General features: G+C 42.9%; 7 protein-coding genes and 3 long non-coding RNA genes across 17 annotated transcripts; 6 read left to right on the plus strand and 4 right to left on the minus strand.

The window, feature by feature from the left end:
* LOC8070180 (agamous-like MADS-box protein AGL65) lies at window positions 7421-11913 on the plus strand. Of its 3 annotated transcripts, XM_021461752.1 has the most exons (12): window positions 7421-7670; window positions 8028-8087; window positions 8183-8201; window positions 8304-8368; window positions 8479-8494; window positions 8594-8655; window positions 8916-9012; window positions 9202-9252; window positions 9352-9482; window positions 9582-10023; window positions 11028-11130; window positions 11563-11913. In XM_021461752.1, exons 1-11 carry the CDS (start codon window positions 7486-7488, stop codon window positions 11118-11120), a joined length of 1221 nt encoding a protein of 406 aa, XP_021317427.1. In that variant the 5' UTR covers window positions 7421-7485; the 3' UTR covers window positions 11121-11130; window positions 11563-11913. The 3 variants fall into 3 exon arrangements, with proteins under 3 accessions (XP_021317427.1, XP_021317426.1, XP_021317428.1); XM_021461751.1 differs by lacking the exon at window positions 11563-11913 and having other exon boundaries at window positions 11028-11410; XM_021461753.1 differs by lacking the exon at window positions 11563-11913 and having other exon boundaries at window positions 11038-11410.
* LOC8070181 (probable polygalacturonase) lies at window positions 13368-17329 on the minus strand. The gene is made up of 6 exons (XM_002451175.2): window positions 16915-17329; window positions 16106-16408; window positions 15194-15314; window positions 14920-15094; window positions 14755-14825; window positions 13368-14423 (listed from the first exon to the last, which is right to left on the minus strand). The coding sequence occupies exons 1-6, from the start codon at window positions 16927-16929 to the stop codon at window positions 13753-13755; spliced, it is 1356 nt and encodes a 451-aa protein (XP_002451220.2). The 5' UTR covers window positions 16930-17329; the 3' UTR covers window positions 13368-13752.
* LOC110435413 lies at window positions 29745-31590 on the plus strand. Its single transcript, XM_021460923.1, has 3 exons — window positions 29745-30119; window positions 30573-30636; window positions 31186-31590. The coding sequence occupies exons 1-3, from the start codon at window positions 30004-30006 to the stop codon at window positions 31483-31485; spliced, it is 480 nt and encodes a 159-aa protein (XP_021316598.1). The 5' UTR covers window positions 29745-30003; the 3' UTR covers window positions 31486-31590.
* Window positions 36161-40090, plus strand: LOC8082065. The gene is made up of 7 exons (XM_002449892.2): window positions 36161-36474; window positions 37542-37733; window positions 37818-38093; window positions 38442-38544; window positions 38885-39003; window positions 39119-39265; window positions 39393-40090. The coding sequence occupies exons 1-7, from the start codon at window positions 36178-36180 to the stop codon at window positions 39981-39983; spliced, it is 1725 nt and encodes a 574-aa protein (XP_002449937.1). The 5' UTR covers window positions 36161-36177; the 3' UTR covers window positions 39984-40090.
* LOC8070182 (F-box/LRR-repeat protein 3) lies at window positions 40475-44348 on the minus strand. Its single transcript, XM_021461668.1, has 7 exons — window positions 43610-44348; window positions 42437-42559; window positions 42218-42322; window positions 41695-42094; window positions 41477-41606; window positions 41091-41385; window positions 40475-41004 (listed from the first exon to the last, which is right to left on the minus strand). The coding sequence occupies exons 1-7, from the start codon at window positions 44267-44269 to the stop codon at window positions 40735-40737; spliced, it is 1983 nt and encodes a 660-aa protein (XP_021317343.1). The 5' UTR covers window positions 44270-44348; the 3' UTR covers window positions 40475-40734.
* LOC8082066 (receptor kinase-like protein Xa21) lies at window positions 48428-52586 on the minus strand. Its single transcript, XM_002451177.2, has 2 exons — window positions 49205-52586; window positions 48428-49037 (listed from the first exon to the last, which is right to left on the minus strand). Exons 1-2 carry the CDS (start codon window positions 52212-52214, stop codon window positions 48649-48651), a joined length of 3399 nt encoding a protein of 1132 aa, XP_002451222.2. The 5' UTR covers window positions 52215-52586; the 3' UTR covers window positions 48428-48648.
* LOC110435837 lies at window positions 77358-82327 on the plus strand. 6 transcript variants are annotated; one of them, XR_002453692.1, is made up of 6 exons: window positions 77358-78012; window positions 78860-78898; window positions 79339-79482; window positions 80561-81545; window positions 81628-81714; window positions 81841-82327. It is a non-coding gene; the product is annotated as an uncharacterized LOC110435837 (long non-coding RNA). The 6 variants fall into 6 exon arrangements; XR_002453691.1 differs by having other exon boundaries at window positions 77359-78012; window positions 81656-81714; XR_002453694.1 differs by having other exon boundaries at window positions 77359-78012; window positions 81659-81714.
* LOC110435761 lies at window positions 84649-88579 on the plus strand. The gene is made up of 2 exons (XR_002453622.1): window positions 84649-85168; window positions 88238-88579. It is a non-coding gene; the product is annotated as an uncharacterized LOC110435761 (long non-coding RNA).
* On the minus strand, window positions 92030-96077 carry LOC8082069 (receptor kinase-like protein Xa21). Its single transcript, XM_002451180.2, has 2 exons — window positions 92728-96077; window positions 92030-92564 (listed from the first exon to the last, which is right to left on the minus strand). Exons 1-2 carry the CDS (start codon window positions 95687-95689, stop codon window positions 92176-92178), a joined length of 3351 nt encoding a protein of 1116 aa, XP_002451225.1. The 5' UTR covers window positions 95690-96077; the 3' UTR covers window positions 92030-92175.
* LOC110436047 lies at window positions 101088-105273 on the plus strand. The gene is made up of 2 exons (XR_002453749.1): window positions 101088-101280; window positions 105004-105273. It is a non-coding gene; the product is annotated as an uncharacterized LOC110436047 (long non-coding RNA).

Consider the following 124390-nt stretch of genomic DNA (forward strand, 5'->3'; position numbering starts at 1 on the left):
AGCATGAAGCATCCAAGATATTTACAACTTCCATGGGATTATTTTACAACTTCCAGCTAGTATCTTGACGTGGTTATGTTGTAGAAATCAGAGAAAAATCAAACGCGGCGCCGAGCACGACGACTGGCGGCGGGCAGCGCGCGATGGACCTGTACGAGAAGTTGGAGAAGGTTGGGGAGGGCACGTACGGGAAGGTGTACAGGGCGCGGGAGAAGGCGACGGGGCGGATCGTGGCGCTGAAGAAGACGCGGCTCCCCGAGGACGACGAGGGCGTGCCTCCCACCGCGATGCGGGAGGTCTCCCTGCTGCGGATGCTGTCGCAGGGCGGCGCTAGCGCGTACGGCGCGGGCGCGCAGCGTACGGCGCGGGCGCGGGCGTGAGGGCGGCGCGGCGCGGGGAGGGCGGCGCTGCGCGGGGAGGCGGCGCGGGTTGAGGGCGGCGGCGCAGGGAGAAGAGGAAGTTTTTTTTTATATATTGTGACTTAGGGTTTGGGAGAAATGGGCTGGCCGGATGGGCTTATTTCCTATCTGGGCCTTTGCCGGGTGTCTGGACGAGTGGCATCCGGGAAAAAAATAATTATTTGCCTGGTGCCTTGTTCACTAGCACCAGACAAACATTTATTTGCCTGGTGTAATTAAAGGCACCAGGCAAATTAATTTTATATTTTTGTTTGTTTTTGCTCTAGTTTTTGTTTGTGACCTTTATACAGTAATTCAAACCCACTATCAAAATTTGAGACAATTTTGACTTTTGTAAGCATATTTGGTTAATTTTTTTTCTTTCGTTGCATTTTTCGGACAACTCCAAATTTGAACTGCAGGTACATGAAATAATGCATTAGGGTCATTCAAAAAATGATATCCATGGTGTTTGGAGTATGTCGAGGCCTTATCCAGGAGCCCGCATGAAATTACCACCATCATGTCGTCGTGACATGAGGAGGTAATCGCGTAGAAAGAGTATTTAAATTATAAAAAATCCGAACGACGTCCGAAAATCACGAAACTTGTCGATGTGTCTTGGTATCCCATGTGGAGACTATGATAAAAATTTGAGGAAGTTTCGAGTAAGTACTGACGTCGGATGCTTAAAAGTCATCCTTCTTCACATGTGATCACAAAACTTTGACAAGTGGAGATGTCTAGGTTTTAAGCATCTGACGTTACTACTTGCTCGAAACTTTCTCAAATTTTTATCATAGTCTCCACATGGGATACCAAGACACATCGACAAGTTTCGTGATTTTTGGACGTTGTTTGGATTTTTTATAATTTAAATAGTACGCGATTACCTCCTCATGTCACGACGGCATGATGGTGGTAATTTCATGCGAGCTTCTGGGTACGGCGTCGACATACCCCAAACACCATAGATATCATTTTTCGAATGACCCTAATGCATTATTTCATGTACCTGTAGTTCAACTTTGGAGTCGTCCGAAAAATGCAATGAAAGAAAAAAATTAACCAAATATGCTTAGAAAAGTGAAACTTGTCTCAAATTTTGATAGTGAGTTTGAATTACTGTACAAAGGTCACAAAAAAACTAGGGCAAAAACAAACAAAAATATAAAATTAATTTGCCTGGTGTCTTCAAAGACACCAGGCAAATAAATGTTTGCCTGGTGCCAGAGAACAAGGCACCAGGTAAAGAATAACGGCAAATCGCGCCGTCCGTTGGCCCCGTCACGTCAGATTCTTTGCCGGGTGTTTTATTTTACCAGGTGTCGACACCAGGCAAATTTTATATATTTGGCGGGTGTCTTTTTTTGCCGGGTGTCGGTGTCTAGAAAACACCAGGCAAATCATATTTTGCCGGGTGTTTTTGTTTGCCGGGTTCTTCTGCGTAGGGGACTAGGCAAATATATTATTTGCCGGGTGCCCGATAAAAAGAACCAGGCAAATGATTTTACACCAGGCAAATCTCGTGTTTCCTGTAGTGAATACCAATGTAGGTATCTATAGGTGATCCACATATATTAGTCACCATACATCAGCATTTTCTAGTGAACATTCTTATTGATTGTACTACACCACAACACCGAGATTGGTGATGGACAACCTAACCCTAAAAGCGGATATAGTGGCAGACAATCTGACGCTAAAAAGTTATAGCGACAGACTTCTACAGACAGTGTAAGTCATTAGCGAGATAGACAACACTTTTACCAACAGATTTGTACCGACAGATAGTGAATTGGTAAATAGCGTAAGATAATCTGTGAGATATCTTTAGTGATAGATCATCGATCGATAAATATTATTTTTAGCGATAGACATCTAATGCTAATGCAATGTTGTGGTACGGTGTAGTGTGTTGTGCAGTACGTAAGAGACAACGCTAGGAGAGCCAACTTATACTAAGAATTAAGGTCACATTATTTGGTTAGGCCTAGCCTGGCTCCAGTTCCACCATTCAAATAGCATTGTAGCAGAGCTAGAGAAGTCCAAAGGTATTAGCTTGAAGCTCCTACCATCGATCGGTTCATTATTAGCGAAGCCAGGACCTTTCGAATTGTGTTGTATAGTGTTCAATATATAGTGCAAGAGGCTGAAAACCTGGAGCCATCGGAGCTCAACCAAAACTATCCCAATTATTTGCTTCCACTTTGCACATTTGAATCTTTATACATACTCAAGGATTAGAACACATGCACCCACTTTTACATGATTGGCATAAATAAATTTGAATTGGTTCAACTAGGATGTTGACTCGCACTGCTTGGCTACTGTAAAACACAGGCACATCAGAGCCCATGCCTCCAAAATTTGTGATTATTGTGCCGTAGAACAGCATTTGCTACTAGCTATTTTTGAATCACACGTAGCCTTAGAAAAAGAGATTTAAAAGGAGGTCAGCTGATTCAGCGACATTAAATTCAATCATTACTGTTACACTGTAAATAGGCATGTCGGTGTTTCTTCAATGTCTACTAGCATTAGTTCAAGTCGTCAGTGAGGCTCAATTTCAACTCATATTTGAAATTTTGATTGAATTGAAATTAGGCATTTCCCTTTCGCCTTGACCGGACCCTAGTCACTTGGGGCTCATGGGCCCCAAAAGAAGGAGACCGAGCCCAAGCTCTACCCCAAAAGTCTGTTAGAAATTTAGGTATTTTCATAGTCAATTTAATCTAGAAATAAAACAACAGCAGGTTCATAATGACATATATGTGCAAGTGCATGTACAACAGCAGGTTAATATGCAGGCACGCCAATTTATTTTTACAGGCGTTCTTTAATTGAAATTAACCGCCTGTAAAAATTTAATTCCACCGCCAGCGTAGAGCTTCTCCGTACTAGTGACATTCCAATCGAAATAGAAAGTACACAAAGGCCTTGTTTAGTTCACACCCAAAAACCAAAAAAAATTCAAGATTCCCCATCACATCGAATTTTGTGGCATATGCATGGAGCATTAAATGTAGATGAAAACAAAAACTAATTGCAAGTTTATTTGTAAATCACAAGACGAATCTTTTAAGCCTAGTTACTCTATGATTGGACAATGTTTGTCAAATAAAAATGAAAGTGTTACAGTGTCAAAATCCAAAAACTTTTCGGATCTAAACAAGGCCAAAGTGCGATAAACAGGGAGTTGAGCAAAGTTTCTGTGTATCTATAGCAATAACTTCAAGGTAGGCCACATTACTCAAATAATAGAGCATATTAATGATCTATATTGATGATCCATCTGTGACAGATACCTCGCATTGCATCGACATATATGCTTGTCAATAGGTCACTGTCTATGGCATTCACCAATTTTTTCTCCTCGATATTACTTTTTTTTTTTGAGGAAAACTAGAGGGGTTTACACCCCTACAGGCTATCTACACTTGTGCCCCGTGTAGACTCACTGACATAGAGGTTGCGGCAGCAACTTACAACTTGTTAGCATGAATAAACATATATATATCACCCGTCCATCGATTCATCACTAATAAAATATAAATAAAAAAATTTGGATTGGAAGTTTTTATATATATATATCCCCGTAGCAACATCATACGCTGCATCGCAGTTAACTTTCACAGAATTCACCCGTCCATCGATTCATCACGAATGGCAGTCGCAGCGGGGAGGAGGGGGGGGGGGACTCATCTTCTATTCTGACCCTGATCTGAGTTTGGTGTGGAGCAAAATATGAAACATTCAGTGCGCAAACAAAATTAAGCATTTCATGTGGCGTTTTTCTCACAACAGCCATCCCCTCCGTATGAATCTGAAATGAAAAGGAATGGAGCTCGATACTTGTTGTGTTCTTCAAGTGCAAAACCATGGTTCAGGTCTGGGGGAGCACCTAGCTCTTAGCCGTGAGAGAGAGTTGCTGGCTGCAAAGCAAAAGCTTCGGCCAAGGAAGTGACTGAGATGATCATGGCTATTAAGGATGGGATGACCCTTCAAATGGATACCCGTGGTTCTTCTCCAGTGTAATTTAATGAACTAAATAGATAGTCTCTTCCCTTATTTTTGTCATTTAGTTTATTTATTAGTTACACTAGAGAAGAACCATGGACACCTGTTTAGAGCACCGTCCCCATCCTTAATTAGGCCATGATTATTCTCCATGGTCATTAGGGGATGTTTGGATAGAGGTGCTAAAATTTAACAGGTACTGTAACATATTTATAATTATAGCAATTAGTGTTCAATCATAGCCTAATTAGACTTAAAAAATTGTCTCATAAATTATTCTCTAACTGAGTTTTTGAGTTTTTAGTTCTATAGAAAAACAACCCGAACCAATCATGACCTTAATGAATCATCCTACTACCGTCAAAGTGAGCTGACCTTAATTCTCGTTGGGCCAACGAGCCCAAAGTTGGTTGAGCCAGCCCATTGGTACTCCTACTGCTTGCGCTTAACCATGTGAGCCATTAATTGGTTTGGCAATGCCTCCAAGCTGTCTGCTTCGGTCCACCACGGCAATCGATCTTGTCGAAGGTCCAACTGTCACCATAGGCTAGTATTCGGCTTGGTTATTGTGCTAATAAAATTTTATATTACTTTTTTGAGCATCTTATAACATCCTTAAATAAAAAATCAAAACTATAAAGATGTAAATATCATCAAGGTCTACAATTTTATTTTAACAATCATCTTCATCCGACATATTATCAAAGAGTTATGATTTATGATTTTTTGGTTTATCCATGTTGCTATGAATCTAGATTTACCAAAAAAATCAAAGCGACTTATAATTTGGAATAGATGGAGTACTGTCACGCCAACAAGAGTGGCATGATAAGGTTTTGCACGTAGGAAATGTCGTCCAACATGACAAATTTTGCCGCGCCAACGCATGTGGTATGGTAGCATTATTTTATCATGCCGGCCGGACTGGCGTGATCAAAATGGTTAGGGGGTCTTTAGTTCCCAAAAATTTTGCAAAATTTTTCAAAATTCTCCATCGCATCGAATCTTACGGCACATGCTTGGAGCATTAAATATAGATAAAAAAAATAATTACTTGCACAGATAGCCTGTAATTTGCAAGACAAATCTTTTGAGCCTAGTCAGTCCATGATTGGATAATAGTTATCAAATACAAACGAAAGTGTTATAGTAGCCATTTTGCAAAAATTTTTGCAACTAAACAAGGCCTAGATCTATAATCTTTTTAAACATGGTTATTATTAAAATATTAAATAAAAAGGACAAAAAATTACAAAAAACTACAGAGGAGAGGAGGGCCCAGGCTGGATCTGACCGATCTAGCCTAGATCTAAGCTGCCTCGGCTTTGACACGGCGGCAGACCAGGATGAGAGAACCGTGTGAGTGCGGTAGATGAGAAGACAATGGTGTGTCGTTATTGGAGAAGCAGAGGGGCAAGGACAACATGAACAGTGCTAGCCGAGGGAAAGAAGAGGAGCCGCCGGTAGATGATGCCATGTGTAGGCCTACTCCGCCTCCGCGTCAGAGAGGACGACGGAGGCCACCAGGGTCACTGGGTCGAGTACCACCGACATATTTGTCCCGTCCTTGTCTTTGACGGACGCTCTAGTGGTGCGGCGGACATTGTGACCTTGCCCGAGTGGCGCCTTTGTGTCGACGCCAGATCTGCCTCGCTTGGGGACCAGTCACATCTGGGAGGGAAGCGCGGAGGCGAGGTGGAAGGGGCGGAGGATGTTGGTGTGGAGAGGTTGAGATGGGAGGGAGCATGCAGATCGATAGTCGGGGAGGGAAAATGGTCTAATAGATATTCTGCACATGTTAGAATGACTTTTTCTTTGGAACTAACGTAGAACAACTCTTTTTTCGCAACAGAGGGAGTAGTTTCGAAATGTTTCTACGTATACCATCTGTCACCGTTGATTTACCTCTGTCCAAAAGGATGACATGTGGGGCTGATCTGGTACTTTTTTTTTTCATGTTGTATACATGCACTACCGATTACCATCATTTTGTACATATGCACTACCGATTACATACATATATGTTGAACATTTGCCAAGTCATATATGTTCACGGTTCACCAGACAAAACCACTATCATGTGTCATCAGGTAAAACCATAACAGATCGACGATGGTAGTTAAACCACACGCGTACGGTTTTGCAAGTTGTTGAGTGGCCCAAAATACTCGGTCTTTACAGTTGCAAAAACAAGTAATGATTGGCGAAGTCGATCGAGCGATACTTGAGTTTTGAGAGGGAAGACCAAAATGACGTCTTCTTTCCGAGTATGTAGCAGTATTATACTTGTGTACGGCACGCCGTAAAAACAAGCAGTACGTAGGAGTAGGTATTTCCATCGTCGGGTTTGTGAGTGATCGAGCGAGTGAGTGAGCGCGCGAGGGAGGGAAGCTGAACCACCTCCCGCGCGTTTCCCTCTCTGCCCTCCTCGATCTCCCTCCACGCACAACCGCTCCTTCCTCCTCCTCCTCCTCCCGCGCCGGCCCGGTCGACTGCCGATTTCGCCGGCTGGTTAATTCTTGGAGCCCGCGATCCCTCCTCCTCCTCCTCCTCCTCCTCCCCCTCTGCATTCACAAGCCGTGCCGTGCCGTGCCGCCGTGCGTCGGATCATCAACCAGCAGCAGCAGCAGGAGCTCCTCCTCCTCCTCCTCGATCGTCGCAATCAATTAAATCCCGACGGACGACGATCCTCCTCCTCCCCGCCGCCACCACCACCGTCGTCGTCGTCGTCTGCCGGCCGGCGGTCCGCCGCATTGTCTCGTCCGCCGCCCGTCCGATTTCACGTCGTCGCAGAACGCCGGTCCAAGAGACAAAGCATATGCACATATGCTAGGCTTCCACGGATCAATTGTTCAGCTCGCGCAATCCAATTGCTGCCTGCTGCTGCCACTGCATCCATTCAGGAACAACTCGATCCGTTGGGATTCGGATTGCCACACACGGACGGCGGCGGCTGTGACGATCCGTGTCGTGGTCTTGAGGTTGAGGAGGGGCGGCATCGGCATCGGCATCGGCACCGGCACCGGCACCGGCACCGGCGGCTACTGCTGTCGTCGTCGTCTCCGCGATGGGGAGGGTGAAGCTCAAGATCAAGAGGCTGGAGAACAGCAGCGGGAGGCAGGTGACCTACTCCAAGCGGCGGTCGGGGATCCTCAAGAAGGCCAAGGAGCTCTCCATCCTGTGTGACATCGATCTCATCCTCCTCATGTTCTCGCCCACCGGCAAACCCACCATTTGCATCGGCGAAAGAAGGTATGTGCGTGCATGCATCATCCATTCCTGATTCTGCTGTTTGCTCCATCACATTGACGATATTAATTTCATGCACAAGTTTTGTGGACATGCATGGATTGACTTTTTCCTTACTGGATTTTGGAATTGGTGAATTTTGTGGTCAAATCGGGAGGATAACCATTGCAAATTATATGTATTTTTCCCCTTTTTGAAATGTCTTTCTGTTTTAGGATTTTTTTTTTCATTATTCTATTCAAATGATCCTTACTACCTATGTAGCTCGATCAATGTTTTGTCAACAAATTGAGATGGTAATTTGAATTATTAATTTGCACTATACCTTTCCTTTACACATTGTTGTTGTTGTCTTTGCAGCAACATTGAGGAAGTCATAGCAAAATATGCGCAGTTAACCCCTCAAGAGAGAGCTAAAAGGTAATTCTGCAGGTCCTATATATTGATCTTGTAGATTAAACATACGTGTTCATGAAAATATACTAATTAGTATTCTTTTTCCACCGGCTGGACAGGAAATTAGAGAGCTTAGAAGTAAGTTATCTCAACCAACAGATTTATCGACACGGTTACTCTCTTACCTTACCACTTTTCAGAATGCATGACCTCAATGATCTCCTTTGTTGTACTCAAAAGGCCCTAAAGAAGACTTTCAAGAAGCTAGACCACGATGTAAATATTCAAGACTTCTTAGGCTCTGGGTAATTCTGCCGTTTTTTTTAGAAAAAGAAAAATAGAATGCTCATTGCAACAGAAATGCCTAATTGCAAAGAAAGAAATCACTGACATACTATTTCTGAATCAATTTCAGGGGTCAGACAGTCGAGGTAGAGTATGATGAATCGACAACTAGAACAAGCAAGTCATGTGATTTCGTTTTTACTTCTTCATGTTTCTAATGCTGTTGGATTTCAATAATTTGACAGGAGTTATCAGGCCATCTCGGTTCATTGCAATGTCAAATGGCAGAGGTTCAAAAGCGTCTCAGGTGAATAACATCGACTCACTTGCGCATGCAGCATCAGAAATTTCTGTGTGATATTCGATAAATGCTTTAAGCATGTGCATATCTTTTTGAAATCTTTCCATTCAGTGCTGCTGTGATTTTCCTTTCATGACTCATGATCCTGTTAAAGGTGGCCCCGTTATGCATCTATGACATTGATGATAAAATTCATAATAGCATATCATAGAAATAATGGGCAACAAAATGAGAGAAGTGTAACAGCAAGGCGATTTGTTTTTCAGTTATTGGAGCGATCCTGAGAAAGTTGAGAATATCGACCATATAAGAGCAATGGAGCAATCTCTCAAAGAATCTCTAAACCGCATCCAAATCCATAAGGTACACATCCATAACCTTCTTGTTTACTTCAGATGATATATCTTAACACTTTATAATATCAATATCTAGCAACAATTCATTGCATCTGAATTTTCAATATCCAGTCAGATAGTGTCGTTCTATAAGTAAAAAAAATAAATGAGTAACTCAAATTGGTTCTGACTTCTGCATCGATTTGGATCTCTCTAGGAGAACTTTGCAAAGCAACATCTGATCGGCCTACAGTGTGCTGCTGCCCAGGTAACTAACTAACTAACCTCAGCTTCAGGTGCATGTCAGATGTTTTTCAGGCTTGCATATATCTGATCAAGATGTTGCCTCCTGCCATGTATGTTTCAGTTCCAGACCGACATGCAGTTGCCTCTAGGACTGACCGGTGAGCCGGGCCCTTCGTCCTGGTTCCAAAACGGCGGTGCCGATGGGCAACAAGCCATGATGCTACCGGACGACTCCAGCCTGCTCCATCAGAGGTGAGCTCAAGCTCCAAAATGCCCATTGCTCTGATGAAAATAAACCCATCTTCTGTTAAAGTGTTAACTGACGAACAAACTGATATGGTCTTGGTGCAGAGACATTGCTGGTTGCTCGACGAGCACGTCACTGCCGGGCTACCCAGGCTACTTCAGCATGACCAAGCAGGAGACGGACACCGGCGGCGGCAGCGAGCACGCCGGGCAGGCGGCGGTGCACCAGCAGCCGCCGCCGCCGCCGCCTGACTTCAGCCAGGCCGAGTGCCTGACGTCGCTGCACCTGGGCGCGCAGTTCCCGTACGCACCCTGCTTCGACCACCCCAGCCTTTTCAACGACCGGATGTTCAGGCCTGATGCTGTTGAGCTGCACGACGGCAGCGCCGGCATGGACTTTGGCGGCGGCCACTTCGACCTGCCCAGGCCTGGCGACGAGGCCAGCTTCCAGAACTGGGCGTCGGCGGCGGCATGTGGCGCGGCCATGTTTGACCACCACCATCAGCAGCAGCAGCATCACCAGCAATCACAGTCGTCATCTGCACAAGTGAGTACCAAACTGCCATGCCCCAGGCTTGGCCATGCATAAGAACAAACCACTCTTTTATAGTGATGATTACTTTCATAACTGTCTGTTTTGCCACATATGAACTTGTTTATCTATTTTCCATCACAAATTTATAGCTCCTGTCAAAATATTTCAATATGTTTTTTTAAGAAAAAGTTCATTTTGCATCAGTCAACCCGAGAGGCGCGGACTAATAAGTCTGCTTCACAATCCCTCAACTACAAAAAAAAAAAAAAAAAAAAAACATTCAATCCTCAACTACTACATCGTCCTGGTTAACCAGCATCTCATTTGAATTGTAAAAACTCAAAAAAAATATCTCACCTGAGGAATATTTGTTACTTCAATAAAAAAATTATTATGGAAACCATGCAACAATTAGTATATGGCTCAGTGCGTTAATTTGAAATTTTAGTTTAAGGCCTTGTTTAGTTCCAAAATATTTTGCAAAATGGACACTGTAGCTTTTTCGTTTGTATTTGACAAATATTGTCCAATCATGGACTAATTAGGCTCAAAAGATTTGTCTCGTCAATTTCGACCAAACTGTGCAATTAGTTTTTATTTTTGTCTATATTCAGTACTTCATGCATGTGTCTAAAGATTCAATGTGACGGGGAATCTGAAAAATTTTGCAAAATTTTTTGGAACTAAACAAGGCCTAAATTTTAGATTTCAAGAAAAATATACTTACTGTAAGTGAACAAAATATTTTGGTTATAGAATCATGTATAAGTGCAGATAAAATCGAAAATTCTAAATGTTTCCTAATTTTCTAAGATACAAAACTATTTTAGCATTACTCATGTCTCCACATCAACACCAAAAAGAGAACCAATTATTTTTAATCCAGGGAATGTCATCTCCTCATGGTCGAGATTATGAAAAATGGGCAGTTATGATTTCTTTTTACTTTGACATTATTATGTGTTTAACTGATTTCGGTCTCTCATGTGGACCAAGACTGAATCTCTGACCATCAGCTTCCTGCAGCAACAACTCTAGCAACTGCCTCATTCGACCACGCCGTTGTTTATCACGGTCCATCTCAGCACCAGCAAGTCATGATCGGATGATCCTCCACTGGTAAAACTCGGAGATAATATTTGCTCCCAAAAGGCGCTACCATATCCGTATCACTAAACTAATCAGCAATGCAAGATGTGTAGGAAATATTGGTGTACGTATAGGCAACAATGCCAATGTAAAATATACATTATTGAATTGTAGCCAATTCTTTCTTGTAACTGTCAATTCGTCTCCTGTAAACTATGGTATAGCTTTCATAAAAGGATTGGGCACTTAACTAGTAGTTTATAGGCATTCATCTTTGCACGAATGAAAAATTAACAGGGTTAAAATGACAGTGTGATTTTTTAGTCCATTCTATATAGATGCATGGAAAGTAATGGTTGAGCATTATACATGTGTATTCATTTGTCATGAGACAATGCACCATAAAAAGAAATCTATTGTTCTTCAGTCAAACCCTAAACATGGTTACTTCTTGTTTATCAGAACAGGCAGTTGCATTTTGGGAAAACAAGGCTTTATGAAGCTCTGCATCATAGACCAACTAGAATGACTATTGTAGCATATACTATGAAGTTCTACAGCATGACCAACTCGAATCAAGTATCACCAAGAGCGTGCAGTCAAGAACTTCTAACATATGAAGTTTGTTCAGATATGTTCCTTAATGGAACGGGAAGGGGGAAATCCCTATTCATCGTTTTGCTCACAGGCTGCTATTTCATAGTGAATAGATTTGTTTAGTTAAACAATGTTTTTTCGCGCGGATGTTGCTTAATTGATCTGTCATGGAGGTCATGTAATTTTAACCAAATTATTTGATTTAGGCCTTGTTTAGTTCCCAAAATTTTTTACAAAACTTTTTAGATTACTCATCACATCGAATCTTGCGACACATGCATGAAGCATTAAATATAAATTTACACAGTTTACCTATAATTTACGAGACGAATCTTTTGAGCCTAGTTAGTCCATGACTAGACAATATTTGTCAAATACAAACGAAAGTGCTACAGTATCCATTTTATAAAAAAAAAATAGAACTAAACAAGGCCATTAGTTAAAGTGAACACGGCTTAATGTCTATGCTCTAGTAGGCTATGTCATAGTGCCCATCTAGAGGAAACATGTGGTCTAATCACAAGCAGCTAGAGGATAAAGTGAATCTGCATGGCCGAGTGTAGTCCATCGACTGTATTATCCTTTTTTTTTATGAATTACTCCTTCTATCCTAAAATAGTGTTCTTGCTACTCGATAAATCAACTTTTTTAAACTTTAACCAATTATATATAAAAGAATATAATTAGTATCATTAGATAGATTATTAAAAATATATTTTTTTAGTAAACTTATTTAAAGATATAAATATTGTACATATTTTTTATAAAAAATCAAATTTGAGAAAATTTGATCTGCACACGTCTTTCTTTCTTGACAGAGGGAGTATATGTTTCTGAATAAACTCAGTGCAGTATCCTGGTGGAAAACAGAGATGGCAGCGCGGCTGCTGTGGCAGTGTCGGAGGAGCTAGGTTGTGTGGGGCAGAGGAAGCAATTATAGTAGAGGGGATAGGTATTAAAAAAATACATATAGTAATCTGAAATGGTAACATGAAGATCCGGACGCAAAATGTGACTTGGATTAAAGAACAGCTTGATAAAATTTCACCTCACTTGTGTGGAGACCGACTCAAAAATAAAAAGCAGCAGATAACATTAAAAAGCCTGACATACACCAACTCCCCCCCACCCCCACCCCAAAAAAAAAAGGAAAAAAGGAACTCCAGACCCGACCGTGGTAAGCAGCTAAACCGACTGAATGAAAACTCTAATACAAACCTATTGTATAAGTTCAGTTCATATAATATAATAGTTCATATAGTATAATAGTTCCTGCAGCCCTACAGGAACATAACAAAGCTACAACAACCTCTACGACACCAAGAGATTCCTCTAAAGGGTACAAGAATAAGGCCATGATGAACAGCTCAAACATGTTACCAGCTCTCAAGTCTCTACAAGTTTCTATCAGTTGTTCGGCGGCAGGTGGCAGTTGAAGAGGCTTGCACAATTGGCAAACCTAACATGCACTCATTGGAGCAAACCATGCCAATTGTGCCAAGCTAATACTGTCCCCCAGAAAGGACAAAAGCAGCAATCAGCATCAGTCTAACAACCCAATTGACACCAAGTTTTTATTTATACCAAAGCACCACCCTGGCTCTACATTCACAGCCAGCCTGTCAAACTTACAAGATAACATGCCATGCCTTTCAATCAGACTGAATGAATGCTCAAAGAGGGGGATGGAATATACACATATAATTTAATCATGATGTTTGATAATTTATAACCAGATGACAATAGTATGAAGCAACTGTTCTGCACTCAACACCTACCAAAAAAAATTTTCCTTCTTACAGATTGAATAAAGAAATGTAGCTGTACAAGCAAGCACCTAGCTGTTCACAACCCCCACTTGATTCTTCTTCCCCTTCAAGGTCATCATGCAGCTTATAATCCGAGCCTCAGGGCCATGAGAGGGGGCAGTGATATCTTTTTTCCTGATTTGTTTATTGGGAAAGAATTGAGAAAAAGATGGTGATGGAGGCTCAATCGGATCGTGCACGGACTGCAACAAGAAATAGGGAGAAGAAGAAATGGAAAGATGAATATTTATGCTGCTGCAATGGCACTGTAGCTAGAAAGGGAGAAGCAGATGGAAGGACTGGAGGATGGATCACGGAGCTCTGTGCAAGGTTCAGGAAAGACCGCCTCGGAGTAGCCAGAAACATTGGAACAAGACCAGGAACTTGAACCAGTATCAGCAGCCATGGAGAAATTGAGATTGGAAAGGCAGATAGCTGTGAATGGGGCATTATCGATTCCTGACAAAACTCCAGCAACTGAGATGTTTGTGCCGACCATGTTCTTCATGGTGACTTGATCGATCGTCGGGAGGTCAGACAGGTCGAAACTGTCATCTGGGTGGGTTGAGCAGTTACCAGTGAACTCAATGCCAACATGTACATTTTCCATTTGTACCTCAGAGATGATCACCTCCTCTATGTAACCCCCACGGCCTGGTGAAGTCTTGAAAGAAATACCTTTGTAGGAATCATGGATTCGTAGGTGGTTAACATGAATATCTGAGATGCCACCGGACATCTCACTCCCAAATGCAAGAGCAGCTCCAGAAGATGATAGCAGATCCACTCTGCTTATATGAATGTCAGACGTAGGCCTCCCAAAGGAAATACCATACTTGTCCCATCCGCTTTTCAGTGAAATTGCTTCATGGCTAACACTTATGGTGCTGTCTTCAATACATAAATTTGAACATGAATCTAAAGCAAGAGTGAACAATTAGTGAAATAAGTAAACACTTCTTGTCATCGCTATCAAGAGCATTTAAGAGTTACAAAGTACGAGTAGTTCAGATTCTTTGTTAAGGCTATGGAGGAACAGTTGGGGCATATTATACAGGCTTGGATGTTACCAAAAACAACAAGAAAAGGGAAAAAGAGAATCGGTGTTTCTTCAGGAATCAGGATGTTTTTTGCTGCATTCAGCACTAACACATTTAATGCTACCAGCAAGAATGAATTAACATATTTATGATATATTATGAAAATAGAACATAAAAAAATGTATTCAGACCAGAGGAAAAAAACATACCTGGAACTATGCCATCAGTCAGTGGAGCATCCAGTGAGGTCTCAATCGTCACATTGTGGACCTTTACATTACTAGAGAATACAAAAACATTATGCATTAATACAAATGCTACTAATATTCACCAAACCACACCATACACATAAAGCTAAGTTAATGGCATTGCACCTGCAGTACACCGGATGTATGCTCCAGGCTGGTGAATTTAAGAATGTCAAGTTTGAGATCACGATATCTTCAGAATAAAGAAACTCCAAAAGATGAGGACGGCTATGGTTCAGCTCATGGGAGAGCAGCCACTGCCACCATACTAAGCCCTGACCATCAATAACTCCATTGTTCCCTGTAATCAGTGGATAAGACATGCAATTGGCATTAAATTTTGACTAAAGAACATAACAAAACTTAAAAATCCATATACAAGATAGAGCAAAGCAGTTACCGGTTATGACAACATCGGTTAAGTTGTATCCATTTATCAAGCTTCGATGTCTAGGACCAGGAAGGTCAGTCCCTTGGCCATAAGATGGTAAAGGTTCCACAATCGGCCATTGTGATGAATCCTGCAATGAGAAAGAAAACAAAGAAAAGATACTTATGTTAGCACCTTCAATAATTAAAAATACAAAAAACTTCAGATCTGAAGAACATGGCATTGCTTGCCTTTTTACATCCCAAAATACATATATGGCATACAATGTGTAATGCCAAACCACGTTTGTAAAGAGTTATGCATGTCAAAAGAGAAAAAAAGTTCAATAACGACAGAGAAGTGACCACAATCTGCATGGCAGGACCTAAGAAACACGAATAGCCTTTTTTGATACAAGATTAATGAGGTAAGCTTGACCTCAAAACTATGCAAAAGGAAAACTGCCTATTCTTGGCTACCTGCCTCGCAGCAATAGCTATGTTTCACCTTCCAAAAACTCACTCCATGCAGTGTAAAAGCAAATAGAAACAAGTACAAGCCTCTCATCTAGATCAAAACTTGAATACTACTTATCGTAATACCTGCAAAGGATTTTCCCCATGATATGAAGCAATAACAAAGAACATAAGTAAGAGCAAGAAAGATGGAGTCCAGCTCCATGGCATGTGACTTTCACCTCACAGATGTCAAAATCACTCCTTCCTGAGGTAGTACATCCAACAACCATATCTAAACAGACTAAGATGACCAGATCAGCAATACCAATCCTAGCACCAGCTCACATCCAGCCAATGCAGGTTGAAAAGGATAGGCACACACACTCTGAATGCCAACGCGAGCAGAATCTCTGTAACTACTAGTGCCTTAACAACCCGTGACAAGAAACGGAATCGAAAGCAAATCAATGGCCCCCCGCACTACCTTTGCGCCGACGATGACGGCGCCTTGCTCCAGGTAGATGGTGAGGTGGCTGGTGAGGTTGAAGCTGCCGGTGAGCCAGCGGCCCCTGGGCACGTACAGCTGCGCGCCGCCCTTGTCAGCGAAGGAGCGGACGTAGAAGACGGCGTTCTGGAACGGGACCGTGTTGAGCGTCCTGCCGTCCCCGACGGCGCCGAACTCGGTGATGGTGACGCTGTGCGGGCGCGACCCCGGCGGCGCCTGGTCCCGCAGCTCGCCGCGCGCGGTCGTGGCGGCCAGCACCACCACCACCAATGCCAGGACGACCTGCATTGCCGCCGCAGCAAGAGTTAGCAGAAAATCAATGTACACCACACGAACCAAACACGGCGCATTGAATTGGAAGCGAAAATCATTCGAATCAACAAACAAAGCTCCCGAAACTTGCGCCCGCATACTCGCGCCGCGAGCATCGAAAGGGCATCTTCGCTGCCACAAGATCTCCGCGGGCGGGAGGGGGGGTGAGCGATCAGGGGAGCAACGAAAGGGCCCGCCATTCTCTGAACAAGATCCCGAATTCCGGCACGGATCGCACGGGATGGCGGCAGGCGCTCGACAGCCACAGCGAAATCACGACGCACGCGCATGAATAAAGCGGAAAACAAACAAGAATCCAAAGAGCCACCCGCCCATTCGGGAGCGAGTATGAAAAGCGCCATGAAAAAAAGAGCGAGAGAGAAAAAAATCCCAGAGCGAGAAGCAAATCATCAAGCGAACGAAGCAGCAGCAGCAGCAGGCCATCGAATCCAATCACGAGAGGAGAACGTACTTACTACTAGGCCCTTCATGAGTCCGTCCGCCCGTCTTGGCCGCCGCGGGGGTGGAGGAGGAGGGAGGCGAAGGACGCAGCGGCGATCCCAGACGCCGCCGCCGCCGCCGCAAGACGCCCGCCCCTACAGCGGAACACGCGGATACCGGAAAAAAAGGAGGCTCCTTTTCTCCCGGGAGAATCAGTTGAGACAGATAGATACCCCCGCCACCCCCGGGAGAAACGGAAGGGGAGCGGAACAGCCGCCGGCTGCCGCTGCAGCTGAGGAGGGGGAGAGAAGCTGCAGCGCCTGCTGCGGCGGCAGGAGAGGGGAGCGGAGGGGATGTCTTTACAATGCCTCTGTACTGCTGCTACTAGTAGGAGGAGGAGGAGGAGGAGGAGAGGAGACTACCAGCAGTAACAATACTCTGCTTCCTTCGTCTCCTCTCTCTCTCTGCTGTCTCCTATGATTATATATTTTTATTTTCTAAATGTGTGAGAGAGATTTTTTTTATATAAAAGGAGAAAGGTTTTAGATTGGGGGCTAATAGTTTCCAAATGTGAGTGAGAGATTTATAAAAGGAGAAAGGTTTGAAATTGGGGACTAGTAAAACCGGAAGGAGGTGAATGGGGGAGAGAGAAGGGTTTGTGTTGGAATGAGTTGGCATGCTCTAATGTTCCTTGTTAGGCTATCTCCAACAGGAGAGCCATTTGGGAACCCAAACCCAAAATGGGTCTCCAACACAATACCTATAGCCTCCAACAGCCAGACAGAAGACCCACTTTGGATATCAGGAGAGGCATAACCCAAATTTGGGTATCCTCTCTCCTCGAGACCCATTTGTAGAGAGTGTTGTCTTTTAGGTCTTGTTGTTGGAGAAGACTAAAAATAGGTATAGAACCTTTTACCTGTAGCGCTACCCAAAGCACAAATGGGTCTTGTATTTTGGGTGAGGATTGTTGGAGATAGTCTTATTGTTTCATTTATTTTTATTTTATTTTTTTTGTTTTGAAGAAAATGGGTTCGGATTTTTTTAAGGTGGCTCTGGCTCATGATTGGACAATAGGATGGGGAATTCAAAGGAAAGGTGGAATTCAAATTGGATTTAGAGATGGAAAGAGTTAATCTCTTTTTTTTGGGGGGGGGGGGGTTTCTCTTTTTTTTTGGGTGAGTTGTCACCCGGTAAGGATATGGTCATGTGTGCATGAGCTGTTGTTGGTCACCGGGCAATGGAGAAAGACAAAATTAATTAATGAAACGGAGCATGGAGTTTTTTTAAAAAATAATAATAAAATTGTGTTGCAGCGCCTCAGTTTAGCGAGAGATTGACAATTTTTCTTTAACGAAAAGATTGACATTTTTCGTTTTCTGATGATGAGACTGTGATACTGCTTCTACTGTTTCGTGCAAAATGAAAATGAAAAAAAAAACGGAGATCAACTTTGGGCCCTTGCTGGGTGAAGTATTATTGTAGTCAAGAGAGACAAATCCAAAAGCAATTCTTATATTTCATAAGTAATTTATCAAGTGTTTGTTATACATATGAAATATACGTTCATAGGCATATATTTAATTTAAAGTTTAGAAAATACATTGTTTGTGATTTCATCTAATAATAAAATAGGCTTAAACTTGGTCACTACACCACGTAGTACATATTTTATTAATATATATATATAGCGGCGGCCCTCAAATCAAATTTCAAGAAACGTGTAGATGTATTCGTATATATTTTCATCTAATAATAGCTCCGCTGCTCCGGGGTGGAAGTTGGAAATCTCTTCTAGGCGGGACCCACAAGGCAGCTGGACCAATCATGATGACAGGTGGGGCTGGGGTCTTTTATGTGGGTCCATGTGCTGCATCTGAGCGTGGGACACCCTCCAATTCCTTCCTTGGATACTTTGAAGTTTGGGGGTGGCACTTAAGTACAGTATTTAGCCACCATTTTCTTTATTTCATTGACATCATGTTGACAATGCAGTACCATAGCACTAATAGATAGACTGCCAAGCTTATAAGGAGGAAACAGGAGCCTTATTAACCCTTTTTTTTCAATCTGTCATGAGTGCCCATAGTAGAGACACAATCATCATGCTCTTCAAATTAACCAAAATGATGGCTGAAAACATAAGTATGACCCTCTAATTAATCCCGATTAATGTCATTGGCAGGCAACAAATTGGCATCAAGTTGTGCTGAATTTTTTTGTTTGGAATGGAAAAGGATCAATTTTTTTAAAAAAATCCTGCATTTATTGATTTGGAGGAGGGGAGCATGAAAGGCTAGGAGTTGATGTGTGTGCACATATCCAGCTAGGCGTGCATGACAACTGCAACACGTAGTACAGATCACACGGTGGGAGGTGAGCAGAGTAGGTGGACTATAATTGTTGCAAAGAATGTTCCTTGATTAGGGCAGGACATGCTGTAGGTACACCCAGAGAACAGCCTTGCAAACAAGACTTGCCATTTTAGTTTTTTTTTTTTTTTTTTGAGCTCAACTGGAGCCAAGCAAGTCCCAAGTCATTTGCAATGGCAACATTTGTATTACTGATGACTTTGAGGACTCCTATCGTCTTGCACAACCATTGTCGGTAAGTTCGTCCTCATCATTTGGATTGGCAGCTTGCAAACCCATGCTTATTTTTCCTCGGCATGGCCATTTTGTGAAAGAAAATTTAATACTCTGTCTACAAGGATTTTAATCATGATGTGGGAATTATGTACTTTTGGAGGCTATTTAATGTCCTATGTTCATAATATCATTCATGATATAATGGCAACCCCAACTTGAAAACTTTTTATGCATGCATGCCATCTCATCAACATTATATCTCGTAGGCAGTTGTTGCCTTGGAAGACTTTGCTCACCGTTGTTGCCACAGTCTAAGGCCCCCTCTTTTATATCAGTTTTTTTAAATCTAGTTTGTTTAGGATTTACAAATAAATCTACCAACTAAATCAGATGAATTTTTATAGGGATATTATTTCCTACAATGACTTTAGTGATTGCCATGATGAGATCGTTGTTGTAGGCGCTAATTCCATTGGCAAATGGCCAATTTATGGCCATTATCTACAAGGGGGTTAGGGGGAAGGGTGCTCCTAGGCACGCTCCATCACATCATCAATAGTCGTAGAGAGGAAATCAAGCATACACAACGAATCGAAGATTTGTGTGATAAATCTGCAACCTATGTTGTACCTGATTATGCAATTGTTAATGTTCTTTCATTATTTTAGATGTGTTTTAGAGTTACTTCAGAACATTGGATCTTGAAGAATGTCCAATGCTTTGAAGTTGATTGTTGGATTTAATATAAGGACTACACTTTAGCTTTGATATTCAACAAGACTATATGGTGCATCGAGGATAGGGTTCATCCCCTCTAGAGAATATTTGGTCAAAATAAAGATATCATCACAATCCTCAAAAATGAGAAGAGCATTTTTCCTTTCTTAATATGTCTGTCACGCGGTTGAGCAATAGCCAGCGAAGCGGCACAAGGAAGAGGGTCCGAGGCCATGGGCGGCATAGCTGGCAATGGAGTAGCACACACGACATGAGTATGGGCAGGCAAGCTAGCGACAGAGCGGCTCGTCGGGCGAGCGCTAGTGGCTAATCCAACGTTGTGTGGGGAGAGGCATGACGACGACGCTGGCAAGCACATAGTGGTGCCAGACATAGGGCAACCGGTGGAAGTGGCGCTGGTGGGTGCAGAGGGACAAACATGGGCCAGCGAGGCAATAGCAGAATGCCACATGCGTGGGTAGCGACAATGTTGGGTGGGATAGTGGCACTGTGGTCTGACGCTTCCCGTAGTTGCCACGTGGAGTTGACCGTATGAATGTAGTCGTTGTCGTCCAACGGCTCTCTCGAACGTGTTCGAGCCTTCTCAGTTCGAGACCTATCGGACCATACTGTTCCTACGGTTCAACGTTGTTCAAAAACCATCCAGAGAGCGCAAATCGTCCTCGGACCGGTGGAAGGACATAGACCATCGATAGTTGGGACAACCGGCAAATCGCTTGGAGGTTGAGAATCTTTGGATGTCTGTATGAAGCATTACATATAGATAAACATTTTTTGCATAGTTTGTTTGTAATTTGCGAGACAAATTTTTTAAGCATAGTTAGTCTATGATTAGACAATAATTATCAAATACAAACGAAAGTACTGTAGTAGCAAAATTCAAAAGAATAATGGATCTAAACAAAGCCTTAGGTTCATCATTAGTGAAATTATTTATTTATATAGAATCCAAGGAAGAGAAGGGTGTTATTCACCGGGCGGTGAAGTAGAGCTGTGGCCGTTAATTGAAACTGACAACCACGACGGCGGCTGAGTCGGTGTGGTGTGCGTGAGCGAGCGAGCGAGCAATTCCAGGCTAGCAACGAACGGCCAGCGGGGCATGATTGACCGGCCGGACGACCCGGGGCCGCTCGACACGCCTGGCGTCCCCCCCACATGCGCCGCCGGCCGGCTCGCACTCCCCTCCCTCTGCCTAGCTGACGCTCCGGGCCCACTCTCCATGGCCCCATGTGTCGGCTCCCGGGGTGGACCCCAGCTGCAGCTTGCCAATTTGTTCATTTGGCTCATATTTAGTGATTTGTTACGAGAGAATGTCAAATATGCGACAGAGGCCTTGTTTAGATGTAAAAAGTTTTTGAATTTTGACACGGTAGTATTTTCGTTTTATTTGACAAACATTGTCTAATTATGGAGTAACTAGGTTTAAAAGATTTGTCTCGTGATTTACAGGTAAACTGTGTATTTAGTTATTCTTTTTATCTATATTTAATACTTCATGCATGTGCCGTAAGATTCGATTTGAGTTTTTGGGTTTTTGGGTGTATCTAAACAATGCAAGATTCGAGTCTTGTTTAGTTCATCTCAAAAGCCAAATTTTTTTTCAAGATTTTCCTTTTTCATCGAATCTTGCAGTATATGTATGGAGCATTAAATATAGATGAAAACAAAAACTAATCGTACAATTTACCTGTAAATCGCGAGACGAATCTTTGAATCCTAATCACTCTAAAATTGGACAATGTTTGTCAAATAAAAAACAAAAATGCTACAGTATCAAAATCCAAAAACGTTTTGGATCTAAACAAGGTCTAAATATAGTTGAAAATAAAAAAAACTAATTACACAGTCAGAAAATGAATCTTTTAAGATCTAAGTTAGTCCATAATTAGATAATATTTATCAAATAAAAATCAAAAATCAAAAAAAAATTGGGCACAAGCAAACAGGCTGAACCCCCGTGGCCGTCGCGTCACGCCTACCCAAGCCCTGGGCCGTGGGCGTGGGGGACGACAGCTGTGCGCTTCAGGGCAGGCTCGTGCCGACGTGTGTCCACTGCACCGGCTCCGACGTGGCCGGGCTCCGGTTCACATCCTCCGACTACCCCGGACCCCGGTTGCCGGCCGGCTCGGCTTGGCTTTGCCACTCGATCGCTTTGCCGGCCACTAGCTAGGCAACGGCACCTCAGTGCGTACCGTCGAGTCTTTCAGTATTCTAGGCCTTGTTTATTTTCAAAATATTTTGCAAAATATAAATAGTATCACTTTCGTTTGTATTTGATAAATATTATTTAATCATAGACTAACTAAGTTTAAAATATTTTTATCTCACAAATTACATGTTAATTGTGTAATTAGTTATTTTTTAATCTATATTTAGTGCTTGCCACAAAAGTCGATGTAACGGGAAATATGAAAAATTTTTGTAAAATATTTTGATAAGTAAACAAGCCTATTCGTATTGTCGTCTGAGCGGCGATCGATCCACCGACGATGTGAACGGGTTTCCGAATAAGGCTTTGTTTAGTTTCTAAAAAAATTTTGTAAAATTTTTCAGATTTCCCGTCACATCAAATCTTTAGACGCATGCATGGAGTATTAAGGCCTTGTTTAGTTCGCAAAATTTTTCAAGATTCCTCGTTACATCGAATCTTTGGTCGCATGCATGAAGTATTAATTATAGACGAAAATAAAAACTAACTGCACAGTTTACCTGTAATTTGTGAAATGAATCTTTTGAGCCTAGTTACTCCGTGATTGGATAATGTTTGTCAAATAAAAACGAAATGCTACGGTAGCCAAAAACAAAAATTTTTGCCAACTAAACAAGACCTAAATATAGACGAAAATAAAAACTAATTGCACAATTTAGTCAGAATTAACGAGACGAATCTTTAAAGCTTAGTTAGTCCATGATTAGATAATATTTGTCAAATACAAACGAAATTGCTACCGTGGCCTTGTTTAGTTCCGAAAACTTTTCGGTTTTCGGAACTGTAGCATTTTCGTTTTTATTTGACAAACATTATCCAATCATAGAGTAACTAGGCTTAAAAGATTCATCTCGTGATTTACAGATAAACTGTGCAATTAGTTTTTATTTTTGTCTATATTTAATGCTCCATGCATGTGTCACAAGATTTGATGTGACGGAAAATCTTGAAAAAAAATTGGTTTTTGAGTGAACTAAGGGCCTGTTTGGTAGAGCTCCAGATTTGCCAAACCAGCTCTGGAGCTGTTGCTTCACCACAGAGCAGCTCTAGCGTGGGGCTGTGTTCTAATTTGGTGCCGAAGAAATGTGTTTGGCAAAGATAACAGCTCCAGCTCCGCAAACAGCTAATTTGGTTGGATTTCCCTCTTTTGCCCTTGGTTTTTTCTTTTTGTTTTTTTTCTGTGATGTGCTGCTAACGCCACTCGTGCATGCTCGTGCATGGCGTTGGGCTGCTTTGTTTTTTTATTAATCAGACGAACATGCCATGCATTTGATGATGCCATCCAATAGAAACTAATTAAAAAACTTTGATCATTCCAACATGTTAACACACATGAATTGTTCAAACGCTAACCCAACATCACTAATCCATTACAAGCTAGTTCCAACCAAGAGCGAGAGATGTGGCAAGTTCATCCCGAAAAGTATCCATACAAGTGGCACTGGCTTCCGCAGTAGATGTATCTGATGCGTTAGCTGGAACGGCATATCGTTTGTACCGGGTCGGTATTGTAGGCATAAAATTAGGATCACGATCAAACCGAGCAAAGTCCGCATCCTCACTGTTATGCTCACGAATGAAATTGTGGAGGACCATACAAGCAACAACTATCATTTTTTGCTTCCACATGGGGTAGTTCCCCATCTTGTATAGAATTTGCCACTTCATTTTCAATAACCCAAAAGATCTCTCAATCACATTGCGAATAGATGAATGTTTACGATTGAATTTTTCGTTTGGAGTTCTAGGTTCCATACCTCTATGCCACTCGGGCATATGATACCTCTCACCCTTGTATGGAGCTAGATAACCAGGGCGATTAGGATACCCCGCATCGACAACATAATATTTACCTATACATGAAATAAAAAATATTAACACACTTCGATGGTCAATGCAAGTAAACTAACTTATAAAAAATATTTACCTTTTGGAGGATGTGGAAATATTTCCTTATCCACACTCAATGCATTGTACAAGACACTTGTGTCGTGCATAGATCTCGGTTGGCCCGTTGATACATATGTGAATCGCATGTCAAAATCACAAACTGCTAAAACATTTTGGGTGGGTACCCCTGACTTCCCAATATACCTCACTTGCTCCTCTGGTGAAAGTGAAACACGGATATGTGTGCCATCAAGTGCTCCAATGCAATCTTTAAAATATGGATACGCTCGCTTCTCATCCCTTATCCTCCTATGCATCGTTTGAAAATTTGGATCTTTTGGCCTAATGAAATCCTTTGCCATGTCCATCAAACAGAAAAGAACATTTTCAAATTTTCTACTAATAGTTTCACCTGAGTGCTTGAATCTATTTTGACATTTTCTGTTGGACTCATTTCCCGAACAAATGAACAACAAAATGCCTAGACTCTCTTCAGTTGACATGTGCACTGATGGTTTGAGCCCATACCTCTCAACCAATAACTTGTGGAGGTCGTCGAAAATTTCTGGGCTCATGCGCAATTGGCTATGACATTCTCCTGGAGTGCGGAAAAGCTCCAACATATACCCCATTCCACTAGTTGTAGATGTCCTTGTAGGGTTTTTAGTAAGAAACATGTCAACATATATTTGTCCAATCATAGCACCTCCAATCAATGTGATCACCCTATGCATGATTTCCAAAAAATTGAATCAAACTTCTACAAATTTGTATAAAAAAATTGAATAAAATTCCCACAAATTTCTATAAAAAATTGAATAAAATTCCTACAAATTTCTATAAAAATTGAATAAAATTTTGACATGTGGGGAATTTATACCTCATCATCCCTTGCCCTTTTGGTGGTCGATGGAGCACGTCTCCTAGGTTGTGCACTGGACGTAGCTGATGGTTGGGACGCCAAGAATGATAACGCAACATCCGGCACTCCCTGTTGTCGTCCATGGCCAGTGCCGTCAAGCACATGGTCGTTCCCTGCGCCATGGCCGCCCAGACCGGCTCCTGCGCCATGGGTTTGTGCATCCGGGCCGGCCGCTGCGCCCAAGCTCGGAGAGGAGCCCATGGCCGCGCCTAGGGTTGCTGGTCGAGGAAGTCCGGCTCTTGGCGCGGTTCGAGAAGGAGGATTTGAGGAGGGGAGATGGCCAGTAGAGGGCGGCGGCGGTGGAGGAAGAGGAGGACGTGCCATCTCGACGGCAACGGCGGTGCAGGAGGTGAGGGCGCGACCACGACGGGCGGAAGCCTAGGCGGCGCGACTCGGGAGTTCCGTATCGTGAGCTTTGCAGGCCATCCGGCGTCGGGTGGAAAAAAAATGAAACGAATCGTTTAGGTTGTGTAATGGATGGCAAAGGTGCGTAATTCTCTTCAACTCCATGCCAGATTACAAAACCAACAATTGCAGAGCACCCCCTCAGCCACTCCGTGGATTTGGTGGAGTTGGGAGCTAGCTCCATGTTTTTTGGATCTGGAGTTCCTGGAGCTGAGGTGTTTGGCTAGAAAAAATAGGAGCAGAGCTGTTTTTTTGAATCTGGAGCTGTTTGGAGCTCTACCAAACAGGCCCTAAACAAGACCCGTGTCAATTTTCTAAAAAATTTTGGAACTAAACAAGGCCTAAAAGCAAGCTAGCATGCAGCAGCCAAGGCAAAGCTGGGGGAGTGCAGGGTTCCGTTCTGACGACCGCCGGCGGCTGCTGCGTGCATGCGCGCCCCCCCCCCCCCCCCCCCCCCCCCCCCCCCGCCGCCGCCGCCGACGACGACGATGGCGGCTGCCGGCCGGCCGCATTCATGCATACCAGGTCTCATGGATCGACCCGGAGGCTCTGCTACTATACATATCGATCGCTGGCATGCATTTTTTTTTGCATTCAACGGCCGGTGGGAGGCCGGAAAGTCCATTGCAAGGATCCATCTATCATTGAATCTGCTGTGCTGCCTGCATGTGCATGCATCTGCATGCAAACGTCGTCTCTGCATGAACGTCATGCGGCGACGACGACGACAGTCCTCCGATCATCATCCTACAGGCCCTAGCTAGCTATCAGCTACGACGTTCGCGCTCGCAGTCTAGCTACTAGCACACCAGGCTAGCAGCTAGCCTATACTACCTACAAACGCACGGGAGACTAGTACACACTACACACGCACATGGATACTACCTACTCGCGCCACCGTGTTGCATTCGGTTTACACACTACACACGCACAAACTGAAACACTTTACTTGTTTGATTGCTACTTTGCTACTCATCACTACAGGAAAACTGAGGTTTGCCGACTGCTAAAATCCTTTGCCACCTGCCAAAGGCAGGGCAGTCGGCAAAGACTTTCTTTGCCGACTGCTTTCAAAAGCAGTCGGCAAAGGACTCTTTGCCGACTGCCCAGCCATCCTGGCTGGTGGCAAAGAAAGGCAGTCGGCAAAGACGTCCTTTGCCGACTGCCTGGCAGGTGGCAAAGAAAGGCAGTCGGCAAAGGGGCCTGCCTGGCAAGTGGCAAAGAAAAGCTGGTGGCAAAGGTGGCGGCCAACTGACTCCGTCCCCTTTGCCACCTGCCAAGCCGTTAGGCAGTCGGCAAAGACAAAAATTTTTATTTTTGAAATTTGAATTTAGGTTTTAGACATTCGATGTCATCACTTGCTCCAAACTTCCTCAAACTTTTTTCATAGCCTCCACATGCAATAAGAGTGAACCTTAAAAACTTTCGTGATTTTGTGACCCTTTTTTTCTATATTTTGTTAATTAATTTCTTTAATTGTATTTTCCACCGCAGAATCCTACTTTGAACTGCAGGTGCATCAAATAATGAAACATAATCATTCAAAAAATGATATTCATGTTGGAGAGTCTATTTTAAGGTCATTTTCACAAACTCACCCAAAATTTTGACGTCTTTATCCATAGAACATGACCATCCAGGTGTGGTATAGGTGGTTTTTAATTTTATAAAATTCAGACAAAGTCGGAAAATTACGAAACTTGACGAGGTGTCATGTTATCACATGTGGAAGCTATAAAAAAAATTGAGAAAGTTTGGAGGAAGTTGCAGTATCAGATGAACAAAACCCACACATTTCCAATATGATCGCATGTGATCACATGCGGAAGTGTTTGGGTTTTGTACATCTAACATCATAACTTGCTCCAAATTTTTTCAAATTTTTATCATAGGCTCCTCATGTGATAACATGACACCTCAACAAGTTTGTACTTTTTCTTATTTTGTTTGAATTTTATATAATTAAAAATCATTTCTACCACACTTGCATGATCATGTTCCGTGGACAAGGACTTCAAACTTTTGGATTAGTTTTTGGATATGGTCTAAAAATACATTATTCGACATGAATATCATTTTTCGCATGGCTAAGTTTTACTATTTCATGCACCTATAGTTCAAAGTAGAATTATGTAGCGGAAAAATCAATTTAAGGAAATTAATTAATGGAATATAGCAAAAAAAGTTAAAAAATCACAAAACTTTTTGAGGTTGAATGTTATCACATGGGGAAGCTATAAAAAAATTTGAGAAAGATTGTAGCAAGTTGCAGTATCAGATGAACAAAACCCAAACATTTCCAAAATGATCACATGTGATTACATACGGAAGTGTTTGGGTTTTGTGCATCTGATGTCATAACTTGCTCTAAATTTTTTCAAATTTTTATCATAGGCTCCTCATGTGATAACATGACACCTCAACAAGTTTCGTAATTTTCCGATTTTGTTTGAGTTTTATATAATTAAAAATGACTTCTACCACACTTGGATGATCATGTTATATGGACAAGGACTTCAAAATTTTGGGTTAGTTTTTGGATATAGTCTAAAAATATATTATTGAACATGAATATCATTTTTCGAATGACTAAGTTTTACTATTTCATGCACCTATAGTTCAAAGTAGAATTATGCAGCGGAAAAAACAATTTAAGGAAATTAATTAATGGAATATAGTAAAAAAGTTAAAAAATCACAAAACTTTTTGAGGTTGAATGTTATCACATATGGAAGCTATAAAAAAATTTGAGAAAGATTGGAGCAAGTTGCAGTATCGGATGAACAAAACCCAAACATTTCCAATATAATCACATGTGATCACATACGGAAGTGTTTGGGTCTTGTGCATCTGATGTCATAACTTGCTCTAAATTTTTTCAAATTTTTATCATAGGCTCCTCATGTGATAACATGACACCTCAACAAGTTTCGTAATTTTCCGATTTCGTTTGAGTTTTATATAATTAAAAATGACTTCTACCACACTTGGATGATCATGTTCTATGGACAAGGACTTCAAAATTTTGGGTTAGTTTTTGGATATAGTCTAAAAATATATTATTGAACATGAATATCATTTTTCGAATGGCTAAGTTTTACTATTTCATGCACCTATAGTTCAAAGTAGAATTATGTAGCCGAAAAATCAATTTAAAGAAATTAATTAATGAAATATAGCAAAAAAAGTTAAAAAATCACAAAACTTTTTGAGGTTTAATGTTATGACATGTGGAAGCTATAAAAAAATTGAGAAAGTTTGGAGCAAGTTGTAGTATCAGATGAACAAAACCCACACATTTTCAATATGATCACATGTGGAAATGTTTGGGTTTTGTACATCTAACGTTCACAACTTGCTCGAATTTTTAAAATTTATGAACAATGTTACTATTACTTTGTGAGATGAATAAATGACTAAAATAAAAGTTGTAGATCTTCATGACTTTATCAACTGAAATCATTTACTCTCTAAAAATGTTGTTTCAAGTTGATTTTTTTTAAATTCAAATTTTGAATTGATAATGTCAAATGAAAAGATGACCAAAATGAAAGTTTTAGATCTTTAAAAGTTATAGAACTTTATAGTTCACAATGTTTTCATTTGAAATCATTTTGTCATGGAAAACTACGTTTGAATTTCTCCAATTTGAATTTTGAGTTTTTCAAACAATATTGTTTGAAGTTTTCGTATTTTAAAATTTAATTTGGATGGAGAAATGATCGACACAAAATGTATATATCAATAATTTCTAAAATTTTGTAGTTGATTTTTTATTTGAATTTATTTATAGTTTCAAAATTATGTCTTATTCAATTTAGAGAATATTTGAAAAAGAAAAGTGCAATTCAGCCCATTCAACGGTTTTTGGGCCAACATTATACGGCCCGATGTATCTCATCTGTTGGATGAACCCCTAATAAATCAGAGCCGTTGGATAGAAAACACAAGTATATAAAATAGAGGCAAAACCCTAGCCCTCTCCCCATCCTTCGCACTGCGCGGCCCCTCCCCTAGCCCCGAACCGCGCCGCGCCCCTCTCCAGCCCCGAACCGCGCCGCCCCTCCCCCAGCCCCGCACCCAGCGCCGCCCTCTCCCCCAGCCCCGCACCACGCCGCCTCCCTCCCCGCCCCGCACCACGCCGCCCGCGCCGCGCCGCCGCCTCTGACTCCGCCTCGGCCGCCTCGGATCCGGACCGAGCGCCGGCGATGGCGCTCGCCTTCGACGAGTTCGGGCGCCCCTTCATCATCCTGCGGGAGCAGGAGAAGCAGACGCGACTGCGGGGGCTCGACGTGCAGAAGGTTAAGACGTGCCCATGTGATTTTGCTGCGGTGCAGGGTTGCTACCCGGGCCGGCCAGGCGGGAGGAGCAGATGGGGGTGTACCTCAGCACGCCCAAGACGGACAAGCTCTCCGCCGATGGGGAGAACAGCCGCGTCCGCTTCGGCCTCTCGTCCATGCAGGGTGGCGGACCACCATGGAGGACGCGGTGAGTTGCTTCCGCTTCCCTCGCGGCTTCCTATTGGGTTGGAATGGGATTGCCTCCGCAATTGTGGTTCCGTTCCGTGCTGGCACAGCTGGGATGGGAACGATTTGAGGGCGAGATGCGTCTATGCCTGTGCGAATTTGTGGCTGCCTAGTGTCCGATGCGCGATCCTGTTATTATGTGTCTATAGATTTGCATGGTGAACCAAGTGGCCAATTGTTGTTTCCCATGGTCAATCTAGAATAAACCAATGGTGTCCCTCTCTATTATAAGCAAAAAGCCTGAGTGGTCTGTTGCATTCGCATTGGGAGCTCACTACTAGTGCTGATGGATTGATTCTCAGTTGATTTATGACGAAAGCTGGCACACACCAGCTTGTTTACATCATTTTGAATGGATCATTAGCATGTATACTCTGCTTTAAAAGCTTATGATCTCTCGTGCATTGTGTTGCAGCATGCTGCGTTCCCAGACCTTGATGACTGCACATCCTTTTTTGGTGTTTATGATGGCCATGGTGGTAAGTCGTGATTATTTCTTATTCAGGTTATGATATTGCCTTCATTCAGGTTAAGACGTGCACATCCTTTTGTTTATATGCCATTGTGATGCCCTTCTTTTGTGTCAACTCCAGATTACTTTGGACAATAAAAACAAAACAGCTACTATATAAATGTGAAATACTAACTATCAAGAATAATCATTCATATATTATCATCACACCAATAAGTAACCAGTTTGAAGAAACACATGTGCATATGGATTTCTCAAGCTAAGGGATTCACAAAAGATCCAATAAAACTGGTGTTGAAATTTGTAGATCCCTCGAAAATTTATTTCGCATTTATTCAAGTTCTGCGCATTACAATAAATAAAGAAATTTTGGTTAGAATAACATGTGCAAACATATTTTAAAAAGATAGAGGATTATGTTATGAATCTAATAATTTTATAATATTTGGATCTACTGTTATTTTCCTGTGATTTTTACAAGTTTCTGTATGGATTAGTATCAATGTGCAAGTTCTTATTAGCTTCTACTGTTCATTTTCTTGTCGTCTGCATACAGAGAAGGAAGAACCAAACCGCTACAGATCTGCATCTCCTCCCCTGTCGCTGCGCCCTGGCTGCTGCTTGCTTCCCAGGGAGCACGACAGCCAAGGGCCGAGAAACTTCGCCAGCCATCGGATGTGAGAAGCGGACAGCGATCGAGGATCGCTACCGCATCAGACGGACTATGTCCAATGTTACTCCTTTTAGTAAATGTTTAGCTAGTACTCTCAGTTCTGTGGTTGTGCAAAGAGTTTGTTATGTTGATGCCAAATATTTAGAGAAGATTTGGGTAGATGGGTGCCAAAAGTCTGCGTGACTTTGTGTACTTTGTTGTTATGTTGATGCAACACTAGGACATATTTGTATTTAGTGGATTCATGTTGGACTACTATTAATATATATAATCGTGTGTATTAGGTCATGTTGGAGTGTTGTACGCATGTTCTTATTCAAGTATATTAAATATATTTTAAATTGTATAGAAAAAGCTATTTTACCTGCTAATAAAGTCGGTCAGCAAAGAATCCTTTGCCATCTGCCAAAAAAGGCAGTCGGCAAAGAGCCCTTTGCCACCTGCCAAAAAAGGCAGTCGGCAAAGAGCTCCGTCATCTCACGACGGCGTTTGTTCCCTTTGCCGACTGCCAAATTGGCAGGTGGCAAAGGCTTTGCCGACTGCTTTTCTCTTGGCAGGTGGCAAAGGTTTTTTTGCCGACGAATTCTTTGCCACGTGTTCTTTACCGACTGCCACGTGTAAAGCAGTCGGCAAAGCCTTTGCCACCTGTTTTAGGGCCTTTGCCGACTGCTTTTGGCAGTCGGCAAAGAACAGAATTCCAGTAGTGCATCATCCCTCTGTTCCAATTAATGCATAGGTTGTTTGGGCTTTTATATGTATCCACATATATATATATATATATATATATTAGGTGCGTACACCAAAAGTCATGTTTCGAAAAAAAAACCAAAATGGGCCTTGTTTAGTTTTCCAAATTTTTTGCAAAATTTTTCAGATTCCCCGTCACATCGAATCTTTAGACGTTTGCATGGAGTATTAAATATAGATGAAAATAAAAACTAATTACACAGTTTGGTCGAAATTGACGAGACGAATCTTTTGAGCCTAGTTAGTCTATGATTGGACAATATTTGTCACATACAAACGAAAGAGATACTGTAGCAATTTTGCAAAAAATTTGGAAAGTAAACAAGGCCCTATAGTTGGGACATACGGTGTTAGTTTTCTCACGCACTCGCAGTTACGCGCGCTCTCTCTCACACACACATACACTCACCACCGTGACCGCCGTAAGAAATGGAAACGATTCTCATTAATTTGCCGGGAGCCATATGCATGCTAGCAGACTTGATGCAGGGCGCGCTTGCTGCATGTCAACGGCAAAATAAAAGAGTTGCCATATTTTAGGTGTCTCAATTTCAGAAATGCTAATGGTCAACCGGTTGATTTGGAGCTTCCAATCGACCGGATTCTGAGCTGAGGCACCACCCCACCCTTACTCATGTCGTGGCCTGGTCCGCAGTGCACGTCGCGGATGACCACGTCCGAGCAACCGTCATGTATCAATGTCGCTTACACATCACAATTTCACAAGCTAACTGGTGTGAAGCAGATCACCTTTCTGGTTTGTTTGCTTTCATCTTTCCAGTTCGTTTGTTTTTATCTCGATAAATTTGTTCTAAAATTTATGAATAATTTGATGATACTTGTGAATAAAATTGACAAATATTTCTATGATGTCTGGAATGTATAGAAATAATTTGTATTTTTTTTTTGAAAATTTTGACATATATTTGTGTTATTCTTAAATTACATCACTCTGTCTAATAAATTACACTGAAGAAATCGTTGTAAAAATAGCAATAAGATGGTGTAAATATAACTATAAGATAGCGTAAGTACATGCGAAAAATTCAGTTGATGGAAAAAGCTAAATCAACCAGTTGTTGGCTAGACATCTCCCTTAATTTTTAGAGGATTTTAGATAATATAACACATTAGTTTAATTAAAAGAATATATAACACACAAGAAATTTTATAGTTTTTCTTATACTGAAATGTCAAAATTATATATTATCCGAACAATAAAAAATTCAAGCACATAATGTGTAGGTAAAATTACCAAATAAAGGCGGCATAAATTCAGAGCAAATAGGCCGGCGGGAATCATCCTTGTGGGCACTGTACTACAGATTCTTTATCATTATCTTCATTGATCAAGGACTAGCTATCAGAATACAATGGATTATAAACACTCTATATATATACTTTTTTTTGATAAAACAACACTCTATATACTTGTGGTACTGTGGTGCTTGCTCTGCTTTAGCCACTGGTCGTAAGACACGTGTGTGCGGTTCCATTGGACTAGCAGCCGGTATGGCTACATACATGCAGGTACAGGCAAAGCACGTTGTATCTACAGTAGGCTAGAAAGCTCCTACTGTACGTTGTATATATTAAGCACATGCACATGCGCATGCATGCATACACATTTAGGTCCTTGGGACAGATATATCATTTTCCCTCTATGAGGATCCAAACAAATCATTGACTTGATTTCCCAGTTTTTTTCTTCTTTTTTTTTCCTCTGAAAAAATTCTCTCTCTCGATTTCTCTTTTTTGTTGGGAGATAGAGGGAGAATGCCTTGCAGACCAAGCGTGTTTAATGAACTTTATGGGCTGGTAATAGGCCGTCACAAACAGAGGCGGCCCAGCTCACTGATCAATAATGTAGCGAGAGAACTTATACCTAATTTGATGTCGTTTTCTTTTTTTTAAAAAAAAAGATCCCCATTGGCCACAGTAGGACCTTAGGTGTTTCCACATTTGTGAGATGTTCAGTTTGAGAAGAACAAACGTGGTAGTGGGCATCATTTGTTTTTGGCTATTTCTATTCTATTTATGATTATGAATAAATGGAATGGACTCATCCATCGCCACCTCATCCACCATCAATTAACAATTAGTATTTATTGTGAGATAAACCCGCTATATATGAATCTAACCATGGTGTTTGGTTTGCGTCAAGAACTGAGCCCGTACGTCCATCATCGAATTGCTCCTGGTAGCGCTCATGGAGTCATGGTAACTCATTTTGTAGAATTAATGGACTCATTCGGCACACAAAACCATCATCGGACGATGTGGGACTGACCCATATATATACCGGATGAATCCATTCTCGAAACCAGATATGATATAAGTTTGGAACGGTTCATCTCAAACCGACACCCCTCTTATCCAAAATACCAGATCGGTGTTTCACAAGAACATACACTGCACGTATTTCATTAAAAAAGATATATTACTCCTAAATCACAAGGAAGAGGAAATATTTAAAACATATAGGTGTTAAAAGTTCTAGCTGATTTCCAATTAATAATACGTCGACGAAAAAAAAAATCCATGTACTCCCATGCATGTCTCAAACCTGTACTACCTCGGCCGGAAATTTATTTTGATCGACCAGCAAGTATAACGTCAACTAGACCTTTCCCACAGTGTGTGCACGTGGGTAATACATGCCTTTTCTTGAGTTCGTTTTTACAGTAGTAAGGTCTTGTTTAGTTCACCTCAAAATCTAAAAAGTTTTCAAGATTTCCTGTCACATCGAATCTTGCGGCACATGCATGAAACATTAAATATAGACGAAAACAAAAACTAATCACACAGTTTGACTGTAAATCGCGAGACGAATCTTTTGACCCTAGCTAGTCTATGATTGAATAATATTTACCACAAACAAACGAAAGTGCTACAGTAGCGAAATCCAAAATTTTTCACATCTAAACAAGACCTAAAAGTGCTTTTTCTCGAGTTGCTTGCAAGGCGTCACTACGGCAGCTGATCAGGATCTTCCGGGTAGCGCCACAGGAATATCCTATTCCCCAAGAATAGGCATTGGCAATGGCATCCACCGCGCTGATGCCCTCATGTCGGCTTCCCCAAAATGCCCTCCGGCCAAAAGGCAGAACAAAGGCAAGCTGATAAAAGGAGGTTCTTTGCATGGATGCGTTTGGAGTTTTTCATATAGTCTGATGTGAGTTCGATTTATTTGCAGCCTCTAACAATTTGCACAAGGTTGCAACAGTGTGTTTTGTTTGCGGTGTTCGAGTGTTTCGGGGATAATAATGGCACGATCCTTGAATAATACTCCCTTTGTACTAACTTATCTAAATATATATAGTAGGCAGAAAAAAATAATAAAAATGACATAAAGGGGAAGCAGCAACTTGCTCCGTTGGTTAAGTTTCTTGAATGCAACATGCATGTTCCATGTGTTTTGAGTGTCTGCCCCAATATGAGTGTTGTATTTTGAACTAATTATTTTTTAGTTGTCCGTGATGATGCACGGGTCATCATGTGATGTAGATGACGCTTTGTCAATTCTATATCATCCACTCCATTCATTCTAAATTCTACATGGTTCTATCTTTTCTAAATACATATTTTATTACGTATTTAAATATATTTGCATATCTAGATGTGTAGCATGTATTCTATGCATCTAGAAAAACCATAACATAGGGAAGTAAATAAGGAGTATCCCCTAAGCCTCTTCAAGGCGTTTATAGTGGTATAGGAATTGCACGGGTACGGTTATCTGTTTTTATATGTTTCAGAAGATGATAGACAATTTCTAAATGTTCATTGGTAGGTAATTTCATCAATCTCCATACATGTATGAGAAAAGGATGCGTACTGGGTTTCGCAAAACAAAAATAACAGTGAGTCGATTATCTATTTCACTTTTATTCTGTTTTCTATGTTTTGTGATACAAATTACAGCAATCACATAATCAAATGTCATCGAACTTTATCTCTCAAAAAAATGTCATCAGCTTTTCTCAAACTTAGAAACAAGGGGTAATTCTGTCCATCCGTCCTCCCAATTTTAGGCGTCCACTCCGGCCACGCTTCCACTCCACCAGACCACCACCGGCTCCCGCCTCCCCCCACCAGCGCGCACCACCGTCGATCGCAGAGGAATGCATGGGGGCGAAACGGGTGGCGTCGGCGGCGGGGACGGCGGCCATAGTGTACGTCGCGCTGTCGGGGCGCCTCTCCTCGGCGTCCGGCGACGCCGTGACGATCGATGCGGCGAGGCGGCGGCGGAGGAGCGCGGAGGAGGGAGAGGAAGAGGAGAGGTGGCCAGAGCGGGCGCCGGCGAGCTGGAGGGAGGCGTTGGCGGTGGCGGCGAGGACGGCGGGGTTCGCGTTCGCCGAGACGCTCGGCAAGTGGCCGCTCGCGGACATCGCCTTCGGGATCAACCACTACATGCGCATCCAGGTGCTGTGTGTGTGATCGTCGTAGGAAGGCGGCGGCGCGCGCGTGTGTTAATAGAAATGCGGCTCTGTTCAACCACAATGAAGTAGGAATTTTTTTTTGATCTTATAGTGTGTTTCAAACTTGCTTGATTGTTCTTGTTTCTGTCGAGAAAATAAAGGAGCAACTGAAGAAAAATAATGATTTTTTTTTGGCGTACTTTCTGGATTTAGGATCCAATGGAATGGAGTAACAGATGCTACCTTGGTCTGCGCTGTTGCAATTTTTCTTTTTACTAATCAATCATGTTATGGTAGCTCGGAATTTTTGCATGAACAATTGAACATCTAGCTTCTTTTTTCAGTTTTCGAGGTTGACAAATAGAATATGTTCTGTCAGTTAACTTAGGCCTTGTTTAGTTCCAAAATATTTTGCAAAATCGACACTGTAGCTTTTTCGTTTGTATTTGACAAATATTATCCAATCATAGACTAACTAGTCTCAAAAGATTCGTTACGTCAATTTCGACCAAACTGTGCAATTAGTTTTTATTTTTATCTATATTTAATACTTCATGCATGTGTCTAAAGATTCGATGTGACGGGGAATCTGAAAAATTTTGCAAAATTTTTTGGCAACTAAACAACTTGCATTGGCAGCTCTAAAGGATTCTGGATAATTTCTATTTCTGACAAATTACCCTCTCTAGCTTTGCTTCTCACTCCAGTGTCGCTTTGACTTTTTTGGTTCACCCATTTTACTATGTATCTAGATATATTATTATATCTAAACGCATAGCAAAATGGATGTACTAAAAAGTCAAAACGGATTATAATTTGGATCGGAGGGAGTAGAAGCCTTCCCAATTTTTCAATTTCAGAAAAATGCAATTTTATTGCCTGATTTTCCAACTGACAGGCTTTTTTTTTGAAAGGAACCAAAAAGTTTGCTATATCTCTGGTGAGATGTAAAGAATCAACGTTAATCCATATGATTTGTTAGTGAAAACTCATGATTTCAGCCATCTGCTTTGGTGATATTCTTTGATAGACATATCTGAAAAGCATTCTCACATTAACGCTCATTTCCAGGGCAATCTTCAGCATGAGTACACTGGCAGTAGTTCTGTGCCCCTGGATGGTCCTGGAGTAAGGCAGGAGCTGATTGGACTTCTCAGATACCTCAGACTCTGCATGTTCTTCTCAAAGAAACCATATGAAGTGTTTCTAGAGTTTGGTGGTTATGGACAGAGTGACATTCTCATAAGGAAGTCGAAGTCACAGGTTTGCATTACTCTGAATCAGCTGATGTTCTACACCATACATTGCAAGTGGAGATACCTCATAGAACTTTGTTATTCTATTCAGTTTATGAAACCTGCATTCACGGTTGTCCGCGATGGAAGTACCAAATCCTTCCTCCTTTTCATTCGGGGAGCGACCAGCACTAAGGATCGTCTGACTGCCGCTACTGCTGCAGAAGTTCCATTCCATCATTCAGTATTATTACAAGATGGACGTAGATCCAATTTAGTGGCTGGATATGCGCATTGTGGAATGGTTGCTGCCGCTCGTTGGATTGCAGATCAGGCAATTCCCTGCCTAAGGAAAGCAGTCGAACAATTCCCAGACTACAGAGTAAAGGTAATTTAACAGTTTCTGATCCAATTACAGTGTACGCCATGAAAGATGTGGATGGGGATTTAATTTATGTTGTCAAACAACAGGTGTTATTACGATATTAAGTTAATATCAGTTACTGATTTATTTTGGTTAACTGAAAAAAATGATCCCTAGTACTTGGTTGTTTAGTTTACAAGGAACTCAGTGAACCTAATATGAGTAATAATGTGTCTGTTTGTCCTCTTAAGCAATCAATATTGGGAAAGTTCAATTGAAAAATACTGCATATCTGAAGCTGAAGTAAATAGGTAATAATGCTTCGAATTTGCTTCTGGCTAACAGAGCTGCACTATTTTAATCTAATTTTAGATCATTGGGCATTCAATGGGAGCTGGTATTGCTGCGATATTAACATACATTCTACGCGAGGACAATAGGTTATCATCATCCTCATGTACTGCGTTTGGACCAGGTACAAATTCAAGTAGAAATTAAGATTTGGCTGTCAAACACATCAATATCAACAACCAAAAAAAAAAGTAATAAAATAAAATCATGGCATGCTAACTTAAGAACAGAAAAGTTCACTGCCATGGATTCTTGTCAACACTATACACTGATAGGATTTCTTAGTATTGAAATATAAAAGTAGTTAATATAAAACAGAGTACTATGTAGGACCAATCATAAGTTTCCACAACAAAGCTGTCACATTCCCTTTTCTTGGTATCTGGTTGCAAGATGTGCCAATAAACACCTGTTATCAGATGTGCTCTTATGGTATTCTAACACTTTGAAGTGCTCCTGTACAGCGGCTTGCATGACCTGGGACTTGGCTGAGTCAGGCAAAGACTTCGTTACCTCTGTTGTCAACAAAAACGACATTGTGCCATCTTTCAGCAAAGCTTCCTCTGCGAACCTTCGCACAGAGGTACCCCATGTTTCCTGAGTTTCAAAGTAGTACTACTATAGTAGTGACATCTTGAACTATCAAACACATTTTATCTCCAATAATAGCCTTTAAATTGTCTAAAAATCTTCTGCAGGTTATGGCATCATCATGGGCTCCAGACCTCCAAGAACAAATTCAGCAAACAAGAATCTTGGGTTTCGTAAATAGCTCTGTGAATTTGATGCGATCCCACATTCCCTTTGTATCGAACGCAGGGTCTGACTCTGACCACACTTCTATGGTAAACCCTAAACACCATGTTCTTTGAAGTAAATCATTATATTAGTGCCTTACTGATGTGGCTAGTCTCCGTTCCTTGATGTTTTTTTATTTGTAATTCACTGAATTGATTCCTCATGGCATCCCAGGATGAGTTGAACCTTTCAGAAAATGTGTGTGCCGCTGTACAGAAGCACTCTGCACTGTCCTGCTGGTCTTCTGTCGCTGTTAATACGCAAATTCTGAAGTCTCTGGTGAACCCCACTCAGGGCATTCCAGCATTGATGTCTGCATACAGAGGAACAGAGCAAAACACTGAGAAGCCAACAACTGCAGGAGAACCAGCCTCATGCTATCCTGGACAACTCAATCATCAGAGATCAGATGCTGTGGAGACTGACCTAGAGGAGAAAGCAACATACCAAGAACACATGGATCAGCTTCTGAAGGCCTTTCGATCATCGCGAATGGCCTCTCAGGAGCCACACCAGCTGTACCCTCCGGGCAGAATCATGCACATGGTTGAGCTGCCAGAACCGGAAGAGCTGAGCACCGGTGAGCAATGCCACCAGAATGAGGTAGTTGCCATCTATGAGACCCCTCGCAGCATGTATGGCAAGATCCGGCTGGCAAGAACCATGATCAGAGACCATTACATGCCGAGGTACATCGAGACGATGGAGATGCTGATCGACAAGCTTGCAGAGGATGAGGATGACACTGACAACCGGTTGGACTAACTGATGAGCCCCAAGAAAACAGAAAGGAAAAAGACTGATAGGCAGTATTGACTATTGATAGTATAGATAACTTGAACTTACTTATGACTTCATGAGTTTAGGCTTGAATCCAGATTTGTGCCGATTGTATCGTCAGCCATCGCAGGAGGAGCAGAAAGATTAGCGTTTGTTGCTGAGGCTTGAAGGAACGACTACTGTTATATTTGGATTTGGCTGTGTATTAGCAGTACTGCAGGATTACGTGTTAGAGGAAAGAATTCAGTGAACAAATGTTAAACTTGAGAATGCTGAATGCTTGCTGTTTGGTTGTCCCTGATGTTTGTAAATAAGCAGGGGCAATATTTTAATTATCGGGTTGTGATTCCAACCAGGGTGTTGGTTGTAAATACACGATGCTATATGCAGTTAAAATAATTAAATAAATACGATCCAGTTTATAGGGATCTAATTAGAGAAGTTTGGGGACTGTTTGCAAATATTCAGGCAAGAAATGGACCAAAGTGGGGGTAAACTTTGAATTCAGATGCAGGTGATCTTACAAAGTTCAGGCCAGAAATGCCAGTTACAGAGACGAGTTCTGAAAATGGACAGTAATCATATAATGTGGGAACTCTGAAAGTTTGCACATTGCATTGAAGAACAGGTTACAAACACCATCAGTCTCACCTACATGATCTTCTACAGTGTCAGCTGGGTACTGTTGCTGACCTCAAGGATGCCTGTCTCCTTGATTTGCCAGGCCAGTTCAAGCTCATCCCTTGTAGACGAGTGGCTTGTCGACCCAGCGGACACGGCAGCCACAAGCCTGCAGCATCTGGAGCAGCTCGGTGGAGAGCACAGACCTCAACCCACCCAGCAGCTTCAGCTTCTTCAGCCTCCCACACGCGGCTCGCAGCGCCATCTCAAACCCTTCAATGGAGACCCAGGAGAGGTGAACCATCTTCACGTCCTGGAGGCACCTCAGTGAGCCCAGCAGATGACACAGGCCCAGGCCAGTGACTTGACAGTAGGAGATAGTAAGCTGCAAACAAACAGGACAGCAACCTGTAATGTCCCTGACGCTTCACAAATTACAAAAGGAGAAGCTGAAGTTGTCAAATTCTTTACTTGTCTAAGGTTCTGGGAGTATCTTGAAAGAGCCCACAGGCCAGCATCATCCACAGAGTAACAGCGTTTAAGGTCCAGTTCTATCAGGCTAGTGCAACCAATGGCGATGGAGGTGATCCCGATGCCCGTGATGCGCACCAGGCATCTCAGCTCCAGGTTTGTGAGTTCTTCCAGAGCGCTTACATGCTTCAAACCAGCATCGGTGATTTGGGTGCAATAGCATAAGTTTAGCACCCTGATCTTCTTGCAGCCACTAGCTACAGCTGCCAGCCCATCATCAGTAATACCACTACAACTGTGGGAAAGATAAACAAGTGTGCTTTAGTTTAGAGAGCAATGATTAATCAATAAATAATTTCTGAAGCATAAATATAAGCATTGATTACCGGTATAGATCAAGTTCCACAAGCTTTCCACAGTTTGAACTAATATAAACAAGGCCTTCATCAGAAATGCTAGAGCAGAGGCCAAGCTTCAAGATCAGCAGTTCCGAGCAACTTGCCAAGTGCTTCAAAGCTGAAAAAGTGTGATTTCAAATGATGAGCTCAAATTTAGGAATGAACTTTTCCTATAAAAAAAAATGGTCCTGCTATTTTTCAGTTACCTGTATCGTTAATGCGACAGTCAGTGAGGTCAATCTCCTTAAGGTGGGAACAGAGGGTTGTGATTCGTTCTAGTCCCTTCTCACTTATAAAAGGGCAGGATTCCAGTTGAAGGCATTCAATCTTTCTACAATTCTCGGCGATTGCAGCAAGGGCATCATTTGTAAGAAGATGACAGCATGTCACGTCGATAGTCCTTAAGTCACAGCAATGAGCAACTAGTGAAACGATACCATCATCTGTAATGCCATTGCATTTGCTAAGCCCAATCTCAACCAAATTCTTGCAGGTAGAACCAATTGCCTGAAGATTTGAGGCAAAGATTTCAAGGCCATCGAGTCTTAAAACAGTTAAAGTTTCTCCTATTGTTGATAATTTGCTCAGAAGACAGGTCTCTATCTCCTGTAAGTGCGATCACAGAAGGTGAACAACCACTGGAATTGGGAATCTTACTGCTTAAATGAAATCATGGGTTTGTATCGTTTGTTCTGAAAAGGCAAAGAGAAGGAAAGGAACTCTACTCACATGCAAACTGTGTCCAACATTTATTTTTTGGAGAAATCTTTGATCATCTATGAGTGAAGCTAAGCCCAGAGAAGACACATGGTTACATCTCGATACATCAATACTCTAAAACAGGTGAGATTGAAAATATAGTAAGCACAGAGGCACAGAAGAAAAGCTGGCATCATAGTTTACAGTATGAAGTTCATACGAGATCTGCATCCTTGCAAGGTGTTATACCTGAAGCGAGTTGCACATACTTAGCATTTGTAGACCATCATCATCTATAAACAAGCAGCCGACCATTGCTATGTCCTCTAGCTTCTCAAGAGTGGAAAGTGATCTAAGGGATTCATTGGTCACCTAGGAAACAAGACATAAGAAATTTGAGCATTCTTGGATACGAACAAGAAACAATCAGAACCATGAAGTCACATTAGGTATATACTATATACAATGTACGTATTCAAATGGACGAGTGAACCATACCCTTCTAAGTGAAATTTATAGTAGACTTATTGACAGAACCTAAGTTCATTCAACAGAATTCCAATGGACTTTAATTCTGACATCAAGAACCAAAATTAACATAAAGAATTGACCAAGCAATGTCAAGGTGCTAAGCATTTCTGATCACAGAGCTCCTGATTTACGCTGTGTCGAGACAAAATATTCTTTGTTATTTTTGTTGTTGTTGTAAGAAGCAACAACACTTTACCAGCAAGGAAAAGCTGAAAATGCATCAAATATTCATGAGAGAACTGGCCCAAACACAAATAATACGAATAATTTATAATGGAAACGGCTTCCTACAAACAATTTCTGATGGAAGCATTTCACTCGCTGTACTCGGTCAGTCCACACATCATTGAATGCTACGAATTCTGGAGAAGTCCGGTGGTCCGTTCACAAACAGTATCAATTGATTTGATGAGAGCAATCTCAAAAATTGTTTCTCAGTCCTACTGACGCTACTAACCAAATTTGAGATTGGGACAGCAAATGTAATAAGTATACAAAATTTCTCAGTCCTAAGCACGTCGAAATTGACATACACTTTGTCAGGGAAAGAGTTGCTCTTGGTCAGTTCAGAGTGCTGCATATACCCACTCAGCGGCAACTAGCAGACATCATGACTAAAGGGCTGCCAGCAGCTTTGTTCGAGGAGTTCAAAGCCAGTCTTTGCATTCGGCCTTCCAAAGTCAAGACTGAGGGGTATGGTTAGGATACAGTTAGCTTCCCTAATGTAACGGCTGTAGACTAGCTCTTACTCTTAGCTCTTTGACTTGATCCCTCCATGCCTAGATTATAGGATCGGCTGGTAGTGGACTCGTTGTATATTAACACCTGTAATCAGTAATGCAAAGTGCGGTGATTCTCTCGCAACTCATCCCACTCACAAAAAGACGCTACCTTGAGATAGGAGATGTCAACGCTGCGCAGTTGGGGACACTTCTTGGCGAGCAGCTCGACGCCGATGTCGGAGATCTCACGGCACCACTTCACGCTGAGCCTCTCGAGGCCAGGGCAGCCAACGGCGACCTTGGCGAGCCCGACGTCGGTGACGCCGAGGCACTTATCCATGACGAGCTCCCTGAGCCCCGCCGCCGCAGCGAGCGCGGCCATCTCCCTGTCCCCGACGGCGACGCAGTGGGAGAGGTCGACGGCCTCCAGCCTGGGGCACGCCGCCACGAGCGCCTCCAGGCCGCGCCACCCGACGCCGCTGGCCCGCGCCAGCCGCACCCGGCGGACGGCCAGCAGCGGCGCCGGGGCCTCGGGCAGCGCGGCGGCGAGGGAGGCGTCGTCGAGGCCCGCGCAGGCGGAGAGGTCGAGCGAGGAGAGCGCCGGGAACGCGCGCAGCGCCCGCGGGAGCGCCTCCCGGCGGAGCACCCGCGCGGCGCGGCGGGACGCGGCCTCGGCGCGCGCGAAGCCCCGGCTCGCCAGGCGGCACGACTTGCGGTCCCGTGGGTCACCGACGCCCGCCAGCGCGTGGGCGAGGAGGTCCAGCGAGAGCGACTCCACGCCCGCGCCGGTGCCGACGCCGGAGCTGGACCCGGAGTCGCCGTGGCTCATCGCGCTGGTGTGATGCGCTGGGCGAGGGGAGCTGGGGAGGGGAGGGCGGGTGGTGGACTGGTGGGTGGAGCGGTCCGGAGAGAAAATGGGAGGGGAGCTTTCATTCAGCTTTGGGTGTTGCGTTGTTTATTAATGGTGGTGGAAGCAGGAAGCAGGAAGCAGGAAGTGTGACTGAGGTAACTGACAGATGGGCCCGGGTGTAGTGGGATGACGTTGTTGTCTGTGTGGTTTTCGCCAACAGGTCCCTGAGAACTTGTGATAATGCAATGATAGCCTCGCCTAGTGTACTTGTACAAGTAGTACGTGCTGTGCTGCAGCTGCAGTGCCATGCGTACATTTTTTTTTTTTTGACAACAATGCCATACGTATATACAGTTGAGTTGCAGTACACGTCCCAGCTAAAGTCGGATACAATCGCAATCACTGTATGCCTTTGGAAATCGGATACAATCGCACATGTGTACATGCTATTATAATTAGTGTGTAGCACCAGGTCTAACACAAGGTTAGATAATAGAGGGATCATATACGTACGCTATTATCGTTCTCCGTAGTTTGTCTCAAAATTGGGTGCAATCTATCTAAAATTCGAATGGTTTTTTAAACAGAAAACAAGTACAGTAAGCCGTTAAGGGGAAAAAAAACAAAAAAGAAATCCAAGCCCTCATCTGTTGTAGTAATATATGTTTTTCCCAGGGGCCGAGAACAAAAAAGTCGCCTCCATGCGGAAGCTTCCATTCCATAGGATTCCTTCCTCGCTTTTGCTCTCGCTGCAGGTGGGCCGGCCCCACATGTCCAAGTGTCAAATCAAGTTGCATCGCGTAGAATTTCCGTACGGTCCGACCGTGGGTCCCACCTAAAAAAGCGTGGCCGGCCGTACGTATCCAAGGACGGGCGTACCTTCCTGAGATTCTCCTCTCTTCTGACTTCTCATCTCACAAATCTCAATTTCCACGAAAAGAAAACACAACCAAGGCCTTGTTTACTTTCATTTCAAAATCCAAAATTTTTCAAGATTCTCCGTAACATCGAATCTCTAGACGCATAAAATATTAAATATAGATAAAAATAAAAATTAATTACATAGTTTGGTTGAAATTTACGAGACAAATCTTTTAAGTCTAGTTAGTCCATGGTTAGACAATAATTATCACAAACAAACGAAAGTGCTATAGTGTCGTGAAATTTTTTTCTTCACCAACTAAACAAGGCCCAAAAAAAAGAGAGAGAGAAGAGTCGACGCGTGATGTGTCGCCGCCACCACGACGAGGTCCGATCCAATCTGAAATTTCAAGGCTTCAAGACCATGTAGGGAACGTGGAAATTTTTGCCCTTTTTTATTGACATTTTTGTATTGGAGGGTACGGTTGAATTCAACTGCCATTCTGCGAATCTTCGATCGTTATGACCAAAAGTGTACATGGTGTATGTATACTTTCCGAGGTAGAGACTGTAGTCCTAGAGCCAAATAAAAATATACTCCCCCTCCGTATAGCTTTTAGAGGTCGTTTACAATATGATTCTGTTTATCAATGAGTCATTATTTAGGAAGAAGTTTTTCTTGTTTGCTTTTATTAAATAGACCTGCGAGTGTCGGCTATACAACAATACTTTTGTAGTTCGAATGGTAAGTTTTTTCTTTGACCTGCATGGCGCTGTGCACGCTCGTTGCTTTCGTGTTCAAGTGCCCCTACTGCTAGCTTGACGGCGAGCGTGCGGATAACCGGAGCCAGGCGTAACAGAGGCAAACGGGTCAAAAAACCACTCCACGACGTGTGAACGACTTCCTTTGCCAATTCTCTACTCCGTCGCCTAGAACGAGAGAGTACGTACGTGAGTAAGATGAAAAGACTTTTTTTTTTAAAAAAAAAATATTTTAGCTGAATCTTTAAAAATTGGAGGCTTTCAACGTTCCGGATCGGCAAAAACTAGTACTACTACCTCCACCAAGAAGTTGCTGATGAAAGCTGACAATGTTTTAATTTGTGAGCACGTGTGTGAAGAGGCTGTTTCCGAAGCAGAGACCAGCAGAGAGTACCTTTTGGCGTGGCAGTGTAGATTATGATGGCAGAGTGTTGGCGCCACACGGGTATGTTTTTCGTGGTGCTACAAGGACCCGTGTACCGGACGTGGCTACTTACGTCTGTGTGGCAATAATAGTAGCTAGAGCCAGTGTTGTTGATATATATATATATATATATATGCAAAAGATTTCTTCATTGTGTAATCCATTATTAGTCAGGATCTGCAACTGATTGGGGGTAAATACTACTGAAGAAAAGCTCTGTGCTTAAGAAAGCAGCAAAAGTTGAAATGATTTCTGCTGGGTCCTATGAAATTAGGCCTTGAATCAAATGCCAATCATCGTAATCTCTAGGTACTTTCTTGCATATGTTATTGGATTCTTTTACATAGCACTAAAAAAAACTCAGCAAGCATTCAGATCTTGCCATCTTGTCACAACAGAATGAGTAACAACAGCCAAACGAAAAAGTCACAGATTTTGTCTCCTTCGATGATCACTTTATACATCATCACAAACTATAGCTTTCCGCTGCCTCTGGCGTCTGCTCCGCGCCGCCCATGGTCACATGCCCGCGAGGAGCCGCGCCGGCGAGGAGGGCCGAGTTCCGCCCGACTTCCTTGGAGCGGAACCCGAGCCCACGCTCGCGAGGTGCGCCACAGGCCAGCGCACCCGATCCCGGAGGCCGGAGAGGAGGAAGACGCCTGTGGCTCTGACGGATCCCCCCCGGCTCCCCTGCTCTGTGGCTCCGACACGCCGCCGGCCCCGACCCCGAGGTCAGTGGCCTGGAGATTTTCCTTTGCTTTTGGGATTCGAACTGATTACAAGCTAGCTTGCCGTGTTGAATTTGCTTTGCTATGTGAGAACTGTGCAACTGGCTAGGATTATAGTGTTGGTTTTCGAAACTACATGGGGGGAACAGAATGCAGGTTAATGGGCAGAGAAAATTAATCAAGCTAGCTTTTTTTTGTGAGAATGTACACATGTTGAGAACTGGTGTGGCTGCTGGCTTCTAATAAACATCAAGGGCTGCACGTGCTTTTGGTCGAACGATACCTTATGAAATTCTGTAGTATACACAGTTTTAAATATTTTTAGTTATATTTCAGTCTAAAAATCCATGTATGGCTTGTAGCACTAGAGAAAGAAAGTAGGGGATAATAATAATGTCATGACATGGTTTGTTGCTACGAGTGGTATTCAGCATTTTAGTCTTGTCAATGACTTGCAAGTTTTCTTTTTAATGTTTTGATGGTGATGTTTATGTTCAATTCTCTCTGTTTGGTGTACTGGATCTGCTGCGACCTTTCAGTATGAGGGAAGTAGGGAGCAGCCTACCTGTCGAGTGAGGAGAGTACACGGGTTCACATTGCTTTAGGTTTATAAAATGCTGTTTACATGGCCCATTCCAAATAAAACGGTTTACTGTTGTATGCTGTCAGTTGTTGCAACTAGAGGAACTAGTACCATTATACAGATTGAAATTGTCCACTATTTTCCCATTTTTCAAAGAAAAAGGAGTCCATATCCCACACCCACAGTGAAACAAATTGAAAGTAGAGTCAGATAGAAGTAGGCTATAACCAAGGGAAAGAAAACAGTCTACAAAGATCAACATTTGAGCATAATATTTTTTTGAAGGCTCCTTATATGAATGATTTTGTTATTTATTGGAATTGACATTGTAGTTTAGACTTTAGAGGTTGTTATTTAGTGAAAATGGCATGGTGTTGTTCAGTTATGTGAAATTTTGTTCTGTTCTTCAGATTTCAAAATTTCAGAGAAGGTTGGTCATCTTGATTTTTCGCATACTGAAAGATAGGTAATATGTGCTATGAAATGCAAAGTGGGAGGCCAGGAACGCATGATTGAACCACATGTTATATAGATGTCTAAAATATTCAGTTTATTTCATCAGTTGTTGCTTGAAAAAAGGGCATCATGCTTTGCAGTTTCTAACTAAGACTTGGAGTGTGTTGTATTTTAACACTCGGGCTAGTATAACATCACTAATTTGATTGTATCAGTCATTAATGTTTCATAGGGAGTTCAAGTTATTCTAAAAGGCCTCGAATTTTTAGGTCATCACACAATTGGGTTATGATGCTTAGGGAGTTAGGGGTCACATAAAAAACATGTGGTGATTCTGAACTAAACATGCGGTGGTAGAAGCGATCATATGTACTGTTATTGACACTTAGTACTATAGCCAGGGTTGGCACTTAGTACCGTTTCCAAGCACTATACTAGGAAAAGCACTAATACTTACTTGTCCCTGGCTACATATTTATTTGATCAACTGCCTTTTACAAATCTTTTTCCATACGCGAAGTCTGCTACAGAGGTACTATATGAATTACAGTAACATAGATATACTTCCCCATGAGCACAGTGTTGAAAATTCTTCTTTGATGGCCAACATTTCAGCATAAACCTCCTCTGTTCTTGGCCGATCCTTGGGTGACATCTCAGAACATTTTAGACCAATATTTGCGAGTTGCATGGCACAGTGCTGCATTTCAATCATTGCCTGTCCTCCGTCTTCACCTTCATGATATACAGTGAGATTTGGTTCTAAAATGTTATGGATATTCAGTGGAAGTGATGACTCCACAAAGTTGCGGATGTTTACTCCATCCTTAAACATGTCATCAGTTGGTCGCCTTCCTGTAATAATCTCCAGAAGAATAATTCCATAGCTGTAGATGTCACCCTCAACTGAGATTTTGCACCCCATGCCATACTCTGCAATGTAGTGCAAAACTTAATAAGAAAATCCTCCACTTAACTTTTTCAGAAAATTGGGAAAAATATAGATAAGATGCCAAAGCATCATTTACAGGACAAATATCATATACAGAAGTACAATTCATTCTGATTAAAATAAAAACAAGAGTGAAACATGTGCTCACCTGGTGCAATGTATCCGATAGATCCTCTTGGTCCTACAGCACTCAATGAGTTATTGAATCCTGTTGAAAAGTCAACAGAAAGAAACTTTGCAAGCCCGAAATCACTGAGAGATGCAACCATTTCATCATTCAAAAGGACATTGCTTGGTTTCAGATCACGATGTACCAAAGGAGGAGTGCATCGATTATGAAGATAGTCCAATGCAGCAGCAATATCCACAGCTATTGCTATTCGTGTGCCTAAACTCAATGGTCTTTTTGTGCTTTCTGTGCAGTCTTTCTGATGGAGCCAGCTTTCTAGGTTACCATTTACCATGTACTCAAGAATGAGTGCTTTGAATTCACTTCCAGTTGGATCAAATGTTGAACATACACTAATCACTCTGATAAGATTCCGATGGCGAATGTTTCTCAATGCCTCACATTCAGAAAGGAAGTTACTTGGTGCTCCAAATTGGTCGAGCCTGAATACCTTTATGGCAACTGCACATTCTTCAACCTTGAATTGACCTTTGTACACCAATCCAAATCTTCCGGATCCAACAAGACTGTTAGGAGAGAAACCATCTGTTGCTTTGAATAAATCACCATAAGAGAAATTCTTTAGCTCCTTTAATGACTGGTTGGTTAGTTGCTTTCCTTTCCTTCTCTTCTTCAAAATAATGACAACAACACACGCCATTGTGACTGCAGTCACACTAGCAAGTGAAACCAGAACAGCTAAAATGTAGGCATGCTTCTTTCTTTGGGGTCTTGATGTCAAGCACTGTGGTACTTGTAGATCTGGAGACGTTGCACACAACTTATTGTTTCCTTGGATGAACACATCATTTGGTCTAGCGAAGATGCCACCTCCAGGGACAGGGCCCTCAAGGTCATTGAAGGATAGATTTAGAATCTGTAAAGAGCTAAGTGACTCCAAGAATTGAGGAATTCTACCAGACAAGTTATTCTGGGAAAGATCCATCACAGTGATGCCTTTTAAGTTGATGAAAGAATCTGGGATGCTTCTGTGCAGATTATTTGCTTCTAAGTGAAGTGACTGCAGAAGAAGGCACTGACCAAGTGTGGAGGGGATCTCTCCTGATAATTGATTGTTGGAAAGACTAAGTGAATTCAGATTGATCAATCCACCAATCTCAAACGGTATGTCTCCAGTGAGTTTGTTGTTGGACAAGTCTAAGCCAACAGAAAGTGTAGATATCGAAAAGAGTTCCCGTGGAATGCCTCCGTACAAGCTATTGGAAGAAAGATTGAGTGTTGTCAGTTGTTTGCAGCCCTCTAAACTAGAAGGTATGAGCCCGGTCAAATTATTTTCGTTGAAAAGAAGTTCAGTAAGCTTCTCTAGCTTCCCAATTGATCTTGGGATTTCTCCAGAAAATTGGTTTTTGGATATGGTCAGAATAGACATGTTTTGGAGGTTCCCAAGCGTGTCTGGAATTTCCCCTGAAAGAAAATTATTATCTAACTGAATTACCGTGAGATTCGTGAACTTTCCTATCTCTGATGGTATAGAACCTGTGAATTGGTTATGTTTTAGAACCATGATCTCTAAGCTTTTTGGGATATTGGTGATATAAGTAGATATTGTACCTTGGAGGTTGTTTCTATCTAACCATAAATTCTTTAACTGTGTGCAGTTGACTAGAGAGGACATGAAAGACCAATCTCCAGCTTGAAGCCTATTTGCACCTAGATCTAGGTAACTCAACAAGGTCAGGGATCCCAGTGAAGGAATAACACCTGTGAATGCGTTGCTACGGAGATCTAGATATTGCAAATTTGTGGCATTGGCTAGTGAAGCTGGAATTGGACCTTCAAACCTGCTCCCTTCTAATATCAACTCTGTGATGCTTGTAAGGGTGTTGCCGATACTGGTGGGAAGCGTACCGACAATTTGGTTGGCCCCAAGTCCAAGAAAATTAAGAGAGGAGATGTTATAAATTGCAGGTGCAACGGTGCCTGACAAGTTGTTATAGCTGAGGTCTAGTGCTTGCAGGGTTTTAAGCTTACCTAAGCTCTCTGGAAGGCTTCCTCCTAAACTGTTATGAGAAAGCAGTAAGAGAGCCAGGGAAGAAAGATTACCAAGCGAGCTAGGAATCTCTCCAGAGAGATTATTCTCGTATAAGCTAAGGTAATTCAGTGCCGAGGAAGATGCCTGCAAGAAAGGTGGGACAGACCCAGAAAGAGCATTGTGTGAGAGATCTATGTAATGAAGAGACGTGCAGTTGAACAGAGCAGGGGGTATCCATCCAGTAAGGCTGTTGTTCTGAAGATTCACCCATGTCAGGTTTTTACTCTGCCCAAGAAATTCAGGAATGCTTCCTGTGAGATTATTGCTGGGGAGAAACAGCGTGTAGAGACTGGGAAGCAAGCCAAGCTGTGGAGGGATGCTTCCCTGAAGATTGTTGTAGCCAAGAATAACAGTCTGAAGGGATGAGCACCGGGCAAGACTTGGAGGGATCTCACCTTGGAGGGAATTGCTATCAAGGTCGATTGTCTCAAGATGGGAACATGCAGATAATGCCTCTGGTATCTCACAACGAAGGGAGTTCATGCTGAGGTTGAGGTACCGAAGCTGGGTTAGCTGGCCGATGTCAGGAGAAATCTGACCAACGAGCTGGTTGTTGGGCATGTGGATCCTTTCAAGGAAGCTGAGGTTGGCGACGCAAGGGAAAATGCTGCCAGCGATGTTCTCGGATTCAAGGTCCAGTGCAATGACTCGAGATGCCTGCTGTCTGCTGCCGCATGTCACCCCATGCCACTGGCAGAATGCAGGGGAGTCATCTCTCCATGAGGCCAATGCACCTGATGGGTCACGGAGCTGAGATTTGAGACAGAGGAGAGCACTGGATTCATTCAGTGCGGCGGGTGATGTGTATTGGCACAGGGCAAGGAAGTGGATGGAGATGAAAGCAAGCAGCGGCAGGATGGAAATGCTGTGGTTGGCTATGTGAGACATTGTTTCTATGCATATATGGATGGATGGATAGATGGATGTGTAGATCATCCTGCTGCCTTGGGCTAACCGTATATGATGAGGTTATATAGAGCTCCATGCCTATTGCACTGTATGAATCTGACTTCACAGTTTCAATGGATGGTTTTATCTTTGTTTGTGTAATTTTCCACAAAGGAGCTTTTATATTGCGCTCTGATCTGATGCACAAAATAAAGGAGCTTGCAGACAATTTGAACAGCTCAGTCAACACGTTTCCTGAAAGTATGATAAGTGCATTATTTGACCAATGCAGAGTGACACATATTTTCTACGCGCCTGATGTAAACAAAGTAAAGGAGATTCTGCAGATTATATTTTCGGATCGAGGCGATGACCTACGGTGAGTCTTCGTTGGAAGAATTTCAGCGGCTTGCACTGATGACTGACCAATGAGTCTTCGTTTGGAAAGCCACACTCTCCAACTTGGAGTGCTTACCACAAGCTCTAGCACTTGATCCGGCCGGACCACTTGTCGCCCTTTGCATCTCGCTCTACTAGAGTTGCTCTTCGCGATCCCCGTGGGGTGAGCACCGTATCCCTCACAAATCCTCCTCCGGAGCACCGCACAATCTTCTCGCGTGCTTCAAACGGAGTCACAATCCACCAAACCATCTAGGTGATGGCAATCACCAAGAGTAACAAGAAGTCCCCAATCACAAAGATTTCCTAGTGCCACCAAATGCAAATTCCGAATACACACACTAGGCTCTCACTCTCTCACTCGAAATAGCACCAAGCATCAGAGGGAGAGAAAGGGGAAATGGTGGATCTTTAACCTCTTATACACACCCACAAAGGATTCTCAATCTCTCTAAGAAATTCAGCTCAAATCCATGAGAGAGAGAAGAGGAGGAACCCTCGACTTGCTTGCTCTCTGTTGTAAAAATAATGGGAGAGCTCCCTCTGCTGTGTTCTCGAGAGTTGGAGAAGGGAAAGGAAGCGCTCGGTCTAAATGACTTGGCCAGCCAGCTCTCCAACGGGCAACAACAATGCCGTTTGCCACAACGGGCAGCAGCACAGGCACTGAGTGACCCTCTGCATTCTCTCAGCACTGGGCTCCACCAAATAAATGAGTGAGAAGCAAAGAGCTACAACCTCCCAGCAGTCCACGTGCATGCACTCCTCCAATCTCTATTCTGAATGGACGAGCAGCACCTCAAATTAATTAAGTATCTTCTTGTACTTGAGTGGACCCTACGCTATAAATAGCAAAGGTCAATGGCTACCTCCTTTTCTCAAATCATCTTTCTCTTTCTCTCTCTCATTTAATGTGGCAAGAGCTCTACAATATGCAACGCATGCAAACAGGGTCTCTGACTACCATTTCCGTCTTACGCACGAGACAGGCAGCGTCTTACGCACGAGACAGGCAGCAAGCAGCAGCTGTAAATTCTTTCAACTGATTCCAACTAGCAGCAACTGCTTCCAACTTTTTTTTACCTACTTGCTGTTAAACTGTACACTAGTTTTAACTAGTTGCGACTGGTCGTGACGGCTTCCAGCTTCTTGCAATTTTCTTCATTTGCTTGCTATTGAGCTGTGCACTGATTTTAACTGGTTCCAACTGGTCGCAACTGTTTCCAGCTTCTTGCAAAAATATTCATCCGCTTGCGGTTTAAACTATGCACCGGTTTTAACTGATTGCAACTGCTTCTAACTTGTTTCAGCTACTTGCCAAATCCTTTTAGCTTGTCACAACAGCTTGCAATTTCTTTTCGTCTGGCCAGCAGTTTACCTTCTGTGAATTTTCAGTACCTTCACCAAAATATTTCAAAATAAATTGGACATTTAAATTAGCTTTTCACAAATATTTTTATAGGCTTTCTCATGCAGCTCACCACGTCACTAAGCGCTAGGTAATGCAAATGAGACTCACACTTAGTGGCACTAGATAACCATTGCAAATAAAGATTTCCCCTCTTTATAGTACGGTTATTTATCCTAAATCCAGTCAAGCACTTCTCTACTCAACTTAGACCGGTGAAATAAAATGCCCTATATGTTATACCTTTGCCTTGCACATTTCATCCCATCTCCTTCGATGTTGATGCAACACATGCACCAAACAATCACCAAATGATATGATCCACTTCATATCATCACGTAACCATATTGGTTCATCGATCTTGACTTTACTTGCTCTTCACCGTTGCGTCGGTCCATCGTCTTGCTTAAGTTTCACCGTTACACGCGGTCCCTCGCTTCAAAGCCTCTGACTTTCCCTTCACACTTGCAACCAGTCCATCGAGTCAAGTCTCATCTTGATCTTCTCCACCTTGGTCACATGACTCCATATCATGCCTCATATGCAATTTGCTCCTTCATTATCACATATCCATCTATGGACTAATCTCTTGTGTATCTCACATAAACACTATTAGTCCACCTAATTAAGTTGTCACTCAATTACCAAAACCAAACAAGGACCTTTCATCCCCCCAATTCCACTGCGTCTTTTCATCGAAAATCACATCTCTGGAGATCATCAGCTTCTTATTTATTAGATCATACACACGATAGCCTTTGGTTGCTGATTCATAGCCAAAGAACACGTCGAGAGTTGATCTGTCAGCCAATTTTCTAATTCCGGGACCTACCGATTTTGCATAGACTTTACAACCGAATGTGCGCATATGACACACTCCAGGTTTCTTCCCGAACCAGGCCTCATATGGTGTCATATCATTGAGGCTTTTGGTTGGCGAGCGATTCAGAACATATACTGTTGTCTGCACAACCTCCCCTCAAAACTGAGTCGGAACCTTCATAGATTTCATCATACACCGTGCCATCTCTACTACCATCTGATTCCTGCGCTCTACTACCCCATTCTGTTGGGGAGTATATGGAGTGGCCGTGTTGTGCTTGATACCCCTTTCATTGCAGAAGGTAACCACAACACCAGAGTTAAACTCCCCTCCTCTGTCTATTATGATCCCTTTTAGTCGACGACCTGATTTTCTGAAGCTATTCAGTGCTTCATCCTTGGTTGCAAGAAGTTCCAGCCACATATAGCGGCTGTTATCATCTACTATCAACAAGAAGTAGGACTTCCCTCCAGGCGTTGGTGGTGAGATCTGACCACACAGGTCGGTATGCACAAGCTCAAGCCCGACTGCTGCCCGATACGCTAACGCCTGAGGAAATGGCACCCTATGATGTTTTCCAAAGCACAACCATCACAAACTTGTTCTACTCGCCTGATCTGAGGGATTCCAACCACCATAGCCTTTGCACCAAGATCCTACAGTGCCCTGAAATTGAGGTGCCAAACCTTGCATGCCATACCCATGCCTCCTCTTCCATCTTGGTCATCAAGCACACTGGAAAGCTCAACTTTACTTTCATCACGTAGAGCCTGTTTTTTCTCTCTGCTCGTATTAGAACATAGCGCTGCCGCTGTACAGCTTGCTTGCGCTTGAATACTTCCATGACGCCATTATCAATAACAACACAACATCCATTCTCCTCCAGTTGACCAAGACTAACAATGTTACATTTAAGAGAGGGTATGTAGTATACCTCAGTGAGCACCCGATGTTCAGCATTCTTCCCAGCGATCGTCACAGCTCCAATGCCTTGAATCTTCACCATCGAGCCGTCGCCGAACCGCACTGCGCTCTGAACTGTTTCATCAAGGCTCGTCAATGCCTCCCATGAGCCTGTCATGTGGTTTGTGGCGCCCGTGTCCAGAATCCATGCGTCATCGTTGTACTCTGCCGGGAACACACGTTCCTGGTTCAGGAACACGTGCTGGCCGCCTGTGACTACTGTGCACTTCGCCACCACGAGTGCGGCCTCGCCATCAGCAGCGACATGAGCTGCCTCATGTCGTTCTTCCTTTTGAACCTTCGTGAGGCATTCTTTAGTGAAGTGTCTATAGATCCCGCACTTACAGCACTTGCCCCTCCATCGAGGTGTTCCCATCGACGTGAGTTTCACACCGGCGTCGCGCGTGTCACTGCCGCCACGCGCGCCAGTCTTCTCCTTCTTGACATAGCGGCCTCCGCCGCCACGCCCTCCACTGGATGACAATGAGTCAGGCACAATGCGGCTCTTGTTTCTGGCCGTCCATTCCTCCTCTGTCAGCAGGAGTTTGCCTGTCTTCTCAGTCACCTGTTCCACAAAGGGCTCGAACCGATCCTCCGCCGCGCGAAGACAACCGACGAACTCATCAATGGACAACGTTTTCAGGTCGCTGGACATTTCGATTGCGACAGCAACTTGATTGTACCTTGACGGCACAACTCGGAGGAACTTCACCACGCGCGTGTCATCCACGCTGGTCTCCCCAAGTCCTCGTAGATCCGAGGCAAGCTTGCTGATCCGCACCGCAAAATCGTCGATAGCTTCTCCCAGCTTGAACGCGATCGACTCGAATTCAGCCAAGAGCTTTTGAGCGTCTACCTCCTTGACTCGATCCGCCCCAAGGCGCATGGTCTTGATGGCTTCCCAGGCCTCCTTGAAGGACTTCTTGCCGAGCAGCATGGTGTGCATCTCCTCCGGTACTCCACGGAGGATCGCCGCCAGCGCCAACCGATCGCGCCGCCGCTCGACCTTGTCTCCACCCTCCATCGCATCACAGAGGAAAATCCTCTCGAGATTGCACTGAACATGCGCCGACCACCCTTGGTAGTTAGTGCGCGTCAGCATCGGCTAGGTGAGGTTTCCGGTGGCCTGATTGAAAGCACGCTCCATTACTTCCTTCTCCCCCGACATGCCTTGCTTTGGTGGAGAACTCATCTCGACGACGCTGTTGTTCTCGCCCCGATCTTCTTTCGCCTGGCGGACTGAACCACCCCTTCTCCTCTACTTCACCTCCTCGACACTGAACACCATAAACTCCAGCCACCTCGGCTCTGATACCAGTTGTTGGAACCAGGCGATGCCCTGGGTACGTGAACTCGATGCCGGCGGGAACGTGGTGATCACGGCGAGAGAGAGTAGATGGGATCAAGCAATGCGAACATGAACACAGATATTGTGCTACACAACGTCGTAGCCTTTTCGGTCTTTATTCATGCTCTTATATACATGATGCAGATACACCTTGGCTTGATCGCCAAGTCCCCACGCCACGCCGCACGCCGTGCGCGATATCGTTTCTCAGCGATACACGCCGCGTGTGCAGCTCGCGTCGTGGCGCTGACATGCTGACCAACTCGGGCTGGATCATGATCTAGCACGCCACCGATCATGTCCATCACCTAACTAACTCATGCATGACTCAACTGAATAAAGATTACATTATGTGTGCATTCAGTTTAGCTAACACCGGGGCCCCTGCAGCATTTATTGAAAGTAAAAGAGTTTTGGTATGAAGATACAAATTACAAACACCTCTCTTTTCTAGACGAAGAACGAGGTAAAGAAAATCCCCCGCACATAGACATCAATATAGACTTTGGATCCATTGATCAAAGAGGTGTGCTAGACCATGAGTCAGTTACCACCTGGATGTAACAATCATACTGTGGCCAGAAGATTTCAAAATGGAACTGAGCCTTTGACATGCCTGTCAGGTTAGTGTTCACTAGCAGGGGGCAGTGATCAGATGCCTCGGAGGCCAGGCTGTGTAGGTGTGCGCTGGGGAACATTTCTTCCCAGGCCACAGATACTAACACACGATCGAGACGGACCAGCGTTGGGTTTTCTGGTTCATTGCTCCATGTGTAGCATCTTCCGTGGAGGTGCAGATCTTGGAGCTGAAGGTCCGCAACCGTTTGTCTGAATCGGGACAAGTTAACACGGTTGATCCGGTCGTTGTTCTTGTCGGCCTCAGACAGGATCAGGTTGAAGTCACCGCAAATGGCCCATGGACCTGGACACTCGTGCCTGATGGCTTCCGGCTCTTCCAGGAATAGAGCCTTGTCATTGTCGTCCTGAGGCCCGTAGACTGAGGTGAGCCACCACAAACCATATCAGCTTGATTCTGCAGTTCTGCCGAGCGCACCTTCACAGTCAACGAGTAGCAGCCGACGAGTACACTGGAAATGGAAACGCCGCGTCCCTGGCTGCAATCAAGATGACGCCTCTCGATCTGGTGTTCGAGGCAGGAAGGTAAGCGAAGTCCAAACAATTGATGCCCATCATGGCAAAGGCAAACACCATGTGCTGAGGGATTACAGCGAGCTTAGTCTCCTGGACTGGAGACAGACAATGCTCAGTCGCACATCATCCACTAGAGTTCTTATTACTGAATCTCTACGTGCCCTGATGTTCAACCCCAGCACATTCCAAGACAGGATAGAAATATTATTCATTGTTAACTACGACGTTCAGTGGTCACAGGAGCCTCAGCTGCGATCAGCGATGCTCGGCAGGATTGTTCTGTTCTGCCGGAGTTTGCTGCCAGAAACGCTTCATCTGTGTTTCAGTGATTCTGCTGCTGCGGATTGCCTCATATGCTTGCTTGCTTGGAAGGCCGGCGATGCGGTGGGTTGCAGCGGAGGCATACCCAGTCTCTTCAGGAGCAGGATCTCCCCCCTCCTAGATGTGGGGCAGATATGGCTTTCTTGCTGGCGCTTGTGGTGGTTTGGAGATGACTGATGAGGGGCGTTCTCCTCTTTTGCTGCACCTGCTCTGTGAAGTTAGCCAGCCTCCGTGCCGCCTCTCACCGGAGCTCCGAATACCTTTCAAGGTGCAATGAATTCAACTCTGTTGTCTCTCCTGCGCAAGTGTGCCCTAGTGTTCTTTGATGATATTTTGATATACAGTCCCACGTTCGATGCTCACATCCATCACTTGCGTCAAGTGTTCCAATTACTAGCTGCTGATCAGTGGAAAGTGAAATTCAGCAAATGCCAGTTCGGCAAGCAGTCCATCTCGTATTTGGGTCATATTGTGGGCAATGGTGGTGTTTCTACCGACCCTTCCAAAATTCAGTCCGTCCAGCTTTGGCCGCAGCCCAACGATGTTAAAGAGCTTCGCAGATTTTTGGGACTTGCCGGCTATTATCGGAAATTCGTCAAGAATTATGCTGCCATAGCAAGACCCTTAACCGACCTGCTTAAGAAAAATTGCTTATTCGTTTGGACACAAGCTCATACTGCTGCTTTCCAAGCACTTAAGGATGCCCTGGTCTCGGCTCCGGTTTTAGCTCTTCCAGATTTCTCCAAGCAGTTCCACATTCAAACTGATGCCAGCAACTCCGGAGTTGGTGCAGTTCTTTTGCAAGATGGACATCCACTAGCCTTTGTCAGTAAATCTCTGGGACCTCGTACTAGTGCTCTTTCAACCTATGAGAAGGAATTCCTTGCCATACTAGTGGCGGTCGAGCATTGGCGGTCTTATTTGCAACATGCAGAATTCTTAATTTTCACAGACCAACGTAGCCTCATGCACGTGACTGATCAACGGCTGCATACCCAATGGCAACTTAAAATGTATCACAAGCTCTCTAGGCTACAATACAAAATTGTCTACAAACCAGGAATATCAAATTCTGCAGCAGATGCCTTGTCTCGTCACCCTAGTCCGCCAGCTCAATTACAGGCAGTCTCAGTTTGTACACCCACATGGTTAGCTGATCTTGTCGCTGGTTATGACCAAGACCCAGATTCTCAGGAGTTACTTAAACAGCTCGCTGTCCATCCTGACGCACGTCCTCCTTTCCGCTTGGTTGATGGTGTCATACGATATTCGGGACGAATTTGGGTCGGTGCAAATGTCACTTTGCAGCAGCGCATCATCTCTGCTCTCCATGCCAGTGCGATTGGCGGACACTCCGGCTTTCCAGTAACTCACAGTAGAGTTAAGAAGCTGTTTTGCTGGAAGGGCTTGAAGCGTACTGTCAAGGACTTTGTGTCAGCCTGCACCATCTGTATTCAAGCCAAGCCGGATCGTTCAAGGTACCCCGGCCTACTTGCACCTCTTCCAGTTCCTACTGAAGCTTGGCAAGTGATTAGCATGGACTTTATTGAAGGATTACCAACTTCAGCCTCTTCCGATTGCATCATGGTGATAGTTGACAAGCTCACTAAGTATGCACACTTTGTTCCACTTCACCATCCATTCAATGCTCAGAAGGTTGCATAGGCATTTCTGGATCATGTATTCAAGCTGCATGGGATGCCAGTTCAGATCATCTCGGACCGAGATCCAATTTTCACCAGCCAATTTTGGCGGGAATTGTTTCGTCTAGCCCAGGTTTCTCTGTCAATGAGCTCAGCTTATCACCCGCAGTCCGATGGCCAGACTGAGCGTGTCAACCAATGTCTGGAGACGTACCTCCGGTGTTTTGTTCATTCCTGCCCGCGTCGGTGGATTCGCTGGATTTCTCTTGCAGAATTCTGGTATAATACCAGTGAACATTCAGCCCTGGGAAAATCTCCATTCGAGGTACTCTATGGCCATTCGCCTCGACATTTTGGTCTTACTGATGATATGGTTTCCCCTGTTTCCGATGTGACGAAATTGCTGGAGGAGCGCTCTACTATGCTCGCGGCGGTGCGACAACACCTTCTTCGCGCGCAGCAACGCATGAAGCACCAGGCGGACAAGCGTCGCTCCGAGCGTTCATTTCAAGTTGGCGACTTCGTCTACCTTCGCCTCCAGCCGTACGTGCAGACTTCGTTAGCACCAAGATCACACCACAAACTATGCTTCAAGTACTTCGGGCCGTTCAAGATCCTGTCCAAGATCGGCGCAGTGGCATACAAGCTGGAGCTTCCTCCATCCAGCAACATCCATCCTGTCTTCCACGTCTCCCTCCTCAAGTCTGCACCACCATCACCTTCGTTGCTCGGTAAAGTTCTTCCCGACTCTGAAGACATGCTTCAAATTCCAGAGCGCGTTCTGCAGACAAGACTTCACCAACGCGGTCAAGCTGTCGTTCCTCAAGTGCTGATCAAATGGAGTGGACTCGATGAGGACCTTGCCACTTGGGAAGACAAGGAGGCGCTGCATCAGCGTTTCCCTGGTGCACCGGCCTGGGGACATGCCGGCACTCAAGGGGGGAACCATGTCAGCAGCCCACATCCTGGGGACCCAGCCGCTGTGTCAAGGCCCAAGCATTCCTCCAGAAAGAGGACCAGAAGCATCAAGATTGCTGGGCCTGAGTGGGCCTGTAACGCTTGTGGGAACAAGTCCGCTGCTGAGTGAGATAAGATGGCCAGAGGGAAAAGAGTCGGGCAACAGAATTCATTCTATACTCTTGTAAGGCCAGAGGCCAAGTACTCTTCGTTTTGCTAAGAACTCGAGTTAAATTCCTAGATGTTCCTTTATCTCTCTTCTGATTAGCCGCCGCCGTCGCTGCGGTTAACAGGAGTGTTCGTCGGGACGACCGGGCTGGCGCCCTGCTGGTGTTCTTGGGATGGGCCTGGCGCTGGCGGTGTTGTGGCCGCGGTGGTCTCTCTCTGTAAGCAGCAGCGTGCCCGGGTGAGACCACGTCGGACCAAGCCAACAAAGTTAATTAATGTGTGTAGTAAATACGAATCTGTATCTGATTTATCCATTTCATATTAATATCTGGAGATATTTGGATCTGTATGTGTACCTAACAGAAAATATACTGAAAAAAGTTCTCTGTTTCTCGGTGTCGCCTTTGGTGCGCATGGGCAAGTCCAGGTGCAGTCAACTTGTCATGGAAGCCGGCCAGAAGGTAGGCACCATGCTATGCTGAAATCGTTGACTACCGAGACCACGACCGACCCTGGCAGAAGCTGCAGATTAATTATATTATCGGATCGAGACGATGACCTACGGTGAGTCTTCCTTGGGAGAATTTCAGTGGCTTCCACTGATGAGTCTTCGTTTGGAAAGCCTGTGCATGCCGTGACAGCAGCCAAACGTGTCCTGCAGGTTGCAAGTGATATGTCGTAGTCGCAAGAGAATTCATTTCTCTATGCATTTGACCATTCAACAGAAGGAAGTGAGCTCTATGGACGTGGGATAGTTCTGTCATTTCAGCTTCATCGTCATATATATATATATATATATATATATATATATATATATATATATATATATATATATATATATATACGATTGAACTATATATATGCCTCATGGACGCGGCGACTGACATTGACTGTACACCCCCAGGTTCTCCCATAAGAACATGGAATTGAAGCTCACCGTTCTCACAATGCTAGGAATTAGGCGTTATTACTTCCTTTCTACCGTGTTACTGATCATGATTCAGCTGATCTTGATAAACACGGACAGTCAGCAGGCTCCGGCGGGGAGGAGGAGTGCTCCAGGCCATTCTTCTGGATGTAAGTGCTAGGAGACTATTTGATTGTTATCGTGTGTTTTTTTTTTCTGAACGTTTGTTTTAGCTTGTGGCTTTGCATGAGTTGATTCTCATACATCTTAGTATTTTCATGGCGCTTGAATTGGATCTGTAGAGCATGTCGAAAGTGTATAGTATTTATAGTACCTCTCAGGCATCAGAGAACAATATCTATTTACAATAATCCATATGAAGCTGTTTCTAGGACTTATTAATTGTATATTAATTAGTATACTTATATGTGATGTAAATTTGGAACGTAATTATGAATTTTTCATAGTTGCTTTCCAAATTGGCTTCTATTAATGCAGTTCTTTCGCCTTGCCAATAGCTACACAATGATTGAGTTCTATTTTTAAATTGACAAAGTTAGATAGCCATCTTGGCTAGTTTTCCCAGCCTGTCAAATTTTGGTCGTCAACCGAAGTCAAGGCATGACTCTGGATTAATGAAATGGCACAAGCCGTTGGTTATAAAAAAGAATATAATAATCAACGAAATCCATCTGTAGAAAAATCATTGTTGCACTAGTCTGAGAAGGTATTAGTTATTTGAAGCATTGTGTTTGCTTGTTTCGTTCTTTTGAACAGAAGTATCTTAATTGATGGGCTTATTTATTTTTGAATCATATTGCATATATGGACCCGTTCATACCCTGATAGATTAGAATGCATAAAACCGCCATGAACCTTGACAATGCATTTTCGGAATTGTCTGTCATGATGCGCCACTAATTTACAAAGCACAGAATGCAAATTTTGTTGAAAAAGTAAGAGCATCCCCAACCGTTTGACAAATAGACTTTGCATTCATGTATTTACAAAAAAAAGTCTAAAAAACACCTCTCCAACGGTTTGGTAATTGAGTTTTGCAATTTTGTTAACTTGGCAAATAGAGGGAAAGAACTTGCATATATGCCAAGCCCCTCCACGCTTGGCATCGCGTCCCTCGCGCAAAATCTATTCGCGCGACTACTCCCTCCTTCCGCTGCCAGATTTTCTTTTTTGTCAAGTGATTAATATCAAACCATTGGAGATTATCTCTTTTCACCTTTGCCATATTTATTTAGGACTTAGCAAACTCCCTCATTTGCCAAATGAACTATGCCAAACGGTTGGAGATGCTCTAACAATGACTCAGAGAGGAAAGTGCATAATGCATCCTTTCTTGCTCCACAGGCCGTTAAATTGTCTGGAACAAGAGCACTAAGAGTCACTTTCGAAGGAAAGCATTGATGCTTGAATATGTGCAGCCCACCGAAATAAGCAGGGATAGAATTCATAGTTTTCAGAGAAATTATTTGAGATGGAAAGGTTTCCTATCTCTCTCATTTAATTTCTTGTTTAGAGAAATTTAAGATAAGGCCCTGTTTAGATTGGAGATGAAAATTTTTTGGGTGTCAAATCGGATGTGTCGGAAGGATGTTGGGAGTGATTTTTAAAAATTAATAAAAAAACAAATTACATAGCTCGTCAGGAAACTGCAAGACAATGTTTCATGCATGTGTCCAAAGATTCGATGTGATGGATGAAAAATTTTTAGGTGGAAAGCTAAACAGGGCCTAATGTCTCTCCTGACTTTTGTTTGGACGAACCTTCCTCGTGACTGGTATTGACCATACACCCACACAGGTTCCACCATAAGAACTTGGAATTGAAGCTCACTGTTCTCATACAATACAATGCTAGGAATGCCGTGTTACTTCCTTCCTACCGTGTTTCTGCTTGTTCAGCTTACCCTGATAAGCATAGCTAGCCTGCCAGCAGGCTCAGGGGGGGCCGTGGGGGGTACTCGGATGACGCCGAGTTTTGGGTGTAAGTGCTACAGGACTATTTCATTTTTATCGTGTGTTTGTTTTCTGAATGTTTGTTTTAGATTGTGGCTTTGGATAAGTTGATTCTCTTACATCTTAGTTTTTTCATGGCGCTTGAATTGGATTTGCAGAGATTGTCAGAGCGTGTATAATATTTATATGTAGTACCTCTCGGGCTTGGGAATGTAAGAGACTAGAATGGAAAGAATGCTCGAGTTCATTCATTCAGAGTACAACAGTACATATACATGTCAAGGATCAATCCCAGCCTAGTGATGCTAACTACCTGCCTACAAGCAAGGAGTGGCCAGCAGAACCGGGCACACACGCTGACTAACTGAAGGAGAGCTAACCCACTACTATCTAACAGACTCCTGTAGAATAGGTCGTTTACATCCCCCCGCAGTTGCAGCTTCATTTGATCGAATGCATAAACTGTCTCTGAATTCATTGAACAATGGCGTTGGTAGCCCTTTAGTCATGATATCTGCAAATTGATGCTGTGTAGGTATTTGCAGAACTTTGAATTGACCCAGAGCAACCTTTTTCCTGACAAAATGTATGTCTAGCTCCACATGTTTTGTTCGTCGATGATGCACGGGATTTTCTGATAGATAAACTGCAGAAACATTATCACAGTAAATCACCGTTGCCTTGTCGATGGTAACATGGAGCTCGCGAAGAAGGTTGCGTAGCCAGCAGCATTCCGCGGCGGCGTTGGCCACCGCCCTGTATTCCGCTTCAGCGCTGGAGCGCGACACCGTTGTTTGCCTCTTCGACGACCACGACACAAGGGAATCACCGAGGAAGACGCAGTATCCAGACGTTGATCGCCGTGTGTCGGGACACCCTCCCCAGTCGGCATCGGAGTAGACCTTGAGGGCAGTCGATGGTGTTGCCGATATCTTGATGCTGTGGTTGATGGTGCCACGCAGATAACGGAGAATACGCTTGACGAGGTTCCAGTGTACGTCACGAGGTGCGTGCATGTGGAGGCAGGCCTGGTTCACCCCGTAAGCAATGTCCGGGCGCGTGAGTGTTAGGTACTGGAGTGCGCCGGTGATGCTGCGGTAGAAGGTGGGGTCAGATGCAGGCTCGCCATCGGTTGCAGACAGCTTCGGCTTGGCCTCCACAGGTGTGGATGCAGGTTTGCAGTTGGACATGCCGACGCGCTCCAGAATGTCCTCGGTGGACTGGGCTTGGTTGAGGGTAGAACCCAGTTGCATCGCGACAGACTTGGACACTGAGGAAGAAACGAAGTTCACCAAGGTCCTTGAGCGCGAAGACATGACGCAGTTGGTCAATGACACGCCGCAGAGTGGTGGTCGTCGAAGCTGTTAGAATGATGTCGTCGACGTACACGAGGAGGTACGCCACCTGATCACCACGCTGGAAGATGAACAAGGAGCTATCGGAGCCGGAGGCAGTGAAGCCCAGGCTGCGGAGGTGATTGCCAAGACACTGAAACCACGCTCGCGGCGCTTGCTTGAGTCCATACAAGGACTTGACAAGCAGGCAGACATGGTTGGGGCAGTCCGGGTCGACGAAGCCTGCAGGTTGATGACAGTACACTCATTCAGCAAGATCACCGTGGAGGAATGCCTTCTTGACGTCGAGTTGATGCACTGGCCATCGTCGTGTTGCCGCGAGGTGGACTGTGCGCACAGTCGCTGGTTTCACCACTGGGGAGAACGTCTGATGGAAGTCAATGTCGGGGCGTTGGGAGAAGCCTCGAACAACCCATCGTGCCTTGCGGCGTTCCAGTGTACCGTCAGGATTCAACTTGTTCTTGAAGAGCCACTTCCCGGTGATCACATTGGCCTGAGCGGGGCGCGGCACGAGTGTCCACGTGTTTTTGTTTTGCAGGGCGTTGAACTCTTCTTGCATCGCAGCCAGCCACTCCGGGTCTCGGAGCGCGGCACGGACTCCGGTCGGTGGAGGTGCTAGTGCAGGTGTGGTGGCCACGTGCGCATACTTGGGATTAGGCTTGTGAATCCCAGCTTGCGCACGCGTGACCATCGGGTGTCGCTGCGGTGGCGCGGCAGCCGACCCTCGAGGTGAAGCCGGTGCCTGCACAGGTGATGAGCTTGATGTCGAGGCGGTGGTCGGGGTCGATGTTGAGGCACCGTGCAGGGGCACAGCTTGCGGGACCGTCGACGCGTCGTGCGTGGATGACGAGGTTGCAGGTTGTGATGGCGGTGCAGCACTGGGGTTCACCCGAGCCTCAGGCGAATGAGGGGGTGTTGTTGCAGCGCCGCGCTGTATTGCTGGTGCTGCGCGTCGAGTCGGCCGGTGCTCGACAGGGATCGGAACCATGTCTGGGAGGCACGTCGGACATGGGGGTGCCTCCTGTGGCTGCGACGTTTGTGCCTACGAAAATGGAAAACATGTTTCGTCGAAGTAGACATGTTGTGAGATGAGCACCTGTTTGGTAACTGGATTGTAGCACTTGTATCCCTTTTGATCGAGGGGGTATCCAAGGAATACGCAGCGCACAGATCGCGGTGAAAGTTTGTTAGGGGCGGTGGACACGGTGTTTGGGTAACAAAGGCACCCAAAGACTCGGAGGTGAGTGTAATCGGGTGGTGACCCAAACAACAGCTTGAAGAGGACTGCGTTGTGGCGAGGCCGGCATGGTCGCCGATTTAGCAGGTAGGTGGAGGCGGCCAGGGCGTCAGGCCAGAAGCTGGAGGGGATGGATGCCTGGAACAACAAGGAACGAATGCCGTCATTGAGCTTTCGTAGGACTCGTTCCGCACGACCGTTCTGTTGTGATGTGTATGGGCACATGAGTCGTAGCGCAATGCCGTGTGTGGCAAAGAATGCGCATGACGCTGAGTTATCAAACTCACGACCGTTGTCAGTTTGGAGACACATGATAGGGACCTGAAATTGAGTGTGCACAAAGGCATGGAAGGAGATGAGGGTGGGTAGAACGTCTTATTTGTGGCGTAAGGGAAAGGTCCAAACGTAATGTGAAAAATCATCCAAAATGACAAGGTAGTACTTGTAGCCAGAATTGCATATGATAGGTGACGTCCATACATCACAATACAGAAGTTGAAAAGGAATATGCGAAACATTATTGGACTCAGTGAATGGTAGGCGGACATGTTTGCCAAGGCGACAGGCTTCACATGTGTGTGGACTAGACTTGGAGCAAGTGAAACCTATGGAGCGTGACAATTGCTGGAGCGTGCCGTGTCCAGGGTGGCCGAGGCGCGCATGCCAGAGCGAGCTGTCGGTGGATGCAAGGAGAGCAGTCGGAGAGCGCGTCGGTGTGCTTGAAGATGGGCGAAGTGGGTAAAGTTCGCCGGAGGAGTCACATCGGAGGAGCGCCATCCGGGTGCGTAGGTCCTTGATAGAAAAGCCCCATGGATCAAATTCAACAGAGTTGTCACGCGCTAGAGCACGCACAGAAATGAGGTTCTTAACAATTTGAGGAGCAATTAAAACATTGCGTAGTTGGAGGGGAGAAGCAGTGTGGGTATTGTGGTGTGGCCAGTGGACTGAGGTGGGAGGAGTTGGCCATTGCCGACAATAATATGACGATGAATAGTGGGGGATTGAGGGGAGGTGAGGATACCAGGATTTGAAGCCATGTGTGCTGTGGCTCCAGTGTTGAGGAACCAATCGCCGCCACAGCCTCCGGAGTTCTGGATGGACATGCCATTGAGCGCCGAGTAGAGGCCGGTCGGCAGGGAACTCGAGGCACTAGAGTAGTAGTTGGAGTCCATGGTCGGAGTAGGAGCCGAGAGCGCCGCCATGGCTTGCGGCGGACTGACGCCTGGCCTGGAACCGAGGATGCTAGGGCGCCAGGCGTTCATCGGCCAGGCCTGGACGACACCATGCCAAGGGTTGTAGGCCGAGGCCCACGGTGGTGGCGCCGCGCCGGGGTGCATGTTTTGTCCACCAGGTGGGACACCCTGACTGGCCGCGTTGTTCTGGCGGTTGCGGCCGTCAGAAGCCTTGCGCTTCTTGCGGCGATCGTTGGCGCCGTGGTTGGAGCCAGATGACGGGGAAGGTGCCGGTGCCACGGGCTTGGGCGCTGTGGGGTTGGTGGTACCCGCGAGCAGTGCCGTCTGTGCCTCCATCTGTAGAGAATGACGAATCCGGTGTTCCTCCTGCAGCAGATATGACTTGGTGTAGAGGAAGGTGGGAGGTGGGGACATGGTGGTGAGGACAGCTATGGCCTGGCTGAATTTGTTGTTCAGGCCACGAAGTGTGTTGATGACGAGCGCCGGATCAGAGACGGCGGCGCCGCAATCATAAGGCCGCAATACTCACTGATGTTCATGTCCCCTTGGTAGAGACTGTGGAACTCTTGTTGGATGTAGACGGCGCGCTGGAGACTGTGGTCGAGGAATTGCCCAGCGATTGCCGTCCAGGCGGAGTACGCAGTGGCGCCGGTCTTGTTGACATCACTCCAGATCTCCTTGGAGACGTTGCTGTAGAGCCAGGAGACGATGCAGGAGTCGATCTGAAGCCACTCCGGATTGTCGATCATGGCGGCGGCGTCGATCGTGCCATCAATATGGCTGTAGAGGCCGAATTTCTGGAGTGTGAGCTCGAAGAAGTTGCGCCACTGACGGAAGTTGCCTTCATCGGCGTTGAGAACCACCGGCACGTGACTGCGGATGTTGAGCAGCACGAGCGTGGAGGCTGGTGGTGGAGCAGGGTCAAGGCCGACGGCAAAGGGGTTGGAATTGCCAGAGGAGCTGGGAGGGGTCGCCATGGCAGAGGTAGCGGAAGGTGGAAGAGAGGAGGATCGGTTAGACCGATACCATGTAAGAGAGTAGAATGGGAAGAATGCTCTGTTCATTCATTCATTCAGAGTACAACAGTACATATACATGTCAATTCTAGGTGTTTTGTTAAATGTCGTATATATTGTATTTATAAACATAATTCGACACTAGTAAGTACGATAAATAAGAAGCTGGTACAATATACTACTTCGTAATAGCTGTAGTATAATGTTTTGTTAGAAAAATGCTAGCATGTCCTGGGTTCAAATTTTCGCTATTTTTTATGAATTCTGGAGATGGCTGAAAAAAGCAAAACTTCGCATAACATTAATGCATGTGCTTTATTGTATATATATAATTCTCGAATCTTTTTTTATATTTTCTATATGTTGCATATTCTTCTAAATATTGATTTTGTTCAGATCTATTTTCTTAAAAAAAACATATTTCTTGAGTCTTTAAAAAACATTGCAATTTTACAGATTTAATTTTTACGATTTTGAGGATGACAAAAAAGTAGAATACTGATATCACCCAAACATGTCTCTATTGATCTTCCGTTTGTATCACTTAAATTCATTTTTTGTTTCCTTTTCTAAATCAAAATGTGCTATATTTGTTGCGTTAACTACCCACGTCATACACTATCCCAGGTGATTAGGAGATGTTAACATCCACGGACATGCAGCCATGGAAAATCTTGAGTTTATCCGTGTTTACCCCTAATCATATTAACTGGTTTTGGCTTTAAGATTCACAAACATTTTTAGGTAAGGAGTACCGGAGCACTTCTTATATAGTATTACTATATATGCACTTTCGATATATACAAGATTGTATTAGATGCTAACTAGGCGGTGACCCTCTACTTAGGCCAGTCCCAGTGGCCCGTTTCAATGCACTATTCCAAAATAAATCTGCTGACAGAGCATCAATGAAACGAACAATGAAACAACCTCCACAATGCATGAGTTTCACCTTGACGTTTCCTAGGCTGGGCAAAGCATTTAATTACTGCAAAATGATTAGATCACATGCAAGATGGTGAGTGGGGATTTCATCTCGTTTCACCGCGTGGGAAACAACGCCCGTAGATGGTGAAACTACTTCCTTCTCTTTCATCTTCGTTTAGCAAAAAGTGCAGTTTTGTTGACATGGCGCTCTAATAAATGTGCATGACATCTTGGTGAAACCTCCACTGAGACTGGCCTTACAGCCTACTAGGCGTGCGGCGTGCCTAGACGTTTGCATGGTGTTTCCTAGGTATTTTATACATTTATATATGTTACCATGAAAAAAGAGAAGAAATTAGAGATAAAAAAACATAGCCCACCTTACCTGCCAAAACAGAGCCAACCTTCTCTGCCACCGTGCGACTGCGCCCTTCCATCTCCACCATGGCCGCACGTACTCCTCCCTTCCGTCTGCGCCACCACCATGGCCGCACTCTGAGCCACGTCTACCACCGCCGCTGGCCGTGGTCCATTGTACGTATTGCTGCCCAATGTCCATATCTCCCCACCATCCATGTCTCTCCTTCGCCGCAGCAGCATGCTGTTCCCACCTTCCCCGCTGCTCACCATCTAGATCTGGCCGGACGTAAGGGCATCAGAGACTGCCTACCCCCCCCTAGGCTCCATTGTGCCCCATCGCCTAGTGCATAATAAGCATACCTCGAGCGGCCACGGAATGACGCCTTGTGGAATATATATATATATACACCCTAGGTGTAGAATATTATTCTACACCGCAGGTCAAAATTGAACAGAAAAAATACTGAGTAATACTGAACAACGTTCGGTATCATCTAGTCGTACACCTAGGACCACGAAATACTGAATAATACTGAAACACGGGTACTGAACAATACTGAATTTTGTTAAGTATAATATATATATGCATAATAAAAAATATATTTGAAAAATCCATGCGGCAGCGTCGTCGCTGAGTGATCATGTCTCAAGCGCCTGGCGAGGCCACGTTGCATTGGCAGGGCGATAGAACTCGTCCTCGTAGTAGCTAGGATGACAGCAAGGTGGTGGAGTGGCTCAAAGCACCTCAACGGCGTGCTCCATTATTGGCAAGAGACGCACAGGAGAGCGAGGTGTTTAATTACACAATGTCCTCCTCCATGGACCAACATCGCCTCTGATTGCATGTGAACCTGAAGAGTGGCTGCTAGGGATGAAAACGGCACGGATATTTTCCGACTGTATTCGAGACCGAATTCATTTAGAAGGGTTTAAATATGTCCGTATTCGAATCCGAATATTTAACATCCGATTCCGTATCCGTATTCGAATACTTAAATCGTATGTTTATAATGTCGACATCCAATCCTATCTTATCTGACATAGTTGACATTATCCGTATTCGAATCCGATTTCGACCATAAATATGAAAACGAATATAATATCAGTAATGTCCGTCCGTATCCGATCCGTTTTCATCCCTAGTGGTTGGAAAAAAAGTCTTTTTTCTTTTCCCCTCGTACTTCATTTGCTTTGATCTGTCTTTTATGTGTTTGGGGGTTGCTTAATTGATTTCCACTCTACAGAGGATAGGAGGAGCAGGGTAGCAGCAAAATGCGTTGAGAGATGTTGTTCTGTGCATTTCAGTTTGCTGAATCTACTTTTGCTTTTGCCACATGGATTTCATTCTCGATATCCTAATTTAGAATTTTGATACTACTTCTATTTAATAAAGTTTCCATTGCCTAATTGTTTCTAGCGCTACGATTTGGCTATACCTTTTTTTTACATTACCTGCTTGATGCCATGCAACTTCCTCTCTCATTCCGTAGTGTAGTACAATCTCGTTCTTAATTTCTGTTTGATTCAATAGGTATGCTTGCCAAAATCCACATGCTCATCAGTTATAATGCACTTATTGAATGTTCAATCAGTCTGAATGTATTCTAATTTGTAGAGAAGTTTATTTTACCTGCTTGGTGGCATGCCGCTTTAGGTTTCTTATTATGCTATACATAATTTGGTGCCATAAAATTTATTTTCTTAGTCACATAATGACTCCTATATGACCTTTAAAAATACTTATAAGGACTTGGAAAATCACAGCGTTGGAAAATCACAGCTAGGAGTATTTCATTATATTTTCTTGGTTCAATTATGCCAATTATAACATAATTTTATATACTAACATGTGATGTGATGTGATGTTTCTTCTATTTGGTGCCTGACTGTTGATCTTATATATCCCTAAAACAACACTGGCATAATCAAATGAATGGCGCAGCAAGGCCACGCCTGTCTTTCTAGTGCAAGACTATGTCAAGCAGCATGGGCAGCCTGGGCCGTAGATCCACTATTGCGTACATATGGGTAGCAAATATCGGTGTTTACTTTGGTCAAAGAATCTCAATAGAACATGTAAAACAGATTATTGGGTGAAATAAAAACAGAAAAATAAATAAAAAAACGAAACCATTCCGTAGTTTATTGTTCTCCACATTCCAAACTTTAAGACATTCTAACTTTCCTGGAGAATCAAAGCATCTTAAGTTTGACCAAATTTATATAATAAAATAATAACATTTATGAAGATTGTTTCTATAGTAGTGAACATTTATGAAGTTTGCCACTTCTGGGAAACAAAATTGGCGCCTCTGAAGATTGTTTCTATAGTAGTGAACATTCTGTTTTGGAACATTGAACAATATATATAGTTATTCCCATGTTTTTTTGTTTAGAACCATTTAGGAAATGTTTCTCATAACTATAGCTAGCTAGCATCTGTTGAGACCGTGTAAGACTCTGTTTGGAACTTTGGATCCACACTAACTAAACTTTAGCTAGCTAGCTAAAGTTTAGGTGCGGTTGTTTGGATCATCTAACTAATTGGTGTTTTTTTACCATGTTATCCTTACCTTTGTTGAGCCGATATGGACATAGAAAAACAGAGGGGCAATTTAGTCTTTAATCATGCTTTAGCTAGGTTGGAACAGCTAAAAGGATGATGTACATTTTGACCTCTAGCTAAAGTTTAGCTGAGTTTTAGCTGTCTCCCCATTTGGATCCCTAGCAACTAAACTAATTTAACAGATGAAGTTTAGCTGGTGCGTGGATTCAAAATAGAGCCTAAGAAAGGACCTAGCATATATAAGCAGCTCCAACTGTATGGTTTATCATGGTTCGAAATGCGGCATGACCAGTCCTGAGTTTTTAGGGGCCCCAGGCGAACGAAACCAAAATTCAAAATAGAAAATACTATCATTTTTTTTGTTGTTAAGCTGTGATGAACATCTTTGTTTAACAAAATCGGCAACTGATACTTGACGGCTTGGTTTTGGGTCCATGTGCAGGTGGCTGGTCTACAAGTACTTGCGCACCGACAAGGGAAGGCTGGTGCCATCGTCCGCCATGTCGTTAGCAGTTTGTGCAAATAAGTAATGAAATGAACATAGTTCAGTATAAATGAATCGCTAGCTGATCAGCGTAAATAAACTGGACCTTCTCCAAATCCATCGAGGATTCATATTCACTGTATGCATCCGAGTGTCTCTATATATATTGAAGGTTTACTACAATAATCCTGTACTAGCTAGTTTGTATTTTGAAAGATGAATTATATCAATATTATATCGCGTCAAGTATATGTACACTGCCTTCTTTCTTGAAAGATTATGATATCTACTCTTCTTTCTGCACTTTACATTAGTATTCTTTGGGTGTATACGCTGGCTTTGATATAGGTAATTGTGGACCGCGCCTTAATAAATATAGTTTGAGTATGTAAATCGAGAACAAGAGAATGAAAATGATTGAACTCCACTTCTCCCATTCACTGATCAGGTTTATATACACTATGAACCATCGCTTGGTGGGATGACAGATGCCCCGATGTCGGTAATTTACACTAGCTTATAGTAATTGCCTGATTAAATTTTGTATGCATCGCAATTCAGAATCTCTTGTCTCGTAAGCCATTTCCGTCTCGCGACCGCTGCGCCTAGGGCCCTCTCCTTCTTTCTCTTCGGTGTGTTTGTCAAGGATAAGAAGGGGAGGATATCGATCTCTTTAATTTCCCGTAGTTTTTCCTAGTTGCTCAAGGTTTAGTCTAAATAAAAATCTTCTAGTGAAATCAGATGATTTTTGGTCGGAATCATGTTTCTTATGATGACTTCAATGATTGCTACGACAAGATCATGATCTATGTGATTAATCGATTTAGGTTAAATAAATTTGGATGACCATCCATGAATCTATTTGTCTCAGACCATGTAGATATAGTCATCTACCCAAGTTTTAGATATACAGTCTACTAATCATCCATTTATCTTTATTTTTTTCCAACCATGTGTTCCTCTAATGAATATGTGTTCCTCTCTCCTTTTTCTATTCTGTTTTGTTTTCTCTCTACTGTGTTTGAACTCCTTTTTTAATTAAAGTTTTGCTGTAGGGGTGAAAACTCCTCCAATTTTACTCAAAAAAGGTTCTCATCTGACTTGAGCGAGTTTCAATTATGTTGTTGTACATACTTTTCATATTTGCATTTGTGAAATAATGACTACTACAGTGAGGATTTGTAAGGGGTAGCTTAACGGTCTGTAGGGGGCGGTTGCGCATCCACCTCTACCCAGACACCTTTACAAATCAACGATTTGTAAGGACGGTTCCCTACATCTTCTAGAATTCTCAAATTTGGACAAAAGAACAGTAAAAAGAAATTAATCCTAGAAGGCCCCACCAATCCACCCCACACTCACTTGTGTCTGTTTCAGATATTCTTTCTCTTTATTAATTTCTCATATTATGCTTAACTAAATTTAAAATAAGTATTTGAGACTCTAAATAAATTCAAATTCAAATATTAGAAATACAAAGTTGTATAACTTTTTGGGATCTACAACTTTTGTTTTGATCATTTATCCATCAGAGATCATTTAAAAAAATATAATTTTAAATATAGCATACTTAGACATACTTATCCTTAGCCAGATGATTTCAAATGGAAAAGTTGTCAACTACAAAGTTATTTTAAATTTTGAGATCTACATCTTTCATTTTTCTTTTTCTCTATCTAAGGTTGTTTCAAAAATTCAAATTTCAAATTTTAAAAGTTTCATAGCTATCCTTAGATGATTCAAATGAAAAGGTTGTCAACTACAAAGTTGTATAAGTTTTAGAGATCTATAACTTTGTTTGGTTGTACCTTTATCCGAGATAGTTGGAAAAATTCAAATTTCAAATTTGATAACTTTGAACGTAGTTTTCTTGACAAAATGATTTTAAATGAAAAAGTTATCAACTATAAAATAGTATAATTTCTCGAGATCTATAACTTTTTTGGTTGTTTCTCCATCCAAGGTAATTTGTAAAGTTTGAATTTCAGTGTCATTTTTACTATTCGACGCCTGTTTATAGGGGCCTCTCCATTTGTTGGGCGGTTGGATGTAGAGCCAATCTTACAAATAGGACCATTTGTAGGAATGGTTGAAGATACCAATAGCCTCTACAAATGCACTTGCAGAGACAACTCGTTTTATGAAGCATTTGTAGAGACGTCTTAGATTGAACCGTCCATAAAAAAGAGATGTTGCTACAAATCCTTTTTATATAGTGAATACCACTATTACACAAATGATTTTGCCAGACGGTGCCCTATTATTAACGGAGACAGTCACAAAATTCATCTGCCTCGGTTAATGCCTGCGATTAACGGAGGCGGACACTTTTTATTTACCGAGGCAGTCACTTTCGCCCGCCTCCATAAATGGATTTATAGAGGTGGTCACCTTAAGACAACCGCCTCCAAAAATAGCCCATATTACCGAGGTGGTCATCTTAAGGAGCCCATCTCCATAAATTCATTTTTGAAGGCGGGCACACTATAAGACCCGTATCCTAAAAAAGTTGAGGCCCAACAGCCCAAGCAAGTCTCGATAATCGTCTTCTTATATATATGTATATATGACTTAGGCCTTGTTTACTTCCCAGAAAATTTTGCAAAATTTTTCACATTCCCCGTCACATCGAATCTTTAGACGCATGCATGGAGTATTAAATATAGACGAAAATAAAAACTAATTGCACAGTTTGGTCGAAATGGACGAGACGAATCGTTTGAGTCTAGTTAATCCATGATTGGACAATATTTGTCAAATACAAACGAAAGTGCTACAGTGTCTATTTCCCAAAAATTTTCGGAACTAAACAAGGCCTTAGATTCTTTTGGAGGTGCCCCTCTCCCTCTTGCTCTGGATGAGTGGTGACGCCCCAATCCCTCTTCCTCTGACCATGACACCTCTTCCTCGCACCACACGATGCCCTCCCACCACAGTGGCGCCCTCTGTTCTCCCTCCGACGCTGTCTCCCTCTCTCTCTTTCATCAGCAGCGCTGCAACATCTCCCTCGCCTCGGCCTTCTCTCTCTCCCTAGTGAAGATCTAGGCGCGGGCTGGCCCCCACATACGGCGGTGATGCACATCCACATCGGGGCACCCCCACCAACGGAGGCAACGCAGATGCACGTCGGAGCGGCCCTGACACGTGGTAGCGGTGCAGATCCACGTTGGTGCGCCCCCAAGCGTGAAGGAGGCACAGATCCATGGTGGGGTGACCCCCACATGCTGAGGAAGCATGGATCCACGTCGGGATAGCCCCCACCCGCGGAGGCGATGTGGACCCATGGCGGGGCGGCCCTCAAAAGGAGAGGCAGCACTACGCCCGGGGCAAAGCCGATGGCCTTCTGGCAGTGACGCGTTCCGACGGGCGGCATGGGCCCAGACACCGTCCCTCACGCAGTGGCACTGTGGATCTGGCTCAGTGGCGGTGTTGACACGAATCTGGTGGGCAGTGGCCGCACATGCACAGATGGGCTCTAGCGGGCTCATCGATGGGTTTGCTGGATATTTTTTGTTTTTTATTGATTAATGGAGGTGGGCATACCAACCGTCTTGGTAGTTCATTATGTATCGAGGCCTTTCATTAGAGGCGGTTATGTTGTCCGCCTCCATTAATCGTTTTTTATTACCTCCATTAAGATTTTTATAGCAGTGTACTCTAGGATTATGTAGCAATGTGCGGGGCACCACTTAATATGTAGCGCCTAAAAACCTCTCGCCGCTGGTGTAAACCGCTTGCAAGTTAATAAATAAATTGTACCTTCTTAATACAATAATACGCAATGCTTTTACATATTCGAGACAAAAAAATTTATTCACAGATAGTTGAATAGATAATTTATTGTATAAGTTGTGTGTTCAACTGTCTGTGTGTGAATTTCTAGAATATACTATTACTTTTCTTTGTTGGTTCCCCGCTACTGATAATGACATTTAAGCCAAAAACCCATTATATAAGCCAAAAGCCCACACCAAACCCTCAGCCGCAAGCATCGTCGTGCTTTGCGCCGCCCGTAGTCATTAACCCCTACAATCCTGCGGCATTCTCTGGATGGCCAGCCACGTCATCCAGTTTTACTGTTACAGTAAAAACAAAAACCATCGATCTCTCTTCCATCGTCTCTTCTTTCTTCGACTCTTCTCCTCCTCTCTCTTTGCTTCCTTCCTTCCGACTCCCGATGCCAGGGCTGACGGCGACGGCGACAGCTCCGAGCGCAACCGGCGCGTTGCGGCCGCCCTCCTCCTCCTCCTCCTCCACCTCCACCTCGTCTGCCTTATCCTCCTCCTCGTCCTCCTTCTCCTCCATCCTCTTCCTCTCTCTATCTCCCCTGCCCTCCCGATGCGGCGGCAGGAGCCGCTCGTGTGGCCGGCCCGAGGCGGCACGCCAGCGCCTCCGCTGCTCCCTCCCCCCGCCTCGTGTCCTCTCCCTTTCTCTCTCCCCACGGCCGTGGCTGCATCTGCGCCGGGGAAACCCTAGGTGCCATGGTGGGCTCGGATCTAGCCACGGTGATACCCGGCATGCGCTGCCCTGCCATGTCTGGCTCCGATGGATAAGGCGCCAGTGCCTGGCACAGACGGGCCATGCTGGCTGCAACCACTGTCCTTGTCCTCCTCCAACCTCGCATCTCAGCATGCCCAAAAGGATAAATGGTGAGATCGTACTCAACTCTGGCACTTGCATCGTGTGATTCAGTTATGCCCCTAATGCTTAAATCGTTGTGTAGCGAATTTAAATTATTTTGTAATTCGGTGTGCTATGCCAGAACAAAATTGTGAGAATTTGCTCTCATGTTGTTTTCTGCCTATCTGAAATATTGTATAAGTATTAGATATTGCATTTCATGTTCACCGTATTTCAATGCCAGTGATAATAGAAACAATATTTTTTTCTTACCAATGACATATGAGAATGCACAATCATGATTATCACTCTTTTGTATTTTCTTACCCTCATTTGAAATTAGCCATTGCCATATGTTAAGATGACTACTCAGTCTTTTATGCTATTTTTATTCTGCTTTTATTGAGCTGAGGCATTTCACATTTTTGGAGTGATATGGACAATTACATATATATGGTCTTTTTTGCCGTTCTTAGTGAAGGGGCTTTTTGGCATAGGCAATGATGGCCTATTTCACTGTGCCAAGAGGCCAATCTTCTTTCCTGCACCCCAAATCTGCATTACTCAAAAATGCTATTTTGGGGCATAGCTATATACTACCATATACTACAATCTGATGTTTAGCTTTGGTTTGTTTTTGAGAAGGCTTACATATGCTAATTTATAACATAACTATATAGTACTATCTCATGCACACATTTGTCATACAAATTTGATTCGTACATAATATTTCACGCTTCAGATCTCTTCTAGATTTTAGTGCTCTATCCATGCCGAAACTGCTATTTTCTGTGATGCTCAGTGTACCTGATGTCTTTTTCCCGGTACAACCATGATGAAAATGAGCTCTCATGTAACTTTGATTCCTGATGGCAGGATGGTGGCGGCGCCGCTGTCCTACACCAATCCTAGCAGGTGGACTACTTTCCTTCTTTAAGTTCCTAATTCCTGTGTAACTCTACAGAGGAAACATTAATACATAGGGTTGATGGTCAGTGTGAAAAAAAAATCTAGAATATTAGTCATATAGTGTCAAGACCTGAAATATTTCATTACATTTGCTTCTATATTTTTCCTAGGAAATATTATCAATGACAGTATATTCGTGCCAGCAGATGCACATGTACGATAAGTGATGCAATGAAGCCACAAAGTACAATTACAGTAATGCTTTGTTGAAGTAGTAAAGGTCCATTGTGCTATGCTTCTCACGATGCACAAGAACAGGACCTGCCTAATGTCATCAATGTTGTTGAAATAGACTGATTCTTCGTTTGCAAAAAAATCAGTCAAAAACTATTTCAGATTTCGGATATATACTTATTATCCCTTTTTAAATCTTTTGGGCACTGCAGGGCAATAATCTATAGCTACATGATTTTTGTTGCTCTCTGTAGCTCTGTGGCAATTGATTCAAATGCATCGTGTTGACTATGCCACCTGGATTTGGACTGTGATGCTTAGAAAAGGAGAATAACATTATCTGAAAGAGCAGCTAGGTCAGTGCTTTTTATGTCTTTTTTCCTTGTGTGATCTATGGCAGCTATTAATTAGTGTACATGTTTGTATGCTCTTTGCAATAGCTTCTTGTTTGAACTTAAAGTCATGCTATTTTTATCTCTATCTAGACTGATGGATAACAATTTCTTTGTTACCAATCCACGTCGACCTTCCTCAGGACATATTCACTTGATCATAGCAGTTATGTTTAGGTGCTTATAAATCTTCACTTGGTACTTTAGCAGCTTTAGAGGCACATGTGTTGATCCTCCATAATGACCTTGTCTGTTAGCTAACTGGTGGTAATACAAAAATATTAATTACTATTTTGTCACTACACTTCCTCTTAAATTACTCTGACCTGCGTGATAATAAACATGTATGCCTTCCTATTCTAAAAATTCATCATAAGAACAACAAGCATATTTCAGCATATTAAGATAGAGGTTATCACCATACTTCTACATGTATATGAATCTACAGATACTTTCATACCTTTGATAATCTTTTTTGAAATTTGCATAATTCCTTTACTGTACTACCTCCCCTCTGGAGAGTCAGGCCCTTGCATCAAATTTGCTATGCAATATTCATCACCAATAGAGGCATTGTTATTCAGAAAAAATAATATCTTTTACCTGTTCTAGAATGCACTCAGGCAACTTTGGAGAGTGGCTTACTCTAAAAGCCGAGGTCACTTAATAGCTTACTTTGTACAGATTAGTATGATCAGCTTTTATATATATTAAGTCAATTTATTCATTTGGTGAAGCTGCTGGTCAGCTTGAGCGAAGGGTAAGAGCAACAGTTATCAGTTTTGGGGAAAGTCAGTGCACTGAAGTTCATTAATTTCTCATTTCTCCGTGAGATTTCCCCCTTTTTTTAGTTTCGCAACAGATAACCTTCAAGAGTTCATATCCTTTGTTTGAAAATGTGGTTTATGATTTATTTAATATTGACGCATACTATACGCTGTACTCCAGATTTTTTTACATCAACCATGAGATTGTCATGTGTTTTCTATAACAACATGCCTTTTCAACTCTTATGTATGATCCTTTCTTCTACCATTTTCAGGTTTTCTCAGCTTTTCAAAAGTCTGCGGCTTTTCAGGTTAGTTAAAGAGTTCATATCCTTTTTTTGGAAATGTTGTTTATGGTAGCCACTAATGCCAATTTCTATCATTCCTGAAAGACAATGTTCTATAATGAATGACAATGGCTGACATGCTGAGCCTGTAGGTGTCAAGCATTATTGTGCATGAAGATTGGCTTCTCTTTCTGCTTTACTTCACCGCTACTATAGTTTTCTAGAATAATGTTTTGGTATTCAAAGTTTCATTATTTCCATTTTAAGCATACTATAGTTGCCATCATCAAATTTGTGTGCCTCACTGTCATTGCAAGTAACTTAGTGTCAGTGCCTTATGCTCTGTCCCAGCCATCATCTCACCTTCACAGATACTTAGCTGCTCATCAACTTATATGAAAATTACCATTGCCATATGCTCTGGGGATGTTACTGTCCTGTAGAACCTTGGGACCACCTCACTTAGAGTTGTAGCTTCACACATGCTATGAATACCAAAGTTAAAGATCAAATTTTTATGTGCCCTATAAATAGCTTGCAATTGTTATCAAGTAGCAGCAACATAGGACATAGTCTAGCGTGGAATGTAATTTGTGGTGGATTCCTGATGGAACCTTTCCTAAAAGGTGGGTGGATAGTGTTCTTTCCCATCTTTAGAAAAGGAAAATGGTTCATTTAATGTGTACCTTGTTTATGATTCTAAACACTAAAAGATATATGAATCGCTGCTAGATAATTCAAGATTTTCATCAGGAATTAGGAAATGATAATCTTTTAGTTCCAATTGCTATGTTACAGCTTCCTATATTTCACATGTTTGCTACATACGGCTTAAGTGTGATACAAATAAACCATGTCGTGAGGGCTGTATAAATGGGTCTCCCATGTCCTTTGTATACTTTACATTATTGTTCAAATGTGCAGCCTCATCATTTAGTCTTGATGAAGCACCCCTAAAAGATCTTGCCATTGGGTAAGTGACACTACTGTGTCATAATTAGTCAACCAAACATACCAAAATTTGTATTTTAAAATTGTTTACTTACTAATTTTAGATTTGTCCAATCTGAACCACATTACCAGCAGCAGCAGCGAGCCTCGCTCATAAGCAGCCGCTCAGAGTTAGCGACGAGGCTGCCAATGTGAGCTCATGCATATTTTCTCGATTACAAGTCTTAAAACTATACCCGCCAAAATAGTTGTACTAATATTATCATGCTTATTAGCATCCTCAAGTCTGCTAAATCACTTTGCATCTTTTTTTCTAGGAAACAGTGGCAAATAAGAATGTGAAAACTACCACAGCTACACAGGATGACAAAGACAGGCCTCATGCAGCGCCGCTATAGCGCAAACTCAATAGGTTCAATTGAATACTGTGGCGCGCCCCTTCAACTAGTACTTGTAATAGGGTGCGCGCCATCGCGCGCGTAGATTGGCACAAAAGATTTCTAATATGAAGAATATATAGACTATAATATAAATAAATAATGTAGGTAGAGTGTCTAACTACGTCAGGATAGGCCCCTTGAGTTCATGCCTCGAGATTTCGTGAGAACATCTATCGTTCGTGTCACTATTATAGGGGTGATGGTGGTTACATAACAGACAACATTCAAGTTAACGTTAATTTAACAGAAATGGTAGAAGACAACATGGAAGAAATATTTTGATGCCGAATTTGTAAAGTTGAATCTTTTTGATGTTCTAAACTTTGGCTCTTTCAATGGTAGAACTCTAATTTTATTACTTCAATTTGATATGGATTTAATAGAGCATTGTCATATTATTACCAATATTAATTTATATAAAATAAATTATAAAATAAAAATCTATCAATACACATTTTTTTTCATAGCTTATTTCTTCCGTTGTAACACACGGACATGTTTTGCTAGTTAAATTAAGTATTCTATATTTTCTAAAACAATACTACTAGATATATTTACGTGATATAACTCATTATATTGATGGTTTATAATACTAGGTGAATTCCCCGCGTGTTGCTACGGATTTTTCTTAAAAACAAATTATTATATACATAGCATTACTATATGGTATTCACTATATTATATATGTACACATGTGTATGAATTTGACTTGTATTTTATTGTATTAGATCTGGTAAAAATTTGCTAAGTTAATAGAAGAAAACTAATATTTGGTTACATTATATAGAAACAAATAGTGTATATGTACATGACTTGTAAGTTAATAGATTAAAGATTTAAAGTATTTTACATGATATAGATGATATGGTCATTTTTTGTAATTAATATGGGATGAGATGGACTTAGTGGGGAATGATGTGGACACCTTGCATGAAGAGATAGAACATTTAGTGGGTTACATTGTGGGAAATGATGTGGACACCTTGCATCAAGAGTATATGATTTGACTTGCATGTATCTTATTGTATTAGATTTAGTAAAAAATTGCTAAGATAATAGAAAAAACTAATGTTTGGTTACATTATAGAGAAACTGGTGATGAAACAAATAGTATATGTCTTGTATGTTAATAGATTAAAGATTTAAAGTATTTCATATGATATAGATGACATAGTCATTTTTTGTAATTAATATAAGATGACATGGACTTAGTGAGGAATAATGTGGACACCTTCCATGAAGAGATAGAACATTTAGTGGGTCACTTAGTGGAGAATGATGTGGACACTTTGCATGAAGAGAGAATGTATTTAGTGAGGTTTAGCTTTATAAGAGTATATGATTCCACGTGATACAAAGACTGTGAGCCTCAAATCAGAGTTCAGAATCGGCCTGAAATTCACGAAGGTAGCCTTTCGCATCAGGCCAAGTACTTGCTGTGCACCATGATGACCCAGGCTTTCGAAACAAAAACTCATTGGTCGTCAATAGTCTTCCTCTGCATCAGTGGAGAAGCCACTCAAAATCTTCTTACGAATAGATTGAAGACTCACCGTTTCTTAGGGGTGTTTACTAAGAATGTTAAAGTTTAATAGGTACTGTAACATTTTGTTTTATTTGGTAATTAGTGTTCAATTATAGACTAATTAGGTTTAAAAGATTTGTTTTGCAAATTATTCTCTAATTATGTTTTTAGTTTCGTAAATAGTCTATATTTAATACTTCATGCATGTGTCCAAACATTTAATATGATACTCCTCCATCCACGAAAGAGTCACTTTCTAGAGTTGTCCTAAGTCAAACTTTTTAAACTTTGACCAAATTTTTTAGAAAAAAATGCTAAGATTTATGGTATCAAAATAGTATCATTAGATTCATCATAGAATATATTTTTATATGATGCACATTTTATGTCATAGATGTTGTTACTTTTTTCTATAAAGTTAGTTAAACTTGGCACGAATTCTAGAAATTGATTCTTTCGTAGACGGAGGGACTAGACGGTAAAATTTATTGGCATGAACCAAACAATATGATAGTCTTTGGTGTGACTGTCACCACTCAGTCAGTGCAATGTGACCGTCACTCCGTCAGTGCAACATCGTCATCGTCGTCAGTTGTTAGCCTGTGATTAATTATTTCATAATGTGCTGGATTGGATGGCTGGCCTCTTAAGTCAATTCTCTTCTGCCACTTTCGAGACCAACAGCGCCAAAAGGCGACACTGAGAAACTAATCTCATTCGCTGATGGGACGACTATGGTAAAATTGCACTGATAGTCCGTCGGAATAATTTGGGTGGCTTCTCCACTCAAATACGATAAAACGACTTCTAAATCCTATACGGAGGAAGTATATTCCACCGTCTTTATCTCAGAGTGACATTTCCTAAGTATTAGGATGACCCATTTAATTTACGATTCTATTGAGCAATAAGGCCTTGTTTAGTTACACCTAAAATCCAAAAAACTTTTCAAGATTTCTCGTCATATCAAATCTTATAACACATGCATGGAACACTAAATATAGATAAAAAACAACTAACTGCACAGTTTGCCTGTAATTTGTGAGATAATATTTACAGCCTAATTAGTCCATCGGACAATAATTACCAAATAAAAATGAAAGTGCTACAATATCGAAAAACTTTCACCTCTTCAAAAATTTGTTTTTGACTTATCCTCAATAGCAATGAATTCGCCTTATTCGTTTGGCTGATAAGACGTGACAGAAAGTACTATTGGCTGCTGTTGAATGAGTAACATGACAGATAGGACTCCACCAATTAGCCCAATTATCTTTTATTAGCACGTGATTAGCTCTTGTAAAAAGGATAGCAACATCATCCTTGTCCCAAGCAGCAGCTTCCTTTTTCCCACGTTTAATTTGATTTGTCTCGTGCCATGCATTTGACCATTATGTTCTAGAAATATGGACGCGGTTGTTCTGTCATTTCGGATTCAATGCTTCCCTCGTGCTGGTACTGACCATATAGACCCTGCTTCCTTCGTGCCAGTTCTCCCTATAAGAACTAGCTAGGAATTGAAGCTCCCTGTTCTCATACAATTCTAGCAAGACCAGCCCATAGCAGTCATGTTCCCATCATCCTGCTTCCTTAGTACCGGCGTGTTCCTGGCGATTCAGCTGATCTTGATAGGCATCATCGGACTGCATGTTCACGCGTCGGAGTTCGTACACAAGGGATGTAAGTTTTTCCTTTGTATGTAGGCCTTTAGTTCAGCCCAAAAACTCAAAACTTTTCAAGATTTTCCGTCATATCGAATCTTGCGGCATATGCATGAGATATTAAATATAGTCGAAAACAAAACTAATTACACAGTTTGTCTATAAATTGCGAGATGAATCTTTTGAGCCTAATTAGTCCATGATTGAACAATAATTGTCAAATAAAAACGAAAGTGCTACAGTACTACAAACCCAAAAAAGTTGGGAACTAAACAAGGCATAAGATTTGCTGTGTTTTTCTTTGAGATGCATGCCTTATATATATCCACCTCTTTGTACAATAGTATTTATACTAACAGAAATGCCCGTGCATTGCAACGAGGTTTAGGAACTATAACTTGATGATTTGGAGTTTGAAAATTCAACGGTCATATTATGTGTTTCAGCATCTTGTACTCAGACTTTATATCATGCCATAACTATCGCATTGAAAATAAGAGGCTCAAAGATTAATTATTATGTCATGTCTGTATTGTTTTTAAGATTATATTTTAGTCATAATGCTTTAACTTGTCCATGCTTAAAAACATTGGATCATGGAAACCATTTTTACTTTAAAATTAGGAAAACAAAGCTTGTATACCTATGCCTTGTTATGTATTATTATATTTCATTATTTCTATAAAAAATAACTAATCAAGTGTAGAGATGAATTCGAGTAGTCTATATTACTCCCTTAGTCGCGGAAAGATAGCAATCAAGTAGTTTGAGATTTCTCCAAACCTCAGCTGAGGCTTCGGAGGTTTGCCCAGATCAAGCCAACGACTGTAATGGCCAGTAGCACCTTTTTCTGTTCGTGCCCACGATTCACGATGAGGCGGCGCCTCGATGTCGATGGGCCAGCATTTTGCGTCGCCATCGTGGCCCCATGTCTGACGCCTAGCTCCATGCTGTGGTCATGATCAAGCTCCCACCTCGTCCTCGTAGCCTATGTCTTGTAGCTAGGTGACCAAGCTTCACCTCACCCTCATAGTCTGTCCTGCAGCTAGGTGACCAAGCTTCACCTCACCCTCACAGCCCCCCGCACCTGTAAGAAAGAAGAAAAAGCATATCCCGCATCGCCCCCCTCCGCATGACCCCGTATCGCCCCGTCCACCCGAACAGAAGAAGAAAATCACAGACCCACACTGCCCCCACGCGCAAGGAAGAAGTGGATCGAACCCACCCTAGCCCATGTGCGCACGGGATCCGCCCCCTCTCTCGACCACGCCGGCCCCCTAGCACCTTCGCCCGCCGCCAGCTTGCCCCCAAAGCCCGGCCCTAGCTCACCACCCCTCCCTTTGCCACTGCAACAGTAGGATGCAACATCAACCGAGACCTAATGCAACAAACGAAGAAATCCATTGCAACATTCAACCTGGATCTAATGCAACAAACGAAGAAAACCATTGCAACACCAAACAAATGAGTTCGCTGGAACCCTAGCCTAGCTACTGCGACATCAACCGAGACCTAATGCAACAAAAGAAGAAACCAATTGCAACATCACCCCAGATCTAATGCAACAAATAAAGAAAACCATTGCAACATCTATCTAGAGAGCTCGCCGGAACCCTAACCTATTCCAACATCAACCGAGACCTAATGCAACAAACTAAGAAAACCATTGCAACATCAATAAAGACTTAATGCAAGAAACGAAGAAAACCATTGCAACATCAATCCAGACCTAATGCAACACACGGAGAAAACAGAGAGCTCGCTGGAACCCTAGTCACCATCACATCCCATAGATCTAGAGGGAGGAGGAGCAGTGGAGGAGGAGGTGGTGGAGGAGCAGATCCAGAGGAGGAGGGAGGGGGGAGAGAGGCCTCGGATCTAAATCCGTCTCCACCTATATTTTGTCGAAGCCATGCTATCGTCATTGTCTCTGGATGTATGGAGGTGAGAGAGCGAGGGAGAGAGAGCAGGGAGGGAGGGAGGCGTGCTCTCCTCTTTGGAAGTTGCCGCTGTTGCGCCCCACTCTGGTGGCATAGAGGCACGTGGAGGGCATTGCGGGGGAGGGAGAGAAGGAGGGGTAGCTCGCTGGTCGTCTTGGGGTGGAGAGCGCGCTAACGAGCAGCCTAGGCGGGCGTGGCACCAGCGAGCCGAGCGGGGGCGCGTGCGCTCGGGCGAGTGGTGCCGCGGTGGCGAGTGACAGAGAATAATGGAGCAGGCAACGTTCGAGTGGGCTGCATAGAAGAGAAAAAGGAAAGAAGATAAGGCAACGCGAGGAGTGGACACACGTCGGACGCTCCGTGTCGAAGTATTTCCGATGCTCCATGTATGTACACAGTAAAAAGCTGTCGCGTGGAGAGCTGCAGCGACAGCCACACACACAAAACTGAATTACATATTTGGTCAACGATAAAGGACCTGGTATATAAAAATATGCACCGCAGAACTCCGTCACCGCGCAACTAGATCCTTCCTTCTGTGCCGCTGCGCGACTGCTCCCTTTCCTTCTCCGTCGCGGCCGGCCAGCCCCCTCCGTGCAGTCACAGCTGCCCACTGATTCCACCTCCTACCCCGCCACGCTCAGGCACTAGGGGCGCTATGTCCAGCTGTGGCCGCGCCAAGATACCGACAATCCCTATAATTAGAACGGACAAAGTATTTTAGTCCCATCTTCAGTAAATCACCTTTCGTGTGGGTGCATGAGCATAGGGTATAGTAATACTATCAAAGATGAAAAAGTAAGATAAGATAAGACATTTAAATACAGCGGCAGATCTAGAAATTGATTTCGACTCACTTAGCTAAATAGTTATAATCTCTGTAACTTTATAAATTCTACACCTTTTATTAAGTAGCTTTGCATGTCCAAGACTAGCTAGGGCTGTAGCGCATGGGCAGCCTGGGTCGTAGATCCCCACTATTGCCTACATATGGGTAGAAAATATATGTCGGTGTTAACTTTGGTCGAAGAATCTCAATAGAATGAGCAACTTCAATTTTTCAGTTGTTGAAATGTGATGAACAACTTTGTTTAACAAAATAAATGAGCAACTGATACTTACGGCTTCGCTTTTGGGTTCATGTTGTGCAGGTGGCTGGGGAGATCCTACAGATCCTTGCGGACCAACAATGGGGAGCCCATCGTGCCATCGTCCGCCGTGTCATTAGCAGTCTGTGCAAAAATTAATGGAATGAACATACTGGTTCAGGGTATAAATTAAATGAATCGCTGATCAGCATAAATAAAGTGGACCTTCTCCAAATCGATCGAGGATCCATATTCATTCAGTGTATGCATATATCCGAGTGTCTTTACATATTGAAGGTTAATTTACTACAATAATCCTGTAGGTACTAGCTAGTTTGTATTTTGAAAGATGTTACATCAATATTATATCGCATCAAATATACACTGCCTTCTTCTTTTCTTGAATGATTATGATATCTACTCTTTTTTCTGCACTTTACATTAGTATATTCTTTCGGTGTACACAGGCTTTGATCGATATAGGTCACTGCAGACTGTGCCTAAGTAGATATTGTTTGAGTATGTAAATCGAAAACAAGAGAATGAAAATGATTGAACTCCACTTCTCCCATTGACTGATCAGGTTTCTATATACTATGAACCATCGCTTGGTGGGATGACCGATGCCACGAAGTTGGTAATTTACACAAGAGTATAGTAATTGCCTGATTAAATTTTGCATGCTTCGCAATTCAGAATGTCTTGTCTTGTAAGCCCTTTCCATCTCCCAACCGCTGCACCTAGCTAGGGCCCTCTCATTCTTCCTCTTTCGTGCGTCTGTTAGGGATAAAAAGGGGTGGGGATGAATCTCTTTAATTTCCCATAGTTTTTTTCCTAGTTGCTTAGAGTTTACTCTAAATAAATCTTCTGGCAAAGTTAAATGATTTTTGGTCGGAATCATGTTTCCTACGATGACTTCAATGATTGCCACGATGACATCATGACCAATAGGATTAATCAATTTAGGTTAAATAAATTTGGATGGCCATATCCATGAATCTATTTGTCTCGGACCATGTAGATATAGTCATCTACCCCTTATGCGGTCTACTAATCATCCATTTATCTTTATTTTTTTCCAACCATGTGTCCCTCTAATGAATATGTGTTCCTCTCTCCTTCTTTTTGTTATGTTTTGTTTTCTCTGTACTGTGTTTGAACTCCTTTTTTTAATTAAAGTTTTGCTGTAGGGGTGCAAACCCCTATAGTTCCACTCAAAAAAAATTTGGTTCTCATCTGACTTGAGCAAGTTTCAATTATGTTGTTGTACATACTTTTCATATGTGCATTTGTGGAATAATCACTACTACAGTGAGGGGCGGCTTAAGATGATTTGTAGGGGCGGTTGCGCAGCCACTTCTACCCAGATGCCTTTATAAATCAACGATTTGTAGGGACGGTTCCCATATACATCTTCCAGAATTCTCAAATTTGGACAAAAGAACAGCAAAAATATTAATCCTAGAAGGCCCCACAGGGCAGCCACATGCCACAACCTTGCACGTTACTCTCTTTGACCAATTCACCCCACACTCACTTGTGTCTATTTCACATATTTTTTCTCCTCATTCCTCGTATTATGCTCAACCAAAATTAAAATGAGTGTTTGGGACTCTAAACAAATTTAAATTCAAATATCGGCAACTACAAAGTTGTATAACTTTTCGGGATCTACAACTTTTGTTTTGATCATTTCTCCATCTGAGGTCATTTGAAAAATTAAATTTTAAATATTACCATATTTAGACGTAATTATTATTCTTAGCCAGATGATTTCAAATGGAAAAGCTGTCAACTACAAAGTTGTTTAAATTTTTGAGATCTACAACTTTTATTTATCTGTTTCTCTATCTAAGATCGTTTCAAAAATTTAAATTTGAAATTTAAAAAGTTTCATAGTTATCCTTAGTTAGATGAGTTCAAATGAAAAGATTGTTAACTACAAAGTTGTATAACTTTTAGAGATCTATAACTTTGTTTGGTTGTACCTCCATCTAAGGTAGTTGAAAAAAATTCAAAATTGATAAATTCAAACGTAGTTTTCTTTGATAAAATAATTTAAAATAAAAAAGTTATCAACTACAAAGTTGTATGACTTTTTGAGATCTACAACTTTTGTTTAGATAATTCCTCCATCCAAAGTCATTTGTAAAATTCGAAATTCAATGTTATTTTTACTATTTGACGCCCGTTTATAGGGACGCCTCCATTTTTTGGGTGACTAGATGTAGAGTTGTCCTTACAAATAGGATTATTTATAGGACCGGCTGAAAATACCAGTAGCCTTTACAAATACACTCGTAGAGGCGGCTCGTTTTGGGAAGCATTTGTAGCGACGTTTTAGATTGAACCGTCCTTAAATAAAAACGATGTTGCTACAAATCTTGTTTTTTTAGTAGTGAATACTCTAGGATTCTGCACCAACATGCAGGGTACCACTTAGTTTTCAATATGTAGTGCCTAAAAACCTCCCGCCGCTGGTGTAAACCGCTTGCAAGTTTATAAATAAACTCTACATTTTTAATACAATGATATACCATGTTTTTACATATTTGAGAAAAAAATTAATTCACAAATAGTTGAATGGACAATCTATTGTATAAGTTGTGGGTTCAACTGTCTGTGAATATACCAACAACAACGTATCTGTGGGTCGTGCATGTTCTTAGCGAGTGACAGTAATACCATCATTATCCTTTTTTTTTGGGGTTAACAATCGCCACTACCTATCATTTTTCCTTTTTATTTTTTTGAGTGGAACCTATCATTTTTCTTTTTTTTGTTCCCAGCTACCGAGGCCTTGTTTAGTTCCACCAAAAACCAAAAATTTTTCAAGATTTCCGTCACATCGAATCTTACGGTACATGGAGTATTAAATATAGATGAAAAATAAAACCTAATTGTACAATTTGTCTGTAAATCACGAGATGAATCTTTTAAGCCTAGTTAATCTATGATTAAACAATGTTTGTCAAATAAAATAAAAATGCTACAATAGCGAAATCTAAAAAGTTTTCGCAAATAAACAAGACCTGATACTGACATTTAAGCCAAAAGCCCATATAAGCCAATATATAAAGGCGAAACTTGGCCCATATAAGCCAGAAGCCCACACTCAGCCGGTCAGCCGTAAGCTTCGTCGTGCCCCCTGCTCTGTTCTGCTCTGCGCCGCCCGTACTCACATGCCTTGCCGGCGAAGAAGGCCGAGTTCCGGCCGACTTCCTTGGAGGGAATCCGAGCCCACGTCTGAGAGGAGTGCCACAGGCCAGCGCACCCGAGCCCGGAGAGGAAGACGCCCGTGGCCCTGATGAATCCCCCGGCTCCCCTGCTCTGTGTGCCTCCGACACGCCGCCGGCGTCCAGCCCCGAGGTCAGCAGCATTAAGATGTTTCTTTGACTTTGAGATTTGAACTGGCGACTAGCTGACTTGCTGTGTTGAATTTGCTTTTCTCTGTGAGAACTAGCTAGGACCATACTGTTTGTTTCTGAAGCTACATTGGGAAGAGAATGCAGCTTAATTGACAGGGAAAATCTTTTTTTTTTGGAGAATGTGCTCATGTTGAAAAGTGTGTGTGTGTGTGTATGTGCTGGCTTCTAAGCAGCAAGGGCTGCAGGTGTTTATGAAAAGTTCAATACTGCACAGTTTTAAACGTTTTTAGTTATATTTCAATCTAAAATCAATGTATGGCTTATAGCACTAGAGAAAGTAGGGGCATGCAGAGATAGTGATGTTTCCCAATCACACAACGCTGTTTAATGTGCGGTGGAAGAAACGATCATGCGTATTGTTATTGACACTTGGTATTGTTTCCCCGTACCACACTTAGTAATATAGCCAGTGTTGACACTTAGTACGGATTCCAAGTACTGCACCAGTTTCTTATACCAGGAAAAGTACTAATACATATTTGTCCCTGGCTACATATACCTATTTGATCAACTGCCTTGTACAAATCTTTATCCATACGGCGAAGTGCAACTGCTACATAGGTACTATGTGAATTACAGTAACATAGATACACTTCCCAATGAGCACAATGTTGAAAATTCTTCTTTGATGGCCAACATTTCAGCATAAACCTCCTCTGTTTTTGGCCGATCCTTGGGTGACATCTCAGAACATTTCAGACCAAGATTTGCGAGTTGCATTGCACAGTGCTGCATCTCAACCATTTCCTGTCCTCCGTCTTCACCTTCATGATATCCAGTGAGATTTGGTTCTAAAATGTTATGGATATTCAGTGGAAGTGATGACTCCACAAAGTTGCGGATGTTTACACCATCCTTAAACATGTCATCTGTTGGTCGCCTTCCTGTAATAATCTCCAGCAGAATAATTCCATAGCTGTAGATGTCACTCCCAACTGAGATTTTGCACCCCATGCCATACTCTGCAATGTTGTGCAAAACTTAATAAGAAAAACCTCCACTTAGCTTTTTTCAGACAATTGGGAACAATATAGATAAGATGCTAATGCATCATTTACAAACAAATATCATATATACATAAGTAAAATTCATTCTGATTAAACAAAGAGTGAAACACGTGGTCACCTGGTGCAATATATCCGATAGATCCTCTCGGTCCTACAGCACTTGATGAATTATCGAATCCTGTTGAAAAGTCAACAGAAAGAAACTTTGCAAGACCGAAATCACTGAGAGATGCAACCATTTCATCATTCAAAAGGACATTGCTTGGTTTCAGATCACGATGTACCAAAGGAGGAGTGCATCGATTATGAAGATAGTCCAATGCAGCAGCAATATCCGCAGCTATTGCTATTCGTGTGCCTAAACTCAATGGTCTCTTTGTGCTTTCTGTGTACTCTTTCTGATGGAGCCAGCTTTCTAGGTTACCATTTACCATGTACTCAAGAATGAGTGCTTTGAATTCATTTCCAGTTGGATCAAACGTTGAACATACACTAATCACTCTTATAAGATTCCGATGGCGAATATTTCTCAATGCCTCACATTCAGAAAGGAAGTTACTTGGTGCTCCAAATTGGTCGAGCCTGAATACCTTTATGGCAACTGCACATTCTTCAACCTTGAATTGACCTTTGTACACCAATCCAAATCTTCCGGATCCAACAATACTGTTAGGAGAGAAACCATCTGTTGCTTTGAATAAATCACCATACGAGAAATTCTTTAGCTCCTTTAATGACTGGCTGGTTAGTTGCTTTCCTTTCCTTCTCTTCTTCAAAATAATGACAGCAACACACGCCATTGCGACTGCAGCTACACTAGCAAGTGAAACCAGAACAGCTAAAATGTAGGCATGCTTCTTTCTTTGGGGTCTTGATGTCAAGCACTGTGGTACTTGTAGATCTGGAGACGTTGCACACAACTTATTGTTTCCTTGGATGTACACATCATTTGGTTTAGCAAAGATGCCACCTCCAGGGACAGGGCCCTCAAGGTCATTGAGGGATAGATTTAGAATCTGTAAAGAGCTAAGTGACTCCAAAAAATCAGGAATTCTACCAGACAAATTATTCTGTGAAAGATCCATAACAGTGATGCCTTTTAAGTTGATGAAAGAATCTGGGATGCTTCCTTGCAGATTATTTGCTTGTAAGTGGAGTGACTCCAGAAGAAGGCACTGACCAAGTGTGGAGGGGATCTCTCCTGATAATCTATTGTTGGAAAGACTGAGTGAATTCAGATTGATCAATCCACCAATCTCAAACGGTATGTCTCCAGTGAGTTTGTTGTTAGACAAGTCTAAGCCAACAGAAAGTGTAGATATCGAAAAGAGTTCCCGTGGAATGCCTCCGTACAAGCTATTGGAAGAAAGATTGAGTGTTGTCAGTTGTTTGCAGCCCTCTAAACTAGAAGGTATGAGCCCGGTCAAATTATTTTCGTTGAAAAGAAGTTCAGTAAGCTGCTCTAGCTTCCCAATTGATCTTGGGATTTCTCTGGAAAATTGGTTTTTGGATATGGTCAGAATAGACATGTTTTGGAGGTTCCCAAGCGTGTCTGGAATTTCCCCTGAAAGAAAATTATTATCTAACTGAATTACTGTGAGATTCGTGAACTTTCCTATCTCTGATGGTATAGAACCTGAGAATTGGTTATGTTTTAGAACCATGATCTCTAAGCTTTTTGGGATATTGGTGATATAAGTAGATATTGTACCTTGGAGGTTGTTTCTATCTAACCATAAATTCTTTAACTGTGTGCAGTTGACTAGAGAGGACATGAAAGACCAATCTCCAGCTTCAAGTCTATTTGCACCTAGATCTAGGTAACTCAACAAGGTCAGGGATCCCAGTGAAGGAATAACACCTGTGAATGCGTTGCTACGGAGATCTAGATATTGCAAATTTGTGGCATTGGCCAGTGAAGCTGGAATTGGACCTTCAAACCTGCTCCCTTCTAATATCAGCTCTGTGATGCTTGTAAGGGTGTTGCCGATACTGGTGGGAAGCGTACCAACAATTTGGTTGGCCCCAAGTCCAAGAAAATTAAGAGAGGAGATGTTATAAATTGCAGGTGCAACGGTGCCTGACAAGTTGTTATAGCTGAGGTCTAGTGCTTGCAGGGTTTTAAGCTTACCTAAGCTCTCTGGAACCCTTCCTCCTAAACTGTTATGAGAAAGCAGTAAGAAAGCCAAGGAAGAAAGATTACCAAGTGAGCTAGGAATCTCTCCAGAGAGATTATTCTCGTATAAGCTAAGGTAATTCAGTGCCGAGGAAGATGCCTGCAAGAAAGGTGGGACAGACCCAGAAAGAGCATTGTGTGAGAGATCTATGTAATGAAGAGACGTGCAGTTGAACAGAGCAGGGGGTATCCATCCAGTAAGGCTGTTGTTCTGAAGATTCACCCATGTCAGGTTTTTACTCTGCCCAAGAAATTCAGGAATGCTTCCTGTGAGATTATTGCTGGGGAGAAACAGCGTGTAGAGACTGGGAAGCAAGCCAAGCTGTGGAGGGATGCTTCCCTGAAGATTGTTGTAGCCAAGAATAACAGTCTGAAGGGATGAGCACCGGGCAAGACTTGGAGGGATCTCACCTTGGAGGGAATTGCTATCAAGGTCGATTGTCTCAAGATGGGAACATGCAGATAATGCCTCTGGTATCTCACCACGAAGGGAGTTCATGCTGAGGTTGAGGTACCGAAGCTGGGTTAGCTGGCCGATGTCAGGAGAAATCTGACCATCGAGCTGGTTGTTGGGCATGTGGATCCTTTCAAGGAAGCTGAGGTTGGCGACGCAAGGGAAAATGCTGCCAGCGATGTTCTCGGATTCAAGGTCCAGTGCAATGACTCGAGATGCCTGCTGTCTGCTGCCGCATGTCACCCCATGCCACTGGCAGAATGCAGGGGAGTCATCTCTCCATGAGGCCAATGCACCTGATGGGTCACGGAGCTGAGATTTGAGACAGAGGAGAGCACTGGATTCATTCAGTGCGGCGGGTGATGTGTATTGACACAGGGCAAGGAAATGGATGGAGATGAAAGCAAGCAGCGGCAGGATGGAATTGCTGTGGATGGCTATGTGAGACATTGTTTCTATGCATATATGGATGGATGCATTTGTAGATTATCCTGCTGCCTTGGGCTAACCGTGTATGATGAGGTTATATAGAGCTCCAGCATATTGCACTGTATGAAACTGATTTCACAGTAGACAATGGATGGATGTATCTTGTTTGTGTAATTTTCCACATGATACAATTCTGTCACCATCTGCTTCAGCAATAGGACCATTCAACATCTTGCCGCAAAGAGTCATTAAAGGAGCTTTTATATTGTGCTCTGATGTACAAAATAAAGGAGCTTGCAGACAATTTGGACAGCTCAGTCAACACGTTTCCTGAAAATATGATATGTGAATTATTTGACCAAAGCTGAGTGGCCCAGATTTTCTGTGCGCCTGATTTAAACAAAGTAAATGAGCTTGCTGACAATTTGGATAGCTTATTTAACGCATTATGACATGATTTGTTTTGACCAAAGTAGTGCTAATAGGCACTATATCACTGCAATCTCATGTACTAGTCATGTTTTCTTTTCCACTAATAATGTTGGGGTGTAAAATGCCATAGCAAATAATGTGTTGTTCTGCTTGTAACTTGGTAACCCATTTGTTACCAGGTTGTAACACTCTTTCTACTTAATGAAAAACACGCCTTCGCGTGGTCTCAAAAAAAAAGTGAGCTCCTCCCCAACACCAGAGAATTCAAAGCTTGAAGTCGATGGAGAGGAGAGAAAAATATCAAAATGAGTGAGAGTAACGAAACCCCACATTTGGCCAAACTTTGTGTTTGCAAGTGATGATGTATAGTGCCATTTTTTTGACGCAATGATGTATAGTGTCATGCATTTAACCAATCAACAAGACTACAAAAGCAAGTGATGATGTCTAGTATCATGCACCTTTTCATTTTAGAAATAAGCATCCGGTTTGCCTGGCATAGATTAATAGAGGAGGATTCGAAATCGAAACAAAGAAAATGAGAGATTTCAAACAGATCAGAGAACGTCTCTCGGTCAACTACACATGCTCGGAAACAGGAATCAGGCATTATGACCAAAAGACCTACTACCCACGAATGTTTTCTAGTATTTTTTTTTTCTGCTCACACCAGACACCCAGCTCCGAGCTAGCTGACTTGGATTTTCGTCTACGTGGATGAGAGAGAGGACAAGAAAAACTCGTCGCTACTGGATGAGTCACATTGCAAAGAGCCAGTGGATGAGTCACGAAGACTCACTGGTCAATAGTCTGTGACATGAACGGCATTGATTTTTCAAAGATGTACTGAATGGCCAATGATTTCATAATATGATGATAAATCACTGGTCACGATGCCGTGTGTGTATGCTGCTTTAACGACACATACTTTCTCTGCGCCATGATGGACCAAAGAAGCTTGCAGAGAATTTAAAAGTATATGGGTTAATTACTACTCCCTCTGTCCACAAATAAATGCACATTTCGTTTCTCGAGAAGCTAAACTTTTTTAAGTTTGACCGAATATATATTCACAAGGGGACGAGGATGTCCCTCGAGGCCAAATGTTCCCCACCGGTGTCATCACCTTCCTTTGCTCCATTGTGAGGCTGGGGGTCGGCGTGGCGGCCGGTCAGCGTGAGGCTGGGGGTCGGCGTGGCGGCCGGTCACCTTCGTTGGGATCTTGTCGTCTGTAGATCTAAAGTTTTAATGTTTTATTCATGCGTCTAAAGTTTTGATGTAACAGAAAATCTAGAAATTTTTTGGGAACTAAATAGAACAAGTGGAGGAGAAGGCATATAAATTGATATACAAAATGATATACATAACTGATCTTGATTACAAATTCACACTTTCTGTTAGTGGAAGTAGCAACACAATGATATACAAATTGATATTCATAACTGATCTTGATTACATATAAAACATTAAATTGATTAGAGACAATGTATGATCCGTCTTTTTAATTGTCTATATATCAGATTTTGATCTCTTAGAGACGACCTCTTGTCCCTGGGTTATACATGCCCTTAGAATCTTATGTATTCTTTTCATTTCCGAGAATCAGTTTTTCCCCCTCTTTGAGTTAAAAAGTTAACGATGACACTAGTACACAGAGGTACTATACAGACGAGAGGTATACAGGCGGTTCGCCACCCATTTCCACATTGGCGAACCGCCTGTGCTGGGTGCCTGTGCAAATAATTTTTTCCACAGACGGTTTAGTTATGTCAACCGCTTGTAAAATTTTTTTTCTAGAAAATACGAAATCGGCTTTTAAAAATAGGGAAAAAAATTTAATCCCAAGAAAGGCCCACTGGCTAGTCGCAAGTTGCACATTCTTTTCGCATAGAATCACGCGCTTCGCGGCCGGTGGGATTCGAACATGAAACCTCGCCCTTACGCGTAACCTCCTCTACTACTCCATCTATCACTCGGTTTTGTCTATATTAGAGTTTAGTTCCCCTCATATTATCCTAGACCGAGCATATATTGATTATTTGAGGCCCTAAACAGACTCCAATGGAAAAGTTATCACTACAAAGTTTCACAACTTTTCAAGATCTACAACTTTTGTATTGGTAGTTTCTCCATCCGAGGTCATTTACAAAATTTGAATTTTAAATTTGAGAAATTCAAACGTAGTTTTCGACGACAAGAAGATTTCAAATGAAAAACTTATCAACTACAAAGTTTCATAACTTTCATGATTTACAACTTTTATTTTGATGTTTTTTTTCAAATGAGATCATTTGAAAAGCTCAAAAAATTCAATTTTAAATTATTTCTACAGGCGGTTTCCTCCGTCTGTAGAAATATGATTTTCACTGGCGGTTTCTTAGGAGAACCGTCTGTAGAAATACATGATTTCTACAGGCGGCTTTGTTAGAAAAACCGCCTGTGAAAATTAATTTTTACAGGCGGTTTTTTTGTCAGGCAAACCGATTTCTTTCCACAGGCGTTGTTTAATTGAAACTGCCTGTAAAAATTATATTCCACCGCCAGCGTAGTGCTTCTTTGTACCCGTGTGAGCATCCTCTCTTGTGGCCGTTAAATTGTCTGGAACGACATTAAGAGTCACTTTTTGAAGGAAAGCATTGATCGATGCTTGAATGTGCACCTCACCAAATAAGCAGGGATAGAGTTCATAAGTTATAAATTATTTGAGACGGTAAGCTTTATTTCTCATTTAATTTCTTGTTTAGAGAAATTGAAGATAACGTCTCTCGCCGTTAGACCTTCTTGCTTGTTTGCGTTTACTTTGAACTCTTTTTTCTTAATGAAATACACGTGAAGTCATGTTCTAGAAAAAAAATAGACAACCATTTCAGATAATGATTGAGACATATGTCAAAAAATTCAAGATAATGACTGAGACAAGTCAACTAATGGATAGGGTTATCTCAAACTAATGATACTTTAATGGTTTGCTTTTAATTAATTTGGATCCACGCTTGTGCAGGCTCGTGGACAGATCCCACAAATACTTGCCCAGCAGTTTCAGTCGGGTCCGCCCTGCCCATCGTTCTCCTCAGTGTTGTCATCCTCCGCCTCTGGTAGGTTCTTTGCCGTCTGCTCATTCCACGAACAACTTATGCTTACGAGCGAAGCTATGATGGCTGATCGAACTGATGATGGATTTCACTGATGTTAGGGCTTTGCCGAGATTTTGTTCCGAGTCACGCAAACAATGAAATTAATTAGACTGGTGGTAGGCTGTAGCCAATTGCTGGATCCAACTAGCACATGTCACTATTGGAAACTGGAAATTTCCTCTAGGTTCCCACACCAACAGGACAATTCAATTTACTGAGAAAAATAAAAAACTATTTTTATTATCAGGAACCCGACAGAAAAATTCCGACAAGCCTAGCGCGACAGGGTATAAGTTTTTTTCTGTCGGGTAAATCATCCTGTCGGTATGTTATTTGTCTTGTCGGTGGGCCACCGACAGAAAAAACCATTGCCGATAGGTTTAGAATCTATTTTTTTGTTGGAGAAGATGACAACAAGAATTTTTTTTACCGACAAGGAAATACATTAATTCTCTGTCGGTTGGGGAATGACAAAAAACAGAACTTACACCGACAGGAAAACACTTATTTTTCCGCTGACCTTAGCCCGACAGAAAATAAACATTTTCCATATCGACTCTCCACCGACAGGATAATTCAAACAAACTAACAGAAATAGGATAATTCAAACAAATTGACAGAAAATATATTTTTTTACAATTGCATTCACTAGACCAGAAAAGAATCTTATTCACAATTCTATACTATTTAGCTAGAACACAAACAAACATGACATCAGATTCACAATTTCGTACAATATTCAGTTAGAATACAAATATATTGCGTTAATTTGTCATCATCCACATGACATACAGATTAGAAGCCCACAGCTAGCATCAATAGCCACAATTAAGATGCTCATAGTTTTTGCATCCACAGCTACATAATAAGATATCCTAGGACTTACATTAAGAGCCACACAAATAAGATGTTCATAGGTCTTGCATCTAATAATTTTACAAAAGCAGTAGTTGATTTCTCTTCCCAAAAACGGGCATCAACTACTTGGCTGCACCTTTACTATCTAAAGGTTAGAAGTGGCAAGTACCAACAACTTCTACAAACACAAAATGGCATTATCAGATTGTGATGATTCAAACCTTCATGCATGGTTTCCACAATGGCGGTTCACTATTTCTAGTACAACTCAGCGTGCGGCATTGTCTTCATCTTGGCTATCTGTGGAATTTTCAGTTTTTCTGTCGGTCTTGTTTCTACCGACAGGAAATTTTCAGTTTCGAGTAGAGTGTGTCACCATTGGGCTGCAATCGAGTCTTGTGTAGTGCAGGACTAGTAATCACGATCAGCCCGACTTACGGACTAACTAGTTCTAGTAAGGCCTTGTTTAGTTGGAGAAAAATTTTGGCTTTAACTACTGTAGCATTTTTGTTTATATTTAGTAATTATTGTCCAATCATGGACTAACTAGGCTCAAAAGATTCAGGAAATCTTATAATTTTTTTGAAAAGTAAACCAGGCCTAACTATGGTCAGCAACTCTTGAGAGGGCGAGGAGTCAGGAATTAAATCCATGATTAAGGCTGAAGAATTCAAAGTCGCCGACGTATCGGTGTCATTGCTATTCAAATAGTTGCCTCACATTTTAGGGGACAATGAGATACCTTAGATCGGTTACTCTTGTTGCCAAAGGGCCGGACAGTGAAAACACCCAAACATATCTTGCAAGGAAGTGATGTCGTAGTCCCAAGAAGCTGCTTCCCTCGTTCCATTTTTTATTTGTCTCGTGCCATGCATGCATTTGACCATTCAACAGAAGCAAGTGAGGCGTGGGGGCAGTTCTGTCATTTCAGCTTCATCGTCAAATATATATATATGATTGGACTGTATGCTTCATGGACGTGGCAGTTCCCTCGTGACTGGTATTGACCATACACGGATACATCCCCAGTTTCTCTCATAAGAACTAGGAATTGAAGCTCACTATTCTCATACAATACAATGCTAGGAAGGCGTTACTTCCTTCCTATTGTGTTGTTTCTGGTGATTCAGCTGATCCTGATAAGCATCATCAGCCAGGCTAAGGAGGATTGGCCGGCCCCGGCTGGTTGTAAGTGTTAAACGACTATTTCATTGTTATCGTGTGCTTTCTTTCTGAACGTTTGTTTTAGATTATATTGTGGCTTTGGATAATTTGATTCTCATACGCCTTAGTTTTTTCAGTGCACTTGAATTTGGATTTGCAGAGCGTACCAAGAGTAGCTTACAATCCATATGAAGCTGCCTCTAGGACTTGTTAATTTCATATTAATCAATATACCTAGCTTTGGAACCTAATAATGGATTTTTATAGTTGCTCTCCAAATTGGGTTCTATAAATGCATTTCGATCGATTGCCTTGCCCATAACAATATCTACAGAGCTATTTCGAATTATCTTGGCTAGTTTTCAGGGGGTTATTCAAATAGAACTGATGGCCCCCTAATTGACAAGATCAGTTACTATCCAAATACCCCCCCCCCCCTAAAATTTCAGGGGAGAGAATCCTTATTCTGAACAACCCTCTAAATTTAGGGGGTTATTCAAATAGTTGCCTCATGTTTCAGGGGTCAACGAGGTATCCTGCTTATAATGGCAAATGTTGGTAATTTATAAGGGCACAGGTGGGTAATTTCGATGCAAAGGTGTGCACATCATAGCATCTCTGCAAACAAACTGGCCTGGCTTATTTTGACAAATTAGGTCATCCATTGGCCATTGAACACTTCGGAAGGAGGGACCTTGTTAGGCTGATTAGGGTGTGCCAACATGCTTTGGAGACAAGAGAAGAACAACACGCGTTGGAAAAAGTAGAGCAAATGACAAAAGATTAAAAAAAATAGTAGAAAGAAAAATTATTTTTACAGGCCGCAGTTTGTTATATTTCTTAGGTGGGGTGATCTTACCTAGTTATGAGTCAAAATTCTTATAGATTACGTGTCAATGTAACTCCGATTAATTGTTTTATATGCATTTCGATCGCCTCGAAGACAGCACAATGATAAGTTCAATTTAGAATTTGACAAAGTTAGAAAGTCAGCTTGGCTGGTTTTCCCTGCCTATCAATTTTGGCTGTTAACCGAAGGCAGGGCATAACCGTGAATTAATTATTCAGCACAACTCATGAGTTACAGAAAACAATATAATCAATGAAATGCGCCTGTAGATTTTTTTTTAAATTAATTGTTGTAGTAGCCTGAGACTACTACTCAGGAATGATTTCTTGCATTTTTGTTTCTCCTCACACTAGACACCGAGTTCCAGGCCATTCAGTTAGAGCGGCTCCAATGGACCAGCTCTGAGTCAGCTGACTTGGATTTTCGTCTACGTGGATGAGAGAGAGGACAAGAAAAATTTGGCCCTTCCCCAACAACACGTGTGAATCGCTGGCTAATGTATTAGCCAGAAACAATAAAAAAAGAGACAAACTAGATAGGGAATGCAGTTTAGAGACTCAGAAAACCTGCAAAGATGTGCAATCTGGGCTTTAGTGTCGTTGCTAGCATTGGAAATTTTCTTATCCTCTCTCCTGATTGGATAAGCTATCCTCCGAGCTAGCAAGTTGTCAGCCGTTGGAGACGCCCTAACGAGAGTTACTTGCTAGTTGATCTGTGAATTGTGCGTGTTGCTGTATGCGAGGATGGGATTCCCCGCGGGGATAAAACCCCCGTCGGGGATCGGGGATGATGCCAGAGTGCTCCCCGTGGTTGTTTATGGGGATAGGGATGAGAAAACTTCTCCCCCGCAGGGACGGGGATGATGACTTATTCTCCGACAGAGAATTCTCTGTTGCCATCTTTACTCACAAGACAAAGCACACTACATCCATCTGTCCCCTTCGCTTCTCATCTCAAATAATTAAATAAAAATACTCTTACAGAGGGAGACCTACTCGATGAGTCAGATATATTGCAAATAGCCTGTTGAGGGAGTCCTTGGACTAAAAAAACGCGTGCAACAGCGGCCAGTCACCCTCTGCTATTGCAGCAATGGAAGCCATTCAACAGCGTCACGAAAGTTTTATAAAAATACATCGTCACAAAGACTCACTGGTCAATAGTCTATGACGTGAACAGTAGTAAGGCCTTGTTTAATTCTACCTAAAAACTTTTCATCCATCACATCGAATCTTTAGACACATATATGGAGCATTAAATGTAGACAAAAATAAAAACTAATTGCATAGTCTGTCTGTAAATCGCGAGACAAATCTTCAAAATCTAATTAGTCTATGATTAGACACTAATTACTAAATAAAACGAAAATATTACAATAGCCAAATCCAAAAACTTTTTGAACTAAACAAGGCCTTTGGAAGATGTACCGAATGGCCAATGATTTCACAATATGATAGATGACTGGTCACGATGCCAATGTGTGTGTGCCGCTTTAATGACCTAGACTTTCTCTCTGCCGTGATGGACCAAAGAAGCTTGCAGAGAATTTAAAATTATCGGTTAGGATATGCTGATGTATGTAACAAGTACAGTTGGCTTATTCGCTCTGAATAGGCAAGTAAATTTGACTTATTACTCAATTGTTTTCTCTATTCAATTGCATTTTGAATTTCAATGTATGGGTAATTATGATTTCAAATTTATTTGTTACATACATCAGGATATCATAACCGATACTTTTAATAGTACAACTGTATTCTCTATATAGTTTTTATCACCAAAATAAGCAGGGTATATATATCAAAATGAGGATGAATTCCCTTTTGTCCTTTGCGGATCCTTTAGATATAGAAAGAGCAGCTAGGAGAATCACCTCTTTGCCCCTATATGGTTTTATAAACAATATATATACCTATAAGGCCTTGTTTGGATACATGTGTATTCACTTCAATCGACATATGTTAGATGAAACTTAATTTAATTCTACTTCAATCCACTTTAACACATGTGGATTCAGATGAATATATGCGCATCCAAACAAGGCCTAAGAGGATATTGTTAGACCTTCTAATCCTTACTTGTATTATATTTCTTCAGATTGTTTTAGACAATATAAACCCAAGAGGACTAGGACACGGGCAATCTCCAACAATACCAAACAGTCTAATGTCTGTTTGCATCCTGTGCAGCTCACAATTAGCTCCTATAAATTAGCTGTTATTAGAATTCAGCTAATAATCTAGCTAATAATTTGCATTAGGGAAAATATTGGAGCGCCTCTGAAGATTGTTTCTATAGTAGTAAACATTCATTCCTGGAACAAATATAATAATATAGTTATTCCCATGTTTTTTTTGGTTTAGAACGATTTAGGAAATGTTTTTAGGGCATCTACTGAAACCGTCTAAGGCCTTGTTTGGATTCACCCTAGCTAAACTTGGCTAAAGTTTAGCTGGGGTTGTTTAGATTCTCTAGCTTTATATTATTTATTTACCATGTTGCCCTTACTTTTGTTGAGCCTGGTATGGACTGGGGCAATTTCTTGTTTACTCACACTTTAGCTGGGTTGGAACAGCTAAAGGAATGGTGTACATTTTGGCCTCCAGCTAAAGTTTAGCTGAGTTTTAGCTGTCCCCCGTTTGGATCCCTGGCAAAAAATAAACTAATTTAGCAGCTGAAGTTTAGCTAGTAGATCCAAAAAGAGCCTAATAAAAGAACCTAGCATAAGCAGCTCCAACTGTATGGTTTATCATGGTTCCAAATGGCCAGCAGTCACATAGACAATTCAAAATAGAAATACTACTAATTTTTTAGTTGTTGAACTGTGATGAACAACTTTGTTTAACAAAATGAGCAACTGATACTTGACAGCTTGCTTATTTTGGGTCCATGTGCAGGTGGCTGGGGAGATTATACACCTCCTTGCGGACCAATAGTGCGGAGCCCGCCGTGCCATCATCCGCAATGTCATTAGCAGTTTGTGCAAGGTTCAGTATAAATGAATCGCTGATCGGCATAAATAAACTGGACCTTCTCCACATCAATTGAGGATATATTCAGTGTATGCATCCGAGTATCTATATATTGAAGGCTTACTACAATAATCCTGTACTGGCTAGTTTGTATTTTGAAAGATGAATTATATCAATATTATATCGCGTCAAATATGCACTGCCTTCTTTCTTGAATGATTATGATATATACTCTCTTTCTGCACTACATTAGAATTCTTTTGGTGTATACATTGGCTTAGCTAAATTAGATGCACGTCATGTAATCTTTATTCTGAGTCAAAGTCTAGTCCTAGATAAGTTAGGGGATGAGCATGACTAGTGGCGTGTCGGGTCATGACTCAATCTTGAGTCGGTCAGTTTGTATGTGCCACGCCTAGTATCGCGCACGCGGTGGATGTCGCGGTCAAACGGCGGACACACGGTGCACGACATGGCGCAGGGGTTGATCCAGGCGTTTGTGCCTTGAGATCATGTATCTATATATATGTCAAAAAAAAGGACCGTGGAGCTGCGTCTTGTTGGGCAGCAAAAACCCTAATCTCATTACGCTTTCCCATCTGTTATCTCACTGCAGTTAACACAGCGACCTCGCCGCAACAGTTCGTCGCTGGAGCAGCTCTTGCTCCAACAACTGAGGACCATGCCTAAATAATAGATATTGTTTGAGTATGTAAATCGAGAACAAGAGAATGAAAATGATTGAACTCCACTTCTCCCATTGATTGATCAGGTTTATATACACTATGAACCATCGCTTGTTGGGATGACCGATGCCCCGAAGTTGGTAATTTACACTTGTGTATAGTAAATGCCTGATTAAAAAGATGTTGTTGAAGGTTAAACCTAATCACCCCTACTATATAACACACAATCCTTGTCGCCTTGTCGGCTTGTTGCTGCCAATTGTGCTAGAGCTGGAACTGATCTAATTTCACTGTCAGGTCATAAGCCTAGCATCTGGGCAATGAGTGGGATCCTATTGATCGTGCAGTGAAGCTGGCTATCACTACCAATTCAGACCCCAACCTGGCAGCAGTATGCCACGATCAACTAGTGGTTTGAACCAACAACAGAATCGGGTTGTGGCCCGACACTGTCCTGCACCCACTGGCCCTAGGTTAAATAGCCCCAATGTGTTGGCAACGGATAGGTTTCTATAGATGTGCTCTGGTAGTACCACAACCACCAAGAGCAAAAGCATTTCTATTAAAGCTTTAAGATTATATAAAAATTATTCATCTTAAGAGCAAGCACCTAGTCATGACTAGGTCTAGAATCAGGTTATCATCGGTTCAAAGCCCTAGTTTGGTTTTGGTATATTGAGTACCAACTATGTGGACTAATGCTTTCATTAAGTGTGATTAGCTAGGGTCCAGTTGATGGTGATGGACAAGGCATAAGAGGTGATGGAGATGGAGATCAAGATCACATACGTGCAACAGTTCATCAAATGGAGAGAAGATGGAGCAAAGGCAAGCCACAAGGAAAAGGTACAAGATAGGGCTTTGCTTCTGCCAACCAAGGTGCAATAGAGTGGATGAATTTAGGATAGATAGTCATACTATAAATAGGGTGTCACATCTGGCTGCCCACCACCTGCGGTGCCTATGGCATCTGTACGAAGCGCAGCAGCCTCTGCAAGTGCCTAGCCAACGCAACCGTCAGATCGGCTGAGCGGCACGTCGAGCTGGGCATGCTGATGGTGCAAGCTGGTCTGTGGCTAGGTGGATTTTCGTCTGCGGTGAAAATGATTTTTACTGCTGGTTTTATTACAAACCAATGGTGATACATATATTACCACCAATGGTTTTCATAAAAGTGATGCTGAAATTAAAATATTGTTAGCAAAAACAGTTTCTATAGCCATGGCCTCATTGAAGCACCCATAGCACTGCCTACCTCGTGCACCACTAGACTTTTGGCTTATTTGGTTTATGCTTCCATCGTGCTGCAGTTTGTCACGCTGCTAACGGATTTTTGGACGTTAACACAGCATGATTGGTTCTGTGTTTCAGTCCAGCCTAGATGGAACTAGTGAACCAGGCATCATTGGCCAGGCTTGGTGGACACAAAGGGACTTGATTGGTTGTCCAGTAGCGTGCAGATCGGCTCGTAAGTGAAGTTATTTGATTGCCTTGTTTGTTTGCTCATCCTACATGGCCGCTCTGTCACCCATGTGCACACTACTCTACACTTGATACGGTGCAGCCTATATCGGGAGAGCAGGGAGAGACATGCGAATTTAGGCCTTGTTTACTTGTAAAATATTTTGCAAAATGTGAATAGTACCAATTTCGTTTGTATTTGAAAAATATTGTCCAATCATGGACTAACTAGGCTCAAAAGATCCGTCTCGTCAATTCCGACCAAACTATGTAATTAGTTTTTATTTTTGTCTATATTTAATACTTCATGCATACGTCTAAAGATTTGATGTGACGGGAAATCTGAAAAATTTTGCAAAATTTGTTGGGAACTAAACAAGGCCTTAGATTAGAGCGAAGAGGATATAGACCGAACAGCAGCTAGAGATCTAGGGTGACATTGGCGGACTCAGGCATAGGGCAACTAGGGCCAAGGCCCTAGTCATGGATCAGGTAGTCTAGGTAGAGCTGAGTAATTTTTTGTTTAATTATTAGGTTATTAGAGTTCAGTCAACAGCATCCAAGCCAACCATCCCAGGCGGATTAGGAACCGACACCTCTTTGTCTCGCCCCTCTCACACTCGGATGCACAGTCACTCGCGCCGCTGCTCGTAGCTAGTGCCCGTTGCCCACCGTGCCTCGTCACTACGCCATAGTCAGGTGAGTATGTAGGTGACCACCGGCGCCTGTCAGCCGGTGAGCCCGTCCCTAGGCCACTGCCACAAGATGCCTGCCTGATCTGGTGTACAAATCACCGTCGAGTGTGGGATTTCATCTATGTGCCTGCTGCAGGACCACATCATCGTTGAGAGGAAGGAGCAGAAGATCAACCAGCGAGTCCTCCTGCATCCTCAAGAAGGTCCTGATCCAATTTATGAAATAATTGAACTCCACCGTGAGTCCTCCTGCGTCCTCTACTGTATCTATTTTGTTCTTTACAAAACTGAACTCCACCGTGCAACACATATAGATTATGGTGTAGTTTTTGGTTTTTCAGTTTAGCCCTAGTCTTTACAAAATCCTAGGTCCGCCTTTAAAGGTGTGTCAATCCAAGGAGAGCCCGCACCCTAGGAAGGTTCTGCTTCTCTCGATAGGATTTTCCCTAATACAAACTATAAGCCAAAGTTATAGATGAGGCTTTCCTGAAATCATGAAACAGACTCAACCTAGGATATCTTTTATTTCTAATTTACCCCCTAACTTATTGCTGGAGGACTCTTCCTGCACCTAACTGCCCTGTGAAGGCCTCTTCTTGCGCCTATATAGGTGCAGCCCACAAAGGAGTCCATGACAACACCACACGTGCCAGCCAGGCCGATGGATGCCTCGTGCATCACCCAAGCCGCATCACACGAGCCAAGCTGGACTGCATCATGCATCCATATACTAATCATAGCCAAAATCCACTGCAGCTTAGGCGTGCCTGCTGGTTCGGTGCTGCGCTGACGGCAGCATCCAAAGTCTGTCACCCTGTGCTTTTGCAGCAATGGAAACCATTCAACTAGTCCTAAGAAGACTCACTGGTCAAGAGAGGTGAAGGCTAGCTAGTAAATTATCATTAGATTCAAAATTTCACCACCTGCTTCTGGAAGATGTAGTCAATGGCCACTGATTTCATAATATGATGCATGACTGGTCTCTGTATTGGTTGATTAAAATGTTTCAAAAAAAAATCAAGTCTATCAACCAGTGCTCTCTGCCACTCTCTCTCTCTCTCCATTTGCTAATACAATACAGATTATGATATTTCCATAAATTACTATACATGTTTTCACTAGTACAGAAATCAATTCAGCAATGCCTCCCATTTTTATCAGAGGTGGTCCACATAGGAAACCGTCTCTAACCATATCGTTGGGCACTGCAGCTTATAAACCGCCTCTGATGCAGCTGTTTTAGAGGCGGTTCACTTAAGAAAGCCACATCTGAATTCCTAGAGCTGGTTCCTTTAAGTGAACCGCCTCCGAATCTCTATTTTCAGGGGCGGTTGTCCTTAGTGAGCCGACACTGAAGATCCATGATTTTCAGAGGCGGTTCACTTAAGGCTAGTCTCAATACATATTTCATGAGAGTGTCATGCACATTAAATAGGGTGTCACATAAGCAAAATTACTGACTTGGTAGGATCATTAAATGAAGGAGTTTCATCATCCCCATGAAACTCATGTGGCTCGGTTACCTAGTTTATAGTCTTAGTAACTGTGCCATGAAACTATGCATTGAGACTGGCCTAACAGAACCGCACCAGCAAATGACTTATCAGAGACGGTTCGCTTAGTCAACCGCTCCTAAAAAAACTTACTCCAGACTCTTTCTTCTTCCTCGCGACCGAGCACAGCACCTTTCGTTCTTAGCTCTTGGTGGCCGGAGAGAAACGACAAGAGGAGAGGGGGAGGTTTTGGCCTTTCAACCTTCAAATAAGTTGGGATTATGGGGTGAGTCTCTTCAGCCGTAAAGCCTATTGGAATTTTGTAGAAACATTATATTTGATTCTGTGCCGAGATCTATATAGAGAGGGGGGAGCAATTTGGGCTCTAATTTGATTTTTTATTTATTACAAGTAATTTGGGCACAGATTTTTATTCAGTGACACGATATCTTTTCTCATGCATGCTAGATTTTCTTTTCTTTACATTTATATATGGTACTAAATATAGACCGGTCATGGATGTACAAGAATTGAATGGTTTCATTGAAGCAGCTAAAAGACATGCTTTGATCAATCAGACAAAGGATATATATTGCCCCTGTTGTGACTGTAGAAACCGAATAATGTGCTAGGATCCTAATAAAATAAGGTCGCACTGGATAAGAAGAGGTTTCATGGAGGACTACAAGATTTGAGATCATCATGGTGAGAGAAGTACGGAGGCAAGGGCTACACATGCACCGGAAGTTCGTGGAGTTGACAATGCCATGCATGATGATTTGTTATAAGAGAAGACTTTGATGGTGGTGGTGGTGGAGATGACGGTTGTGACAATGGAGAAGGATATGGTGGAGACAAAAACGAAGAAGAAGAAGACTTCCTAGATGATATGCTACTCAATATGGAAAAAGAATTACTATTGAAAAGGCTAAAAAACTTAGAGGGAGTAAAGAAGGCAAGAAAAGAACGTTTATACCCAGAGGAACAGGGTTGTGAGAAAAGATGGTCGTTGCTTTGTTTTTTTGCTAGACATACTGATTTTGAAGGCTAAGTAGATAGGAGCTTCAACGACCGATTGACTCTATGGGCTGTTGTGCTTCCTAAACCAAACTTTGTGCCTACCAACACATATCAAGCAAAGAAGCTTATCAGTCCACTTACAATGGGTGTGGAACGATTACATGTGTGTCCAAACCATTGTATCCTTTACCGTAGGGTTTTTAAAGACCTAATGAATTGTCCGACGTGTGGTGCAAGTCGATAAAAAAGGGACGACAACTGTATTGAGGAAGACATGGGTACTAAGTCTGGAAAAAAGAGAAAGAAGTGTGGAAAGAAAGGAGACGCTACTAAGAATGTTGAAGAAGAAAACAGCACCCTAGGGATAGATGATACTAACCAAAGAAAAATCCCATAACAAGGGCGAACCAAAGAAGCCTCGCCAGCCACTTCTGAAGTCCCTCGGCAACTGCGCGGTGGAGGATCCACAGGCCTTGGCGAAGGATGCGCGAAGGTCCGGGCTGTGGCGGAAACAAGGCTCCAACGGGCTAGACTGTAATGAGCATGCAGTTTGGATTTACCTAAGTAGCCCAATATGCTGGAATATTCCTTCACCATCACGGAGTATTTTTGTAACAGATTCCAGTCGGAATCCGCGCCCTATAAAAAGGAGCTGTAAATGCACTCTGAGGGGGGGGGGGGGGGGGAGTTGAGACCGATTTATTGTTACACCATTCGTTCTAGGGTTTTGAGCTTGGCTGTTGTCACTCTCAAGCCTCTCGCAGCAACGAGCGAGCGGGCCTGACCGACCATCGCATTCGGAGGTGCTCCGGCCTTCCAACAAAATGAAAGAGAGAAAACAATGGCTGAACCAATACCTTTGACAATCGAGTCGCGGAGAGAAACAGTCACGCAGTCCCAACAATACTTATCAGTCTAAACACTCTCCAGAGCAGAGTGGATCATGCATGAGATCAGTTAACCTGTTAGTCAAATAAAGGACAGTGACAGATAGCCTATCCAATCTTGTTTTCTCCATTATGTTAGTCCCAAGAAGCTGCTTCGCATCTTCCAATTTGGTTTGCCTCGTGCTATGCATTTGACTCTTCAATAATACCCAAGTGTCCATTGATCAGAAGTTCCTTCATTAGAACCTCATCGTCAAATACATAACTGGTAACTGTGGAGAGAACGCACCTGCCTTTTTACCCTCATGACAGGTATAGACCCATAGACCTTGTTCTCCCACAAGAATTTAGCAGTTGAAGCACCCGTTCTCATACGATCGATGTTAGCAAGACCTTGCTTTGTTCCTATGGTGTTTCTGCTGATTGAGCTGATCCTGATAAGCATCATCATCAGCCAGCAGATTCGGGGGAGTGGCGCAATGCGTGCTGGATGTAAGTGCTAAGGGACTATTTGATGATTATTGTTATGTTTTTTTCTGAGTATGTTTGTTTTAGAGTGCCTTTGGATAAGTTTTTTTAAACTTCTAGCAAACTTTAATGATTCACATAGATGTTTACATCGTATGTTTACAAGTTGTAAGATTAGATGAAGGGGGGTTCTCTATCCAAACCTAAGAACTCTTTTGTAATAAAGCTTTCCTAGCTAAATGATGGGATGCTGAGTTACTAGATCTATTATAGTGACTAATAGTTATCTCCCAAATTCCTTCCATAGTTAGCCGGTCTCATCGTAAATTGCCACTGCAGCTATGGCCGAGAAACCTCCTTCATGCATCGTTTGAACCATTTCCATGCTGTCAGATTGAACCTCCATCGCGCCTTTGGATAAGTTGATTGCCATAATTAAGTCTTATTAGTATCTTTCTGAGCATCAGAACGTTATATTTAGAATCCATAAAAATCACCTCTGGGACATGCTAGTTTTGTATAAGTATATACACTTGGTGTGGCTTGGAACCTAATAAATAATAATGGATTTTCATAATGGAACTATTGATTTTTCTGATGCCTTTTCGATATTGGCAGTACTATATACTAGTCTCTACCTATATAAAATAAGAGTCACCGTTGGCACAGGACCATTTTGAGCAAATCCAAACAAGCAACCACTTGTTTAAACCACAAAATTGTTTGGATTACAAAGAATTCACTGTCTGATTATCATCTTATATATATGGTTCATCTGAACATTCTGTCAGATCAGACACCGGTAATGGAATGTGAAGATTTCTGTAATACTAACAAACATATACAGGTCTTTAGTCATCCTAGCAAGCAACTCAGGTAGTCAGATTTCACATCTTCCTTGGGAAAACATACAATCGAACAACGTGCAGCTAGAATAGCAATTAGAATTTACAAATATGTAGTGGCAACAAAATTGGTAACTTCTCACTGACAAGAAACAAATTAGTGGCACACTAACACAAAAGCAGCCAAGATATAGGAGAGTACTGTTGTAGCAAAATTACCTAAAACTTATCTCCTCTATTTCTTATGGATATGGAAGAGGGGTTGTGTCATTTATTTAGGATAAAAGATGCTTGTTTTAGGATATCTCTTAACAATAATATATGTATATGAGATTTGCTGCACCACCCTCATTTTCTAAAACACTTCTTTTTACATATATGAGATTGGATAGCATATCTGGTGGAGATGCTCTATGACGGTGCTTTTCTGAAGTTTTTTTTTCGAGATCACGACTTCACGTGTTTTTCATTAAGAAGAAGAGCCGAAAGAAACGGCAGGTAACCGATACAAAGAGTTCGCAAGTAATCCAAGGACTACCATTGAAACCCAGAACTCAAACAAAAGCAAGAAACACGAGGGGGAGATCCTCCACCTAACAACCCCAACAGCTAAGCCAAAAAAAAGGACAACTCAACACCTAGGAAGCCAGCAGTGTTCGGAGTCGCAGCAGATAAGGACAACTGACGGCCATGCATCCGTCCCCACCTCTTCAACCTCAACGGCCAACCCAGCCGGAGCCGCGTCCTCAGTGGCAAAGCAAACAACCGACGGCCAAGCATCCGTCTCCACCTCAGCAACCTCGACGACCAACCCAGCCGGAGACGCGTCCTCAGTGGCAAAGCAACCATCCGCCGGCCAAGCATCCGTCCCCACCTCAGCAACCTCAACGACCCACCGGCCGGAGATGCATCCTTGGTGGCAAAGCAACGCACCTCGGCGGCAAAGCATCCGCCGGAAACACCTCGGTGGCAAAGCATCCACCGGAAAGAGCACAACGGCAGCTACAACAAACACTAGCCAGCAAACCTGAGTGGAGAGCAGCATGAAGCACGAAAAGGCTCGGCACGACACCCGAGGGACCGCGCGGGCAGTAGGCCATGCGTAGAAAGAACTTCAGCGGCAACGCCTTCAAGAAGGGAAGCGACGCGGGGAGCGCCGCCGTTGCCGGCCCATACGGGTGAGGCTTTCACCTAGAAGTTCGACGCCGGTCGGAAGGGGGGCGCAGCGACAGATGCCTCCAAGAAGGGAAACGGCGCTAGAAGCGTCGTCATCGTCAGCCGAAGGCCAGGCTTTCGCCAAGCGCCCACTTCCGAATGCAGAGAGCCCGCCCTCCCCGAGCCAACAACGCAGGATGGGAACGGGCGAGGCAACGCCATCCACACCACCATGGCATCGATGACGCACCGCCAACATGGCTACCCACACCACCACGGTGCGGGCAGCACACGTTGCGGCCTCTGTTCTGCTCCGGCCGGTGCTTGTTCTCGCTGGGCCGCACGGCCTTCACCTTCCGCAGCGGGAAGGTCACCTTGTACGGCACGCGCAGCCCGGCACTCACGCCGCGCGGGGTGGGCACCGCCAGCGACCGGTCGCTGCGGCCCAGGAATCCACGCTGTGTTTGCCGCAGCCCGGAAGCACACGAAGGTCCACGTCCCGTGCCCGGCCTGCCGACGGCGCCCGCACAGGCCGCCGGCTCTCTCGCACTCCCCGTCCGTCTCCGGCGTCCACCTGAGAGCCGGCACGACGGCGTCCAGCGGACTGCTGCTGCTGGTGGTGCCCCCGGCCGGCGCCGAGCAGGGACCTCCGCAGCACGGGCATGCCGACGATGCTCTGGCACAGCCCACCCAGGCCGCCGCGGCCGGCCCGGAGGAGGCGCACCGCCGAGCGCCGGCGAAGGGGGGGCGGGCCGCCGCGGCCGGCCCGGGGGAGGAGCACCGCCGAAGGGGGGGGGGGGGGGGCGGGTTGGCGAGGCCACGGGTCGACTTCTCGGCCCCCGGCCACTGGGACGAAGCCTGAGAGCGCTCCGGCACGCGGCCACTCCGTCCGCGGCCACCTCGGCACGCCAAAGGGCAGGGGAGCGCCGCAGGGGGGGGGGGAGATCCGGGCCGCCGCCCACCGGATCTGGCCGGCCGCCGGTCACCGCCGGACACGACGGGGGAGAGGAGGAGGGGGGGAGGAGAGCGGGGAGTGAAGGAGACGCGCACGGGGCCACCTTGGGGCAGCCGCCGCCGCTGGCCGCCGCCGCCGCCACGGGACCACGGCGACGTCGGCCGCGGAGGGCCGGAGAGGAAGGGGGGGGGGGGGGGGTGGGTGGCGGCGCCGTCGCCCCCCGAGTCGCCCGTTGGGAGGGCGCTCGGGGGTTCTCCGTTGCTTTTCTGAAGTTAATTAATTTGATTTGAAACAATCAACAGTGTATGAGACGACTCAACAAATGTGATGGTCCGAGAAGCTTATTTTTGGTTGCTCAATGAGACGAAACTACTTTATTGTTAATTTAGCAAGACGAAGATCAGATACTTGACGGTTTGCGTTTGGGTCGTCATGTGCAGGTGGCTACGGAAATCCTACACAAAATTGCCCACCAAGTTTTCCAGGACCGTCGTGCCATCGTCCGCCATGTTAATAGGACTCTACGCCAAAATAATGATATGATGTTGGGATGTGGTTGGTTCGGTGATCAGAGAAGCCATGACTTGCTCTCTAGGGTCTGACTAAGCAAGCAATATTATTCTTATGTTTGCTTGATTGTATGAGTATACACTAGTACACATCAGTTGCTTGGTTGCCTGGTTGGTGGCAACTTAATTTTTTTTAACGAACCGATCGAGTTTATATAAGAGCCTGTTAAATTTCTTATGGTGAAACCTGTACATCCAGGTCAAAGTTGACAACTTGACGTTGGATCAATTGTAAGATTTAGGGCTTGTTTAGTTCCCAAAAATTTTCAAGATTCCCCGTCACATCAAATCTTTGGTCGCATGCATAGAGCATTAAATATAGACGGAAGTAAAAACTAACTGCACAGTTTACCTGTAATTTGTGAGATGAATCTTTTGAGCCTAGTTACTCCATGATTGGACAATGTTTGTCAAATAAAAACGAAATGCTACAGTAGCCAAAAACAAATTTTTTTGCAAACTAAACAAGGCCTTAACAACACTATTCTTGAGCAGTAGGTGAGGGTGTCTCTGATGGTTTTATCGATCTTGAAAATCTACCAGTCTTGTATCTTGTATTTTGGATGCTAGTGAGTGAGTCGTTGAGTGTATGTAAGCATGTTTGTCTCTTTAATGTATTTTGCAGAAAAAATAATCTCTGCTTGATGTGGATTTGGGTTACTGGTCGTTGGCTGTGGTGGTTGTTTGACGCCTGTATAAAGTCGTTGACATTCCTGGTTGTCTTGCTGAGGACACCTATACGTTTGACAGGATGGACACCTATATGTTATTGAAAGCTTCTAGCATATTTCTCGTGACGGTCTGACGGAGGATCATAAATTCCTCAACTAATCATCACTTAGTGCACCAACCCAAAAATTTAATTGTGAATTTGCACTTGAATACCGGCCGATCTACTATGCAATCAGAGAACCGATTCAAAGTAAACCCACGGTGCCCGCATCATTCAGACAGCTATCGTCAGCATTGGCGGTACGACACTTGCATTGTTGCCGCCTTAATAGCCACACAGGAGATTACTGCATTTTTTTAGGCGGGCATTGTAGCCCGCATTGTAACCTAGCAGTAGCTCATAAAGCTGTTGTGAGCTGTTTTTTTTTCAAACATCTTTTTTCAAACAGTATCATGGGCGAAGCTGAAAAAGTAGTTTATCCTAACTCTCTCCTCTATTTCTTCCTTTCATCCATGCATGAAGCTATTGGTAAAGCTGTTTTGCCAAATAGCTTTTTTAAAATAACTTAGTTTTACCAAAGTTATTCATAAAGTTATTTTTTAAAAAACAAATTTACTAGCGGTCAGTTTTGACCAAAGATGAACCGCGCGCTATAGTCGAGTGATCAATTTGCCCAAATGTTCAACGTTTGACAGGTTCAAATAGCCATCATATATGTTGAAAAAGCCAACATCCGACCTCCAATATACAAAATTTGATGGACCTTTTGCCCCATTGAGCATGGATGGATCGTCACATCCACCGATGGTTGTCACCATCGCTGTCCCAGCATAAAAGCACATTCATCTCGCTCATGGAGCCAAAGTCAAAGCTAAATATTAAAAATATAAATCATGAATAACTTTTAAATTGTTGAATTTAAAAATGTAAAACTATATGAATAGATTTATCTTGAAATATACTTTTAAAAAATATCCTATATTACTTTTTAATAAATATAAATATTTTTAGATAAAAATAAGAAATCAAGTTATGTTTTGGAAACCATATCACTATCTAAAACGATAAATCGGAAGGAGCCATACCTGGGCCTTGTTTAATTTACCCCAAAATCTCTTTAAGATTTTCCGTCACATTGAATTTTTCGACACATGCATGGAGCATTAAATGTAGATGAAAATAAAAACTAATTGCACAGTTTACCTGTAAATCGTGAGACGAATCTTTTAAGCCTAGTTACTCTATGATTGGATAATGTTTGTCAAATAAAAACTAAAGTATTACCGCGTCAGAATCTAAAACTTAAACTTTTTGAATCTAAACAACACCCTAACGCAATGTACAGCTCTTAGTGAGCTCGGGATGGCATCAAAGGAGGAGAGAGAGAAAAAGAGTATAGTACAAAATTACCATGATCATTCATATGTTAATTAATGGAATGGAAATTTCCATTAGTTATGCAGGATCAAGTCTCTACGCTAAGGATAGTAAGAACACTAGCTTTGGAGATTGTTTCATAAAAGAAAAAAAATCATATTATCTTCATGAACTTTCATGAAAAATCACTTTTCCTCCTTGAACTCTAAAACCAAGCAAGGCACCTTCTTTAACTTTTAAATCTGTTTATTTTAACTCTCTGGCCCTATTATAAGCAGTTTTAAAGACAGTTTTTTTTACTTTATATATGTATTTATTTATTTTGATTGAATCTTTGAAAAATCGCAGTAAATCACAAAAAAATCGTCAAAATGAAAATGTAATTTTGTTGGATTCCATATGAGTAGATCTACACAGTGAATATATAATATGGTATGTTTTAGTACAAAATTTTTGTTGTAGTTTTAGATCTATGCTTTTCTGTAATTAAATAAAAAGTTCTTAGCTGCAGTTTCTATGGTTCAATTGTTGTAAAATTTTATGGTGGGCTAATTAATGTATGCTTAAACTATAGTAAAAATTTCATACTCCTCAAATCGTGTATTAACTTAGTTACAGATTTTATTTAGGTTTATGCTTGTTAAATATAAATAAATCTATAACTAAGCTATACATGATCTGATGGGTATAACATTTTTACTACAGTCCACTCATATCCTATAATAATTAGTGCACCATAAAACTTTCATCATAATTGAACCATAGAAACTGCAGCTATAAATTATTCTAATTAATTATAAAAACATAGATCTAAAGTCACAACAAAATCTTTATGCTAAAGCATAATATATTATATGTTCACGTGTAGATCTACTTATGTGGAGTCCAATAAAATTAATTTTTTCTATTTTATGATTTTTCTATGATACATTATAATTTTTTAAAGATTTAGCCAAAAAAAAGAGAGAAAACCACTTTCAAAACTGTTGATAACAAGGTGAGGGAGGTAAGATTAATGCTTTTAAAAGTTGAGGAGGTGTTTTGTCTAGTTTTAGAGTTTAAAGAAAAAAAAGTAAATTTTCATGAAAGTTCGTAAAGGTAATGTAGTCTTTTTCCTTCATAAAAAAACACATAAAAAGGTCTGGCAGCCAATATCCCCCCAAATAGCTGTCTGCCATACCTCAGCGCTACCGCGCTTACGCCACTTACCCGCATGCCACATCAGCCACACATCTGCCAATCTTGCCACGATGGTGCTGATACGTACAACCTGCGCCCACCCCTGATTCTAGTTTTGCAATTCTCTCTCCCAAGAGTCCATACATAAATTTCTTTTGAACAACGGACTAAATTAAAAAAAATCAGAACCAAAGGAGCCTAGAACCTCGGTAGCGATCCATATTGGTGTGGAATGCTGAAAAACCATAGGAAAACAAAATTGCCAGGAGAAAAATTTGGAATGCAGGAACTGTGTCGATTCTGGTCAAGGTAATGTTGCCAGCAGATGGTAGTTATGCTGATTTTCAGTTTTGAACAGGTAACAGTAATACTCAATCCACAATTCGCAGTGCAGATAAAACCATGCTCCATTTGTTGCCCAGTTAAAGAATTTGAGCCACTTACTATAAAGGATTGCTTGTCGTCGCAGGAACCGCCGCCATCGATAGAGAGCTCCTCCCGTGTGGATCCATCACCGAGGGGTGCCACCGCCTAGATCCTGCGCCAGAAGCCCACGAGGTGGTGAAGGACGCCGGAGGTGGTGGAGGTTGCCGCGGGCGCACCACTAGAGGAGAGGGAGGGACGCGCCGTCGCACCTGGATCTGGTCGAGCAAGGCCGCATGCGCGCTGCCCTGGATCCACCATGCACGAAGTGCCCCATACGCCCTGGATCCGCGCGGCCCGTGCTCATTGAGGCAGAGGGTGGGAGGGAGCGCGACGAGGAAGATGGAGGGGGCGCCGCCGGGAGCCACCACCTCCGCCCCGGCTTTGAAGTTGGGGAGGGCCTCTGCAAGCGGATACGAAGGGGAGGAGGGGGCATCGGAGGGAAGGGGAGGGGAGGGAGGGGAGGGGCGGTCGGATTTTGCGAGGAGGGGAAGGGGAGGGGGTGGTCGTGTTTTGCAAAGAGGGGAAGAGAAGGGCCTCGGGCGTCTGGGAGAGAAGAGAGTCCGAGTGCGGCTGAGGAGGAGTGAGGAAGTGAAGCTGAAACCATAGGTCTAGTATATATATGTGACCTCGAAATGGGCCTCTTGGGCTAGCGGGTTGGGCCCGATTTACTGTGGCGGGTGGAGTTATAACGCCCGCCTCGGTTAATGATTTACCGAGGCGGTTACGTTAAGATGCCCGCCTCGGTTAATATGTATTAACTATGGCGGGCATTTTAAGGGTGCCCGCCTCGGTTAATCAATTTTGTGTGGCGGTTTATATAACCGCCTCGGTTAATAACAAATGACCGCTTCGTAGCATTAACCGAGGCGGTTGAAATTTTTGCCCGCCTCGGAGGGTGTTTTTAAAAGGTCGCGGTAAATCTTTTTTGTAGTAGTGTAACTGAGTGTAGTGAGTTCAAAACAGTACCCTTCCTCAAAATCAAAGACCATGAGAAGTGGAGGGCATTCACCTCATTGTTGCATGGTTCTGTACACCCCTATACTGTCCTTATCCACTTTGGGTAGAACCTGAAAGCTGAGCAGAGCAAAATTAGAACAACAAAACACCAAATGGTTATAACATAATTTCTGGTGAAGATTTGCTATCCTGCATACCACCTACCTCCAATCTTGCAAGATTCCAAGATCTAGGAGCCGTATTGGGCATGTAAATCAGTTCATTACTGAAGTCTGTTTTGGAAGACGTCAAAGCAGTGGCTAGTGATAGCTCAATACAGTCACTATCGTCGTTTGGTCTGTTATCTGGATAATCAACCTCCCCAGCATATTCGGTGAAACTAGAGATATATGTATGTAAATTTGAAAGTGTGTGGGTACGCCATAAAGTCCACCATTTTGCTCTCACAAATTGTGTGCATAGTGTTTGAGACGAGAGTGCTGAGGGCAGTGTTGCACACTCAAGTTCTAGTGGCATGCACATGAATAGCAAAGTTGGGGAGCAACACCGTACCATAAACTATGAACTAAATAGAAAACTTTCCAATAAGTAAATAACTGAGTGTAGTGAGTTCAAGATAGTACCCTTCCTAGGAATTATAGTTTTCCAAACGGGCTAGGCCCGTTGGGCCGGAACGGGCACGGCCCAGACATGGCCCAGGCACGCATACCCCGTGCCCGTGCCTGGCACGGCCCGCCCCCGTGCCCGTGTCTGGGCCTGGCATTCGGCCCATGGGCCGGCACGCGGCACAGCACGAAAAAAGGGTTGGCACGATGCGGCCCGTTAATCTCCACCGTTGGATGAGCAATGATGAACCACAGTCGTTGGATATCAATATATAAGCATCTCTCCACAGAAAACCCTAACTTCTCTTCCTACTTATTTCCTCACGCCGCAGCCGCAAGCACCAGGTCGCCGCTCACCACTCCCGGCCGCTGCATGCGCCGCCGCTCACCACTCCTTCCTCGGCCGCTGCATGCGCCGCCGCTCACCACTTCTTCCTCTACCCCACTCCACTCTCTCCCGCGGCCAAGCTGCGCTTGCAAAGCTAGGGGTGCGCGTGTCCCCATGACGGCGGCGCCGGCAAGGCCAACGACATGGCGGTGTGGCGCGTCACCACGCGCAGGAGCTCGCAGCGGAGGCGGCAGGTGGCCACTAGCCAGGCCTTGCGCTACGTGCGCTTCGTGGAGGTGGTGCGGGTGCGCGGCCTCAGTCTGCTGCGACAACGACGACGGCGACAACGACGGCGCGACGGGCAGCTTGGTCTCCTCAACGACGCGTGGTGTAGTTTTGATGTGGCACGGGATGGCACGGTGGACCGACGTGCCCTTGGGCACGGCACGTCACGGCTAAGTCCCCATAGGGCCGTGCCTGGGCTGATGGTTGAGCACGGCGACACTACCAAGCACGGCACGGCGGGCCGCCGTGCCACATCGTGTCGTGCCTCGCCGTGCCGTGCCTCTCCGTGCTCGTGTCCGTGCCGTGCTGGGCGGCCTGTTTGGAAATCTATACTAGGAATTAATGACTGAGAAGTGGAGGACATTCACCTCTTTGTTGCATGGTTCTACAGAGCTTTATCCACTTTGGGCAAAACCATGAAAGCCGAGGAGAGGTAAATTAGAACAACAAAACACCAAATGGTTATAAAATAATTTCAGGTGAAAAGATTTACTAACCTGCATACTGCCTACCTCCAATCTTGCTAGACTAGAAGATCTAGGATCCATATTAGGCATTTAAGTCAGTACATTACTGAACTTTATTTTTGAAGACGTCAAAGCAGTGGCCAGAGACGCCATTTGTTTTAGTCTTCTAGCTCAATCTTCAGTTGGAACAATTGGCACCATAACAAGCGCATCAACTTCTCTTCTCAATCTATCTATATTTTTTCTTGATACCAGTCCAATTTTGTGTTTAAATGTAAGAAATATTCGAAAGCTAGTAAAATATTAGCTAGCATATCATGCAATCCGGTGGATCAAATTTGCATTTTACAGTAGATATATGGCGCTCATGCACTTAACATAAAAGCTATTATCCCAAGTGTTTGCCAATGCTAACTATTGAAGTTGAACTGCACATCAATAAAAACATAGTTTACTGGAGCCTTTACTACACCCAGTGACTAGCAATAAGACAAGGGCCATATATGGTTAAATGAAGATAATAAGAGAGTACGCACACAACATATACCCACGACAGAAGCCAGTCTAGTCCATCCATACAGCCTTTATGAACAGTGAGCAACACAATTTGTTTTGACTACAGATTGCCATTATTATACTACTGAAAAACATGAAGCATAGTAGCATACTATTAAGAATTTCTGCATCAGACATCTAATGATCATATCTTAACAAAGTAATTGCAGTAATAAGATTTAGCAGGTGTCTAAGGCACAACCCCCACCCCCTCTCCCAGAATAGAATCCGATTGAATAATAGCCTAGTTGACCATTTTGATCTATTTGAGGGTTGAGTTATTGAATCAATCCTAAATAAGAAACACAGATCCTATATTGACACAACTAACTATCATCAAAAGAACCAGCACAAATTTGGATTTGATACAGGAAAATTAAAGGCAAAATTATTTTTATGGCTAGCTAAATGAATTGACATAAATGTGTATAATCAAGAGGCCACAGCGTGCACATATAACTACAACAGAAATCAGTCAATCTGTACAACAATAAATGGTGTACAATGTGAACAGCATGCTGTATTTCAACAGCACATTGCTTTTACTATTTTAAAAGCATGCATAATAACTAGCAAGACTAAATGTTTTTCTGGTAATGCTTTCCCACCTATTTTGAGTCATGATTTTAGTGAGTAACATAGACCCTCAACAAAAAACAATTAATTCATACAAATCATTAATGATCTACAATGTGAAAGCATGATTTTTCTCAATAGCACATTGCCATCACTACTTAAAAAGCATAATCAACCACACTTTCCCTTCATGATGTGAGTACGTCACATTTTAATAGAACCATATTATTGTTTGTTAACTAGATGTCCTAGTCACCGGGGATGCAATGCTGCATTGATCATCTAGCCATCCAGTCAATAAAATTGCAGAAACAAACATAAATAACCATTAAGATGTGATGGACTAACAGGAATATCTGCTACCACTAGCTCTTAACTTGTGTGGATTACATTTTAGACAAAGCAATTACAACAACTGGACCACTCAGAAATAAATAAATTGAAGATGGCTTACTGGAGCCTGTATTAACACATCTAGCAATAATCCAAAAATATGGATTTATTTATTACAGAAAGGCCAAAGCCATGAATCTTCTACAGCTAAACTAATGCATCCAAGGTAATCAAGAGGGTACACATATACTAGCAACAGAATAAGTCAATCTGTATAGCCATAAGTACAACCATAAATGATCTAGAAAAGAAAACCGCATGATTTGTTTCAACCACAAGTTGCCATTACTACTTAAAAGGCATGCATAACTAACACATACTGAATGTTAAATCCCCAACAATTTCCAGTCAATATGTGGATCGAGCTAAACTAGCAATGGTGACAGGGAAATCCCTAGGAGGCTCTGATCATAGCAACTCAATTGTTGTTTGATCCCCTAATGCTTAGCTGGCCATTACTTATACGACATAATGGCCGTCACCCAGCAGAGGCACTAAAAAACTCCCTAACTTCACTAACAAGATGCTAACTTACTAACAAGATGCTAACAATCCTCCAACAACTAATAACCTGATCGGCCTTATTAGCCACTAGTGGACCCTGGCGCCTTCTTCTTCTTGATGTGTTCCTTGCCTTAATGAAAGTGTATGCAACACATCCACCCTCCTCTTGTATGAAAGTGTACAGCTCGTTCCCAAGCTATAATGATGGATAACAATGGACTTGAACTCCTCCCACGGCTCCCAGGTGGAATCGGCATGACACTTATATATTGTTGTGGAATTCTGAAATAAAAATTAATGTGTCAACTCATCTAGTTTGTCTGTTGCTAAAAAAAGCGTGGATGACCAACCCCGAGCCAACATTTTGCCGCAAAATTAATGAGTAGCAACAAGCAATTGTTGTCACCAAAATCAAAATGCCCACATCTCCCACAAGAGCTAATGGTTTTTGAATTTTGGATCTAGTCAAGTTTCAGTTCTCAGTTACCAATGGAGAGGTGCATCGGGTATACTATACCTCTGACAAGCCGTCCTTTGGTGGATGGAACACAGAGCTTGGGAGGAACATGACATCATATCATACATATGGAAGAGTTAGGTCTAGAAGGAGCTGGTAAAGGCTGGGTCCCTATCACTAATGATGGAGCATGGGATCCTATATATGGTTGAAGAAGGCATGGGTGACCGATGTTGAACTGTAGGGGTGGCCGAGGACGATAAAGTACATGTACTTGGAGAAGCGGTCGACCATAG

The sequence above is a fragment of the Sorghum bicolor genome, chromosome 5, assembly GCF_000003195.3.
Source record: "Sorghum bicolor cultivar BTx623 chromosome 5, Sorghum_bicolor_NCBIv3, whole genome shotgun sequence".
NCBI classification, from domain to species: Eukaryota; Viridiplantae; Streptophyta; class Magnoliopsida; order Poales; family Poaceae; genus Sorghum; species Sorghum bicolor.

Excerpts from the sequence above, each read along its gene's own strand:
- LOC8070180 (XM_021461752.1), top strand. The coding sequence starts at position 7,486 with ATGGGGAGGGTGAAGCTCAAGATCAAGAGGCTGGAGAACAGCAGCGGG. Across the intron at positions 7,671-8,027 it reads ATTTGCATCGGCGAAAGAAG|CAACATTGAGGAAGTCATAG; the intron begins GTATGTGCGTGC and ends TTGTCTTTGCAG. Across the intron at positions 9,253-9,351 it reads TACAGTGTGCTGCTGCCCAG|TTCCAGACCGACATGCAGTT; the intron begins GTAACTAACTAA and ends TGTATGTTTCAG.
- LOC8070181 (XM_002451175.2), bottom strand. Across the intron at positions 15,315-16,105 it reads CCGTCATCGTCGGCGCAAAG|GATTCATCACAATGGCCGAT; the intron begins GTAGTGCGGGGG and ends TTCTCATTGCAG. Across the intron at positions 14,826-14,919 it reads ATACATCCGGTGTACTGCAG|TAATGTAAAGGTCCACAATG; the intron begins GTGCAATGCCAT and ends TGTATTCTCTAG.
- LOC110435413 (XM_021460923.1), top strand. The coding sequence starts at position 30,004 with ATGGGGGTGTACCTCAGCACGCCCAAGACGGACAAGCTCTCCGCCGAT. Across the intron at positions 30,120-30,572 it reads GGACCACCATGGAGGACGCG|CATGCTGCGTTCCCAGACCT; the intron begins GTGAGTTGCTTC and ends ATTGTGTTGCAG. Across the intron at positions 30,637-31,185 it reads TGTTTATGATGGCCATGGTG|AGAAGGAAGAACCAAACCGC; the intron begins GTAAGTCGTGAT and ends GTCTGCATACAG.
- LOC8082065 (XM_002449892.2), top strand. The coding sequence starts at position 36,178 with ATGGGGGCGAAACGGGTGGCGTCGGCGGCGGGGACGGCGGCCATAGTG. Across the intron at positions 37,734-37,817 it reads TAAGGAAGTCGAAGTCACAG|TTTATGAAACCTGCATTCAC; the intron begins GTTTGCATTACT and ends TATTCTATTCAG. Across the intron at positions 39,266-39,392 it reads ACTCTGACCACACTTCTATG|GATGAGTTGAACCTTTCAGA; the intron begins GTAAACCCTAAA and ends ATGGCATCCCAG.
- LOC8070182 (XM_021461668.1), bottom strand. The coding sequence starts at position 44,269 with ATGAGCCACGGCGACTCCGGGTCCAGCTCCGGCGTCGGCACCGGCGCG. Across the intron at positions 42,560-43,609 it reads TTGACATCTCCTATCTCAAG|GTGACCAATGAATCCCTTAG; the intron begins GTAGCGTCTTTT and ends CTTGTTTCCTAG. Across the intron at positions 41,005-41,090 it reads ACTCCCAGAACCTTAGACAA|CTTACTATCTCCTACTGTCA; the intron begins GTAAAGAATTTG and ends GTTTGTTTGCAG.
- LOC8082066 (XM_002451177.2), bottom strand. The coding sequence starts at position 52,214 with ATGATCTACACATCCATCTATCCATCCATCCATATATGCATAGAAACA. Across the intron at positions 49,038-49,204 it reads TATCGGATACATTGCACCAG|AGTATGGCATGGGGTGCAAA; the intron begins GTGAGCACATGT and ends ACTACATTGCAG.
- LOC8082069 (XM_002451180.2), bottom strand. The coding sequence starts at position 95,689 with ATGTCTCACATAGCCATCCACAGCAATTCCATCCTGCCGCTGCTTGCT. Across the intron at positions 92,565-92,727 it reads TATCGGATATATTGCACCAG|AGTATGGCATGGGGTGCAAA; the intron begins GTGACCACGTGT and ends ACAACATTGCAG.